This window comes from Pteropus vampyrus, unplaced genomic scaffold (genome assembly GCF_000151845.1).
Source record: "Pteropus vampyrus isolate Shadow unplaced genomic scaffold, Pvam_2.0 Scaffold432, whole genome shotgun sequence".
In the NCBI taxonomy this organism is placed as follows: domain Eukaryota; kingdom Metazoa; phylum Chordata; class Mammalia; order Chiroptera; family Pteropodidae; genus Pteropus; species Pteropus vampyrus.
The window spans coordinates 1-139,092 of record NW_011889213.1 but is presented as its reverse complement, the minus strand read 5'-3'; the positions used below and the strand labels follow the sequence as shown (position 1 = coordinate 139,092).

The window sequence follows — 139,092 nt, the reverse complement described above, 5'->3', positions numbered from 1 at the left end:
TAATTTACCCGCTACCTAGGAGAACATCCCATCACTCTCTTTCCCTCAAGTATTAATTTTACAGAACTTATCATGCAGGGCATAATATTTAATTACAGTTTTGTCCGTATTCTCCGATGAATATTCTATGTATGTAGCGGAACTGTCATGTTCACCCCTATCCTCAGAGCCTGGAATTTCTACTCAGCATATGTTATGGCTAGATAAGTATTTGTTGATAAACATTTGTAGAAGTCTACTGCCATGCTACCCTGAACACGCCCAATCCCGTCTGATCTCAGAAGCTAAGCAGGGTCAGGCCTCATCAGTAGTTGGATGGGAGACAATTTAGAAACACCGGGTGCTGTAGGCGTTAAAAAGAATTTAAAAAATAAAAAATAAAAACATTTGTTGAATGAACAAATAAACTAAATTGAATTAACTCTTATCTGTTTTCATTATGGCTGGCACAGAGGGGCAGGAGGGCATTTTCCACCTGGGCAGAAAGGAATTAGAAGCTTCCGGGAAGAGAGGAGGAGGGACGGGTCTGGTACCTGTCCCCCGCCCTCAGGGAAAAGCAGCGTGTCTTCCAGCACCACATGGAAACCGCTCAGCACTTCCTTCTTGCCATTGCTTCCTTCGGTCTGCAGCTCCGCGGGACAGCAGGAGACCACCGTGGTGGTGAACTGGACAGAAAGAGATGAGAAAATAAGCCCCGACTCCAGCCCTCCGTATACCCGGCTGAATCCACCTCGGATCTCCCTCCACGCTGCGCCCTCTTCCCGCACCGCCCCATCTGCTCCGCAGCATGAGGTCCCCCGCCCAGCCGGCCGCACCTCCCGGGCGTAGCTGTCCCGCTGACACTGGAACGCCATTGCCGCACACGAAAAGAAAACCGCCCGGAGGCGGACGGGGACCGGCAAGGGACAATCGTAGTACGGGAGCTTCTCTGCGCGGAAGTAAGAGAACAAGGTATGGGGTGCGGTTAAGGCAAATTTATTGAAAATGCGATTTGCAGACGTTCTGGTTTAACAACTGTTTTAAGAGTTTGAAAAGGACCAAAAAAAAAAAAAGGGCCAGAATACAAAACAAAACAGCATCCTAACCTTGTCGAGGCACTTAGTTTAACCTGTTGGGTCCCAGGGACGTGTTTAACTCGGCCCCGCGCAATCCCTACTGGGTAGAGATTGGGATGAGATTGGATCCACTACACAGCAGCAGTGTCCAATAGAAATTTAATGCGAACCACGTATGTTAATATTTTATTTAAATCAACACATCCAGAATATTTTTTTTTATCATGTAATGGGTATTTAAAAATAAGTGAGTTTTTTACTATACAAAATTTTCAAAACCTGGTGTGTATTTTACACTTAACATCTCAGATCGGACTAACCACATGTCAAGTACCACCTGACTAGGGCTACTAAATTGAACAGTGTAGATACGAGGTTAACAGGAAATAAACTGCTTCAAATTTTTTGGTGCTTCAAATTTTTAACGGATTAAAAGTTAAAATTAACTTACTGCTCTTATAAATCAACTAATAAAAACTTGAAGATTCCAGATGTTTCAGAATTTAGGATTTTTCAGATTTTAGGCAGTAATGTAGAGCATACTCCATGTGTTATGTAACGCGCTCCATTTGGAACTCTGGAGCAACATCATGTAATCAAACCCATTAATATTTTCCTTTTTTTTTTCTTTAGAGAAGATTATGCCTTTATTGGCTACTTGAGGGAGGTGAAGCGGGAGGAGGAGGTGGCCCCAACACTAGACCAGAAATGCTTCAAATGCGTTAATATTTATGCTGAGATATAAATACACTAAGTAGAATAAACAAAGACTGTAAATAGCATCACATCATTTTAGGTCATGTTTTGCTGTCAAATGAGTTTGAGTGTCAAATTTTTTTTAAGAAAGTTTTCATAACTTTTTGTTTTTCAGAATTATGGATAAGGGAACATATGCTATACAAGTTCAAGTCCCAACTTTGCCACTTATTGTGACCTATTTGATCAAGTATCAAAAGAAAAGACTTAAATATTTTCTAGGGTGATCGAAGGTTCAAAAAATTTAATGAAATAATGTATAAATAATAAATCGTAAAGCATGATACAAATATAGCTTCATATTATGTTTTTTTTTAAAGTTAAAGGGCTAATGTCAACATCAAGATTGGTAAAAGACATAGACACAGCACATTAAAAGAAATGCAAATCACTCATAAAAATAAACAATGAGATAATTAAAAGCAAATTAAATCAGGTACAATTTTGTATCTTGGCAAATATCTAAAAGGTTCTAGAACTCTATGGCCATGCTCCCTGGAACAAGCCCAATCCTGTCTGATCTCAGAAGCTAAGTAGAGTCGGGCCTGGTTAGTAGTTGGATGGGAGACCACCTAGAAATAATAGGTGTTATAGGCGTTAAAAATTTAAAAATTAGGGACTGTAAGCTGACAAGGTCCTTGCAATCTGTGAGGTCAACCAAGAGTTGCCTCACCTAAAAATTTTTTAAAAAAATAAAAATAAATAAAAGTTTCTAGAAAACGAAGCAAAATCTGGGCATTGCATTTTAAGTCACAGTTAAAGTACAATTAGGCACTCGAAACATATGTGGATGAGTAGAGTAGCTGATGAATGGAGGACTAAACAGAAAAAGGTATGAACTAATATAACAATTAGCTTTAAAACTATAAAGGGATTTCTTGAGTGTACAGGAAGCTGACTTGAGTTTCTGGCTGGTTCTAGGGTTGGCAGTATTAGCCAAATAGTGAAAGGCTGGTTTCTACTCTGAGAAATCAGAGCATGATCTGTGCATGGGAAAGTCCCCCAGTTTGGTTACAAGCCAGCTCCCAACATCTTCCAATCCAAAACGAGGGCCAGGATCTCTGACACCCACCCCTCTCTTTGAGAGGAACTACAGAGGAAGAAGAGGTATACTTCCAGGAGGAAGAAGTATAAGAAGGAAAGAGACAGAGACCAGTTTCTAGGAATTTATTATAATCTATATGCTGCTTCTTTGATTTTTGCTCTACCGCATATGCACGCATGCTCAAATACTCAAGAGAGCCCTGATGAATGGCCCAAACACAGAGATTACAGCCAATTGGTAGGAAGTCAGAAGGCCCCCTGCCCAGTCTACTCCTCTTCTATCTTGCCATCTGATGCAGCAGCCATAGTCAAGGGCATTTAGTAGGTTCCTGGTAAATCTCTGTAGATAATGATGATGACATGGAAACTGGGGGTGGGGGTTTAGTCTAGAAAGAAGAAATAAAGCATAAAGAAGGACCCTTAATTAAAAGGAACTAGGAAAGTTCAGAGATCTCAAGAGACCCTGGTGCACAGCCAAAGAGCTAATGAAGGCCTAGGCCCTAGTTTGTCAAAGTGACTGGAAGATAGCCACAGCTTCCTCCCCAGCTCTGCTGTCACGTAAATTAATTACTTGTTGCATCTCCACTGTCAGAATCATCCTAGGGGGAAAAAAAAGAGAGAAAAGCACCTGTAAAGTCTGCACCAAGCAAACATTTGTGTTTACAAACACCGCTTACTTCCTCTTGCTCTCCAAGTTTTCCTTTATGATTATCTGAGTCACATAACTTTTGGGGAGGCCAATACAGAAGGATTTAAACTTTGTAAAATAAAATAAACCACTAGTACTCAATAAACAGCACTGTGTCATGCATCATTTAGTTTCAGAATTTCAAATGATGCTCCTGCTCCTTACAGCTGTAAAGATAGTTAACAGGGCCAGGTCTGCTCCAGGATGGAGAAGTAGAGGGGAAGATGGAAGTGAGGACGGTCTTGCTGGGGTTTTCCAAAGCCTGGAGAAGAACATTCGACCTCTTGTGTCAAATTCAGATTTGACTAACATGCACTGAGAACTACAGTGTGCTAGGGACTGAGACAGAAGCTTTCTAGTATCTTATTTTTAAGAACTAAAAGGAAACTGCAGAGCTGAGGGGCAGGCTTTACTTACATCCAGGTCATCCATGGCAGGGGGAGGTCTCTTGGTGCTGACCTTCTTCAAAAGCTAGTGGGAAGAGAAACGTAGTCACAAGAGAGGAAAAAGGGTGAGGGAAGAGCAACCTGCATACTGAGGGACCACAGGAGAATGGTCCCAGCCAGAAAATCACCCTATCTTCCAAGCCCCTAACACATCACTGGAATGAATTGGAGAAAAGTAAATTGATCCCCTTTTTAAAGTAAATTTAAACACACACAGAGCACCCCCTTACTAATCCAGGTTGGAGTCTGCTAGTGTTCTTGTAATTTGAACAAACATTAGCTGAAATTCTGAACCCAAATCACAATGGCAGGGTGCAATTTATTGGGAACTTTTAATGTGAATTTTTATGGTGCCTAGTTTAAGCTTCCCATGAAGTTGGTCTGGCTCAAGACAACACACCCACACAGAAAATAGAAGAGAAAACAAACATTACAGAAAAGTAGGAAAAGGTTTGTCAAACTTTTTCAGAACACAGGCTCTACTCTGTAAATAGTGAGTGAATCTATGTATACAATTCACTAATAGAATATTCATTTCTCCCATCCCTACTAAATATTGCATAAAATACATAAAGAATATCAGCACTGATGAGCAGCTGCATGGGGAGCTCATATATCTCTGCTTAGCCCTGATGACAATCCTCTAGAGAAATGTGTGCAGAGACACAGAGAATGATCAAGATGGACAGAAAATGGCATTACCTCTGCGTAATGTTCCACCTGAGCCAGCTCCACCTCTTCATCCCCTTCCCAGTCTCTCCAATTATCAAAGTCCACAGACAACCACACTGGCTGCAAGAGGAAGCTTGAGAGTCACAAGCCAGGAAGGCAGCAGCTGAAGTGCATAGAAGAGTGTGGGTACATTCACAGGAGCATGGTTGGGGGAAAGAAGGTCAATGGAAGTACAGTCTTCCCAAAAGCACCCCTTTGATTAACCGCCCCTCCGGGTTCCATGTCATTATCATTATCCACAGAGATTTGCCAGGAAACTACTAAATGCCAAGCACAATGCCAGGAATTATAGGGGATGGAAAAGCATAGAAATTCTGCTCTCTGGGAAAAGAATGAGTAGGGAGATACATCTGGAAATATAACTGTGTCTTAAAGCATCATAGGGTCAACCAAGCAAGACATGGAGTCAGAAACAACCCTTCGAGATCCATGTTCCAAGTTCCCACACTGAGACAGGGAAAGAAGTTATTCACTCATTCATTTAATAGATATTTATTGAACATATACTATGGGCCAGACTCTGAGCTTGGCACTGGGATTATAAAAATGCTCAATATGTAGTCCCAGCCATCAAAAAGCAATTGCAAGAGGGAAATGTATATAAATTGCTATAATACAGTGTGGAAAGTGTGGTGGTAGGTTATGTAGAGGATATTTTGGGAACCTAGCCTTCTTGAAGTAGTAGGGCCTTGAAGGATGAGTAGGAGTTAGGTGGGAGAAGGTAGTAGGGTAGAGACTCTTCAGGAAGAAGGTACAGCTTGAGCAAAGGTACAGAGATGAGAAATAGCCTGATATGTGCAAAAGAGCTGCAAGCAGTTTGCTGTGGCTGGAACATGAAATTTGAGGCAGAGAATAATGAGATATAATGCTGCAGAGAAAGGAATAGCCATGGCATGCACTGATATCTCATGCTATGGTGCTTGGACTTGAACCCAAAGGGTAGAAGTTACAAGCTCAAATGCCTGAAGGAGTCAGGGAAATAATGAAAAGGAGTAAAGTGAAGTGTACCACATGTCCCATTTAAAGCTCCAACTCTTAGCATTTGGAAATTTAGAGCAGTGTGGCCAGAGTCTTCATTTTCTGAGAAAAGCTGATAATCTGAATTTTTAGGTGAAATCTCCACATTTTACATTTCAGCAACTGATCAAAAATTCTAAATGTCACCAATCAAAATAATTTTTAACACTGTGAAGACTGCTGAAACAAATTTGAGAGCCAGATCCAATCAGCGAGCAGCTAATTTTCAACCTGTAGAAGAAAAGAAGCCATTGGAGGATATTAAGGGGGTGGGGGGGATGACAGGGTCAAAAGTGTGGTTTAGACAGACCATGCTGGGAGAAATGTATTAGATGGATGGGGGTGGCACGGAAAATACACAACAAACTCAACCAGTGATGGATGAGGCCTGAATTAGGAAGAGATAAAGTAGTGCATTCAATACTATTTAGAAGGTCAAATATTTAGGACCTGGTGAGAGATTAAATGCTGATTGGAAAGGAAGCAAAGTTGATTTCCAGACCTAACCTGGGTACTTGAGTACATGGATAGAGAGCACAAGAGAAAGAGCAGGCTAGTTCCTACCTTAATATCCTCCTTGGTAAGCCGGGGCCAAGCCACCTTTTCCTTCCATTTCCTCACAAAGCAAGTAATGGAGCGGCCAGAGCGCTTATCTTGGGAGTCCTGCCAGATAGAAAACCTCATTCTTAGGGTCCGAGGTTTAAAGTGAATCTCCCATTTCCCAGGCAGCCTTCCCATCCAAACCTTACGGTCCCACCCCACCCTTACCTTGGAGTTCACTTTGGCATAGAACTCAATCTCATTGTACAACTCCACTCCATCTGCATTCTTGCAGCTGAGGAAGAAATGCAGCTGAGATGCAGGAGGCTGAGTGTGGGGGCATTAGGAGAAGGGAAAGTTTTCCCGGAAACCAGGTCTTTCAGAGAGGGGTGCATTACCTAAACACAATGCGGTGGTCTTCTAGGAGCACATGGACGTCAGTGCTGTCCTCAACACAAAACTCCATGAACACATACTTGGGCCTGTCGTACCACAGGGTCCGGGCATGCTGCCTGAAGAGGAGTTGAGGCGGGGCTTCATAGGGGTGGGAGAGGGAAGACTGAGGGCATTTGAGAAAGATGGGAGGAGGGGAAAATGCAGCCCTGTCAAAGTGGAGCTAAATGAGACAGAAGCGGGTGGAAGGGGAGTGACTGGAGTGGGTGTGTGTGGTGAAGGTGAACCTGGGGACAACAAAAGTGTGAGAATAGAGAGGTAGGGAGTTATGGAGAACATCGAGGTCACATACTGCCCCTCGTCACCCCAAAGTTACAGATACCTGGGGCCTGTGGTTCCCATGGTACCTCGCAGAACTTGGAGCGCCCAGAAAATGTGGGACAAGAAATCTCCACAGCAAAGGGCGGCCGGAAACACTCACCGTGCCATGGCGGCTCCCGCTGCCCGGTGGCATTTGGAGTCTGAGGCAAGGACTATCTTTAGATCCTTGGGACGCCCCCAGCAGCTGCTTCTCCTTATACGGTCGGGGGAAGGGTTTAGAGGCAAGTGGGATACGGCTCTACCGTCAAGGGGGCCGCACTCGGGAGAGACTGTGGGAGAGCATAATCCTTGCAGCCCTTCAGATCTTGGAGTCTCCAGAAATGTACAGATTAGGAAGGGATGACACACCCACTGGGACCAGGGCCACGGCCACACTATACTTGATACACACGGAATGACTATTCCGGCTTCATTCACCTGTTTATCAATGCTTAGTAAACTCAGTGCCTGATTCACAATAAGGTGCTCCATAAAAAATTATTGGCCCGAATTAAATCCCATGGGAAGGCCCGCCCTCGGTGACGTCTGCAACTCGGTGACGTCTGAGTCCTGCCCACCGGCTCCTCCGGTTTCCAGGAAGCGCGCCGTTGCCATGGCAGCAAGGGGGCGCGGCTGACGTGCGGCATCGTTTCCGGGAAAATGGCGGCTGTCGAAGCAGCTGCGGAGCCGCTAACGGTGGTGGCGGCCGTTGGACTAAAGGCAAAGAACGAAGAGGAGGAAGAAGAGTCGCTGCCACCGTTCGAGGCGGTGCGCTGGGCCCCGGTGGGGGCAGTGGCGGAGGCCGGGCCTGGGGCGACTGCATTTTCAGAAGAGGCGGCGGCCGAGGAGCCCGGCCCGACCCCGGGCTCCCCGCCCGACTCGCCTGGCCGGACGCTGCGGCGGCTGCGGGCGGAGCGGCGGCGGCTGGACTCGGCGCTGCTTGCGCTGTCCTCTCACTTTGCTCAGGTGCAGTTCCGCTTGCGCCAAGTGGTGCGCGGAGCGCCGGCGGAGCAGCAGCGCCTCCTGCGCGAGCTCGAGGACTTCGCCTTCCGCGGCTGCCCTCACGTCCTGGGTTATGGGGAGCCCGAGGACACCGCCAGCGACGAGGCCGACGGGCTGCTGGAGATCCAGCCACGGTTGCGGGGCGAGGACCAGGTGAGCAGCTGGGGCTAGGCCCGGAGGGATATGGGAATGGGATAGGGTTGGGTGAGTGGCGATGCAGAGGTGAATGAAGGTAGCTGGAGTGAGAAGCCGACCGTTCGTGCGTCCGAGACAAAGACTGAGACAAGTGTGCGGGGCCCGCCAAAGGACAGGAACCTGATTGTGAGAGGTGTCCGGTGTGATGACATGAAGGGCAGAGGAGCAGTGAGCGAAGATAGTATTCAGAGGGCAACAGAGCGAGCAACCGAAGCAATGCTGCTCTCGCTCACTTTGCTGTCACCTCATAAAGTAAGTGCTGGTACCTTTGCTGATAGAGTGCCTCGACCCTGTGGATGGGGAAAATTGGCTAGTGAAGGGCAAGTGAATTGGAATCCATGAAAATTTAGATCTACTCTCTGCCCCTGCTTTCCTGGAATCTAGAGAATCTTTAATCTTTAGACTCGTCTGAGTGAGAGCTCTGGTGAACAACAAATTAAAAGAAACACAACTCCTGATTTTATGAATTTCCTAATTATGGTATTTTATAACTCCTTCCCCATCCTGCTTAATAAATAAGTATTCTAAATGAGGTCCCTTTGGTAACAGACATGATCTATTCACTTAGCCTACCCCAAGAAGTTCTGAGAATCTATATACCACACCCAGTGAATGTTTTCTTATAGTCTTTGAATGTTTTCATACACTCTCTGGAAGTGCACAGTTGTACATAGGTGTTGAAGAGACTCACCATCTTTTCTCCACCTTTTTATTTTTCAAGTTACAACCTAAATGTGGCTTTCTTCCCACTTAAGTTGGTTTAAACCAAGAAGACTTATCAGTAACAGATACTGAACTGTTTATTTTAATCTGAAATGTTCCAGCACAATCCTGTGTTTACTGTTCCACCCTTCTCTTCACATACCCACAGCTCCTCAAGGAGCAGGCATCTCAAATTGCCAGACATTTAAGGAATAGAAAGGATAGAAAGAATTATTGTGGCCAGGCCCTGTTCAGGGGTGAGGAGCACCAAAGGTTCCCTGTGGATGTGGTGCTCTTTTGGTTGTTCATTTCACTTTTAGAGACAGTACAGCAAAAAACGAAAAACAGTGCAGTGCTCAAAAACACCTAACAAGCAGCCATAATCTTGTGTGTATATATTGACACATGAACAGATTAGTGCCAAAGTGGAGGGTATGTGTGAACCAAATGATTTACTTATCAGTTCCAGATATTTTTAACCAGTATTTTATTCCATTTCATACTGGAAGTTATTTTTTACTTCCTGCCTTTCACCGGAACTCATCATTCTGACCTATTAAACTTGTTCACTCACACTCCAATAAACAGCATACTAGAACTACCATGGCAAGTGACAAGAGTTCAGCAGACATTCTCATGAAAACGGAATCAGGATTTATGACTGGTTTCTTTCTTCCTTGGCTTCATAAAGTTGGGATACAATGAAAACACAAAGTTTATCCAGTTCTTGCTCCTTGGGCTGATTAGACAACTTCCTCCATAGTTCATTATAGCATTCCCCCCTATCCAAGGGGAATATAATCCAAGGCCCCCAATGGATGCCCAATAATATTTGGATAATATCAAACTTATATACTACGTTTTTTCCTATACTTACATACCTATGTTAAAGTTTAATTTATAAATTAGAAACAATAAGAGATTAACAACAATACCTAATAATAAAATAGGACAACTATAACAATATACTACAATAAAAGTTATGTGAATGTCTTTGGACCATTAGGAAGTAAAATAAGGGTTACCTGAACACAAGCACTACAATACCGCAACAATCAATCTGATAACCAGAATGACTACTAAGTGACTAGTGGACAGGTGGTGCATACAGCGTGGATACCTTGGTACTCTAGACAAAGGAGTGATTCAGACCCACATTTCCTCACGCTGCTCAGAACGGTGCACAATTTAAAACGTATGAATTATTTCTGGAAATTTCTATTTAATATTTTTGGACCTCAGATGACCGCAGGCAACTGAAATCACAAAAAGCGAAACCATAGATAAGGGTGGACTATGAATTTGTAATGTTGTTTTCTACCAGATTCAGTTCAGTAACATACAACAAGTGTGTATTGAGAGCTAGGCACTGTGCGAGGCCTTTAGGGTACAAAGTCAAGGTGTTCATAGACTGGGGGAGATAGAATCCTAATCAAATTACTTGAGCTAAAGTAGAAGTGTGTACAAAACGCAGAGGGGTAAATGATGCCTGGGGAACTTGAGGAAACCTCTTAAAGGATAGCTAGGCCTCTTGGGGGAGAGGCACAGCGTTCTAAGGAAAACCAAAAGATTGAAGGGGGAATATCCTGAGAGAAGGCTTCTTTCATGTTGAATAAAGCTAAAGCAAGAGGATTGCTTTTTAAATAGCTCGAAAGAAACTTAATTTGTTTTTCATCTGTTCTCTTTCATACCTTACTTCTGGAGGGCTTGGTAAGTACCATTTTAAGGTTAAATTTAATATCCTATAGGCTTCTAGTTTAAAATGCAGCCTTACACATGCATGATTTGCTGGGTTTGCTTTGCTTTGTTTTTGATACTCAAGAAAGGCATAGAAGAACCAATGTTTGAGTATACATTAGCAAGACTTCGCCACTCTGAAGGGATCATTTAAATGCAGAAACTACCTGGTGGCCAACAGTGAGAAAAGTAGTCACTGCTCAGGGAAACTTAGCAGACATTTTTTTTTAAATATTCTTACCTTCTCACCCCCATTATTTGACTATGAAGTTTTTTTTACCGCCCCAGGCACCTGCATTTATTCTTTTGATTCTTTTGATTTTGTAATACATTGGAGGGGCTTTGAACCTTTAAAAAACTGGTTTTGTTATAAAGCCTTTATCTAAACCCTTTCCTCCAGATTCTCTTGCAAAATTTGGCTGCAGAAAATATTCAGTTGTTCTGTGGTAATTGGCTGTGGAGGACAGCATGTCTAATTGCTGAGAGGCTGTCTTGGCTAAGATAAATTGTCTCAATCCTAACCAGACCTTTGAAAAAAAAAAAAAAGCAGTCTTAACAAAAGGCCCCATTGTGTTCATATCCTATTTCCAATGAAGGATAAATACTTTCTTAAAGAAAACACAGATTTAATAAATTGCCCTGAAGAAATAATTACTCATTTTGAACCTATCTTATAAATTCCATATTTCATCTGGATTATTTGGAAACATTTTATATTTTACTAGTCATCGTTGGCTTTAGATGATTCTAAATGTTCTCTGAATTTTCCTTTTCCTATGAAATAAACCTAAGTATTTTTTCATCTTAGAGTGAGCAGGAGAAACGGGAACGTCTGGAAACCCAAAGGGAGAAGCAGAAGGAACTGATACTGCAGCTGAAAACCCAGCTAGATGACCTGGAAACCTTTGCCTATCAAGAAGGCAATTATGACTCCCTCCCACAGTCCATGGTCTTAGAAAGACAGCGGGTGAGTAGACAACAGGCATCTCCACCACTACCTAAGGTTATCTTGTTCTTTTCAGCGTTTACAGGACATTCTTTCCTAGCTTGTTTGCTCTTGGCCTTACTGAGAATTCCTTCGCTGGCCCAGATCGAGGGGAAATTTTACTATTACATGGGACCAGTCTTTATTCACACATGGAAACACAAGTTCCAAAGATTTATAATATGATGACTGAGCTCTTTCTTTTTGGTAGTTATTAATAATAGTAGTACTATATAATATTAACAATACAACTTTCTTTTATTTGATCATTAAAACAGTTCTACTTGGGCACATTATACAATTTAAACTAGCTTTTCTTCCTCACAACCAGTTGGTAACTATTCTAGGAATCCAGACTGACATTAATGCTGTATTTATTTAAGCAACACCTGGATAGATAGGTAAATTTGCTGGTAGAAATACAGCTACAGCCTCCCCTACATGTTTCTCCCTGAGATGTGGCTGTTTCTATAGCTGGACTGGAGTTAATTATCTAGATTTCCTCGTTCCTAATATTATCACGAGGATATTTTGGCTTTAATGTACCTTGATGTTTTATAAAGGTTTTTCATTGGAAGAAGGAATGAGAAGGACTAGAACTAAGAAAAATTAGGATTTATTCCTTTGAAGGCCTTGGGAGAAGCTAAGAATGAGGCTTTTTGGGTCATCAGCCACTTTAGATTATTCACACTGTTGTTCTCTTGTGTGAAACTTGCCTGGCTTGGTGGAACATTTGCAGGGAGAGGAGCCATTTCTGTCAGTGAGGAACCAAGGATTCTTGTTACTCTCAGAGAAGAGAAGGGTCTCTCCTCACCGTGATCAGCAATTGCTTCATTTTCTCTGATGAATTTGGAAGCTCTCTGTATCTTTGATTTCTGTTTAAGGGTAGGAGGTGTACTCATAAAGATTCCCCTTCCTAACTCTCTCCCTGAAACTTCCAAAGGGTGTGCTCATTGCTTGTGGTTTTTATAGGTGATCATAGATGAGTTAATAAAGAAACTGGACATGAATCTGAATGAGGACATCAGTTCACTGTCCACTGAAGAGCTTCGACAGCGTGTGGATGCAGCCGTGGCTCAGATTGTCAACCCAGCCCGAGTGAAAGAACAGTTAGTTGAGCAGCTGAAAACTCAGATCCGAGACCTTGAGATGTTCATCAACTTCATCCAAGGTCAGAGGAGCAGGTGGGAAGAGGAAGGTTGACAGACGTTATGATAATTCTATGTATTCTGAGTACTAATATTTGAAAGCGCCAATCTTCATGTACTGTTTATGAAGTTTGATCAGTTAATAAGGGAGTCAGCATGGTAGAGTAGAAAGAACATGGATTTTGGAACTGGGTAGTTAAAATCCCAGCTCTGCCACTTACTGGCTTCATGTCCTTGGGCTGGTTCCTAACCTATTTGGTCTTACTCTCCTCACCCATAAAATGATTCATGCTTCCTTCAGCAAATATTTATTGAGCCAGCAACTATATGCCAGTCGCTGTTCTACACACTTAAATAAGATATATTTGTGAAAGTTTTGTCATGTGGTAGGCACTAGTAAATATTTTTCCTTTAAAAATCTGCCATAAAGAGGCTAAATAAGTATCTCTTCTTTGTAACTTCTAATTACAGATGAAGTAGGGAGCCCGCTGCAGACAGACAGTGGACACTGTGATTGCAAAGCCAATGGGAAGATAGAAAATGGCTCCACCAGAACAGGCAGCAGTAGACTGCCTCCAGGAAACAGTAAACGTGAGTAAACAGATTAGGCAAGTCTATAGAGTCAGAAAGTAGATTAGTGGTTGCATAGGGCTTGGGTTGGGGAGAAATTGTGAATGGGAAATGCTAATGGTACATGGTGTTTAGGTGGGATGTTGGTTACACAATTCTGTGAGTATACTAAAAAACCACTGAACTATATACTTTAAGTGGGTGAATTCTATGGTATGTGAATGATATCTCAATATAGCTGTTAATTAACCAAAAAAGGGGAAGTCCAGCAGCATCCTTAACCAAAATAACTAAGTCCAGTGACATCCTGGGTGGCTCTGGGCTTCATGTGGAACCCATACATAACTCAGAAGCAAGACTTGATCTCAGCTTGTGGCTTGTTGAATGTACTTCTGTGTCATTGTGGCCCTAACTAATGAGCCATTATGTTTTCTAAACAGAAAAGGCAGAAGATGTGAAGAGAGTTCGAGAGACAGGGCTGCACCTGATGCGGCGAGCACTGGCAGTGCTCCAGATCTTTGCTGTTAGTCAGTTTGGTTGTGCCACGGGCCAGATCCCACAAACTCTGTGGCCAAGGGGCCAGGCTGACAGGGACTACTCTCCCTTACTGAAGAGGCTAGAGGTGTCAGTAGACAGAGTGAAGCAGCTAGCCTTAAGGCACCAGCCACATGACCACGTCATCACCTCTGCCAACCTCCAGGACCTCTCTCTGGGAGGCAAAGACGAGCTGACTACTGCTGTGCGGAAGGAGCTAACGGTGGCTGTGAGGGACCTTCTGGCCCATGGATTATATGCCACCTCACCAGGGATGAGCCTTGTGATGGCCCCAATTGCTTGTTTGCTGCCAGCCTTCTCCTCGGCCCCTGAAGCCATGCACCCCTGGGAGCTTTTTGTAAAGTACTACCATGCTAAGAACGGCCGTGCTTATGTGGAATCCCCAGCCCGGAAGCTCTCTCAGTCCTTCGCCCTGCCTGTTATGGGAGGCAGTGTCGTAACACCCAAGCAGAGCCTACTGACAGCCATCCACATGGTGCTGACAGAGCACGACCCTTTTAAGCGCAGTGCAGACTCAGAGTTGAAGGCCTTGGTGTGCATGGCATTGAATGAGCAGCGTCTCGTGTCCTGGGTGAACCTCATCTGCAAGTCAGGGTCGCTCATCGAGCCCCACTACCAGCCCTGGAGCTACATGGCACACACAGGCTTTGAGAGTGCCCTCAACCTGCTCAGTCGCCTCAGCAGCCTCAAGTTCAGCCTCCCTGTAGACCTTGCTGTGCGCCAGCTCAAGAACATCAAAGATGCCTTTTAATGGGAATGCCCTGGCCCTACCCCACCACCTTGCTCAGTGAGGAAAGATGGTTAGTCTTCAGAGTGTGGAGAAAGGAGTAGGAGGAAGGATTAAAGACGTTTTCCCCAACCAAATGATTGCAAAGTCTCATTTCCCCACCAGCGAGGCATCTCAGAAAGAAATTCTGAAGACTCTGTTTAAAGGTTCTTCCCTAGTGTATAACCACAGTGTACATGTGGCACATAAATCAGTCATGGCACACAATTAATGCACCAACTCCTCATGCCATGTCTGACTTTCAGAAAACCCAGATTGCACTAACCATTCTCTTTATGACTGTGAGTGACAATATGAATGAGTTGTTGGTCCTGGAAGACATTTGTCTTGAGGCTCCTGTTGGGAGCCAAGGTCAAGTGAGGCTATGTATATTCAGTAGCTGCCTCTAAAACTAGGAATGGGAATATTCTGAGGACACTGTTTCTAAGGGAATTAACCACAAGTTGATTTTAATATGAGCCCTTTTTCATGTAGAGGTAAGAACTGAAATCTGTTCTTGGCAAGGTGGTCCTCTTCTCACGGCACAGACGATGGTCTTTTGGTTTTAGAGCTGGTTGTTTATAAGGAATGACAACCATTGTCTGGTACCATGTCCTCTGGCAAGTAACCTTTCCTCTCTGCACCTCCCAACGAGACTCTGATAATCTCAGAAGTAGACATGTTAGAAGTATACTTCTTGAATCATTGTCACCCGAGGCAAGTGTGAATAGGAAAACCGATCAGTGACCAGCAGGCAACTCCTTCCAGGGCTGTGACTCCTCTTGTCCTGGAGGCTGGATGATGGAGGAGGTCTGATCATGAGATAAATACTACAGAGCTGGGGAAATAAGACAGGTCAGTGTTGACAGACAAGGGACTAAACACTTCATTGTAAAACTGACTCTAGAGTGGTCCTATTTGGTTTTCAGTATTTCAGCCTTTTTAGTTGATATTTGTCATTCAGCCTACATACGGCTCCAGGACTGACCAAAGATGGGCAAAGTGTATCACTTTCTGGAAAACCAAATGGGCTCCCAACACTACTGATTCAGCATTATGTCATATATTAAATTGCCAGCTGCACTTTGTGTCTGCACTATTGTGTAGTGCATTTTACCTTAAATTTTTTTAGCAACATGTTATTTAAGATGTATTATTGATAATTCATTAGAATTAGTTCTCCATCTGTGTGAAACAGAATAAATGTAAAATGTGAAAAAAGTGATACATGTGTGATTGCTAATAAAATCCTAGTAATTTGTATAGATGCCCTACAAATATTCAGAGACCCTTGGCTTTGGCTGTAAGTCTTGTCTGGGCATTATCAGGCCATTGGATCCAGATCATTTCTTTGAGCTATGTCTAGCTCCTGGCCTTTCTGCCTCTTCTCTGCCCTCTGCCCAAGATCAACTCAGCTTTGGTGGTGGTTTTTTGCCCCCTGAGTAAATTCACTAAAAAGTGCCCTGTCTCACCCAGGCCTCCAGTCCCATCCCCACAGCAGCCACCACACATGCCACTTTTGGAAATGGCACTTATAAATCTATTCGGATATCATTTAGGTTGGGTGACAACTGCTATAGCCATATGGCATAGTCCTGGGTCACCCCAGTATTATCTTTTTTAATCCTCAAAGACTAATTTGTATTAAGGTTTTGTGCTAGCATCATGGGAAGCATTTTTGTATGTGTCATCTTAATTTAATTTTCACTAGTAAGGCAGGACAATATTATCCCCATTTATAGTTGAGGAAACTAAACTGCAGAAAGCTGAATATTTTGTTTGGGTTTACATGATGAGAGAGCTGGGATTTGAATTCCAATTGCCTGAATCCATATTCTAGGTACATCAACAGCCTATTTAATGTTACTTGTCATGGTACCTCACTGTATCATGCTGCTGCTTGATCTTTTGTTCCTCTCCCTCCTTTCTCAAAAGTAAGATCTATCTATAGAACATATGGCTCCACTCCAGACCTGAATTGGAATCTGTTGGGTTAGAGATGCATCTTTAATAAGCAACCCAAGCAATTCTGATGCACACAAAAGTGTGAGGGGCAACTGAAGAACTGAGGCTGGTTCTGTTAGGGAGTAGATGGAAAGGGACAGAAAAGATTTTAAAGACAAGGCAAAATTCACAAGATTTAGTTACTAATTTTATTTAGAGAGAGTTTGTGAGAAGAGTCCAAGGCAATTATTAGATTTCAGGGTTTGGTTTCTGTCTTTTAAGGAAGCAACAGCAAAAGAGGCAGAAGCAGATATGGAGGCTGGGAGAAGACAGTGGAGGTGGAAATGGACAAGGTAGTATGGTATGGTGGAAAGAGCACTGGGTCTGGAATGGGGAGACCTTGCTCTGCATCACCAACTGTGACTTTGCTGCTCTAGAACTGTCCTCTCATCTTCGAGAGGCCAGAGTAGATGATTTCTGAGGCCCCTTTCAACTCTAAAATGTCATATTCCAAATTAAAGAAGAAAATGTTTTAATTGACCGTAGAAATATAAGTACGTAATTAAGGTGCTGAACTGTTGTAATGGGGTCCCGATGGCTGCAGGGGAAAGAAAATGGTCCCTGGAGAGCTTTGAGAAAATTGATGAAATCCCGACTGGTCCCACAACTTGCCCAAGATCAATCCTATAGATTTTTTGATGTTCAGATGAGCAAAAAAACAGTAAGATGGTTTCTCTCTCTTGAACTTGGAAGATAAAGAACCATCTAAAAACACTCCTGATGGGAGTGATGGGAAATAATTCTCGTTTGAAAGCCAACTAGACCTGAGTTCAAACCTAGATTTGAATCCCATCTATGCTACTGATCAGGCTCAACCTCAGACAGAATCTCAATTTCTTCATGTCTAAAAGGAAGAAAAATAGGCTGTTGACTTACCCAAAGTGCCTAGCACAAGAGTAAAATGCTCAAGTATGGTGACAGGATAAACAGCATGGGCTCAGAAGGCCTGCTTGAGTCTGTGTCCCTGCTTCACCACTTACTAGCTGTAGACTTTGGGCAACGTAATCTCTCTAAACCTCAGTTTCTTCAACTGTAGAAAGGAAATAATAGTATCTATCTCCTAGTGTTGTTATGAGGATCAAGTGAAATACGTAAATATAGTAACTAACTAGACTTAGCATAGGATAAGCAGCTACTATCACCATCATCATCTTTCACCACCAATACTGCTAGTCTGTAAGTCTGTAACTAGACTCTAAATGGCGGAGGCAAGTATCCTTGTTTGATTGATCTTCGTCCCTCCTTCCTTACACCTAACAGTTCACACAGTGGTCACTAAAAATTGTGCTATTTTTTAACTTCTTTCAAGGCCAGAAAAGTAAATTTCAAATTGTGTGACCCTCCCAGCGTCAGAGAAAGGAACTACAACCAAAGGGCAGCGAAGCAGCAGATTCAAAAGGCTGAGCGCTTTCAAGCCTTGAGCTTCCCACTGTACGCTAAAGACGACTCTTTGACCTTTGTCAATTGCTGGAGCTACCAATAAACTTTGATTTGAATAAATGAACAGCCAGGCCTTGCTTTCCCACAATAGCTTCTTCCGCCCCCAATCCAGAGTCTGAGCACCACGCAAGAGGCGGGGCGAGGCCTGAGGGGCGGGACCGGAACTGAGATCATCTTGCTCCGGGGTGAAAGGTTAGCGGAAGAGTGGTTCTTTCCTTTCTGCTGTAGGCCCGAGTGGCTGATGTCGGTAAGTGGAGGCTTGGGGAGGGTCTTAAAATCCGCCGCCATCTGCGGCCTGGGGGTCGAGTTGCGGGGCGGCGACGGGTACTTACGGTTCTTCGGTATGTAGCGGCTTCGTAGCGGATCATGTCCTGGGAGCAGGGCCCGCAGAACGGGGCCAAGACGACAGTGAGCGTAGCCTGAAGTTCCGGGCTGGCAGCCTGCGCTTGCGGATTTCTGAGCGACCTCTTTTTATCTGCAGAAATGGGCAAGTTTATGAAACCCGGGAAGGTAGTGTTAGTCCTGGCTGGACGCTACTCCGGACGCAAAGCGGTCATCGTGAAGGTATCAGTCTCGCGAGCTTTTATACGGCATTTCCCAAAAATCTGGCCGGTTTCGGAGGGCGGGCACTCTTGGAATTCAAGAACTAGTTTTGGGACATGAACTACTGAGCATTGCAGGTGGGGATAGGGGTGAGGGCGTAAGGGCTTTTGGAAGAGAAAGAAGAAAAACAAACGTGTTTTGAATTGGGCAGCTAATAGAACGCGTCCTCCACGAAAAAGGCTTTAAATAATTGGACTGTTTATTGAACGCTTGTTTGGTTCCTGGCCGATTGCCTTACAAGTATTTTCATGTCGAATCCATACTTTTCTGCTGCTAAGGTTTAGATTTGTTCAGTAATTCACCAGAGGTCAAACAGGTAATAAATGCTGCAGCGGGGATTCTGTAAAAAGAGGAGAAATGGTTTCTGTTCAAAATGGTCACTTAGCATATTTTAGCCCTTTCCTCTTTGTCTTCTGCCTACATCTTTCAGCTTCTTGAGATGTCCCTAAGCCCTGGCCCCAAACAGCAGTGCTTTTGGCTGTTTTAGGGACACCGATGTACCCCCGGTTCCCTTTCCCCCATCTACCTGAGACTGGTTTCCAGAGTTAGGCTGCCAGTTTTGGAATCCTGCCTCTACCCCTTACTAGCAGTGCAATCGTGGAGGAAGTTAAGAATTTGGCACACAGCAAGCACTTCATAAATGTTAACTTATTTTTAAATCTCTTACCCTCCCAGGAGCCTCTCCAGAATCTTCTGGTGGGAATGAACACTGCCCTTACCCCTACTATTTTTTGGGCACCTGGCATAGCACTTAGTGTCTGCTTTGTGGGTTTTTTTTCTGTACAATAGTGGGTTTCAGAGACCTGGGGGTGAGGTTATCCTTTTTAAACATAAACCCACCTACATCTAGCACAGGCCCTAATTGAGCCCTCAGTTGATAACAAATATAATTCTTGCTCATTCAGAACATTGACGATGGCACCTCAGACCGCCCCTACAGCCATGCTCTGGTGGCTGGAATTGACCGCTATCCCCGCAAAGTGACAGCTGCCATGGGCAAGAAGAAAATTGCCAAGAGGTCAAAGATCAAGTCTTTTGTGAAAGTTTATAACTACAATCACCTCATGCCCACAAGGTAAGCATTACAAGAATGGGAATAAAAGTCACTTTATTTCTTTAACCCCTCTCTGCACTGCTGAATAAGGAGACAACCGTGTTGCTATTCCAGTGTGGGGAAGAAACATCGTTTTCTTTTTGTCACTTATAAAGTGGTTGTGGTTTCTAGTCGTACCTCTTTCATCCATCTTGGAGCCATGTTCCTATCATTTTATGTGGTGATTGTGCTAACTTGTGGAGCAAGATTGAAAAATCTTTCCCAAACTTGCTCTTTAACTCTCTCTTTCACCTGAAAATTCTTTGTGCTGAATAAAGATTTGTTTCATTTGTTTGCATCTACAGTAAACACAGGCATAGGATCTGGCCTGCCCTCTTCCATCCTTTCACTCTCAAGGATAGTTATTACCGGCTTTCACAAATGGTGAACAAATGAAAGCAAGTCTCCCTCAGTTCCACTTGAATGCTGGGCCCTTTAGCTTCTGGCCTTTCAGAGTATTGCACAGCACATAAACTATCTCAGTAGGAGGGTCGAAAAGAAATACAAGATTTGAAAGAGTCCTGAACAATAATTAGCAAAACCCAGCAGCACGTGCCTTAAAGTTCTCTCTTGGGACTTCACATTTACACTTGGTTTGTTGACCTAAAATAGCAGAGCAGTTTCTCAGGTGTTGGAAAGTGATGAGATTGAGGCAACTAGCCACCCAGGTTTTGCAGTGTCATATAATGAGACTCTGAGCCTGTGTAGGCAGAATTTAACAGCACTAAATACAATGCCTCTGAATAGAAAGCTAGCCACCCACTGTGATCAAAGTAAAGAAAATGTAATAAAGTGATGGTTCTTAGCTAGAAAATGAGTAAATCTATGTCACTGAGTCTGTTAACATTGGGGATTTCCAAGGAATATCATCAGGACTTGGGGTAGCTTTCGATGGTTGATCCTGTGGAATCAGACCCTAACACCCCAGTGTCCCAGAAGGACTTAGGTGGCTGTGTGAAGGCCCTGGCAGCATACGGGCTGATGCTACCTCCCCACCATTGTCCCCAGGTACTCTGTGGATATCCCCTTGGACAAAACTGTCGTCAACAAGGATGTCTTCAGAGACCCTGCTCTGAAACGCAAGGCCCGACGGGAAGCCAAGGTCAAGTTTGAAGAGAGGTAAGTGGGCTTTGGTGGTGGGTGTTACAGTATGGTTTTACTAATTTCTCATGAAGGGAATTTTATCTCTTTGTTCCTTTTCTCAATGATGTCCTTTTTTTTCCCTTCAAGGTACAAGACCGGCAAGAACAAATGGTTCTTCCAGAAGCTGCGGTTTTAGATCTTTTTTGTTTCAGTCATTAAAAGTCCAAAAACTACCCCTTTGTCTGTTGTATGTATTATTAATCTGGGAAAGGAGAACGGTCATAAGAAGAGAGACAATGGTTGGGTGAGGGGCTGTGGGAAAATATAAAAGTTAATTTTGCCTTTGTGAGACTTCCAAGGACTATGGTCCTTGGCCTGGTAATCCTTTAATGATCTGGCTGCTCTCAATAGGTAAAGTGATCAGTACAACTATACTGCTTCCCAAAAAAGCTATTCCTGGCATTTTTAGGTGCAGAATTTTTTGGCATCCCTGGCTTTGGTTCTGCGTAGCTAGAGAACCTGAGCCACCCCTCCCACCCACCTCCTTGGACAACCAAAGGCCCCTTCAAGTGAGCACTGGCTACTTTGGATTGAGAACTACTAACCTGAAGTTCTCAAACCTTAGCACTGGTCGCTTGTCAAGCCTGAGTGCCAGAGTCCCACCCTTTGACTTAGATTTAGTTGGTAAGAATTGCCAACGAGTCTGGTGAAACTGGTCCTCCAATGAGGACCACACTAGATGATACTGATGCAGGCCCAGAGCAGCCATTCCTAGTGGGACCAGGGAGAGGTCCCAAACAGACTGGCAAGAAGGGGTGATTCTTGGAGCTTGGGATGCTTGTGACCCTGTTTTACTGATAAGACCAACTGAGCTGCTGCTAAGCTGCTAGGTGGAACTAGGATTCGGTCCTATATTTCCAAGCCTTGCACTTGGTACACTTCCACCCAGGATGGGGGGAGGGAGAGGGGAATAGAAAGGGGCTCAGTAAGTTATTGGTATAAAAACCTGTGTGCTTTCATTTGGCTCCTCACAAGTATGGAGGATCTCTTGAGAAACTTAAGTAGCTTGTCAAGTCACAAATGAAACCGAATTTAAACCCTTCTTTGACAAAAAATTCAAGTTCTTTCCACTCTGCCTCAAGCCCTAGTTCAAATAATGTCCAACTAGGTCTGTTTACACACTTATCTTCCTAGAAGTGTGACCTTAGGCAAGTTTATATATTTCTGTGTCAGAAATTTAGAATCTTATCTGTAAAATGGGAGAATAGAACCAAATTTACAGGGTTATTGTGAAGATTTGAGTTTAATTCATGCAAAGCAGAACTAGTTTTGGGCAAGACACCTTTCAATAGATGCTATTACAATTTTGTGAACTTGATGAAGGGGCTCTATCTTCCTGGTGCCATTTGTCATTCAATTGTTTTATCAATGTCTGCATGTGCCCGCCATCATTCTGGGCTCTAGGGAAATATCCATTAAGACAGCAGACAAAATTCTACCAATGGGGTTCTGCTGGGATTGATAGGCTGGGCATGAATGGTTGGGGCCAGAATTCAGTTTGCAGTTAATAGGGTAGCTTACCTTGAATCCTCTGCTAGATGAAGTCTGCCAGACCAGGAAGGCCCCTCCCAGGGGCGGGGAAACCAGTTGGGGGCGTGTGCATCGAAGGGCAGGGATTTCACTGAAATGAAAGCGGAAGCAAAGAGCCAGCACGCAGAACTGCCAGGATTACCTTTCAGGTTCTGGGAGAGATCAAAGCCGCTCGGGAGAAACAAGTTTAGGGTGGGCTCTGCCACTTTGTGTCCAGCTCTGAATCCTCGGCGCTTGCCAACCAGTTCCCAGGCCCATGTCAGTGACTCAGGATGCCGTAAGTGAGGAGGTGGGTGTTGGGGGTGGGAGAAGCTGAGGAGCACTCCTCTTGGGTGGGAAACTGCAGGGCTCAGCGGTTAAGCCTCTCCCTGCCCATCTCTTAGAGCTGATGAGGTCTAAGGAGAAACCTGCTAGGATTTCCTCTTCCCAATGGTGTTAGTCCCTAACCTGTTGCCTCAAAGGCAATTCTATAACCTGCACCTCAGGAGCACATGAATTCCTTATGTGAATGTGCATTTTTCTGGGAGGAGACTCCATAGTTCTCATCAGATACTCAGGGTACTGTGGCCTGAAATGTTTGAGAATTGCTCTAATGACAATTCTAAACATTTAAGAAGTGCTCACACTCATCTCCTGAGATCTCCCCCAACAAATTCTTTCCCTTCTGCTTCTAACTGAGCTTAACCATGGGCCTTCCTCTGGGTCAGAGGAAGAAGTGTACCGCCTCTGAGAACTGACCTGCCTGTCTGCTGTGGTCCACCATTTCCTGACCAGCGCATGCCCCTACTCATGCTGGACTAAGCTCTGTGAGGACTGGTTCCCAGTCTAGCCTGTTCATCATTATTCCCCAGTGCCTAGTACTATTCTTGGCATGCAGGAGACAATGAACAGCTGTTGAGTGAATGAATCTCACCCCTCTCCAGTTTTTTCAGTCTTTTCTCCCCTGCTACTACCCCATTTCAAATATACTGATTTATTTCTCACTTGAACGTTTTTCATTTGCCCATCAAATATAAGAAGGAAGACCATAGGCTCTAGAGCCAACCTGCCTGGTTCCAAATCCTGGTTCTAATTAAGTGGCCCTGGGCACATTATTAGTCTCTCTAAAGTTTACAATCTAAGCCCCATTTTCTTACCTAAAAGATGAGAATGAAAGTAGTGCCTCACAAGAATACTTACCTGCAAGAATTAAACTAGATAACCTGTAAATTAATATAGTAAAAACTTAGCACACTGCTTGACACATACTAAGCACTCAGTATATGTTCATTATTGTTAATATTATTGCTAACCTCTTCAGAACCCCAGGACCATCTTGATTTACCCCCACCTCATGCCTACCTCTCAGCTAAAACTGCTCTTAAAGGACCTTTACATTTTAAAATGGAAGGAAGGAAGGTGGGTTTAGGAAACTTTTTATTTTTCAATCACACTAAATTCATTATTAAGAGACAACATTTATTAATAACATTGTGGTGTCTACCCAAAGTTTTTAATGCATTAATAAGTATCCTTATTTATGGATATTTATTAATGAATTAAAACTTTTTAAATCAACAGAATAGAGATCTTAATATAGTTTTAAATTTTGCTTTTTTGTCTTATTGTGAGCATTTTTCCACATATGTTTTTCATTAATATGTCTTTTAATTTTTACATAATATTTTATATTTATTTAGCTATTCCTCTGTTGTTGGACATTTCCTTCTTTTTGTTGTAAACAAGACTACAATAATAATCTTTGTACATGAACTTCTGACCATTTCCTTATGATAAGCAGGACTGGCTTTTTGTTGCTCAGTCTCAGTGGTCATTCTCATTCCTCATCGAAGCTGGCCTGTTAGCAGCATTTGGCAGAGCTGCTGGCCCCTCCTCCTCCTCCTTGAAACTCCTTCGTTCTACACACCTCACCTCTCCCTCGGGTTTCACTAGCCACTCCTCTGTACCTCCTTGTTCCCCTAACCTTAGTGTTGGATGCCCCAGAAATCAGCCCTTGGACCTCTTTTCTATCTACATCCACCCCTTGTTGCTCTCATTAAATTTTGTGACTTTAAATCTCTCTGCATGGATAATTCCCAAATTTATACTGTTAGCCTAAATCTCTTCCCTGAATGCTAGATCAGATCGGTAGAGACAACTGACACTATACATCTCTGCTGGGATGTCAGATAGGCACTTCATACCTAACATGTTCAAAATAGCCCCCTAACTTTCTACCCCAAATCACTTCCAGCCACAGTATTCCCCATTTCAGCAAATGTCTCTCCTTCCCTCCAGTTTCTCAGACCAAAAAGCTTAGCATTATCCCAGACTCCCCTCTTTCCTCTACACCCTATTTCCAATCCATTAGCAACTTTAGTCAATCTAGACTGCTCCTCACATCTTCCAATGCTGCCACCTGGTGCAAGCCACCAGCATCGTTCACCTGGACACTGTAATGGCCTCTTAAGTGGTCTCCCTGCTTGTGCCAACTTCTCACATCTCTCTATTCACACAACAGCCAAGGAATCCTGTTAACATTTAAGGCTGCCTATGGCTTCCCCTCACATCAAGTAAAAGGCCCTGAATGCTCCAACCCCGTTTCCTCTGTGACTTCATTTCCAACCAATTTCCCCTTGCTTCCTCTGTCCCAGCCACATTGGCCTCCCTGCTATTCTACAAATATACCTGACAAACTCCTACCTCAGGGCCTTTGCACTCGCTGTTCTCTCCGCATAGAACTGTCCTCAACATGTATACATGGCTCGCTCCTTCATCTTCAACTATATGATCAGATATCTCAGCGAGACCTATTCCGATCACCCTATTTAAAACTGTCCTCCAGCATTCTCTGTGCTCCTTTCCTTGCTTTGTGTTTGTAACACTTATCACTAACATAAGGTATATTTTGCTTATTTATTCTGCTTATTGTCTGGCTTATCCTCTAGAATGTGAACTTCATAAAGAAGTTTTGTCTGTTTTGTTTACTTCTTTGTCCCCAGAACCTAGAACAGGGCCTGGCAGATGGTAGATGCTCAGTAGCTAATTGTCGAATGAGTGAATGAGTAGGCAAGTGAACAGTGAGTAAATGCCTTTCTTGCAGCCCTATTTTGGCAGCTCCATTTCATCTCTCTTCCTGTTTGTCTGACACTGCCCAATCCTGGCCTGGCCCTGCTTATCTCTGACCTGCTTATCTTCTCTATTTCTTCTCTGCATTCCTCTGTCTCTCCTGACCTCTGACCACTTATCCTCAAAGATTACATTTTTAAAGCTGTGTCCTTCAGAGAGCTTTTCCATCCTCTTGGCTTTGACCATCACCAAATGCTGTTCTATCCCAGAGCCTTATCCGTCAAGTCCTCTTCCTGACCCTATGTGTCTTCAGTGGCCTTGGGTTTGATTTACTTTGACCCATTAGTTAAACTTGATGAATCTCTGGTTCCTCATCTATAAAAATGGGTCTTATTAAAATAGAAAACATGTAAGATAGCATTTATTATGTGCCAAGCACCACTGTTCCAAGCAAAATTATACACAGGTGGAAACTGCTATTATGCACATTTTACATGTGAGGAAAGAAAGGCACTGACTGGAGTTAAATAACTTGAAGTAGTAAGAGGAGCTGATGTAAGCCCCAGAGGTTTGGCCCCAGAATTTGTGGTCTTAACCGTTATGCTAAACCGCCTCCCAGTACTCCCGTGGTGAACATAGATAGCATGAGATTTTATCTTATGGGGTAGTGAGGTTCTAAACTCAGCGAGTAGGGCAGAAGAATGTATATAGTCAAAATTAACTTTAAATCATGAACTCGCTCCTTAAGTATCCAGAGTTTAAAATCTCTCAATGAGCTCAATGTAGAATAGATTGCAGATTTTTTTCCAAATGGACATTGGCTTGCATTTAGAAACCATGTTATCATGTTATGTAAATAAAGAGTCTGTACAGTGGAATTCAACTAAGTGACTACAGCCAGCCTGTGTTGTCCTTAAGAGGGTCCTGTAAAAGAGAAGTTTCAGTTGGGAGTTAGAGAAAGGATGGTCGTTTTGTGATACTTAAATGAGATGGAGTGCAACTGTGCCTGGCACTTTACAGGCCATCAATAACCACTGGCTCTCTTTCCTTGCTTGCTGGGTCAGTGGCATTATACCAAATTCTCAGACATCCAGGTCTGCAACCTGGCATCATCTCACCAGTTCGGTCCTCTCTGCCTCTTTGATACAAACATCCACAGAATCTGGGGGCTTTTCCTCATGAAATGTACTTCTCCACATGTGCTTCTTTGAAGCCACTGCTGGAGGCCCAAGTCAGCTCCTGTCAAATTAGTGGGAACTAGAACCACAGAGTCTGGGTTTGTTTTCCTCGCTCCACAATTCCTGCCCCAGTTCATCCTGTCATCACTGCTAAGATCTCTTTTAAACACCGTGTCTATCACTTCACTCCTTCTTTCAGAAATCTTCACTTAGTTCTCCATTTCCTACTGATATCATATCTAAACTCTCCTGCTTGAGTTATTCTTTAAATACTCTACGACATAAACGATTATTTATTTTTATTAAGCTGTTTATTAACTAGCATTGCCAATTACTAGATTTTCTTTCTTTTTTTTTCATTTTTTTGGTCCTTTTTAGATTTTCAATTATGTATAATTAGATCGAGATTTAAGGCAGAAGTTAAAAGCAGATGGACTGAGGACTGAATCCAGCCTAGTAATGTATTTCATTTTTCATATATTTTTTAAATTGAGCCATCTTTTTCAAATAAAAATCCAGATTTCTTATTTCCCTTAAAAATGGGAAGATATGGGATACTGGGATGACACTTCCATGTCAAAAAACCTGGTTAGAGCTGAGAAGAGGTAGCCACTTTAGTGGGGACATGCTCTCTCCAGTATGTCAGAGTCCCCACCACTCTATTATACTATACTGGCTCCCTTGACTCACTGATGTCACCTGTCTGACCCTCATAGGCACTGCATCTGCAACCCCTTGTTTGCAGAAATTTTAAGAATGAGATAACTTCCTCACTACTCATAAAGCAGCATTATTTAAGTCCTAGTTTTCTTCTGCTTAAAAGAGTAAACTCACTAAATTTCTTCAATGCCCTCTGTAATATGCTCCCGTCCTGTCATTCATTCAACAAACATTTGCTGAATGCCAGGGACTCTGCTGAACTGGTGATACAGATGACCAGGACAGAGTCCCATCTTCACTTAGACTCCGGGCTGACCTTTTTTATCAGGCTTCCGAACCGCAGGGTGAACTCTGCCAGCTAACGTCTGCTCCAACTAACAAAGGTGCATTTATTCATATCCCTGGTATCATTCCCCCACCCATGTTGTCAGCTTTTTCTCTGGACCTGTTGCAAATCACACCCAGCCTGAAAGGCTGCTTGAAACAGTAGGAGGGGTGGCAGTCAAGGGACAAGCTGAGAGATGTGGGGTAAATTATTCCCCAATTTGGCTTGATTTCTTTACTGTAAAGCACAGATTAGCAGTTCAGAGTCAGACTGCCTAGGACCAAATGACTTTGGCTAAGTCACTTAACATCTCTGAGCTTCAGTTTCCTCATCTGTGAAAAAGGATAAAAGGGTATATTTATCTCATAGGGTTGTTGGGAAAACTGAGTGATACAATCCATACAAAGGGCTTAGCACAGTGCCTGATGTTTAATTAGTGCTTAATACATGTCAGCTGATAGTATTATGACATTTTTGCAACTCTAATCCCCCATTCCTCCAGGAGGCCTCCCTGTGTTAACTCCTTTGGGACTGCCCCTCCTTCAAACTCCTGCTGTCCCCTGCAATCAATTCTGTGATCGTGCAGTCTTGGGTACTGTTTTGTACAGGCCTGAGGGCTAGACCCTTGTCTTCTATTGCCTTGTTTCAGTCTCCAGCACCTCATAGCAGGGGTTCGATCAGTGTTTGTTAAACTCTAGGTATCAGTAAGGAACCAGTCATGCCTGCTGCAAAGGCTCCTGCCCTTCAGAGAGTGGCTGAGGCTACCAAGTCCTCAGCAGAGGGGGCCAGGACCAGCCCAAGGCCGGGTAAAGGGGTTGGGTTATTCTTGGGCTGAGCATCAACTCTGCTCCTGGGGAGTCCAGAATAGGGTCTCCCTTCCCCTGGGCTTACTCATTTTCTAGAAAGGCAGGTGGAGATCTGGTTGTTCCCCTCTGTCCTAACAGGCACTCTTCATGGAGAGACACTTCCACATCCTTCAGGAGGAGCAGGCCAGACTAAAGATGAGGTTGCAGGAGCTGCAGCAGCTGAAAAGGGAGTTCGGGAACTACTCCCAGGTAAGCTGGGAGAAGCAGTGTGGCTTGATAGAAAGCCGGGTGACTTCTTAGTTTCACTCTTAGCTCTGCCACTTCCTCACTGTGTGACCTTAAGTACGTTACTTAAACACAATACTCTGAACCTATTTTCTTATCTGTAAAGTGGAACTACCTACCTCGCAAGCTTGTGTGAGGACAAACTAAGATCTTGTACGTAAAGTGCCAGTACAGGTTTAACCTGCATGCGTCCACTCAATTATCCAGCTCTACTTGCAATAAATGTATTTGTCCCTGGCACTCAGTATCAATCACATGGAACTGGGGACACTTTCTTCCTGGGAGGGAGTGGAGAACTCTCCCACCCTTGAAGGCTGCATCAGCTTCCCCTCCCCCATCTCCAGGTCCCATTCCCAGTGCCTGAAGTCCCCCTCGTGTTCCAAGGACACATTCAGCAGGGCAAGGAAGTGCCCAGGTCTTTGGTTTCCAACTTACAGATCTGCTACCCTCTGCGTGGGGGCTCCGCTCTGGTCACCTTCGATGACCCCAAGGGTGAGCTCTCTGGGAAAGCCTTGGGAGGGAGGCTGGGAGGCTTCCTAGAAGTGACCCTGCTCCCCCCACCCAGTGGCCAAGCAGGTGCTACAACAAAAGGAACATAAGATCGACCTGGAGGAGTGCCATCTGCGGGTGCAGGTCCAGCCCTTGGAGCTGCCTGTGGTGACCACCATCCAGGTATAGAATGGCAGGGTCCTGGGACATGCAGGGGATGCTGTGCACCTGGGCATGGGGGAGTGTGAGAATGCCTGGGACCACTCCTTCTTATCTCCCCCTAGGTGTCCAGCCAGATAAGTAGGCAGAGAGTGCTGGTCAGTGGGTTTCCTGCCAAGCTCAGGCTGAGTGAGGAGGAGCTGCTGGATAAGCTGGAGATCTTCTTTGGGAAGACGAAGAATGGGGGTGGTGATGTGGAAATCCGGGAAATGCTGCACGGGGCTGTCATGCTGGGCTTTGCTAAGGATGAAGGTAAGGACCCCACTGGGGAGATTAAGGCAGATGCATCAGGCCCCAGAGAAGGAAAGCCCATGATGCTAAAGGTCCACTCCACCCTGTCCTCACAGTGGCCCAGCACCTATGCCAGATTGGTGAGTTCACAGTGCCACTGGGCGGACAGCAGGTCCCTCTGAAAGTCTCTCCGTATATGAGTGCGGAGATTCAGAAGGCTGAGGTAAGTAGGAAGGTGCAGAATGGGGACTCGGCCAGGTCACCTGTCTTCTCTGCCAGAAACTTGCCCAAGGAAGGATCCAAGCCCCCAAACCCCACTGACCTACCCACTGCCAGCCTCTCCAGGCCTCCTGCCCCTCCCATGCTCCCATGGGCACTGCCTGCCCCAACCTCTGCCCTCAACTCCAGACTGTCGTGAGCCGTTGCTCATCTCCCGGCTCTTTTTCCAGATCGGATCCCAGCCAATGTCCCAGTCGGTGCTGGTGCTCAACATTCCCGATGTCCTGGATGGCCCGGAGATGCATGACATCTTGGAGATCCACTTCCAGAAGCCCACCCGTGGGGGAGGGGAGGTAGAGAGCCTGACATTCGTGCCCAAGGGACAGCGAGGCCTAGCGGTCTTCACCTCCGAGTCTGGCTAGATAGAAGCTTGCCCTTCTCATCACTCACCACTCCTCTGCCTAGGTTCTAAAACCAGGCTGGGGTCAGGTGCACGCAGATGAAAGAAGTCATGCTGGTCAATAGCAAGCAGGGACTCCTTGTTGTAAAACGCTGCCCTGGAACAGTAAAGGTGCCTGCACGGCGTGCTCTTTCTCATTTCACTTTTTGAAAGGAAACTTGGATTTGGGCATGGAAGAGGCTTGGGGGGAAGGTGGAAACCCTAATCCTCCACTATCAGCACTGGTCTTCCACCAGCTCACCTGCCCCACCACTCTCAGAAGCAACATCCAGGACCCAGGGTTTGGATTTTTATTGACACAAACACAAAGGCAGCTTCGGTAATGGGGTGGGGTACACAAAAGCAGAAGTCGCACTTCATACCATTTAGGCCTCATTTAGACAAAGAGGCCGAGCCCCTCCCACCCGCCTCCCGTTGGCATTGGTCTGGGCAGTAACCTCCCTAATTCCAGCTCAGAGAAAAGAGGGAGATACACCCCTACTCCAGAAAGTCCCCCCTTTGGTTCTAGTAGCCCAAGTTCTACACCCCCCCTTACTCCCCTGCTCCATCTCCCCACCCATGTAAACGAAGTTTGGGGCTGAGTCTGAAAAGCTGCCTCCCTGCTCTGAGAAGGCAGGGGGCCTTCCATGACTGTGTGGGGATGTGCTTTAATTTTTAATTTGGTCCCAAGATAAGAAATAGATAGCATTGCCTCCCAGAGCTCTGGCTGGTAAATATCACACTTATCTGCAAGGCTGAGAAAGCTTCCCCACCTTTCTCCTCAACCACCCATAGAGAACTGACAGCCCCAGAGACAGGACATGGCACAGACCCCAGGTGGTTACGGGCTGGCCTCCCATCCATTGGCACACACAGATTTTTGGTAGTGTTGTGGGACTGGGGAGCAGCAAAACCCCAGCTCCACCAGAACAAGGAAGGCACTGGGGAGTACAGGAGTAGAGAAGGTGTGAGACAGGGACCCCCCCACACACACACATACACAAGCACAAGTTTTCCATTGCTAAGGCACTGAGAACAAATCCAGAGAACTCAGTGAAGGAAGGGGGGCTCCGTGTCCCTCCCACAGAGTCATGACCTAGGGGAGCAGGTTCCTGCCCTTGTTGTAAGAGACAACCTTGGTTAAGAGTAGCAGTAAACCTGGAGGTGGAAGAAGCCCAATTGTGCTTAAGAACTTGGGGACAAGAGGATGAGGCCATGCAGTGAGGCAAGGGAGTTCAGAGGTGGGCACTGGCTGGCTCGGGTTGAAGGGACATGCTGGACTCACACAGATTGGCCCCATATCCTGAGCTGACATTTCACTTCTTTGGGGAGGTGGTGGGGCAGAAGCAGGAGGGGAGATGAGGCAGAGGCGGAAGCACGCAGAACAAGATGGGAAGGGACTGGCTAGCCTTGGCACAAAAGCAGCACAGCAGGCCCGGGGGGAAAGGGTGGGGTCAGGAAGCAGCCGGCCTCCCTCTAACCCTCCCTGTCCCCTTGGCAGGGCCTAGACATCCAAGTGGTCACTTCCCAACCTCTTCATAGGGAAGGAAGGAGGGAGGGGGCAGCCCTGACTAAAGAGAAAGAACAGGATGGGGGAAGAGGTCATCACCACGGAGACAGTTGGGGGAGAGAGGGCAGAGCATTATGGTAGAGGATAAATTCAAGGGTCTGCTGGCCAGCAGAATGCGGCTTCCCAGCTTCTCTCTTCCCGGGTCCCGAGGGTCTCCCAGCCCCCGCCCTAGTTCTCCTTCTCTGGCCCAGGCACCAGGATGACTTTGCCCACATTCTTCTTCTCTTGCAACTGCCTCATGGCATCCGCCACCTGGAGAGGAAGACAAGACTCCTCCCAGTGCCATCCAGCCCCTCTAGAGAGCCAGCCTAAAGGAGGAATTCTACCCCTGGGACCCCAGCCTTCGCAGGTTCAGGTCCTACCCAGGCCATCCCTGCAGAGCCATCACACACTCACCTTCTCGAAGGGCCACACGGAGTCAATGTGGGGTTTGATGTGGCCCTGGTTGTAAAGAGCCAGGAGGCGGGCCACCACACCACTGACCAACTCCCCCTCATCATTCAGGGAGGCCAGGTAGAAGCCACACACAGCCCGGTTGGCTGGTAGCAGCTGCAGAGCTGTCACACTGAACTGATTCCACCATGTGCGTGCCAAGGCCATCAGGTTCCGCTTGGGGCCTGTCAGCATGTTGGCCATTCCTGAGAGACAAGGAGACAGTCTGTGAATCCAGGTGCCAGACGCATCCCTGTGTGTCCAGATCCATGCTCATTTGCCCACTGTGGGCCCCTTATAATTATCCACACCAGTGCCAGGGAGTGACAAGATAATCCCCCACATTCAGGCTACCAGGCCCAAAAAGACTCCAGGTGACTTGAAAATGCTTCTAATCTTTGTTTATTTTTGTGTGATATATATTTTTAAATGGAAATGAAGTTTGCCCAAGAATCTCAGGAGGGTAAAACAGAAGGCAGACTGGTTGATTTTGCATCAGGAATAATTCCCAAACAGGAACACAGAAAGAACACAGAATTTATTATGACTTGCATGCAAGGCTGTAAAAACAGAATGAATTATGACTTGCATGCAAGGCTGTAAAAACAGTAGCTGTGCCCAGGCAGCAGCAATCTGAGTGCAACACCCAGGCCCTGACACTAGAGCACCTGAGTCCCTGCCCCTTCTTCACTCAAAAGCCCTAGGCCCCTATATCCCACCCTGCTTCTCCTAAGTCCTCTCCATTCTGGCCCCCTGACTTACCATAGATGACCACTTTGCCCATTGGTTTGAGGAGGTTATAGCCCTTGGCAGTATCTGACCCACCTAAAGGGTCCATGACAATGTCCACTCCTGTCATAGAGTAAGGGGGCCCAGAAACAACATTAGAAGCCACTAATCTGGAGACCCTCTCCCTACCTCATGCCACCCTACCCCTTCCCATACCCTGACCCCACCTTTGGGGGAGATCTTCTTGATCTCATCTGCATAGTCAGTCGTATGGTAGTCAATGGGGTATGTGACCCCATTCTCCCTCAGCACCTCGTGTTTGCTGGCCGAGGCCGTTCCAAACACTGTCACATTCTCCACTGTACGGCACAGCTGCAAGGCAGCCATACCCACACCCCCTGCAACAAGACACTTTCATAAGGAGAGGACAGGATATAGAGTCACCCAGCCACCACTCTCCATTTTTGCCTCTCAAGGACCCAGACCATCACCTTCAGTTTGCCTGGGCTCCTTTGGAGGCTTTCTCCCCTAATCCCATGTCCAATTTCTATGACTGAGGATTGGGGGGAGGGTGGCTGGCAAGAAAGGGATGCTGGGTGAGGGTATGTTGCTATGGATAAGCACATCAGGCTGGACCTGATGCCTGAAAGTTGCCACGGCAACAATATTGCAGAGGCCTCTGGGCGCCATAGGCCAAGGCAGCCTGTTGTTGCCATGACAGCAGTCGAGATCTGCTGCAGGGAAGGGGCCTAGAAGGAAATCTAGGTGGGGTAAGGAGTGGGGATGAAGGGAAGGAGCCTGTCACCTGCAGCCATGTGTACCAAGACACTGTGGCCAGGCTGTAGGTTGCCGAAGTCAAAGAGGACCATGTAGGCTGTGATGTAATTGACCAGCAAAGCAGCAGCTTCCTCAAAGGTCATGGCCTCAGGCATCAGGTAGGTGTTGGTTGAGGGCACAGTCACCTCCTCCTGCCACATGCCTGACCGGATAAACACCATCACCCGGTCCCCTACCTTGAAGAATGGAAGAAGAGCATGATTTAGTCACTCATTCACTCACCCATTAGCAATGTGGGACCTTCCGTTATGTACAAGGCCCTCTTTCTGGTAATGCAGTAACACCAGAAGCAGCAGTAGTAGTCATAGTAATAATAATAATGTCATCAAAAACAATAACTTACCTTTATTGAGTGCTTACCAAGGTACAGGCCCTATTATAAGTGATTTATATATGAAGGCTCAACTAATCCTTATGCCTGCTCTTTGAGGTAGATCCTATCTTTATCTCCATTTTACAGATGTTAGACTTTACAATTGTGTAAGGTCCCTGATGCAAGAAGCTTACATTTAAGGTGGTATGAAGTATTGTTGAAGAGATCAAACTGCTTCTGTTTAAAAAAAATGGGTTCTACTGTATACTGACAGTATGACCTTGGGCCAATAAAAAATTACTTAACTTTTTGAGCCCCAGTTTTCCTATCTATAAAATAGGGCAGTTATGAAGATTAAGTGGCAAAAAAATCATTCAGTGATTTTTTTTTTTAGCCCAATGTTAGCCACATAGTAGGCACTTAGTAGGTTTAGCTAATAATAATGATAACAAATAATGACAGTAACAGTAGCAAGGAGGGGAGATCACTAATCCAGTAACTGAAGTAAGAGGGAGTATGTGGTACGTGCCATATCACCGCACAGGTAAAGGTCTCTGAGCAGTTAGAGCTGGGTGTGGTCACCTCAGAAGTATCTGAGCCAGCATTGGGGACCAAGAAGACACCTTCACCCAGAGATGGGGGAAGGGTGGTGGACAAGGAGAGCCACACAATCCCACCCACCAGGAAAAGATATTTTCCTCACTCTCAGCAACCTGCAGGTGAGCCTCCTTATAGGAGAGAAAGGAAGAAAACAGAACCCTTCCTCGCAGCTTAGCAACTGGAGTCAAGGGGAGGACGGGGAAAGGGGGCCTTCTCAGGAGAAAGGCAGGCCTGTCCTCCCTCTCTGAAGAGCACAGAGAGGGAGGTTTGAGTGCTGTTCTGGGACAATCCGAGTCTGTCTTGGTTCCTGCCAGGAATGATGGGAATTCTGTATACTAACCAGACTTGGGATCCATGAAGAAGGAGGATGGGACTCCCCTACACACCCTTTTTCATGTCCTCAAGGCCCCACACTCCACTGAGGAAGACTTCTCAGGGTAGGCTGGGATCTTTCCCTGTAAGCACTGGTCTGAGATGAGGTCTAGGGAATGGAAGCATTCCACCCCAGGACTCAGGACTAGCAGGCTCGGCAATCACCCTGGAAGCCTGGGAAAAATGCAGTGGTCAGTCTGGGTGGTGGCCAGGCCCAGATCTGGCCCAGAACAAGGCTCACCACTTACCCAGGTTAATGCCCACCCCTCAGCCCATCGCAGAGCAGGGTCAGCCCTGGAATACTGGGAGGCAGAGAGGGCTCTCCCCAGAAAATCCAGCCTCTTACAATCAGATTCTTGCCCTGGACAGGATATCCTGTATTTACCAAGCGGAAAGTGTGGGGAGGAGAGGTTAGGTGGGTGGCCTTGAGCAGTAACTCCCCCCACCAAAAAGAAAAAAATAAAGAATTCCTCGTAGCACCTTCTCAAGAGTAGGATTATTTAGAAGTCAGTGGAAAGGGTGAGGCCAGAGCTGAATTCAGAAAAAAAGCCCTTTAAAGAGATGTTCGCATGTACAAAAAAAATCCAAGAATTCCAGCTCTGAGATCTGGAACAGGCAGGTCAAGTAAGAAGAAGGCTGCATCTTAAGAGCCTCTCTTGCAGGGACCTGATTTGAAAGGAAACCCCTCAACAAATGACGTGCAAAGGCTCACCCAAAGTTTCTCAAAAAGTTGGTCATTTGGAACTCTCTGGTGTCCAGGGTTGTGGCCAAGATTACTGATAAACGAAAAAGAGAAACAGCCTGGCAGAGCTGGGCCAACCTGCTCCCAGTGCCACATCCCCAATCCCAGACCAAATGGGCAATGCCGGGGTTTCTGAGGGTCCTCCACAAGGAAGGCAGAAGCGGGTTCTGACCGCCGGAACGTTCCCAAGGGCACACCCGGGGTCGTGGCCCCACAGCAGAGTCACCGGAGGAGGAGATATTGCAGTCACGGGAGGCAGAGTCCAAGACAAAGATTCAGAGACCCAATCTTTCCCTCTCCTCGTGCCTCCCTCCCGCCATCCCCCAAATCAGACTGGCAGTGTAGAGCGGGTGGAGGGGTGGCGGCAGTCTCCCTTTCCTTCAAGATGGGCGTGTCTCGTCTCTTGGCCCTGCTCTGGGAGGGGCCGCCTCACACCCCAACAGACCACGGGGCTGCATGTGACTAGGGCTCTGGCACCGCCATACGCCCCCGCCAAACCCCGAATACATAGCTCCTCAAGCTCCCTCGGGGAAAGAGGCACAACCGTCATTCAGGTTCAGAGACCACAATTACCTGGGGAGTATTTGGCGGGTAGGGGTACAGGTGTGGTTTTCCTGGGGATTGGGGTGGGGTGTAGGCCATTGTACGCATGCGCGTGGGAAGCCTTATTGTTTTCCCCCACACACCCACCATCGCAGCTTCTGGGCGGCGGCCACAGTTAAAAATGGTTGAGGAAGGGGCGATAACTCTGTCTCTACCCCCACCCTCAAATATAAATCCAGTTCTCCATGAGCCTCAGAACCAGGCTGCTTTTCAACGCTTTCTATACCCGTCAACCTCAGACCGTGCCACATTCCTCAGCCCTGCCACACCCCTGGCACCCTCTCACTCCTGCCCCAATGCCGCTTGGCCTGCGCAGCCTCTCCCTGCCCTGCCCTGGCCCGCTCACCATACGGTCATTGACGCCCTCGCCCACCGCGATCACGACTCCCGCGCCTTCTATGCCGGGAGTGAGGGGCGGCGGCGGCAGCCGGTCATGCAGCCCCTGCCGAGCCAGAAGGTCAGAGAAGTTGAGCCCGCAGGCTCGAACGCGCAACGTCAGATGGCCGGGCCCAGGGGCCGGGGGCGCGGCCGGCCGGGTCTGCAGCTTCAGCTTGTCGTAGCCTCCGAATCCTGTGAGCACCAGGCAACGCAACTGCGGAGGCGACGCGGCGGCGGCCTCCTCGGAGGCCTTGGGTGGCTGGGCATCGCTGGCTGCTTTGCCATCCGGGGGCTGCGAAGAGGCGTCTTCTCCGGCCCCAGCCTCGGCCGCCGCCACCACGACGGCTGCCTCTGCTACTTCTCTCTCGGCTGACATGGCTGGGAATCCTGACGTGCGCACACAGGAGGATCGAGTATGCACAGCTGGGGAGGGCGGGGCACACGTCAGGAAGAGCTGCGGCTTCAGTCTTGGAACCGGCGGGGCGTGGCGCCGGGCCGGGGGCGGGGCCTGGCTCGCTCACTTAAAGGGCCAGAGCCACAGCGCGGTAGCTGCAGTCGCGCGAAAAGCGGTCACAGGGAACATCTGGGGACAGACACGCGCAAGGGCCTTCTTGGAGTCTTGCAGATCGCGATTTAATTAATTAATTTATTTGTTCATAATAAACCTTATGCAAGTTAAAAAAAATATGTCGAAGGGCAGTCTGAAGGACGATCCCAAAACTTGAGCTGACATCAGATTTGGGGAGCCAGCCACCTGTGGACCGGAACCCAACCAAGTTGTTCTTCAGGCTCTGGCTCTACCCATGTGTGACTCATTTCATGTAGTCTAGCACTGGCAAACTTGAAGAAGAGAGATCGAGTCTTTAAAGTTTTCCATCTGATTTTGTTCGTTAAAGTTCTGTGCCTCGGTTTTCCTTTCTGTAAAATGGAAAATAATGATGTCGCTTGGCGAAGTGTAAAGAAAATTAAATCACGTATCCTCGATTTAAAGAAGAGCTTTTAAAAGATACCATTCCAATGCAAATCACTGATTCTGAATCAAGCCTGAAATGACTTTGGAGCTTGTCTCTGGCTCCAGCTGTCACTCTGGGCAGTTCTACCTGCCTCTTTTTCCTCCCCATCTCTGTCTCTCCGAAGTATCCACCAGAAGACGCAGCTCCCCAAAAACTTTTCACCTTGCTTTTGGCTGGAGAAACTCATTTCTGCTTCCCTGCTAATCCAAGCCCGTCGTTAAATCATCAAGCCCCAGACTAGGCCTTCCGTTGCCATGGGGACAGAAAGCCTTGACGTAACCATTGTCCTGGTGGGTGTGTTGGAGTCCATACTCTTTGCCCAAGACTCCCTGCCGGGACAGGAGAGTGGAGGAGGGAGACCGAACCCAAAAGACTCTCTCCTTCATCTAACATCTTGCAGCCCCTCCTGTTCAAGAAGTGGATGATTGCTCCCGCGCGTGTCCGCACTAGCACACTGGCGTGCACGCGCGAGCACGCAGAAGGCCCGAGCCTCGTGCGTGTGCTGATCCTACCCTACCCCTCAAAACTTCGCCCGAGCTCTTCCCCGTTCCCAAGGAAGTCAAATCAGTCAAATAGCCCGACTCGGCCCGCCCCAAAACTCCAGGGGCCCCTTAGATCACACCGGGCGAGCTAGATCCCTGATCCCGGGACTAGGTTTCCCCGAGCCCCGCCCAGCTCCTCTGGGCCCCGCCCCCCGAGTGAGCGGGCGGGAGGCGGGGTCGGGGGCGCGGCCGCCGGGTTGGGGGCGGGGCGGAGGGGGGGGCCGCGGCCCCGGGCGGGGGCTCGGCGCGGGCCCGCGAGATGCCGGTGTCCGCGGCCCGAGCGGCTGCAGCTGCAGCGGCTGGGGAGGCTGCAGCGGGGCCCGGGAGGGGGACTGCGCGGGGGGCCGGCGCATAGCCGGGACCATGGAGGGTCAGAGCGGCCGTTGCAAGATCGTAGTGGTGGGGGACGCGGAGTGCGGCAAGACGGCGCTGCTGCAGGTGTTCGCCAAGGACGCCTATCCCGGGGTGAGGGACTGGCGTCTTGGGAGAGGGTAACTGAGGCCGCGGGGGCGGATGACTGGGGCCCCAGGAACGGATGGAAATGGGTGCTGGGGTAATCAGGGGAAAGAGGGGCTCAGAGGAGCGGGGGTGGTGTTAGGGGCTCTGGAAAGACTGCAGAGGATTGGGGTGGGAGGAATTGGGGATCAGGGTGGGATGAATGGGGTTTGAGAGAAGCAGAGGATCCCGGGGGGCGCTAAGGGAATGTCGGGGGTCCTGGGCATCGTAGAGGAGAAGGACTAGGGGCTGAAAAAACTGGGAGGGGGTCTGGGAACCTAGCAGAGATTCCCTGAGGCAGCCACTCCTGGGATCTCCCCTTTGCCCAACACCAAATCAACTTGTGTACAGGGGCTGGGCTGGACAGAGTGTGGGAGTGAGGAGAGCATTTGGGGTGAGGATTGGAGGATCTCATCTTGACCCATCCCTCTTTGCAGAGTTATGTCCCCACCGTGTTTGAGAACTACACCGCGAGCTTTGAGATCGACAAGCGCCGCATTGAGCTCAACATGTGGGACACTTCAGGTAGCCAAGTCCCTGGGGTCACCCTAACTATGAAGACCCCTACTTTGGTTGGTATTGCCCTTGGCTAGACCCTTAGGCTCCAGGTCAGCTCAGCCCATCCATTCAATTCTAGGAGGGAGGGAAATCAATTTTCTGCCTAAAGTCAGGGAAACTGAGGCAGAGCTTGCTGACAAACATAGAAACTATGTCCAGTATCCAATCCCCTCTGGACTCGGCTTACCTGGGAAAGTTGGGAAGGAATGTTTTTTTCATTTGGGAACATGTTTTTTAGGAGATAGGACTGGGTTTAGAAAAGCCATTTAGAATTTCTTTGGGAACTGCTTTGGGTTTAGGAACTGCTTTTCTAAACTGAACTGTAGAAATCTGAGATCAAGTCTCAAGAGGATAGGAGAACTCTCCCTTCTCCCAAAAGGAGAAGTGTTTTTATTTTTATCCTGGTCCTCTGGAGGGCTTTAGAAGATGTCTGTCAAAGCCCAGAAAGCACATGCAAAATTTTGTGAGAATGTCGACAAATTTCATGAGCTTCTCAGACTCAGAAAAGATTAAGAATGATTACTTTTAGAGAAACCCCTAGGGAAGTAGAGAGCTGTTTTCTCACATCTAACCTACCCTCTGCCTCCCTCCACCTTAGAGAAACACAGACTCCTTGATGAGTATTAATAATTGCTCTTTTCCATTCTCTGCTCCTAACTTCCCTTAACCAGTATTGCTAAGGTCTCCCATTCCGTTCCAGGCGTTGCATCCACTCAGGACCCTCATCTGTCCCCTCTCTCCCTGTCTTTTCTCAGGTTCCTCTTACTATGATAACGTACGGCCCCTGGCCTATCCTGATTCAGATGCTGTACTCATCTGCTTTGACATTAGCCGACCAGAAACACTGGACAGTGTCCTCAAGAAGGTGGGAGCCTGAGGAAACAGGAAGCTAGACTCAGAAGGACCAGAAACTGTGGTCCTGACACAATATAAGCCATCAGCTGGGAGTGTATGAAGTTCTCATCCTCCTCCACCCCCCTTTCCTGGAAATTAGTCCTCAGAGCTAGATAGGGCATCTGGAGGTGATGAGGCAGAGCAGGGAGAGGTACTCAAGGGATTCCTTAGCCACTCATCTCCTTGGGCATGGGAGCCCCATATGGACAGGATGGGAATGCTGCTCTTGGAATTCAGGAAAGCCCTCTCCAGGCCCCTATTTCCATGAGAAAAGCCCGTGGTGAAAGGATAGAAGTCAGCTAAGGCAGCCCCAGTTCCCAGATGGGGGAGGGTAGGGCAGGATTGGTCTGTTCCCAGGAACAAATTTGGGACAGGGAAGGTTCTAGGCTGGCACATGCTTCATGGCCCCTGAGGTAGAAGAAAGGCCCCCAACCCTACAGCCCGACTGCAGTCCTCAGCTCCCTCCCGTTCCATACCCCATCCTGCTTTCAGCCCAAGCCCACCAGTCTCACATCCTTGCTTACATGGGAGAATCCAGAGGGGTGCATGGTTTTCACATGCCGTGAGGAAGAATGTCCTCCTGACATGGAGGATGATTCACCCTGTACCTTCTTCGTTCCCTCTATAACTCTATTTTCTTTTCTGTTTTCTTCCCTCAAATAGTGGCAAGGGGAGACTCAGGAGTTTTGCCCCAATGCCAAGGTTGTGCTGGTTGGCTGTAAATTGGACATGCGGACTGACCTGGCCACACTGAGGGAGCTGTCCAAGCAGAGACTTATCCCTGTTACACATGAGCAGGTAGGACCCTTGACCTCTGACCTAGTCCTGGCCTGGACCTCCCATCTCTGACCTTCTCAATCTCTTATTTTAAAACACCCTACTTTGCTCATCCCTTGCCCTGGCCTCTGACCTCTGACCTGATCCCTTGACCCTCTCCTCCAGCCTCTATGCTCCTTGCCAGGGCTGTAGGCCAGGTCCCATAACTTCCTCCATGCACTCCATCCTTCCAGGGTACTGTGCTGGCCAAGCAGGTGGGGGCCGTGTCCTACGTGGAGTGCTCCTCCAGGTCCTCTGAGCGCAGCGTCAGGGATGTTTTCCACGTGGCCACAGTGGCCTCCCTTGGCCGTGGCACTAGGCAGCTTCGCCGTACTGATTCACGCCGGGGACTGCAGCGATCTTCTCAGCTGGCAGGACGGCCAGACCGGGGCAACGGGAATGAAGGCGAGATACACAAGGATCGAGCCAAGAGCTGCAATCTCATGTGAGGGGCCGGGGTGGGGCAGTGTCAAGAGAGGTGGCAAAGGGTACAGTTGTTCCCCAGCCTGCACCCAGGCTTCCTGACTTTGGCTAGGGCTTCAGGGCAGGCTAAGTGAGCAATTCTCCTGAGCAAGGGAGCCACAGGCAAAGGGTGCCACCATTCCCCACATTCTCATCCCCCTCTTCTCGACAGGAAGTTGAGGGAGCTAGCAGGACAGGCATCTAGGCCTGGAGCTGGGATGGGGCACGGGGGTTGGGGAAGCTGGCATCAAGCAGTGACCTTGGTTGAGTCTCAGTATGTGAATGATGCCTTCTTTCCCCACCTCCAGTTCCATATCCTGGCCCTGGCTTCTTTCCCTAAGGAAAATATCCATTTCATGCCCTTCCCTCTACTTTCACTTCTACAGCTGTTCTCACTCCTTCTAACCTCTAGGCAACATGCACTAAATTAAAAAGCAAGTTGATAAGCCCCTCCCCCACTTGCCCACTGGTCCTAGCTCCCCCCTCTCCCCCCCATTCCTCCAACAGTCCCCGAATAAAGCCCATGTCCATGGAAAACGGCTGTGGCTTTAGTTTTGTTGCTTTCTTAAAAAAAAAAAAAAAAAAAGTCTACCAATTTCTAGGAGCAGGAGGGAAAGTTAGACTTCTAGAAGAACTTTCCTGTCTATGCTCACAGAAGTAGCAGAGGCGAAAGTCGCAGGTTGGGTCAGCAGTGTCCTTTTAAGAGCTAAAGGAGGGGGAGTAGGTATCTTGGGAATTTTCATCTCAGTTAATGAGCCAGACAATCCTAAGGCCATTAGGGGGGTTTTACGTGGACTGATGTGCTATTCATTAGTCTAATTGGGGTCCCCTGCTAGTGTGGAAGGGGTCTGCTGAAGTGGTCCAGGCACCTTGTTCACTGTCCTGGCAGTTGTAGGGGTAGGGAGGGCATCAAAAGCTTCCACGTTCAGAAGCTGACCCTGGGCAGAGTAAAATTTCCCAGGGGGACAGAGGTTTGATTCTGGGGCCCTACCCAAGGGCGGGCAAGGGTTCTCACCATCTTTCCATCTTGAGCTCCTTGAAATTTGAGGGGAGCATCAGCTGAGTTTAGGGTCACACCACCACCCCACCTCTTAAAGAAGGAAAGCTGGCGGAGGGGCCGGCTGGAGCACTTGTTGTCAGGAAAGACAGTGCTGGTCTGTTTTCTCTGGAGTCTGGTTTCACATTGTCCTGTATTCCCTCCCTGGCTCTGGTCCCACTGGCCTCTTTTCGGTGACATTCTCCCCCAGGAACCATCCGTGGCTCTCCCCTCCCCCAGCCCCAGCCAGTTCTTCCAGAAACACTCTGGGAGAGAACACAGACCTTACCCTCCCATCTGCTGGGATCCCCCCTAATTCACAGCCTATCCCTCCCCCATTCATTCAGTAAATATGTACTGAGCACCAACTGTGTGCCAGACACTGGCTTAGGAGACTGAAAGAACCAGTATCTCTGCTCTGGAGGCCAGCCCAGCAGGGAACAGAAGTACTGCAGGTGTGACTGTTTTGGCTGTGGGAGTTTCTTACAGTCTCCAGAGCCAGTCCTCTGAGCTAGGTCCCAAGGGTTGAGGGTTCAAGAGGAGTTTACCAGGCAGGGAAAGGGTAAGAAAGGCACTCTGAACAAGAGGGTACAGCATGTGCAGACACATGGAGATGAGAAAGAACATGGCACGGTTGGGGCTGCCATGGCTAGAAGGGCAGAAGACAAAGCTGAGAAGGTCTATCGGGGCTGCTGCAGGGTCCACAAAGGACCCAGGACCTCATTCTGAGGATGTGAGGAGGCATTAGGGATTGCAAGCGGAGAATGAAGTGACCAGATTTGGTTTTTGGATAGAAGGTTATCTGGATGAGGTGATGGGGGCCTGGGGATTTGGCTCTGAGATGCGTTATCTAAAATAGCTTCTCCTTTCCCTATGCAAGGGCCCAGCCTTGAAATGAAAGGAAACCCCCACCCTCTCCTGGCTCGTCACCCTCTCCCTACCTCTCTCTACCTCTCCTCCAGGACCCTGTTCTGGTCCATCTCAGCCAATCTTCTCAAGAATTCTGGGACAGCTTCAGGGGCACAGGGTACCCCACGCTCTCAAACTAAGACCTGTTTAGAGGCTGACTTTGAGATCCTCCTCAAGGACCCTAAGTCCTGGATTGGGGGTGCTGGAAAAGGATGGGGCTTCCAGACCCATCTCTCAGTCTGGTCCCAAAGGACTGACCCTCCCCACACTGGGACCTGCTGTACCATTGACTTGGGATATGGGGCCTTGTGGCTTCTCTTTTCCACTTCGAACTTTAGTACAAAGCAGGCTCAAGCCGGTGGCCGCCAAAGTGCAGTCTGTGCCCCTCTCCTCTCCCAACCTCCCTCTCCTGCTGTGCTCAGGGAATGCAAACACATTTCAATATCCGCCTAAAGCAAATATAATTAGGAAGATAAATCAGCTGGAGGAGCCCCCAAAGTTTAATACATTTCCAATACCACTGGCAACAGATTTTGATCCCTTCTGCAGGTCTGGGTTGCCAGACGTTTTATTTCTGGGTAGGGGGCCATGCCTCTGGGCTCAGGAGCCCACTAGGTGGGAGGAGGAAATGGAGCTGTTGTCCCTTGATCTTCAAAGGCCTCTGCAGGCTGGGGAGAGGGGACCTAACCCCCACTCTCACCCCAGATGGGGAGTCAGACTGGGTTTCCTCCCCTGCAGCTGTTTCCCCCACAAATTAGACTCTGGTTTGGGAAACAATGTAGCCTCGTTAATCATTTAATGAAATAAACAACTAATCATGCTGTGATGCTTACAGTGTTTCTTAACCTCAGCAATCAGTCTGCCCAGGAGGAGGAGGAGGAAGGTTGGGATGGGGCCAGGGCAGGGGCAGGGACTTGGTCTAACCTCCAAAATGCTTCAGCTGACAGAGGGTCATCTTCTTTGTGACTCCGGCCTTCCCAGGAGGGAGAGTCTTGAAAAGAGCTTGAGATTTGGAGGCAGAAGTTTGAGTGCCTGGGTTCCAGCTCTGCCCCTTCCTCCCTGGGGAGCCTTTGGTGAGATCCTGCACCTGTATGAATTTCAGTTTTCACACCTGGAAAAGGGAGCTGATCACATCTACTTCACTGTGTTGTTGAGGAAGATTCAGAGAGGAGAAAGGACGTAGAAGAGCTCTTTGACCCCTTAAAGGAGGCTGAACTGATGTCAACCTTTTTTCTTTACAACTTAGACATCTAGTTCTTCTGAGCTGGGCCTGAGGGAATCAGGATCTTGGAGGGGGCTTCTTGTGCTGGGGATATAAAGGCTGGAGGAAGGCCAACACACAGAAAGGGGCGATTGCTATGTCCTGTTCCCACACCTATCCCCAGGGCCAGATAGCTTTAGTGACTCCTCTTAAGTCTCAGTGCCTTTGGTCCCCATTCTTCTGAACTCTCCTATTACCTTTTCTGAAGTCTCTGGGTGAAGACCCCATGTTGCCATAGTGACCCCACCGCAGATACACTCAGACTGGTCCCGAAGGCTGAAGGAGGTGGGTCATGTCCCCGAGGTTGCCAGTGGACACCAGCAATCCTGGCATAGCTCTCTCCACCAACCCCACACTCTCTTCCCCAGGAAAGGGGTTCAGCTCTTATGCAGTATCCCCCCTTCCCTCTCTAACAACAAAGGAGTTTTTTCTACACACTGCAGCCCCTCTCCTGCCTTCCCCCTACCAGCTGGGTTCCCAGGTCTCTCTCCATCTCTAGTCAATCTACTCCCTCTTGTCAAGGTTGGGGATGAGAGTCAGAGAGAGGGAGGCTCTAGGTCCAGGCGGGTGGGGTGAGTCCCAAGCAGCTACCTCCCAGCAGCCAGAGAGACAAGAGGGACACATACATAAGTGCTCCTCCCTCCCAGGAAAATGCCTCCTCTGCTGTTGACTCCTAAATAACAGATGTCTGTCTGCATATTAATGAGATTGGACGAATAATTGGTGAGTTTTTCATTCAGTGTCAGAATGAACCCGGAGGCCTTATGTTCATGAACACAGACACCCACTCACACACACACCCCCACCCCACTCTCTTTCCCCAGAGCACAATAAGACAGACGCAGATGCTGGCAAGCTTGACCCACAGAGTGGAGGGGCAGACGGAGCTGGGAGGGGGTGTCAGCAGGAGGGACAACTCCAAGGGCTGGGGCTGGGTTTGTTAGGTTTCTCCCTCTTGATTGCCATCTCCCCAGCCCCCCAGGGACAAAGCTTGCATTTGTGAGATTTTACCACATGCAGAAGGGGCCCGAAGGAAGGTGGGAACCAGATAGAGAGGATTGTGGGGAAAGGCAAGCGCTGCCTGGGGGGTTAGGGAGCAGGCAACAAAACCAGTCTTTCAGAGAGGTTATGCCTCGTGGGCTTCTTACCTTGCTTTAGCCCCTCCTCCAGGCTGTGAGGTGGAAGAACTGAGGTTTTAGGGTCAGCTGGGTATTCTTGTGCAAGTTACCCAACCTCTCTGAGCCTCTCACTCTTCCTGTCTCTGAGAACATCTACTTTGCAAGATTGAAAAGATGAAACGAGATAGTGTCATGTGTCTGTTAGTGCTTGTTTTCTAATAGGCCCCAACACATATTTGTTCTGTCCCCACTTATCCCCAAAACATACCAAGACAGTTTCAAAGTCTGCCTTTCCTGCCAGACCCATCTTTGTTAGGGCAGGGATTAATTAGAAGTTTAGTAATTATCCTGGCTCCCAGGAAACTGAGAAGAAAAGATAGAGGGGCAAGAACAGAGAAAGAGGAGATTAGATAGACACAGGAGAGAAAACAGGGAAACCAAAGCCTGGAATAGCAGGAAAAGAGACCGCAGAGATAAAGAACCCTGAGCCAGCAGAGAACGGAGAAGAAATTGCAGGCAAGTAGATCAAGCCCTGGAATGAGAGTGTAGAATCTAGACTGTAGATCCTAGAAGCCCCAGTTCTGCCATGAACTCGCTGGACCTTAGCAAGTCTCATCTCCGCTTAAGCATCTCGAGTCTCCTCATCTGTAAATGGAGTTGGTTTATTCTCTAAGGTCCCTTCTCATTGTATGAGAACAAGAGTTCTAGTGGCCTGGGGGAGGGCAGGGGAAGGGAGGTGGGCTGGTGGCCCCCACCAACACACACACCCTATGGCTCATCAGTCACTCTTGCTCTGTCTCCTCTTCCCCTTGGTAAATGGATCTGCTGCACCAGCAAACAACTGTCCATTGTGTCCTAATAAGGGACGAGCAGGGAAAACCAATCACTTATAATGCAAATGAGCGGCGGCTGCAGCCTCCTCCTTTCACTGAGTGCCTCTCTTCTGCCCAGACCCCAGCGCTGCCCCAGTTGGGCCTTTCTCCCTAGCCCCAGTTCCCATCTGGTCCTGGAGGTGGGGAGAGGAGGGAGGGAGGCCCAGATTGGCCTTCCTATTGTCACTCATGGCCACTCCCTGCAAGGAGCCTCAACTCTCACAGCCTTGAGAGACCCAGCTTCTCTCCTCATTCCCAGGGCAGCTCAGATTTTGTTTTTAATAGAGGTGAAATTCACATAACAGAAAATTAGCCACTTTAAGGACAATTCTGTGACATTTCATGCATTCACAATGTGATGCAACCACCACCTCTCTCTGCTCATATCTTTCCCCCACAGCCTCCAGGGAAGCCAAAGGGTCAAGACATAAGGGAGGCTGGTGTTGGGCTAATGGCTGAGAAAAATCCAGAGCTGGGGTGAAGGGGACAAGCTCTGCAATTCAGGATGGAGACAGAAGAGAGACATCATCACTGCCTCCCCCAGCACAGCCCTGGGCCGTATTTTTAGGGAATGGCCTCTCAAATTCCTATGGAGGTTTTTTTTTTCTTTTCTTAATTTCTCTGGTTAGAAAGTGGATCTTGGTTTCCATGGCTTTCAGAACCTTGAGGGCTTGGGGATGATCCCACCAGCAGGCTTTCCTTGGCAGCTGCAAAGGGCCCTGAGACAGCCCTCCCAAGCCCTATGCTGACAGGAGAGACCACCCCTCACCAGGCCTCAGGGGCAGGCTTCACCAAGGGAACATTTTCTACCCACTTGGCACTAGTTTATTCCAGAGTCCTTCTGTTTAACAGCTGGAAGGACCCACATAAATTGTAATCTCAGCTTCTCTTGCTAATATAAACTGCCATTTGGTTTTATGTCATTTTCAAAAGAAGATGGCAAACATCTGCTTACCTGTGTGTCTGTGTTACCTTTGGATTCACTTTTTTTTCCTTTCCCTAATCTAGGACATGTGGTAATGCTTTAAAATAAACCTCTTCTGGAACTAACCAGTGCAAACTGCATCAGTATTATAGAAAAAAATAATCTTTTACAGAATACAAACTTTCTTTTTTCTTTTTCTTTTTTATTAAGCAAGCAAAGTACACTTGGAATTAAGTCTAAGTGTTACGGTTAGAGCGATCCATCATTGGGCCATGATGGGTGGTTCCAAAGGCATCCCTAGGTGATTAGCAAGTGAGGTCATTTTGATTGACACCTGGTTGCTATATAATTTTGCCTAGTGCACATATGCTTACCCAGAATTCAGTCTGTTATAATTTGGTTCATGAACTTCAGACATAAATGTAGTATTATAATGACCTTCTGCACAGGCATCTGTGGCCAGATCACGCTAGCTAAGACTATGACCCTCCTGTCCTTTGTCTCTGGGGATACAAAAGGGATTCTCTAACTACCAATAGGGTGTTCTTTGGGTAGTCTCTGGGCTGGGCCCCTATTCCTTTGTTCCCCTGTCCCTCATGTCTAACTAGCTACCTAACGCAAGTGGGCAGCTCGATAGAGAATCAAGTGCCACAAACTTTATCTTTCCCAGTCCCTACCCAGCTCAACTGGAGTCCATACTCCCTCTCCCCCAGACAAAACACAGACCAGACAATATAATGAGGGTATTTCCATCTGTGGCCTAATGAATAGGGACTCCTGGGCTAATTAGTTCCAGGTCTGCCACCAGTTCACTGGGTGACCTTTGACAAGGCCCTGGCCCTTAGTTTTATCACCTAGGAAGTAGAGATAACAATTTTACCCTAGTCATCTCCCAGGGAGAAAGAAATAATGGTTGTGTCAGTGCTTTGAACTTGCAGAGATTATCCTGAACATCATAATTATTTCTCCAGTGGTGTCAGCAGCAGTTTATCTGTCTTGAGTAAGCAGCCTGGAGGCCTTGCTGGAGGGGCACATAGATAGGAGAAACTGGCATTCTGGCTTGGGCTGGTGTTGTTCTGATTAGTCACAAAGACATAGGCTTCATGATAGGCAAAAGAGAATCAAGGAGGAAATCTGTATGTGTGGGCTTGGAAGAGGACGAGTGGTTCTTGGACATTTAGATCTCATATTGTTTGTGGAGTAAATTGGGGTTCTGGAAAAATAAATGGGAGGAACTGCAGGGAATTAGTACTCCCAGTGACAGAATGTGTGTAGTTTTCCAGGGACCAAAATTTTTGAGGGTAGGGCCAGCCCTTGGACAAACACTTCACTCAGTGAGATCATTCATCCTTTCACTTATTAATTCAGCAAATACTCATTGGGTATATGTCAGGCACACAGCTAGGTTACAACAAAGATAAAATGATACTAATCCTGCCCATAAGTATCTTCTAGTCAAATAGAGAAATAACTTATTGAAGGAAAAGTTGTCATAAATAAAGCAAAAATTCTGAGGTGTTCTGAGTGGGGAGAGAATCTGGCCTGAAGACCTGAGGTAGGCTTGGTGGAGGAGGTGGGGTGGACAGGATTCGGGACTGAGACAGTGTTGCAGGATACTCAGCAGAGAGACAGGACACCGAGGCAATAAGCAGGAAGTAGCGTTTATTGGTGCCGGCACGGGGCTCAGTGGATTCGCGTCCAAAGGCTGAGCCCAGATCACAGCAGGGCTTTTCCTTTTATACACGTCTCTTATTTCCCCATATTTACAGACTTGCATGTTCTTCCTATATAAGGAAAGTGTATTTTGATTGGTAGGGAAAGTGAATAACTTTTAACTGTCCCAGGAAGCGGTTAGCTCAGCCTCCGCTACCACAATCCCAGAGCAGAACTGGCTCAATACAAGATGCAGTTTGAGCAAAACCTGTGGGCCCTCGTATTTATTGGTCAGGATGCCTGAAAGGGAGCAGCAGGCAAAGCATGGACAGATTGAGTTTGGGCTTGGGATGGAAGATCTGGAGAGACTGGGTGGGTGGGTCAGAGAAAGGTATCCTTAGAAGACTGTCCCATCTCTTCTCTTTCTGGATCAGGTGCTCTTTCCCCCGATTCTGGCAGCTGGGACTCTAAAATCTCCTGGCTTCTTTTTTCACCTGGCCAAATCCTACCCAAGCTCCAAGGGCCAGCTTTCCCAGAGGCCTCCCCATAACAGGCAGACCATTATGTAAACCTTTACTTAGATTCTCCTCATCATTCAGACTCATTTCAGGATCAGCTCCCTCGCATCTCCCATAGCAAGCAGAACCTAACCCCACCACACAGCCTCCCAGAGGGCTTCTGAACCAAAGGCGCAATTCTGCAAGTTTTCTGTTGCTTTCTTGCCTCATCCATTGAATAGTAAGCAATTGGAAGGCTAGAAATGGATCTTTTCTCCCTCCCTTCCACAACCCTAGTGCGTGCGTGTGCGCGCACGCGCGTGCGCACACACACACACACACACACTGAGGCTACCACAGAAGTGGGCACATAGTCTTTCCTCAATCCTTACCCACATCCTAGGACACAACTTAGCTTCACACAGATCTTTGTTTGAATCAAGGCTTTGCCACCTTTTATTGTGTGACCTTGGGCAAGTTGCTTGACCTCTCAAGGCATCACTTTCCTCCTTTGTATGTTGGGAATAGTACATGGCACTTGAGTGCGGCAAATGACAGTCTTTAATGATTATTATTGTTGTTGCTCCTGAGAGCCAGCAAGATGAGATAGTCCTGAGAACCCAGGCCTGGGTTTCCATTTTCCTTCCTTTCTAATTTAGTCATCTTCTCCCACCTGCCTCCTGTTTTGCTCTCTTTGGGTATTTCCTGTCACCGGTCTGTGGGTCTGCCTGCCTTTCTCCCTCTAGGCCACCTTTCTCTTCTCCCCTCAGAGAGCCCGTTGGTAGCTGTCGATGGGCAGGTTGTCTGTGCCTTGCTTTCCATCAGTCAATAAAAATAAATTACAAAATAATTTGTTTTATTTGTTCTTGTTACCTTGAGGGCTGTCTGTAATTGCCTTTCTTTAGAAAGCTGAATTTGCATATCTCTATGCTGGAGTCAAAGGCTGCAGCTGTGGTTTCACTGCAATTTAAATATTAATAAAACCTCCTAAACCTCTAGCTGTTTTTTAAAGCAGTCTGGCCCTTCCTCTCCTAGGTTGCTAGTAGTCTTTGTCCTTTGTTTCGTGTTTGTTTAAAGGGCCATTCTGGAGTCAACTGAAGCCAGCTGCTGCAACCTTGTAGATAAGAAACACTAACCAGCCGTAAACCTATTTTTTTCTTAACAGCCCCAAGATTCTCCTCTCCTGGAGACAAATAGACCACAGGTAACACTTTATACTCCTCACTAAGCCAGTGGTTCTCAAACTTGAGCCTGCTTCAGAATCAGACTGCTGGGACCTACTCAGTTTCTGATTCTGTAAACTGCGGCCACAGGATATACATATCTAACAAGTTCCTAGATGATGTTACTGCTCCCCTTCCCCATAAGGAGACCATGGTTTGAGAATCACTGCACTATGTTGCATACTAAGCTGCTTTTTATTATTCCAGGTCCCTGAAACTAGGACCCCAAAGTTCTTGTTCTCTGGCCCCCATAATGAGGGGAGTCTGTCCAGTTCTCTAGCCCCTCAAACCATTACTTAGATTTTCTTGATCATTCAGACTCATTTCAGGATCAGCTATCTCTACACCTCCCCAATCCCTGCTCTCCACAGGACCTGGCTATCTCTAGTTCTCTTTTTCTATTTGCCCAGATTCATTTCTTTGATTTTCTCCTTGTTATGGGCAGATTTACAGGCTGCTTGGGGGAGCTAAACATCAGGTAACGGGGCCTCTGGCTCAGCCGTTTTACAGGCTTTGATAAGCAAGCTCTCATGGTGTCTGGCTAGCAAGCCTCATTCTCTCTGGAGCCTCTGTGGGGAGATCTGCAGCTCCCCCTCACCCTGCCTTATCTGCTCCTCACAGGATACACTCTGGGCAGCTTGGCTCCTTCCACTCTAACCACCCCAACATTCTTTTCTTTTTCTCCTGCATGTATTTGAGCCGATACTTTGTTGGTGATTCTGGTTGCATTTTTCAGGAGGCAGATAATCTATCTACCAAGCTCTTTTCTAGGCCCCTCCCTGCGCCTGCATGATAATCCCTCCTCTTCCTTTCCAGCTCCTTTGCAGAAGTTCATTTCCTGAAATAAGATAAAGGCAGTACAGAAACTAGTTCCCTAAATGCTGCTGTGCCCAGAGAGGACTGAAGACTATGAGATGGAAAATGTGAGAAGACATCTTAAAGCCAGAGGTAAAAGGAACAAGTAGATCTACTCCATCATTAGTTAAGACTCTTAAACCCAGCCAAGCATCATGAGGCCAAGGCTAGAAGTTGACTTTCAGGAAAGGTTACAAAGAGCTCAAAAAACAGATGGGGTGGACTACTGTTGGGGGACTTTGAGTGACAATCACAGAAAATGTTTTAATGTGTCTTAGTCATCTTTACTTTCACCCAGGATTCCTAGGAAGGCAGGCTGTGCTAGATAGATGTTGCTTTTTCTATTAACTCATCAGTGATGAGGGCAGCAGGCTGAGGCCTGGCTCACCCCCAGGGTCCGGTAAGCCATGGCTTATAACTGGAAATGAAACACTTTTGACTAAGGACTGGGTGTGAGGCACTTGCTTCTGGCCTGCCTTTACTGCTAACACTGAGACCCATGACTCCCTGGCTGTAGGCCAGGCTGAACTGGAAAGCTTTGACAACTGAAAGATAAGCAATCATGAGCTGGGAGGCTGGATGTGAGCGGAAATAGGAATAGCCATGATCCTTTGCCTAGGGCTGTTTCCCAGGCAGCGCTGCCACTTGGAGGCAGGCAGCTTCTATTGGCCCACGAAAGCAGCACCATGGCCCATGAAAGCAGCAAGAGTGCTAGTTCCCTTTACAACCCACTCCTCTCCCCAAATTCCCTTGAGGCTTGAAGCAGTGTGTCTTCTGACCTGGGGTCAGTGACTAATGCAGGTAGAAAGCTGAATGATGGGATGGAAAGGGCATAGGTTCAGATCTCTGGGTCATCATTTACTAGCTGTGCCAACTGAGCAAAAACATTCTTTTCAGTTCTCATTCTTCAAATGAGTTGTCAAATACCCACTTCATAGAGCTGTAATGAAGACTAAATGAGATAGAAATGTAATAATGGCAGTTAGTTCCATTTTCTCTACTCTTCCCTCACCCACCCACCCCTCTTACAAGTATGGTAGCACCGAATCATGATTTCATTCTCTCTGCCTCAAAGAGAATTCCAATCTCTGAACAGTGTAAAGACCAAAAAGTGATGACACGAACTTTTATCTGTGGATTAAGCATATTAAATAGGAGTAGTTGTCAGAATTCTAAAGCTGTCTTCCCTGGACTTCTGTCCCTTGATTATTAAATCAAACAGGAATGTAGGTACTGCTGTGAAGGGGCTTTGCAGCTTCAATTAAGGTTAAGGACCGTAAGATAGGGAGGTCACCCTGGATTACCTGGCAGGCACAATCTAATCACTTGAGCCCTTAAAAACAGAAATTTCTCTGGCAGGAGTTAAGAGAGATGAGGCAGAGGGGGAAATGAGAGTCTAAATGTGAGAAAGATTCGAACAGCCCTTGCCAGCTTTGAAGATGGTGGTAGAGAATCATGAGCCTAGGAATGTGGGTGGCCTCTAGAAGCTATGGATGACCTCTGGCCAAGAGAGGTCACAGAGATCTTAGTCCTACAACTTTGAGGAACAATTTGGCCAACAACAGGAAATGAGCTTGGAAGTGGCTTCATTCCTCTAAAAAGGAACACAGCCTTGCGGACACCTTAGTTTTGGCCTTGTGAAACCCAAAACAAGGAAACCAGTTGAGCCGACTTAGACTTCTGACCTACAGAACTGTGACATAATAAATGGGCACTGTTTTAAGCCCTCAGATTTGTGACAATTTGTTTGGCAGCAATAGAAACTAATACAGTAGGTTGTGAAGTCTCCTTAATACCCTAGGAGGTAGGTACTGTTACTACCCCCATTTTATAGACAAGGAGACTAAAGCAGAGTGAAAAGGCTCTGAGAGCTCTGCAGGTATGAGACTCAAGAACAGTCGTGTGCACGAGGACATGAAGTACCACAGAGGGGATACAGTCAATAATACTGTAAGAACTATGCACGGTGAGTACTAATCGGGGGGATCACTTCATAAATTACATCAATGTCTAACCACTAGGTTGTACACCTGGAACTCACATAAAATAATACTGAATGTCAACTCTAACTGAAAATTTTTTTTTAAAAAGGAAAAACAATCACGTGATAGAAGTGTTTGCTACCAAGTTTATTTGCAGGTGAAAAGCCAACATTTACAAACATATTTTGTACAATCCAGTGTGCACTGCCCTCATATACTGGGGGCTAAGGAAGACCTAATCCTTCCAACAGCTATAAGCAGTCCTGGATAATGAGTTTATGAAAAACATTTTCTCTTCCTTCAGCAAACAAAATTATTTATGAAACTGTACAGTTCAGCAACAGGGAGCGAAGAAAAAATTACCTCAAGGAAAGCAACAGCTCCTTTCCTGGTGGAATCTGTCATTTTACAGACAGGAAATATTCATATCAGAGATCTTACATTTCAAGAGGAATGGGTTACATAACAGAGCTACAACAATAAACATCTTATTACTAATAAGAAATTAGAAGACTCTCTTTGGACTCCAGTTCTTGACCAGACTTTCAGAGATTGGGGCCAGCATGGCTCCCCTCTCCTCTAATTACTCTCATGTTTCATATTTATATCTACTGCCTGCTTCTGAATTCCTTTCCCGGTGCTCCATTCCAACATTCGAGAGCTGCCCAAGGACTGTTCTGCTTTTAAGTCACATCACATACCCTCCTAAGTACTCACCTTCCGTTGAAGGGTCTGACTCTTGGCCTTTATGAATGCGAGGCTTTAGAGAAACAAACTCAGGGAGACCATCTATTCTCCTGAGGCCAGCCACTCTGTGCTTCCAGCTTTAAGCCGACAGCCCCAGTACAAGGGATAGGGCTGATAAATAATGAATCAGCATCTTGCTCAATTGGTGGTGTTTAAAATGGTTTTAAATTCTTTTCAGGTGAAAAATTACCACAATTTTGTGCTCATGGCAGATTTCAAAGGGAGACTTGAAACAGAAAATCTTTAAGGGACCCTTGCATAGCCTGAAGTTCTTTCTAGGCTGACATACATAAAATATTTAGTAACCAGAACTGTGGAAGGACTGAAGAACTCCCAGGGCCTGGCAAAAGGCCATTCCTGAAGCTCGTTCTTGGGGTCCTGTAGAGACAGGCCCTATACACTAGACACATGGCTGGCTGGACTCAGCAGCAGCTCTAGGAGATCTGGGGTATCAGGTAGGTGTTCAGCTCCTGGCACTGGTAGAGGGCTACGCTGTCCAACACCCATTCTCGGGTCACCACAGGTGCCTCACACATCTGCCCAATCGCTGAGGACAGAGAATGCAAGCAGAGATTAGTGTCAAATCACGTTTTCCCTGACCAGACTCTAGTCAATGTACTCTGGGGACCTGGCTATATGAGTTCTTAGGGTTACTCAGGTGGGAGCAAATTTTTGCTCTTAAGTGATACTTTAAGACATAAGACTTTATTCATAAGCCTGAGAAGTGACTGCTGGTGGAAGCCTACAGCTTCTGATAACTGTTAAAGGAAAAGTCACCAGAGACAGCAAAACAGCATTGCAATTTAACGATGTGAAAACATATTTGTAATATCATGAGTGAAAAAGCAAAACAGTATGATGAGCATGACGACATCTGTATAAAATCTATGAGTGTACATATACATACACACGTGCTTGGAAAAATTTTATGGTGATCATCTCCAAGTGGTGGGATTACTGAAATTCTTTTATTGTGTTTGTACTCATTTCTATTTTCTGTGATGAACATTCATATTTAATACCCTCCCTCCATGGAAATAGTTCATGCATTACTTTTACAATGCAAAATAAACAAAAAGTTTTAAAAGGACATTTTAGCTAGCTAGCTAGCTAGCCAGCCAGCCAGCCAGCCAGCCACCCGTCCACCATCCATCTATCCAGTATTTATTGAGCACCCAGAATGTGCTGAGAACCACGTTAATTAAGCACTGGGTAAACTGGTGAACCAAACTCATCCTGCAGGACCCCATTTGACACAAGTACATGCTTGTGGCCTTCTGAAGGCCCAAACAGCTGTACCATACACTCTAGTTGATCTAACAGGACCTTTACACCTAAAATCACCACAGTAATCTACACACTTAACCTGGGCCCTCTATCCCATACTCCTCTGGATAAAGGCTTACAGCAAGACTTACCATGGAAGCCACCGTCCTCTGTCCAGGCATCTGGCTGCACAACCACAACTGGGTGAGTATCCTGCATTCCCGGGAAAGAAATATTACGAGTATCAGAACAGGACTTTTAGAATAGTCACTTCATCACCTCTTGATGGTTTGCTGAAGTAGACTACTCTGGGGCGAGCACAGAAAGGAAGGAGAAGGGCACAGAGCAAAAAGGAAGGGATAGAGGGAAAGAGCCTTCCCTCAGAACATTACATACTTAGATCCTTTACAGAGAGAGTCTTCTGAGGCTACACTGGGGAGGTGGTGGCTCATAAGGACTGATAGGTGACGCCTTGCTCAATCACCGGAAAGAGTATTAACACTGTGTCCTCCCTCTCTGACAGGAGGACCAAATGCTTACCTCGCCAAGGGTGAATGATGAAGGCTCCTTCACCACAGAAGCCCCACAGAGCTGCACTATCCATTCTAGTTGATCTAAATAGGATATTTAAACCAAAATCACCACAGTAATCTGCACATTTAACCTGGGCCCTCTGTCCCATATTCCTCTCAACGAAGGTTTACAGCAAGATGTCTCAGTGGGAGTTCCTGTCTCTCTGCCCCAAAAGGACAGAAAGGCCTTAAACTACAATCTACAGTAGGGGTACGAATTTTAAGTCAATTTGCCACTGATATGCTACTTACTTTGGTTATCAGTCCCCATAAGGCTGCTTGGTAGATAAGGTTTAATAGTCTCTCAAAATATTTTGAAAGGAAAAAAAAAAAATACAAGATCTAATTTCTATTAATTTGCTAAACTGCTGGCAAGATACTGCGAAAAAAACTCACACCTGCCTTCCATCCCTCCTTGCCTAATTCTGTGTTGGTAATTGATAATCATAGCCACTGAGAGCACCATGCTCGGTGATAATTACTATAAATGTCAAGAGACGGGAAGATCATTTATTCAGCCAAAAAAAATACTTTTCCTCCGGGACAGAGACTCGACATATCAGCTGAGAAAGGCTACATGCTGAGCTGGATTCGATGTACTCGGGGGCCTAGAAACCAGGAGAGATTGTAGAAATGTTCCACTTGCACCTGGAAAATCAGAACTGACCGATGAGTGGTTTCTGGGCCCTTTTGGGTACTCTATTCTATCAACCGATTCCTGGAAATTGCTGAGGTGCTCCTGTTTGTCTGAGTGCAGTGAGGTCAACTGACTCACCTCCAAAATGATACCTGCTAGAGACTCTGGTTTTCATTACACCGAAGTACAAAAACATTGAGAAATCCTTGAGTGGTATGTGAAAGTTTCATAAAAATTCAATCCATAACCAATAAAGAAGACATAAGCAAAATTACTTTGTCAGGCTCTCTTGCTGCCACTCATATGTCCCTGACCAGATGCCAAGGCTGTCTTCTGAGGAGTAAGAGGACCTGATCCCTGGGGCAGAAGTGTGGGCAAAGAGGCAAAGGTAGGGAGCCTTTGTCTTAAAAAGAAAGAACCAAATCTACATATATACCAGAGCCTGAGTTGAGGCCTACAGCACTCCTAATCACATTCAGTGTCAAATTTAATTAGAAAATGTTCATCAAGAGTCTTCCCCTGCTCTGAGGCCCCAGGCTCACAGGGCTTATGCAGCTGCTGAGCTTTCTTCTCTGTATCAAATAAAGAGGGTTTAGGAAGAGCAGAACTCTCTCCCTTCTTATTTTCCCCTTTTCTTAGACCAAAGGGCAGTAAGAGCAGTTCTATCCCATCTGATCACATAACATACTGTGTCCTGGATGTTAATTCTTCACTGCCTTCCAGCTCTTGAGAAGGAGCACAGGGCTGTTTTTTTTTTCTGACAGGGTAACATTTAGGTGTGGTTTTGCCTGACAGGTGGCAGAGAATATAATCTCTCACCAATCTGAAGAACCCCGATAAGATGACCCCTCCTATGTAAAACTCCACTATGTAAGGGAAAGGCTGGTACTGGACTCTGCAGTTCTCCCAGTCTCTTACCTGTGGGCATGTTGGTAAAAGGTCCGTAGCAACAGATTTCTAGGCCTCTGAAGATCTGGGAGAAGAGAGGGACAGAGGGACGGAGAGAAAGAAACACTAGTTGTAAGAGTGTGGTTTTTATAAAAAACAATATAAAGAGACTCTCAGTCCCATGTCCAGAACACTGGTGGATTTTAGAAGATGTTTCTGAAGTGTGTGTAGTTTATCTATAGTCGTACTTTGTCATTCAAGGGCTGAGCATACCCCCTTGCCACCAGTCAGGCCCAGGCTCCATCCTGATAACCTTTTCCAGGTGATTTAACTTCTTGTTAGAGATGAGAAGATAAAAAAAGGTCCTTTTTTTTAATAGCAAGAAATTCAGCTATTAGCTAGCATTTCATGTTTATCTAGACGTGGTACATTAGTACTTGCCATGACCCTGACTGGCAGAGAGGTCTACATTTGTATGTACACGCTCCTTTTCTCTTCTTTCTGGTCCCAAGCATCTGTTCCTGCATTCATACTGCTCTGAGAATGCCCACTGTTTCCTCAGGAACAATGTAGTGACGCCTGGTTCTGCCTCTCCTTACAGAGCTGACCTTAATGCCTGGTTTCCAGGAGACACAGATCACACTGGACCCCCTAGAGGGCCTCTTCCACCTACAGGGCTCAATAGCACTATCCAGAAGATCTTTCTGCGATGATGGAAATGTTCTATATTTGTATTAATAAGGTAGCCACGAGTCACATGCAGCTACTGAAATGTGGTTAGGATGAATGAGAAACTAAACTTCATATTTTATTTAATTTTAGTTATTTAAAATTTAAACAGCCCTATGTGGTTGGCTGGTGACTGCTGTGTTCGATAGGCAAATTCTTACAAATGCATTGGTTTTGGTTTTTAGGAAATGACTTGGGTATCATTTAAAAGAAATCTAAATTTGTGCCAGTTGGCTGGATATATATCATTAGAGTAACCCTCCTTCTCTTGACCCTCTTTCTTTCTTCCCATTTCCACTGGAAAGAAAATTGCCTCGGCCTAGAACTCACCTTGCTTCAAATCAGAGAGACTGGGGAAGAGAAAAATTGTGAAGCTAAAAGCACATGACTACCTTTTAGGAAGTGCCCCCCAACACTCCCCTACCCCAAACTACAGTCAGAGGAATGAGAAAGGACAGCAAGAGAAATCTATTTTTGTTTTAAGTGCCATTCTCACTGTGTGAATAAACTGCATCATTAACCTGTTGACAGGACTTAGATGCCCATAATGCTAAAAGTTCTCCCCAAGCAGTCAGCTGGAGCCAAATGTTGCTGTAAAAAGTGCAAAAGATTAGAAATTTTTATATTTGGGCTGGCGCTCATTGAGGAGAATCGCTAGTTATGACATAAGAAATCTGAAGTTTCACCTCTACAAATATATTTCTCTTCCACAGGAAAATACTATGGTGAGATTTTGTATCTTTAGAATGTCATTACTCTGACCAGGTACTTTCCATCACTGCCACCCCAAATGCAGGAAAAAACCCCAAACACTGGATTTCCTTTGAAGGAGGGAAGAATCTGGTGCTAATTCTGCCTTGCATATACAAATGGCTGGATCACACAAGCTCCCCTGGGGTGAAGACAGAAGCAGAAATAGGGCCAGCAGTTTTTCTTGGCATCTCAAAGTTACTTGTCAGGTTCAGAGGGGTGTGGCTGGGGTGACCCCAAGGGTTCAGAGCTCCAGGACTTGATTTGTGATCATATTCCACAGCAGTTTTCCTTGGACAATCATCTCTATGTGTTTTCTCTCAAGTTCCATACAGGGACAGAAGGTGCCCCATATGGGGTTGTCCTGAAATGTGGTGCACACTTAGAAAGAAATGCAGACCAGGAGCAGAAGCACTCAGTCAGGGACCTGAGAAAGCAGCTGGCTCAGGCCTGACACACACATGTGAAATCTTGCCTGGACTTCTCCCTGACAGCAGAGCACAATTTTGGTTATCTCTTAGTTTTTGCTACAGGATGATCTGGGGAAAGTCACTGAGTCTTCCTGGGCCTCTAGTCCTTCATTTTCAAAAATGTCAGAATAATCTTTTTCTCCTCAGCGAAACCTCCTCTAACTTTCCAAGAAACTACGGTATTGTAATTAAGAGTTCAGATTCTAGAGCTAGACTGGCTGGGTTCAACTTCTAGTTGTGAGTTCACAACTAGCTGTGTAAGCTTGGGCAATTACTCAACCTCTCTCAACCTCAATTTTCTCATGTATAAAATAGACATAATTATAGTACATGTCTCATAAAGTTGCTGTAAAATTATTAATCAGTTAAAATATGGTTGAGTGTTTAAAGCTGGCTATAGTGAACATAATGCAGATGTTAGCTATTGAGTATCAATCACTTTCACTTCTATACACCCACAGACAATACTGTGTACATCCCCTTCACAGCACTTATCACACTGCTTTCAAGAAAGACATCATGGTGAAGTGGAAAGAATAAGGCTTAGATTCACATATGTTTCAAATCCCAGCTCTGCCACTTATCAGCTGAGATTTGAACTCTAGACTGGGCCAAATTAGCTTCCTCCTCTAAGCTTCTAAGTTCTCTCAGTCATAAAAGGTACTTATTTACCTTGTTGGCCTAGGAGAACTAAAAAGGAACACACATGGAAGCACCTAGCTACTGCTCTAGCAGTGAGTCTGTAATGCCCCTTACAAGATGAGTGAGACCATCTCTGAGAAGGGGGCTGGAACACAGAGGGGTTTTTTGTCAATGTTGGGGAGGAGGGCCTTACCTTTCTGTCCTGGGATTCTCTTGCTCGCTTTGGACCTTGGTGGTTCCTTCCATTGACAACATCACCTCTGACTTCAAAATCGTGCTAAAAGAAACCAAACCCAAACCACAGGGATCAGAGGAAGAGAGGCCTCTTTCAATGGAAGCAATACTGTACATGTGTTTTGTTTAAGGAATTCAGTACTGCCAGGCAAGGTTTTGACCCTGCTCTCCCCCTACCCCATAAATAATTCTTTTTGGTGGACTGGATGAAATGACCAGTATCTCAGCTGCTGAAATCAATTCCCTGAAGCAAATCTTTGTGGGCAGAAATTAACAATTGGCTTTTCACCTCACTGGGACTTAATGCATTTTAATTTTCAACATTTATCTCCTCTCAAAACATTCACTTAGCATTTAGATTAAATTGCTAATGCTGTGCTGTTATAAAGATAACTGGAGAATTTCTGATCTCTTAAATCAATTGTGGATTACCATCTAAAGGCTTCTCAGATTTTCATTGAGAGATTTAGTTAATGAAATCAAAATGATAAAATATACATTTAATACACTGAAGAAAGAGGTTTTTCATAATTACTATTTTGACTGGTCAAGGACAAGAAAATGAAGAACAATGGGATTGGGGAGGTTACATCTTTTGGGAGAAACCTGGGGAAGAATGCTTAGAAACCATTCTGACTGAAACTCAGATTGTAGGAAGACCACATCTGTTGCCAAGAGTATTAAGAAGGAAAAATAGTCATGATAGTATAACCACAGGCTGCTGTTAGGGGAAAGACCACTTAATATTTCCCAGTCGCCTGAGAGGAATCCAGTGATAAATATGTAATCTATTTAAAGATAATCCTCAAATTTATAGTCCTGATTATACCCCTGTGCCTCCTTAACCTCTCTACCCAGATTCTTAGTATTAAATCCCAAAATTCACCCATCTAAAACAAAGCTTTTGATTCTACTCCTGCCCTTCCCTTCTCCCACTATCTTCCTTATCTAATATTACTAATATCCACTCTATTGTTCAGGCCAAAATCCCAAGCATCACCTTTTCAATTATTCTCTTTACCTCGTCCTCCAAATTTAACCCATTAGTAAGTCCTAGCTCCAAATATATCTTAAACCAACCTCTTCTTATCATTGCTATGTTTTCAATTACCTTATGTAGATAATTCAAACTCCTTACAGTGACTTACACCAAATCCTACCGGCTTTGGCACTTGTCTCTGACCTTCTCCAACCCCTTGTCTAATCTCTGCTCCCTACATATTACTCACTGATTATTACTCTCCATCTACACTAGTCTATTTTTCTTTAACAAGCTCATTTCTACCTCAAGACTTTTATACTTGCTATTCCTCTGCCTAAAACATTTGTTACGTACATTTTTCAATGCCAATTCTTTCTTATGTTTTAATCTCATCTTAAGCATTTTGGAAGCCATCCCTGGTCTCCTTAACGTAGTCAACCTCTGTCCTCAATTACTCTCTGCTATTCTGTATATTTCTTCATAGTATTTATTGTTATTTTAAGTGATCTTTATTCTTGTGTATTTTCCCTGAATAGGACAAGAATCCCACTAGAGTAGGGACCTGTCAGTCTTGTTTACTGCTGCATTCCTGGTACCTAGCATATAGTAGGCTCCAAAAAATATAGGTCACTGAATGAAAGTTAAAATCAACAAAAATGTCACTTAATTATGAATGTTAAAAAGTACAAAATAGTTTAAAACCACTTTTGCTAATTTTATATTGCCTGATCTGTTGTCACCAGCAGCTCTTAGATAGTTCTGTTCTAAAATTATTCCTCCTCCTACACTCAATTACCTCTCACTGTTCTCAGTATCATAAAGAGTAATATCTCTCTGAAGGAATCTGATTTCTAAACAGATACATTTGCATATTAACAGGAAGAATTTTTCTTTAACAGTGAACAATCAGTTCTCTATAAAGGTGTATTTGTATGCATGTAAGATTTAGGTGGGCTTACTTCTTTTGCTTATCAATCTTTTTTTTTTTCCCTTTATAAACTCCTTTTCCTTCTTCCTAAGAAAGGCTTGTTTCTATTGAAACTTAGAACAAATAAGTGAGAAACACAATTTCTGGGTTTGTTCTGCTTAACTCTTGATAAACTCCATCATCAAAGAAAATCTGGGGTAAGTAGTGTGAGGAAGGAAGCAGCTAAATTTCCAATGATTATGTGACTCATCTGCACCAAGGCTTTTTGATTGGTTTGTAACATCAAATACCTACCTCATCTAGAATCGTTCTTTCTTTAATAGACTGGGTCACCCCTAAAGAGATCACAGAAAAGACAGGTCACAATGCAGAAGAACATGTTCTTTTCGTGTAGGTGGACGGTGAAGTAATTCGCATAAGCATACAGGAGGAATAACATTGAGTAGAGGTCCCACCTATAAAGCCAGTCCTTAATAAGGCTTGTAGCAGAGATTTTCTTCTGGAGACACAGTTGATGCTTAATCTAAATATTATAAAAGTGCCTGCTGCACATAGATTTCTGCACTACTATTAAATAAATGCCTAGTTCCTATGCTAACATTGCTAGGAGCAGACTAGGTTCCCTTAGTTATAAAAAGAAATCCATTTCCCCAGCATGACCAGCTAGTTTAGTGTTATCATTAAAGACCTTTGGTAATTCAGATTCCACATCAGCAAAAACCTTCGGTGTTAAATGTTAGGTGTAAAATTGCAATTCTGAGGTGTTAAAGGAAAGGAGAAATACATTGTACTTACAGAAATAGCTAACTACCCACTTTCCTCCTGCAATTCCCAGAAAATATTTCAGTGTCCGTTCACATACAAACTCGGTGTCTGCAGAATGAAAAACATCCAAAGAATTAGCACAAGTTGAAAACAAGGTCAGGAAGTGCTGCCATAGAAGCTAAAGAACTCCAGATCCATGTTACTTGAAGTCAACCTGGATGGATGACTCCAACATCCCTGGTGATAGAATCAGAAGCTGGAAGCACCCCTAATTACAACCAGCAGGTGTGGATCTTTGGAGGCCTGGAAAAGGCTGATATAAAGTTAAAACCAGAGGAAATGTATGCCCTATCATCTAGATGCCAAAACTACCTACAGATGTTCATCATTGTGTTCAAGAAATTATCCACATCAGTAATGTCAATATAAGTGTGTGGGGAAGATTTTACTGGATGGCAATATGTGGAAGGAGAAAACAGTATTGTTGAAATGCTATATCTGAAAAGTCAATGTAAGTGACAAATTTTCACCCTCAGAACTTCTACCTGTGGAATTCTAACCCCTTTAATTCCTAATTCCCTTGAGCGTGACAGAAAAATACTGAGTATTTTCATAGCTTTTCTCCTTTCTATATACTACTTCAGAAAGCAGTAGTTGAAGAATCACTTATTTCCTAGTGTTTTAAAGGTCTCATTGAAGAACTAAGCAAACTGAGGAAAGAACACTTAATTGTAAACAGGAGAAATGTATTTAACTAAATCCTGAACACAGTAGGCCATCTGCCAGTAATAGCAACAGCCATTCCCCCTCACAGAATTCTTCACGAATTATTAAAATCTTTTTTCTTTCATCACAATTTTATAGCTTATGTTAACTTCTGTGAAAGCTGATTCAATATATTTTAAACTCATAAATTTTAGCTCAAAAGTGTTGTATTGCCTTTGAGTTTAAAGGTTGAATTACTTCAGATTTAATTTACATTTTACTTTCCTTTTCGCCTTCCAGCAGTTTTGTTCCAAATCTATAGCTTAAGATATATTAAACTTTAATGAAATTTATTTCTAAAATAGTACTTTGTTCATGCTACCTTGTTCTGGCACCAAGTTCCTGTATTATTCTGACTCTGTGTTATGACCTGTATGAAGTAGAAACCTAACATCTTAGAGGTTCTAAGGCAATGTGCCCCTGTCAAGGAGTCTGGACCCTCTGCTCAAAGACCTGTGGCAATGTGAACAGAAACATCCTGGAGTGGATCATCATATTCCCAGAGAGTTAATAATCGACTATTGGAAGACTTACATCCATGCTATGCTTAACAAATACTCCCATTTCTTCATGTAATGTTATACCACAGATGCAATATATTCTATAAAGGTTCTTGGCATACCTGTTTTCATAATGACATGAGTAGTCTCTTCGGTAACTAGATTAGTTAAAGTAATGTGGTGTTTTCTGGCAAACTTGTGTACAAGCATCTGAAATCAAATCAAATATTACATTATAATATATTACCTCTAGTGCACAGCTAAGAGTATGTTATCCTAGCTCTTAGTTTCCATTTTTTCCCTCAGAAAAGATACATTCTTTTTATTCTAAGATGCCTGAAGTCTCAAGATAAATAGCAATTTGATACAAATTATATACAAATCAGATGAAGAAATTCTAAAGTAGTCCATGTTAGCAGACGTGAACTATAACCACAGATTCAAAATAATAATTTTCCCTTTAATAGCAGATATCGTTTGGTTCCCTAAGACAACTAGTTTCTTTGTAGTGATACTCTACTATACCATAATTTAGATTTATCAGCCTACACTATATAAACTAAGAGGTAACTAGCCTATACAGAAAATTATGCTACATATATGTGGCTTAAAAATAAGATTCAACCCTCTGATAGTTACAAAACATTCAAGTCAAGAGTGCAGAAACTATCCATTTCTCTTCAGAAGGACTGGAAGAGACTCATATTACTCCCAAAAGAAATCTAGAGCCTTCTAGCTATTATCTATCAATCAAATAAAAATCAATAGGCAGTAAAGGAAATTAACAAGATCCATTATGGACACAGTTGACATAATTAGTAGCTACTGTTTGGTAAATAACTCTGTTTACCAAGGGCCATCATTTATTAGCCATTGCCACCCAAGCCAATATTTATGTGCTGTACAATACTGCAGTGGAGATCAGGTTATCTTTCTCTCATGCTACCTTATTCCATAGTGCCACAGGGCACTGAATAAAGCAGGCTAGTGAAGCTAATGACATCCTTCCCCTTTTGCCACTGCCCTCTGCCAGGATCATTAGCAATTCTGAACTGATTAATTGCTGAAATCCCAGCCTTGAAACAGTGTTCAGTTAGAAAAACAGCTGATGAAAAGATCATCTTAATATGGGCTTCCGAATTAATCATGTATAATACAGTCAGCAGCTTTCATAATAAATTTATCACACTCCAGCAATTCTGAATAGAGCTGAAAAGTTTTCCTCTTTGCTTGTTTAAAGACAATATGTACCCAAGCCACTTATAGTCTAATCTGCAGCTCAGAATTACCCATGGCAAAAATGATTAGATCATTTTAGCCACCTCTGAAAAGCTGAACTCACAAAACAAAGAAGAAATGCTATTTTTCAGTGAATAAATGGGAATTCTAGATATGCAGGCAAATGATTGAGGGCAACATAAACAGATACAGGTATGAATTTTCAGAGCAAACAGCTGGTCTGGGTACCAGGTTGTGAAATGAGAATTCTAGCATTATTGATGAGAACTTATATTCATTATATCTACTAGGGCAGACATAGCTTACTTTGTCTTTTTAGTAGTGGGACACATCTGGCCACAGGGAATGTTATGCTGAGTTGCTACCCATGGAGAAGTTAAGATGAGAAATGGTTCTTATCCTAGGAATGATATATCAACAGATACTCAAGAATGACTGGGTCATCTCTCAGTGTGTAATAAATGACACCCACTATTCATTTGATACTCTGGGTGTGTTATCTTACCATGATTCTTTAAGGAATATTCACTCGATTATTTTATTATGAAGTAATACCAATGGTGATTGATTACAAGGAAGGAAAATTTTCTAAGATGTCTGAAATCTACACTAAACAAGGTTTCAGCAGTCTTAATATTTTAATGGGTATTTTTCCACAGTGTGAAACAATTCCTGTTTCTGGCATGAGGGGCCAGGAGATGTCAAAATCCTAATAGGGAGGGGGTCCTGCAGAGCAGAAATTATGGGGCAGAATGCTGAATAACTGTGTCACAAGCCAGGATAAAGCAAACATACACTGGAGAAATGTCATTATCTGGCAGTATGCTTGGAACCAGTTTAAATTTCGTTAATCATGCTAGTATGTTCTCTCAGATATGAACCAAGGGGAAAAGAGGCCTCCTGGGGAGTAGAGTTATACTTATTTGTTTTAGATAAGAAAATTTTAAATAAAAAGCTCTATATCATACCTAAAACTATAACCAATATTAATATTTAATAATTGTTTTCTTAAGTGAATGTACACAAAATAAACCATGCTTTAGCTTTATCTAGGTCCAAATTTTTCAGAAATCAGTAATGGAAATTAAATTACATAGAATTGTGTCTGTTTCCTAGATTTCTTCCTGTAGGTTATTCATTGCTAGTATCTATTTAAAACTATCTGCAGTATGTTAATGAAGTCTTAGCCATTAAGGAGACACATACGAACACACTCACAAATTCTTTGTGGGTCAAGCCTGATGCCACCATAGATATTCTTTTGTTTACTCTTTTTGTTGAAGATATCACTTCTGGTTTCTTGCTCACACTTTCTTCTCTCACATTATACCCAACAGTATTAGTATGAGCAGCAGCTGGACTCTTGGCAGATTCTTGAACTTGAAATTGGGGTAACTTCAATGCAGAGGTTGAAGCTGGCATGCTGCAAACGTAAGCCGGCTCTGGGGCTCTGTCTTCAGAGGGATCAGACTGAGGGTCATCAGAGAAGAGGCTGACTCCAGATTCTAGGTAAGGGGTTCCCTCTGAAAGGAATGGGGAAGAAGTTTAATCTACATGACAATGAATCTTGAATTACAATATCTAGTCTGCTAAGAATCAAAAGATAGATTAAGTTAGGTTAAGAGAAAAATGGGTCCACTAATACACTGTTAGTGGAAGTACAAAGTGGCATAACTTTTCTAAAGGACAACTGGCATTATATTCCAAAAGCCTTGCATGTTTTTACATTTCTAGTCAAAAAGTCAAGTTTTAGAAATGTATCCTAAGGAGATCAAAGATGTGTGCAAAAGTTTAGTCATAGGAATGTTCAGTGCTACACTGTTTATAACAGTAAAGTATTAGGAACAACCTAAATGTCCAATAATAGATTAAATAAATTACAGCACATCCATTCCAATGGAGTACTCTTCACCCATTACATTTAATTACAATAAAATGGAGAAATGCACACATCCATGTTCACTGCAACATTATTCACAAGAGCCAAGAACGGACAACTCAAATGTCTATCAATAGATGAATGGATAAAGAAAATGTGGTAAATACATACAATGGTTTGAAAATGCTGAATGGATAGCTTAGAAAAAGAAAATCTTGTCTCATGCTACAAGCATGGATGAACCTTAAGGACATTATAAGCAAAAGAAGTCAGTCACTAAAAAAAACAAATACTGTATGATTCCATTTACATGGTGTCAAAAGAAGTCAAACTCTTAGAAAGTAGAATGGTGGTTGCCAGGGGGTAGGGGAGGGGAATAGGGAGTTGCTGTTTAAAGGGTATAGTTTCAGTTTTGCAAGATGAACGAGCTCTAGAGATCTGTTGCACAATGGAAATACTAATACTAGTGAACACTTAAACACGTAAGACGGTAAATTTTATGTTATGGTTTTTATCACAATTAAAAATAAAAGCAAAATTTAAATGCCATTGATTTTAAGATGCTATTCTATTTCAGAATCTTAAAAACAAAATTGTATCTTAGAATCCACTAAATCCAATATTACAAGGCCTGCTTTCTATAATTTTGGTCATTTATTTCATCTAGTTTAAATATCTCTTTTTTATTTCCTACATTCTCCAACTGTTTGGCAATGAACATAGATAGAGCACTTCAGTAAAGGAAAGAAAAAAAGGTTGAAAAATGAGAAATACTCAATTTGTATTTCTTCATTCATGATATCATTTCCTTTTTCATCTAATAAGTCATCTGATATCATTACCAAATTAAAAATAGGAGACCATCTCTGAAACATTTCAGAAAATGTCACTCCATCAAGAAGTAAGCACAGCTTAGTAGAATGAGATTCCTAAAATGACCCTAATTAAAATGGCCAAATACCACATTTAGATGCCAAAGAGCACCTTTTATGATAATGAGTTTTTGAGGATTAATTCAAAACTTTCCTTATTAATTAAAACTTTGATTTACAAGCCATAATACATACCATTCATTTAAAATGATTTATAAGACATAAAATGTATAGTCATTTATATTCATTAATTCATAAAATAAGAGCTTACTTTGGAGATTTGACTCATTTTTCAGTAAAGAACAGGCCTAAAACTTTATCCTAGAACTCTTATCTAACCGTTAAAGTATCTAGAGCACACCAAGATACTCTCATCTTCAAAACTGTTAGAGTTAAACCAGTATAGACAGATAAACAACTGCAATAATTTTCAAGTAAATTTGGATTAACATTCAAACTATTTTTTAAAAAATGGGTTTAAATATAACAGATGCATCTGTTTAAATATAACATGATATATTAGTATGTCTGAAAGTTAATTAACTAGAGTATCTTTAGATAAGATTCAGAGTAAAATAACGTATTTTCTTCATCAGAAAAGATGAAATATTATCCAGATCAAGTTGTGGCAAATAAGATTGCTCATTATACCTTGGGCTTCAGGCTTTATCAGTTGTTGCTCCAACACTTTAGCAACTTTATCGAGCTCCTTTTGAGACGGGCAGTTTCTGTTCTGAAGACTCTGTGAGTGGCTGTGCACATACCACCTATCATCTAACAACTGGGATTTAGAAGGGGAAGACCTAGAAAGAAGGATAACAGGAGAAAACCATCACCACAGCTCCTGAAAGGAGGAATCGTACTTCTCTAGCAGCCAAAGCATAAGTGAAACAGTTCATTGTTAAGAGAGATCGGGAATGACTAGCAAAAAAGAACCCAAGTGAAGGTCTAGAAGCCTGGATTCATGATGTTGGCCAACATGTCAGGGTTGACACAGAACATCTCTTAGGGTCTGATCTTAGGCACTATATCTCTTAGTCGTTTAAAAGCATGTCAGCAAATTTCGGCAAATTATTCACTGCCACTCAGTCAAATTCTGTGGCACTATTCCACTTGAGTCCCAAGGGTGTGTCAGAAGCAGATTTCTCATGAAAATAGAAAGTCGATTAATTCTGACATTGGTATACTCATTCTTTCCACCCGTTTTCAGCAAAATTCATAGAATCATCCCTATCTCTTGCCTTTTCAATGTCCAAAATAAAATCATTCTAAAAACAAAAGCTAGCTATAAAGTACTGTTAGAAGAGTATATACACTCAGTAATTCCTCTACTCTTTCAGGTGTTCAGGACTTTGCTGAATAAGTTACTTAAAAAGTTTAAAGGACCACCAAGATAAGCTAATTAATTCAAATAGTTATTGGGTATTTATTATGAGTTAGGCACTAACACTTGATCCTATGGATTGCAAATGAGCAAGACCTAAATTGCTGCTCTCAAGTAGTCTAGTAGAGGGAAGAAACTCAATCAATGTGTAGGTTCTTTAAATCAATGTGTAGGTTCTTTAATAGAAGTTTCTTAGGGTGCACTGGGGTGGGGGAAGAAGAGCAGGAGTATTTGGTCTGAATATTAAATGGGTGCTTAGCTCAATTAGTTAAAGCATGGCAACGAAGTCATTACTTCTAAACATGGGTTTAGTACCTATGGAAGCTGGATCTTTTACTTCTCTGTCATAGCCACAGTGCTAGTACCCTAGCCTCAAAAATACATCCTCAGTGACATCCCAGAAGCTTGGAAAAGATGGTATGATTAGATTATTGACAACTTACCATTATTCCCAGAAAGATAAGTAAATGTATAAAATATACATAAATTCGGTAGGAGCTCAATAAATGATTTCCTCTTCCTTCCTAGAGTGGTAAGATGTGTGACTCTAATGGCTCTGAGACATTTTCCTTAACAATCAAATAGGAATAGTCCAGAACTTGTTCTTTTACCTTCAGTGTTGTTGCGAACATCAAATGAGAAAGTAGGTGAAGTATTTTTGAAAATAAAAAGTACTATATAGTCTTGTCTCACAGCAATTTGCAAAAACACTCTAAAGATATTGTGACTATTTCTTGGGGTAAATCAATAGCTCAATTTTTTCTACAAAGGCAAAAACTTCAATTAGGGCAAGGACTGCCTTGGAGAAGTCTACCATCAGCCTCTAGGCTTGTTTAGGTTTTAGTTCTATGCTTTATTCTGACTTTCAGAAGGGACAGATGTACTGTGCATCTCCCATATTGTCGCCCATGCCTTGTACAGTCCAAAAAGCCTATAAAAATTAAGCAAAAGAAGTGTCCTAAGGCAAGGAGGGGTTAGAAATGTCTGTGCACAAAAACCCAGAGAAAGTATGGTAAAAAACATTTAATAATAAGAGTTCAATATAAGCAAAGGTGTTACTTAGATACCACAATTTGACATTTACTACTTCTTACCTTTCCACTCCTGGTTCTCTATTTTTATTGGTGGATCTACCCAGAGATTCTTGAAACTTGTTTGCAGAAAGGCTTTCTGGATTCTGCCTTATAGGATATGCACTACTTTTCTCTGAAGTTAATACTGCTTTAAATGGAATGAGAAAACAAAGAAATCATCTGTTTTGTCCTGATGGTGATATTTCGGGTGAGTATATCAATTTTTTTCAAAAGCAGTAATCTGTGACAATCAATTGGTTTTTAACCAAGTATATCAGACAGAATTTTATAAACACAAGTGATCCAGCAGCAAATGGAACTAAAAAATATATAATAGGATCACTTTAAAACTGCATAAATAATGATACCTGAGACAAGGCTGAAAAAAACCATGTATTTACATTTTTTGGTCTTAAATGATAAGAAAATAAGAATGGGAAATGATTTTTTTAATCTCTAGAGCAAACTAAATTACACTCAAATCCCCTTAAGTACTGGAAAGCACAAAGCACGTTCCCTTTTCCATTTCTACTGTCTCCACATCAAAGGCTGTATAGGATGGGAGTTCGAGCTTTTTCATGTGTGGAGAAACAGAGGGGAGGGGTCAGATGAGAATGGAAAAACAGGTGACATTTTGCTTCACATTTTCAATTACTGAAGAAAAAAACAAACCAAAAAACCAACACACACGAAAAAACAAAGTGCTGACTGATAAGGAACCCCAAAGTAATAAATGGAATTAATGATGAAATGGCACAAGAAAGAAAAACACAAAACAGACCAAAGGCAAAGCTCTGGCATATTAGTACATCTTTTTTATTTATTAATTCCTCCAAATGTATTACTGTCCTCTGCTTTCTAGGAAGTAGCTTAAAGGCAAAAAGTTTTAAAAAGCAAAAACAAATACTTAAAAATTACAAATCTCTTCTATTCATGAAAAAGTCACTGACAATTGTAACTTATTTTGAGCTTCTATCAGAAAAGCTAAAATCCATAAACTAAGGCAGAAAAATTTAAATGAAGGGCTGTATTAATTAAACTGGTTTTTGTTTGTTTGTTTGTTTGTTTTAAGACACAGGGGGCCTGAGGGGAATAATCATTGATTTCTTGAGTTAATCCTCAAATGCATTATTTATAGTTTCCTTTGTGCTCATCTTTTCTGGACCTGTGGGTGTCTAGGAACATAAGAACTCTCTGTCTAAAGCTAGAGCTGCTTAAAGCAAGCAGAATCTCAGTTTAACCATGTAGGTTTTTCTTTCAACTCAGTGTGTAAAGCTTTTTAATAAATTTAATATCCTTTCCCCCCAAATACAGGGTAATAAGGTAAATGATAATGTGCAGTCTCTAAGAGATCACACCAAATGGGATTAACCATTTGGAAGGGTTATAAAAAAGAAGTGAAAGGGTAGGGGGGAAGCCTCGGACACAAACACAGATATTAGTCATTCCATCACCTGAACATTTAGTGTATGAGTCCGTCTTTTCACTACAATGGGGTCAAGCTAAGAAGAAAATAAGCTATCCTGAATTGTTATTCAATAACTCAATGGTACCTAAAAAATACAGGGCGAAACTTTTCTGTTCTTTTTTCTTAATTCTTATTTCAAAAATGCAGGTATCCACAGCCCAAGTACTGAGACAGTACTGTATTCTCCTTTAAATCGTTCCCTTATCTGAGGGTCTTAATATGTTATATGTTATATTCTTCATGAGTAGGCAATATGGGCCAGATCAAACATTCAGTAAATTTATTGACTGCTTATTATGTGCTACGTACTGTGCGAAGTGTTGGGAGAATCAAAGGAAAAGACACTGGGGAAGAAGAGAGACCTTAAGAAATGCTAAACTATAAAATACAGAACCCACAATAAAATGCAGCTTTAAAAAAGCACATAACTCATCCACCCAGGTGGTTCAGAATTTCCAGGGGAGGAGCCTAGGAATTTTTAATATGTGCTTCCAGGAATGAAATTACTATGGGACAAAAAAGCTCAGATGTGTCTGAAAACCACTTCTGCTATAATGGGCTATGACATTATAAATGCTAATGTTTGCTTTATGAATGACAGGTAATCCAGGAGAAAAAAACAGTCGAGTGCCTGATATGAAATAGCTTTACCTGTAGAGGGAGGTACACATAATTTATAATAGATCAGTATACACATTTGCACAAAAATATTATACACATTTGGGAATGACCCTTAGATATACAGTAGGGCAGATCTATGCTGAGAGCAAGACATTTCATGTAAAAACCCTAGAATAGTAAATAAGTGTATTACCAAGGATAAAGTAAAACTTTCTAACAAAAATGTTTTGTATAGAGAGTTAGGAGAAATTTTCAAAAAGGTTCTCATATCCATGATAAAAGTGTATAAAAATATAGCATTTATGAAATTAAAAACAAGCCACACAGAAACATTTGTCTACAGATCTTCAGAAAAAAATAAACACCCACCCCCAAAGATGAGATAGATTTACACACATATTCAAAACTAGACATTTATAAGTTGTACATTAAAATTGAAAGTTTAGTCTGTTTTTAGACTGAAGATGGTGAAAATACCTCAAAGAAGAGAATTATGCTAGGGACTAGACTTTGGGCTTCATTATCTGGGAGATGAACTAAATGAAGATACAGTTATAAAGAAAGCATTTAAGGAAATACATTTGAACCACTGCCATAGCAACAGAGTTCCTAGTTTCTCATGCATGAACTACTGTTTCTCCTTGAACATAAAAATACTGCAAGGCACACTCCTGGCAAGGCCACCGTTCTGAATAATTAAGGCTTGAGTTCCTAGAAAGATTCAAAGGAAGGTCCTAGGGCCTCCATTAGGACTAGGGAAGAAAGTGATGAAGAAGGAACTGTAACGCTAAGTTAGCTAGGTAGGTATCACTGAGATAGTAGTGAAGAACCCTTGGGAGGGCTCACCACACCTACCTACTCCTAAGCACCAGCTCCTCCCCGGAACCCATGCCTGTGCCTAGCCTCTCATTTATCTAAGTATCTACCCTATTTAAAAATCTACCTAATGTGCTGTCCTTCATAATTCTCTTTCCAATTAAATATTCAAAATTTCATCTTACTTTCCTTCACTTATGCCACGTTATTTATTCCTCATCTCAGTGCTCACTTCTTACAGGAAGTCAGCTCTGATAACTCCACCTGCCTGGGTAATCCAAATGCCTCCTCTCAGAGGTCCATCTGGCCTTGTTAATAATTACAACGTTGTGATAAAGCATCTGACTCTGACGCATAATTGGGCTCTCTGTGATTGTTTCTGAAGCAGAGTATCTCTTCCTATAAACCAGAAAGCACATGAAATAGGGCTTTGTGATCTGACACCTGTATTACAAGGAATATGTCTGAGTGGTTTTTTTTTTAAGCTATCTAAAATAATGAGGGTTACCTATTTCCAATCTCCCTCATTACACTCAGCTTCCTATGGGTTCCCCATAGCAGCTACTCATTGTGGGTACTCAGTCAGACAATGACACTTAATGACTGTCTTGGTCTCTCTGAATGGTAAATTAGTTGCTGGCAGGGACTAGAACAAAAGCTCTAAAATTCTCCTGGAGTGACTCAGCAAATATATACTGAGCAAAGATTATAAAATGTTGAAACTATGCCTATCCTTCTCAGGAGATAAAGGCTTAGGGAGGAGAAGAATTTTGCTTAAGAAGAATTTGGTCAATATAACATACCTTTTTCTGATGTGTTTTGTTCCGGATTTAGCAGCTCTTCAGGGGCACAAGAATCAGCTATGAGGGGAGGGGACATGTTAGGCTGGCTCCCGTGCTGCTCTAACACCGCTTCCAGTTCGGCCATTTCCTGCTGGAGCTTTATCAGATTATCTTGCATGGTATCCCTCTGCTGCAAACACAATAAATGACACCAAGAAAGTTACATTCTTTTAGAAACTTGCCAGAACATAAGAATATGTCACACCAATTAATTTTAGCACAGGAATTAAAAATCATCTAGTATGGAATTATGAGTTCTGGATGAATACCTTTTAATCCAACCATATTCATGCAATTAAAGCCCATGAAATTACAGAATGACGTTTGAGGAAAAAAAATTTCCTCAAACTCTCCCAAATAGACTGCTTTATTGTGATGTCCTTTTGAAGTTGGTTTCTTTAAAGCTTGGAAGCAAAAACAAATTAAGGTGCTTAAACACTTCTGATATTTAAAATTAGCATGACTCTGTTCATGTTTTACATTGGCTGTGTTACAAAGATTTGATATTGTGAGACTTATAAGAGATTTGAGTTAGTCCATATAAAAATGTCTGATTTCTGGCTTGTGAGGACTTAGTTTTCTGGGATTCTTTGAACGTTTAGTTTCTAACAGAAACAGCAAAAAGCTAATTCATTAATTTATCTATTTGTTCATTCAACAACTATTTGTTGACCATCTATTTTATGTCAGACACTGTGCTAGTGCTGCAAATATAGCCCTCATGGTGCTGCCATTCTAGATGGGGACAGGGCACCTAGAGAAAGTCACAGAAGGACCTGTTAGAGGGCACGATCCAACAGAAAGAGCCTGAGGAAAGCCTGTAAAGACAGTTATTGTTTTCAACTCAGAAAAGCTTTCCTGCTTATAGGGCTCTTAATGTTTATTTTTCCATTTCAAAAAGAAATCTGCTAAGTCTAAGGTTTTTGATAAGCAAAGTATCTGGTAAGATTACCAGAATATTCATTTCTTCATTACTTTTTAGCAGGAACATCAATGGTTGCCAGCAACCCCTGGGGAAACAAATTGTTTCACACTCCATTTCTTCTTCTCATCCTTGAAAATGACTTTGTGACTTTGCCCTCTACTAAAAACTAGCCATCTACTCTCTCTTGCTACACTGAGCTCATAGTTTTCAGGAGCTTTTTATGACCAGAAAATGTATTCGCAATGAATGGCTTCCAGTGTGGCCCTGAGACTGTCTGGCTGCCCACGTCCGCGGCAGCGCCATTGCCACCACGTGGTGCTCTTGAGTAGTTCCATCACTGATCAAAAAGGGATGGCCTCAGTCAGTTTGGAAGGAAACCATACAGACATCCATAAGCTGCAGAAGCTGTACTAGTCACTGCTGCCACGACCATCACAACTAACCTTTATGTGGCCATTAAACAGGTTAGAGAAATCAGAAAAAATAGTAAATGGGAGAATTATAGTTATATAAGTTTCCTTTGGGTTTTCTCAAAGGAATTACTTTATAACTTAAATGATTCCCTGTAAGCAATTGGCCAGATACATTTGGGAGACCAAAACCAAATTGCTTACCAAGTTTTCTTGATTCCAATTCTTAAGTGTTTCTAAAATTAGTCCTACTCTTCTATTTCCCAATATGCTACTCAGAATTCTACTTTTCATACAGCTACCTTACTGTGGAAGTTCCTTAAAAGCCACATTTATCATGCCTCTTTCTTTCATAAGGACCTCAGTGGTATACCACTGCTCAGATAAATTACTTTCTGAAAATTATATAATTATTACTCATTATCGCCTTCAGGACAAAGTTCAAATTCCTAAGCATAATATTCAAAAAGCCCTTCATACCCTGATCTTATTATCTCTTATTTTCCTCCCAAACCACCCACGTGCCATTTTCCAGTCACACAGTACAACTCTGTCTTTCCTGAGCATTCCATGCCTCTGTTCCTTTGCCTCTATTGCTGCCTCCCTTCTCTTTCCTCTTAGAAAATTTCTCATCTTTCAAGGCCCAGCTTGAATGTCTCCTTCGGAATCCCCACCCATAACACATCTCCTGTCAGGAACAGGTGATTCCTCACTATCTCACTCGCACTGCTAATGCATTAGTATACCAAAGTGGAATACGTGACCCTCCTTTGATACAGCAGTGCTTTCATATGTCCTTGCTACAGGACAAATAAGTTTTGAAAGTTTAGCTTATTCACTAAATCCAGTGTTCAGTGGTCTGCAGTGAGCTAAGTGGTATGCATGTATGTGCGTATGTGAAATAAAAAGTAGCATGAGTTCATGCATGAGTTCTATCCAGTTGATCACAATCTAATTTGAGGAGACAAGGTACCGAACACACAACTGTTATACTATTGATTCTAAGGAATGATATAACCAAATGTAAGAATGTGGGATGAATTCTACTGACTGCAGAGGACACTAGACACAGCCACACATGCTCTTTACCTGAGTGGTTAAAATATCGCTCTGAGAAGACAGCCTTGAACATTCTCCAGAGAGGCTAGTTTCATTCTCATACTCAGATGCTGCTTCATCTTTAATAATAAAAATAGAGATACAGATGTAAATAGACAGCAAATACTGCAACTTGTGGTATCTGCCTATTCCCATTGGCAGGACAAATATCACTTTCATGTCATGCAAAATGATTACATTCCTTGTTTTGGGACACCCAGATGTCCTCTATATATCAAAACAATGAAAACTAGAAGCAAGTCCACCAACCATTAGGGCATTAAATCGTGTTCAAATAGAGATGTTCTGGCTAGGTGAAAAACTTTTAAGAAAAAGCACCTTAGGAGGAACATGTATAAAAGTTTAAGAAGCAGTTACTTTAACTGTACTTGGAAACTCATAAAATGTACTCCCCCAAAGACACAAATATTTAGTGCATTTCTATAAAACAGATGGTTCTAATACCTAAGTTTGAATCCACACTCTGCTCTTCTTGATTATATTCTTCTGGGCCAGTTTCCCTTTCATCATCATCTGAAACCAATTCCTTGTCACTGAGAACTTCCTGGTTTTCAGACTGATGTCTCACTTGTTTGGAAGGAGGATCAAACATCAAGAAAGGATCCTGGGTGTTCGGATTAGCAATCAAGTCTTCCGATGCACTGTGTTGTGAGGAAAATAAGCTACTAGAACATCTCGCTTCCTCACTAAGGTGATGTTCCTGGGATGCCTTTGCTGATGCTATCCGGTTACTGCTGTCATTTAAACTATTCTTCAGTGATACCAGGTTCTCCTCTGTTTTCTTAGATAGACCCTCTGTGGCAACAGCATTATGTCTGGTAGATGAAGATGGTACTTTGGTGACTTTACCAAACAATAAGTGTTGAAAGCAGGGAAGCTCTTCATCCTCACTAGACACATCCTCTTCTGAGGACTCTAATTTCCTAGCCCCTCTTCGGCGACCTTGAGACAAACTTGTATGGGCTAAGGGACTAGGGCTCCTTTTGAATTCTCCTTTCTGGACACTTTTGCTAAAAACAGCAGATCTTTCCTTAATGCCACTTTCATCAAAGCCGATATTCTCTTTTATTTTGTCATCATTTAACAGGTCATCCGGTGTCTCAGAACAAACCTGAGAAGCATTACTGTTTCCCATAGGTTGCTCTAAGTTATCTGAAATCTGACGTAGAGAGACATCTGCATTAACAGCCTGAACTACTCCTTCATTTTCTCCTTGCCTTTTTATTTCAGGATGTTTACAATTACTTAGAGGAAGGCTTTGCTTATAGACTTCAGGCTGCATGAGACCCAATTGAAGCACAGCATTTAATTTTGGTCCTCTGTTTCTACTTAGTTCTGCTTGAATGTTTTCACCACTGGAACCTACTTCATTGACACTAGAGCCTAGTTCGTTAGTACTGGAACCTGCTTCATAAATACTGCTCGAGCTGCCTTCTTTAAAAGTGCTTTCTCTAATGTTATTTTGGCTAATTGCGCCCACTGTACTTTGAATGATGGTCTCATTTCCTATTGTTCTTTCAGGGGATACTGAATGTTCTTCAAACTTTTCCTCTGACAGATTTTTCTTACATGTAGTTTTAACAGATGACTTGATGGGAGAAATGGATGGCATATGATATGGGTTTTGTGAAATTCCAAGTTTATTTGCAATAGTGAGTTCAGTTTCATTTTCTCTGAACTGAAATGACTGACAAAGCCTAGAGACTTCTTTTATGCCATATTTAGCATAATCTCCTGGCTTTTTTTCTTTCTCACAAACCACAGGAAAGCCTACAGTTGTATAAACTGCCTGCACATGCTTGACGTTAGACTCTTTCTTTCCCTGATTTTCTTTTCGGTCACATTCAAGAGTGACTTTTGGACTTTGTTTCCTCAAGGACTTGGAGTGGGCATAGCCTGTTGCACATTCCTTTTCTAGATTTCCTGGGTTTGAAAACAAAGCAAATGACTGACGCTTTGAAACCTTGAATGTATTCTGTAAATACTGCGTATCAAGTTCATTCTCTTCTATGTCAATGTTTGTCTTCTGAGTGTAGTTAACTTCACGTCTCAATGGATCTTTAAAGCCCTCTGCATCATTTCTAGTATCTTCAGAACAACCATGAATAAGTTCTCTGGGGTTTTTAATTGCTGCATGATGGTTTGGTGCTGTCTTTACCCTCTCTGGGATGTCAGGTTCCAGTAATGAGATACTATCTTGAGTGCCATAATCCGTTTCAGGCACCAATAAAATACTGGTACTCTCTGTAGATCGATCAGTTTGAGAACCTCTTCCTTCACCGAAGATCAAAATTTTGGGGTCCTTGGTACTATTAGACACTTGAATTGTTCCTAGGTTCTCTTTTATTTCTTCTCTTTGAAGGCTAGGATTGACAAACTCTTGAAGTTTATTAGAACTTGAACCATTAGTAAAAAAACCAGGTATGTTTGTTATATTTAATTCTGGAAAAGCATCACTGGCAAGTCTTTTATTGATTGTCTCATTTGGCTTGTTATTCTTCTTGGCTCCAGTTGAAGATTCTTTATCTTCTATGAACTGAAGTTTTTTGCTATGTCTGACTGGCATTTGGTCAGAATTTTTTTCCTTCAGCTCTTCACTGCTAGAACAACTATCAATTTGTAGTTCAGTATGATTAGGTGGGCTTGGATTTCTATTGACTACTAGTTCAAGTGCATGAATATGCCTGGTAGAGGACTTCCTCCTCAGCCTATTCTTCTTAACTGCTTTTGAACTGTGGATATTTAATTCTAGTTCCATATTGCTTATGCTGCTGCATATAGGTTCAGCTTTAGTTTTGAAAGTAGATTCTTTTTCCAATGATTCTGTTGGGTTTGTATTTTTCTTCTTCTGAACATAATCACCTTTTGTTTCATTCTCATGACCATTATTAGTACTATTCATCACATGACCATTCTGCTCTATTTGGTCAGTTTCCTCAATTACGTTTTCCGGAGTTTTCTGAACAACTGCCAAATCTATTTTCTTGATAAAATCCTCAGGATGAAGGCCTGATGTAGTTCTCCTTTTACGCTTTAGTTTATTTGTGAGGGGATACTCTTGTGTTATCATCTGAGGTTCTATAGCAGATGCTCCTGTAATTAGATTTTCAGTTATGTGGCTCAAGTTAGGGAGGCTTGCTTTCCTCCGATATGTTTTCCCAAATATTTTATCTTCAATATTACTTTCTACCAGTTTGGAGTGAACTCTTTCGCACATTAAAGCACCACGAGGATCATTGGCCTTTAAAGCTATTTTCTCTGAAGCACCAGAGTATCCATCTACTTCATTTGGAACTTCTACCACATTTGATTCAGACCTCCCATCAGGTGAGACATCAGAAGTTAATATTTCATCACGTCTGGAAAACCACTCATTAACTTTCTGTATGCTACTATTCCGTGTTATCCAAGAAATATCTTGAGAATCTCTAGGACTGTCAGAGCATGGAGGTTTCTGCTTATTCAGTTCTATTCTCCCATTCAGGGGATCAGCATTCAGAACTACCTTTTTCTCTGTGCTGGAAGTCTGCATATCGTTACATGTTTCCTTAGTTTCAACCCATCTGTTCTGTTGGCTCCTTGCTAAGCCAGGCTGTTTGCTTTTATTACAGAAGTCAGTCTTTTCTACATTCATTCTGTCTTTAGTGTATAATAAACTGTTCTCATGCTGTAAAGAGCTGGCATGAGCATTTGTGCCACATGGCTCCACATGCAAGTTTGAAACAGAACTACCCTGATATTTTTCTGGATGCTTCTCAGCTGCATGCTTCTCAGTGGTAGTCAAATCGTTATTACTGGATTTACGATGTTCAATATTCGTTATATCCTCAGAAAACTCACAAGCATCTGAAGATATACAAAAACAACAGGTGATTAACAACTGAATTATCATGAAAAAGTGCACTTAATACAACTGAGGAGTGGAAATGAAACTAGCTAATTTTAGAGAAACTAACCTCTTAAACAACCAAGTATACAAAAGATGTAACTTATACTCTTTTACTTAATTCCTATTTATCTAGATTCTCATTAGTTCCACCTGAGACAATTAAAATTTTAATTTCAGAATTTCCCCTACTCATAAACCACACCTCCTAGTTCCCTAACCTCTAACAGTGAATTAAAAGCAGACTGTTTGGACATCATACAGTGCTCTGTTTTATCTTCGGACTCATATTCCCTTTATTTAAATACCAGTACGCAAAAGAAGAAATATAAACACACCAATTAAAAGTCAACGACCAGTTACATAGGTTACTATTATAATCATATCAGTCGAATACAACTGAAATAGATCAGACTGTACCATAACATCTGAGAAAGAACGGTATTCTAACTCTGCCAAGAGATGTTGTAAATTATAAATGTCCCAAATGGCCTTCAGAATAATCTAATTACAGTTCTGTATCTACTCATTCTCTCTTCAGTGCCTGTTATGTTGAGAAGACTTGCCATTATCCTTTTTTGCAGGATTCAAACTGGCTTCAGCCCTGGCTCCTTGAGGGATGATCTGTAACAATTCGTGATCTCCCACACTACAGAGAAAAGACAGAAGCCTTAATGAGAAACACTAATTATATACTCAAAGAGCTGTCAAATGAGCAAGATCAAGTATTTTAGCTCCTCTGGGTAGGGTTGCGGTAAGTTGATCAATTTGATTCACTTAGACTGAGAATACATAGTCACAAAAATCAGAGCAGGAGTATAGAGCATTGTTTTATGGACATGCCAAAGAAAGCCAAAACTTAAAAGATAGCCCATTTAAACAACAAACAGCAGCCAAAAATACAGCAAAGCAAAAATACACAAAACTTAAAAGTATATCTTAATGAGCAAGAACAAAGATCTAAACAAAGGGAGCACTAGGGTGGAGCAGACATCCCAACAGAACGCAAAGAATGTGCCATTCTGTAACTCTGCCTTCTGTGCTTCTTTACAGGCTAAAAACCATTTCCTCCCAATTGAGAGATTAAGAAAAAGTCATTTGCAAACAAAATCTGATTGGCAAGGACACCATCATAATTTAGACAAGCCATCACAGATACTAAGGTCAAGCAATAATTCCTAAGGAAAGCAATTTGACAGGTAACACAGTTAAGGGCTGCTTGTAGGTTATTGTATAATTTATGTAGACAAAGTTTGAGGAATAGATGGAATTAAGGAACAGAGGAAGGAAAGAACTGAAAATGGAGTCCTTGAATATTTTCATCAGCCACAATTACCACTGTGTTGATACTACTGTACATGAGGAACTAAGCTAGAACACAGCAGAACCCTCTGGTGGAGGCGAGTCTCTGCAGATTTTTGTTATTTTACACTTTTGGACTCTTTACTAGGAAATCAAGCAAAAAAGGTATTTTCTCAGCTATAAAATGAGGAGATTTAATACACAATAGAATATACAGATGTCAAATTATGATGTACACCTGAAAATTATATAATTGTATTAACCAATGTTACCCCAATAAACAATTTTAAAAAATGAGGAGATTTAAGTAAATGGTCTATTTCAGTGCCATAATTCTAAAGAAATACCAATCGTTAATATTAACTAAATACAAAAATGCTAGCTTCATAGACAAAGGTTCTCTGACTCACCTGCAAGAACTTGCTTTATTAACTGTATCTTCAGAAGAATCGGATCCTAAAAAATTTCCCCAGATACCCCCAAATAACAAGTCAATAAAAGGACTTTTATTGAAAGAGTTAAACTCAAAAAACATACTTTTTACAAGACAGATATTCATTCAAGAAATATTTACCCAGCTCTCACTATATGGCAGGCACAATGATACATAAGTCAGGCAATACAGAGAAGTGATTATAAGCATTGGCTCTGAAGCCTGAATTCCTAGGTTTGAATCATGGCTCTGCCACTTACTAGTTTTACAACCTTGGCAAAATTTCTTAACCTCTCTGTGCCTTAATTTCTTCAGCTGGAAAATAAGTATAACAATAGTAACAACCTCTGAGGTTTGTCACGCATTTCAATCAGTTATACAAGTAAAATACAACAGTGTCTAGACTGCATTAAGTACTCATAAATATTTGCTATTATAGTCATTTTGACTGTTTTTATGATACGGTCTAGGAACTTTAGGAAGGGAAAAGACATACAAATAATTTCAAGAAAATCTGGTAAGTGCTATGGTAAACATATGGTGGCGCTTGTGAGGCCAAAGAAGGGCCCCTCTCTCCACTTGTTAATATGTTCTATAAGATAAAATGATTAGAGAAAACTGTCTAAACTAAGCTCAGCTTTTCTTAAAAGTCTTCTAGTCTAATATAATTTATATTGGATCCTTTCAAATGCTGTAGCCAACCCATCATGTTCTTTCTTATCCCAAATCTCCATCTTTCCAATGTGGAGTGAGTCCTCACTTAATGTCGTCAACAGGTTCTGCAACTTTAAGCAGAACAAAACATATCCGAAACCAATTTTACTATAGACTAACTGATACAAAAGAGAGTTAAGTTCCAATAGCATCTCAACGTCATAATAAAAACAGAAGAATTATTTGAGGAACTGCTATATATTTATTTACACATACTTGTAACTGGACATCTTTCTTTTGCTCTCTTTATAAAGAAAGGTTCTTTAAGATGAGAGCTGCATCTTTTACATTATTTATAAACATACCATAAAGCTAGTAAAATTATTTTTTTCCACTTCCCAAAGCTCTCTGCCACTGTGTAAATTATGACCAAGGTTTTTGGTAAAGCTGTAAGACAAAGAATCCAACAACTATTGCTCTAAACTTACTAAATCTGAGACTCTTACCCAATTCAATGTAGACAAACTTATTCTGAGGTTGTATCTGTTGCTTTGTCCTCAGAGATCTCACAATTCCAAGGTTAGAGAGTTGGACGCTAAGACGGGTTTCCTGCTAAGCAATGAAGAATGATTGACTAATTATTGGCTAGTTCTTTGATTTTCTTTTTTTTTAACCTGGAGAGAAACTCAAGGTCATGGACAAAACAAATAGACTGTAATTAATTAGCTGAAATTTATGATACCTGGAAAACACACTTGGCAAACTACACGCCAACATGTGTTAAGTTCTGTGTGGTTTGAATATTTTTTCTTCTCTCTGTTGTTTTAAATTTTTCTAAGAAATGCATATTTTGAAGCTAATACTTTATATTATAGAAAAAGAATAAGATTCATTTAGTACACATTTCTAATCATATCTAATAACAGGGTTGGCAACTAAAATAAAATAAATTTTTAAAAAAGAATAAAAATACTAAAAATCCAGAAGTCTTAAGAACATTCGGTACAAGAAAGAATATTTAAAAACATAACATTACTCTAATAAAGCTTTCCTTCTTCTTTTAGAGCCCTTCAGCATCTACTGAAAAATGAATGCTGGTACTATAAGAATTATTATCTTTGAGATCTCTATTGTCCATTCGCATATGAGTAACAACAGTACAAATCACTGCCTTTTTGTGTGTGACAATTACACGTTTTAAATTGAAGCAATTTTCAAATGTTAAAACTGATTTTCTTTTCAGGCAACTTTCAAAAGAAATAAAATAGAAGATACTTCCCTCATGCCTGGAGAATTGCCATAAGATGATTATTTTAAAAACTAGCAAGCTTAAAACCATCAGTGACCTTGTGGCTATTTTAGACAAGCACGAGAATGGATAAAGCACTAAAGTAGAGGAAAGGCCTGGCCTGTAAGGTCTTTTGCCCATACTGGGCACATAGACCTTCTCTCAATTCCTCTAATCCTTCTTCATTAGAACATTTGCCCAACCACTTAATTTACCATCTTACCTTGTTTACTGACTTTTTATATAAATCACTAACTCACTAATTCACAATGCTCAATAAAGAGATGTTACCAGAATAAATGAAAATGGCTTTACCAAGGTAGAATTTTCAAGTTCACTCTGTCGAAGTCTTTTGGCACGGTTTCGGTAGCCCAAACTTTGGATGATAGAAACTTCTTCATTTAGATGTTCAGGAGAGTTATTTTCCTTTTTTGAAAAGTTGTAACTGTTTGCAACTGTGAATTACAAGGAAAAACATTATTTTCAGAGTTAAAAAATGTATGCACGGTAATCAAAACACCAAGAGAAATCCTGTGTATGCTCTTAGTTATATTAAAAAAATGCATTAAAGTTTAGCTAAAAAAAATTTTTTTGAAGTTTGACTTATGACAGAAATGGTATATTGGTAGAGAAAAGACACTGTTCTATGTTGCATAAATAAATATTTTATTAATCTTTATGCCCAGTTCTGTCACCTGCCCCAGGTGAGGAGTACAGAAAACAAATGCTATCATTTTGTCCTGGATAGAGCGAGGAATGCCAGTTCTATAGGAAACTGTTAAGAAATCAGTGGGTCTAACTTGATCAAACATTCATCGTCTCCCTGATCAGCTGCAGGGCCTGGATCCATTTAGAGACTCCTGGCTACACCAGGCTTCAGCCAGGAAAGTCTCCATAATAACCAGAAACATGACAGCCAGACCCAGTCAGATGAGGTTAACCTTGGTATAATCGCTCGATGTAGAACCTGGGGAAACCACAATTACTGGGGTGCAAGGCCAAGAAAGGAGCCTTTGTCTGATAGCAGACACAGCTGTGGCTCCCAGTGTTACTGATAGTCATTTTCCAAAGGGAGACATCCACCCACTTTCTTTCTAGTTTCCGGTGCTGCATGGGTCTTCTAGTACTTATTTTCTGTGGAATAAACATCACATCCTCAAGTATATTGTCTGGCCTACGGCACTGCAGGGTCACATTTCTTCCTGGGGTCATGTTATACCTTGTGAGAGTCTGAAGGAAAAGTTTGGGTAAACTTCCTGTAAGAGGTCACTTCCTATAAGAGAAGGGCCAACCTATAATATTTTCTAAATCAACTTTGGAAATTCTGCTCCCAGGAAACAAATACATAGACCATCAAAGTTATTTCTACTCCTTTTTCCTCACCTCAATACTAAAAAGTTTGCCTATTAAATCGCATTTCACTGACTCTAAGATACCAACCATGTAAGAAGTACCATTATTTTCTATACTACCAATAAAAAACACTAAATTAAACAATGACACACCATTGATGGTAAGTTGCCCCCAATGTGAAAAATGTGAATCTTATGATCAATAAAGTGTGAGACCAGTGGGAATGATTTAAAAGATAGATTACAGATAAAGAGCTAAAATTAAACTAGATCAAAAGGTCTTATCACCCATTCAGAGAAAATAATTGTGTAAACTTCCTCCTGAGTTTTAATGGACAGCCACTTGAGCACTGGCCCCTGGAGCTAAACAACACTTACACTGCAATCCCGTGTCAAGCTCAAAAGCATGAATGATTTTCAATAGCTCTTCAACAAGTTGACTAAATCTTGTACTTTCTTGTAGGCTTCTGAAATTAAATTGTTTGAGAGATAGACTTAGCAAGTTTTTAAGGACAAAATAAGGAAAGACATGTAAACAATTAAAAAAGATGCAGCAACAGGAGAAAAACTATATTCAAAGAACAGAGCTTTCAGTGACATTACACTATAATCAAAACATTATTGATATTAAATAGATTTTTATAATTTTTTTTTGTCATTCAAGTCTACCGAAAGCCTACAGCTATCTAAAATAATGGCACTCTAAATCCATAGTAGGTATAAATCCAGTGCACAGAGAACTTATTATTCTTAACATATGAACCCTATCTACCCAACTTCCCACTAGCTCTCAAGGATTTCTGTCAAATGATGACAGACAATGCCCAAAGATTTTCATTTAGTAAAGCTGTAGGACAATATTATTCATTTATTCCTTTAAACATGTGAGCAACTAATATGTGCCAAATACTGGAAAAAGTGTTGATTGAAACAGACCAAAGCCAATGCCCTAAGAGAACTTAGGTCCTGTCCGGAGGGATGCACGGTATGTAAATACATTGTGTGTATGTAAATAATTAAGTAGAAATAAATTCAAGGAAAAAAATTAAAAGCAGGATCAGAAGACGATGGGGGCAGGGTGGTACAGTCCTACTTTAGATAAGACTGCAAGTTCTAGCATTGACCAGAAGCATTAGAAAAAGGCAGTGAATTGCTAATACCTGTCTAAGGCAGAGGTACCATAAAACTTTCAAGAAAATGCCTTAAGAAATAATTTACTCTATCAGCTAAACACTTTTTAAAACATTTTCTACTGAGGAATGGTTTGATAGGAACACAGCTACATTATTCAGGAATTTCTACTTTTTTACTGCTGTTGTTGCTTCCATCCTCCCATCACTACCCAAATTGTATACCTTTTGGTTATATCATTCTTACACAAAGGACACTGTGATGGCCCTTTCTTCTGGTTGAGAAGTTTCAGCATACAAAATCTATAAATTATAAAGAATGAGAAGAACAATTCGAGTTACCCTTTTTTTTTTGTAGAGAGAATATTCAAAGGCAAATAGCCATGAAAAGATAATCTCACGACTGCCCTTAAAAGCCATTTTAAAGGTAATGGCAGGTGAATTACAATCAATGGCTTTAATTATTTTTGGATGCTGCATTAGCAAAAAACCAAAGTACATAAGCAATGATCTATGAAAACTGAACTTAAATGCATATGGCTTACTGTTACGATCAAATAAAACTTATTAAAGAGTTAATATGGCATATTTAATGATAATTATGCTGCATCATCAGACATAAATGGCAAATAGTTCAAGTAAAATGACTATAATTAGTTTAAATACTCAGCACCTCACTACAAAGCTACAGTAACCAAGACAGTATGGTACTGGCATAAAGATAGACATACACATCAATGGAATAGAATTGAGAGTACAAAAAGAAACCCACACATCTATAATCAATTGACTTTAAACATCCAGATAATTAAATGGAAAAAGAATAATCTTATCAACAAATAGTGCTGGGACAAACTAGATACCTACTTGTAAAAAATGAAGCTAGACTCCTACCTCACGCAACACAAAAAAATTAACTCAAAATGGATCACAGAAATAAATGTAAGAACTAAAACCAAATCTCTGTAACCTTGGGTTAAGCAGTGATTTCTTAAATAAATACCAAAAACACAAGCAACCAAAGGAAAAAACAGAAGCACTGGACTACATCAAACTTAAAAACTTTTATGCTACAATACCATGAAGAAAGTGAAAGGACAATCCATAGAATGAGAAAAATATGTACAAATCATATATCTGATGGGGGATTTGCATTCAGAATATATAAAGAATGCTTATAACTCAATAATAAACAAAGAAATAACCCAATTAAAAAAGAGTGAAGGTTTTGAATAGACATTTTCTCCAAAGGAGATATATAAATGTTCAACAAGCCCATAAAAGATGTTCAATATAATTAGTCATTAGGAAAATGCGAATCAAAGCCACAATGAGATGCCACCTTACATCCACTGGGATGACTATAATAAAAAAAAACTGGTATTAGGGAAGATGCAGAGAAATTGAAATCCTTAATCATTGTTGGTAGAAATATAAAACAATGCAGCCACTTTGGACAACAGCTATTTTGGAAAACAATTTGGTAGTTCCTCAAAATATTAAACAGAAAGTTATCATTTGACTCTGTAATTCTTCTTCTAGATTTCTTCCCAGGAGAAACGAAAATATAAGTACATGCAAAACTTGTACACAAATATTCATAGCATTATTCATAATAGCCAAAAAGCAGAAACAATCCAAATGTCCACCAATCATGACTAGAAAGACAAAATGTGGTATATGCACAACAGAATATTATTCAGCCATAAAAAAGAATGAAGTACTGACAGAAGCTGCAATATTGGATGAACTCTGAAAACATTACGCTAAATGAAAGAAGCCAGACAAAAGGCCATGTATTGCATGATTCCATTTATCTGAAATGACCAGAACAGGCAAATCTGGAGACAGAAAGATTTGTGCTTGTCGAAGGAGGTGGGAATGGGGAGTAGCTGCTAATGGGTAAGGGTTTCTTTTGAGGTGACGAAATGTTCAAACTTAGATTGTGGTGATGGATGTAAAATTCTGAATATATTTTAAAAAACTGAAATGTACACTTTAAACCGGTGAATTTCATAGCATGTAAATTATGTCACAATAAAAATGTTAAATAAAAACCTCAAGGCAGGGAGAAAATGATCTCATTTTAACATTAACAATGCCTGACATAGTGTCTAGCAAAACTAAGCTGCTCACTAGAAGTCTAAGGAAGTCTTCTGGGACACTTAGGCTTTAGAATGGCTCTGGATATCGAACAATTTTGTTGGTAGTCTCAGACAATGAATATGGCTAAGAAGACTTGAAGAACACATACAATATACTCTAATGAGTCAGCTTCCTTAACAAAGGAAATAACTGCTTCTATTGGCTGGAAATGTTTATAAAGATCAATGTTCTCTTAGGAAGAAGACAAAAGAAGATTCAAGAAAAAAGAAAAGTAGAAAGGTAAAAAGAGAAGAGAACAGAAGAGATAGCCATGGTGATCATTAAAAGCAGCGATTCACTCATATAACCAAAATTTACTACATGTCTGGCACTGTTCCAGATGTAAGGGATTCAGTGGAAAAGCAGAATAAAATCCCTGCCATTATAAAGGACATATTATTCTGGCTAGGGAGGTGACTAGGGAAGGAAGCAGAGAACAGATATGGACATTGAAGAGAGCCAAGAAAGGAAAAAGGGTGCTGAAAAAGCAGTGGGACTGGTGAACCAGACACTTAGGGAACACTTTCTACTGACCAGGTCCTTTAACATGCACTGCCCTCTCTTAATTCACACAAAGACCCTTAAGTATTATCTTCATTTTATAGGAGAGACTTGTCCCAGATTCACAGTAATCAAGTGGTAAAGGTGATATTGGATCTGAAATTGAACTGCAGCAAAGTTCATGGTTATTCTACTGGAGCAAGTGAATATAGGTAGGTATAGTCAAGGAGGCTCAGGGGATCTTCTTTACCTATACAGATGCTTTAACTACCAGCAACAACTCCTTAGTTTATGGAAAAAGGGTATCAAAAAACTACCTGTATTATATGTAAATTCTCTTTAAAGAGCCACAGAATACAGGATATCACTCCTTGAGAAGAAACAAATACTACCCGTACTCTCTACCATAAAGGCTCTAGGAGGCTTCAATGCATTACACTGACAAATGGTACAATTCAACAATTCAGAGTGGGGATAGGGAGAAAATTCCATGAGCATAGTACTGTAGAACACAGTAGCTAAACTATAGTGTTGTAGCCTGTACAATAATTACATAAATAACACAAGAGAACTAGGTATGTAGAAATCAACCAAGATATGGGTTCCAATCTCTCTTTCTGCTAGAAAAAGAACAGATGCATAAAGGTTATTAACTAAACTCAAGAGAAAATGTACTTGTACATGACTTGAAAAGACTGAACTAAGGAAAATATTGACAGATCAAAAGAATATTGGCATCTCCTTTGGGGCTCGGAAGAAAAAATTTTTAAATTGTTTTAGAGCTTTGGAAAATTATATAATATACCAATTAAATAAGAACACATGTATAATTTCTACACAAGGTTCTCAGTGAAAAGATCTAAGACAAGTTTTGGGCTTGGATTTCTAATGCTTAAGGAGAGGCAACACATTTTTAAGCAAATGCAGTATGTTTTCTGAAGGGTGTCTTCAACTTTTTAAGAAAAAGCTGATAGAAAATAGTAAAATCACAGTGCTTCAAACTAATTTGAGGGATTTTTCAGAGAGTACTCATTTTTAAGCACATCTATTATACCCGGAGCAGTTTAACAATGTCATGGAAACTCATCTAATTTTGAGCTGTTTGTTCAAGTCTATCCTGGCAGGAAGCAATAAATTAATAGTTCTAAGTCTAGGCAAAAATAAAGGCAGGCTGGCTTTTGGTTACCTTTGATTATTTTGGGTGGCCTGGATTCCTGTCAACAGAACTAAGATTATGGACCAATATGATCCCTAGTTAAAGGAAATAAATACCCAGAGTCCCACAGCTTAGCATCTCAGCATCCTTATGTTGCTGGTCTCACCGAACCCTGTCAGTTTCTATAAGGCTCTATTTTCTTAATCAAATCTCGTTTGCACTTTAGTTTCGACTATTAAGAATCTATCCTGAACCTGTTATCTGGGAGAGTGTGTCTAGGCGCCATGCCTGGTATCCCAGTCTCATGGGTCAAGGCCCATCTCCTAGGGACAAGTCTTAACCCCTAACCCTTAGCCTCCTATGGCTGAATCCCTGCTCCATTTTGTCCCTTATAACCACCACCCTGAACTTCTGCTCATTTCTGCTGCTACACTCCTGAGAGACTATGTATGTTCAATCTACTTGCTAGACTATCCATTTCTTGCCTATTTCTGGACTACTGACATATCAACTCATTGCTAGACTCCAAAATCCCCTGATATTATGATCTAATGTATCTAGCTATCAAACATCCCTGACAGACTCACCACTTACCTGGATCTCCTCAGTCAGCTGACTCCAAGACTTGCCTTACTTGGTCTATCTGCTCCTCACACCTCAGCCATCCCTGGTCTGGTCCCTCTTATTATCTCAGTATCCTCCAAATAAGTGTATGGGGAGGTCATCATTCCAGAATACTGCTTACCAAACTTTCGTGTGTACAAGAATCTTCTGGAAAATCTTGTTAAAATGCAGATTCTGATTCAGAAAGTTTGGAGTAGAGCTGAGATTCTAGAAAGTGCCCATGTAACATGATTGCTGCAGGTCCACGAGTCCCACTCTGAGTAGTAAGTTCCTAGAGCTGCACCATATAATACAGCACCTACTTGGCTAGTGAGCACTGAAATATGGCTAGTCTGAATTGAGATGTACTATAAGTATGGAAAAACACAGGCTTTTAGAAACTTACTACAAAAAAAAGAATGTCAAAAAAAAATCTCATTAATATTTTCATATTGTGGGAGGAGGAAAATATTTTCATATTGATTATATTTTGAAATGGCAAAATTCTAGTCATAGTTAGGTTTAAAAATATAAATATATAACTGTAATTTAAAATTTTTTTTATTTTACTTTTTAGTAATATGGCTACCAGGAAATTTAAGTTATACCTACGACTCATATCTCTTTGGATAATATGGTTCTAGATCTTCCAAGAAGTAGTATACATTTCATTTGTTATTTAGAAACTGTAAGCTAATGTATGAATGGCCTAATTATTTTTTTCTAGACTGGTATTATCTTTTTTGTATATCTCATAAAAGATTTTACAACTACAGGCTTACCCCAGTCTATAAAGCTACTTTATCATTAGCAATTAGAATTCAGCCTGAGAAAATACAATTAATGCTTGGGGTATTTTCTCCAGCTTTTTCACCATACAGATCCAAGAGGTATTCAGATTATAAAAATATTACAACAAAAGAGATGTCATGAAAAAGTTGATCTATTACTTGGGTATTATACTCTACTTATAATTCTAATATATTATTTGAAATACGGCTGGTTCTTCTGCTTATCATATTCTCTGTATTAGGAGTTGCGAGCCTTTCTCATTCTCCCCCAGTTGCTAACTTTAACCCTTTCAATCTCAACAGATGTCTGTACCTCCAACTTCACTGAGCTCAAACTACAACTCCCCCAACTCTCCATCAGAAATTTTCTGTGGACTTATTCTTCTTTTCTTTCATTACTGCTTATGAATAACAACTATTTCTCTCTCTTATATTCATTTTCTATTTCCGATCCCTTCTACTTCCTCCTGGACTTTCTCTGTCTTGCAAATGTCATCACTCCTCTGAGGGCTCCCTCCTCTTCTAACGCAACTTCTTAACACATAGGCAAAGTTAGTGTCTTCTTCTTAGGACATATTCTACTTTCTTCTCTTACCCTTGATCATATTATTTTCTCTGCCTGTAATTTCCTTCTTCCACAAGCTCTGAAAGTAATGAATGTTGATAATTTAATCTCTTCTTTACTCACTGTAATACTATGTATTCATTATTCAAGGTGACAGAAAAGCGTACATTTCAGGAAGATTCTCATCAAGAAACAGTGTAAGTCTCACGTATAAAAAATCAATCTGTAGCTCTCTGTAACCTTTTAAATATTGGTACTTTTAAATTTTATGTTACAAAAGTATTGATCTACAAAGAAACTGGTCCTACATTGAACCTTACAAGGAAGAGAAAGCAGGACATGTGAAATGAACAGAGAAACTGGCAAGGTTAAAACAATTTACTTATTTCACAATTGCTTGCAATCTGCTTCCACCTATGAATACAAAAAAAACCCAAATAACTATTCAAAGTCATTTCATATCCCACTAGATAAATATGCCAATATTTTATCAGGAACTACGGCTACAACCAACATATGATGACAAAGTACTCAATGAGGCAGAATGAAACAGACTTAGAATTTTCTTTCACTTAATTGAAGAAGCTAAAGCTTCTATAAAGTTAGGTGTTTTCTGTGTTATGAAGGATAAGCACAAAAGTTAATAATGGAGCCATATAAAACATTCAAACTTACTTGCAAAATATGTGGTCACATTTTGTGGAAACAGGCTCTTTGATCAGCTCCAGACTAGAAGGGTAGGAAAAAAAACGTGGCTCAATAATTCATTTAAAAATAAATATATTCTTAGTACAGAAGTTCAACTTTAAGTGGATATAACTGAGTCAAAGTAGGGTTTTAAGAGCATTCAATAACTATTTATTAAATGTCTGCTGTGCTAGAAGCCAAAAATACAGCAGAGAATACGATCCTTATCTTCAATGAGCTTTCAGACACCAAAACATAATATTATTCTTTTCAATACTCTATACTATCTATAGCATTTAAAAGATTAGCTGATATTACTTCACATTAGTTTTCGCCGATCTATTTTTTTGAGCTATCATAGGACATCATAAGACATCTTGCATCTTAACTAAACTTTAAGCTCCACAAAGACAAAAATATCTTGTATTTCTTTTGGATTCCGTCACAAAACTTTTGTGTATGTGTGATTACTTAATTTCTTAATATGGAAAATTTGAAGCATTTACACAAATAAAATAGTAAAATGAACTCCCAGTTTAAACAATTACCAACTCATAGCCAATCTTATTTCATTCATGGCCAACATCCACTCAAAGCTCAGATTATTTTAAAATGAATCCCAGCCATCATATCATTTCATCTATAAATATTTCAGGACATATCTTTAAAAGAGACTTTTTTAGCATAATCATGAGAACATTACTCCTAGAAAATAATTTTGCTAATATCATCTAATATACAATAAATGTTCTAATATTTCTGTCTCATAAAAATTTAATGATAAAATCTAGGTAAATCGGGATCCAAACAAGATCTACAAATTGCGTTTGGTTGATATGTCTTAAGCCTCGTTTAATCTATAGCTTTTCTCTGCCTTTGTCATTTACTTAAATACTAGGTCATTTGACCTGCAGAATTTCCCACATTCTGGACTTTGCTGGTTGTAATCCTATTGTGTAGTTTAACATGTTCCTCTAACCTCTATTTCCTGTAAACTGGACCTACAGGCTTGATTAAGGTTTGATTCTTTTTGGCAAGAACAATTTTTGGTACTGTGTACTTTTATTACTTCACTTCAGGAGGTACATGATGTTTGCTTTGTGATTACTTTGTAAAAACAATGTAATAAATACTAACTTAAGAAAATAATAAAATAAATTCAAAAAAATTAAAGTTTCAAGAAAATACCTCACCCAAATTCCTATCTCTACCCACCTGTCCACAAAATCTTAAGGCCTACCTGAGATGAATTCATTTACTAATACAAAGAGTATTTACTGAGCATCTACTATATGCATGCACTGTTCTTGGGGACAGAAATACAGTAGTGAACAACATAAAGCCTGCCCTTACAGAATTTACTTTTTAGTTGCAGTAGACAGTTGATTGAGAAATGAGCAAGAACATATGGGAATAGTGCTAAAAAGAAAAATAAATAAGGGCAAGGGGTATAGGGAGTACAGCGTGTGCGGGGGAGTGTATACAGGTCAGGAAAGGCCTCACAGACAGCTGAATAATGTGAAGAAACAAGCTGTGCAACAACTGAGGGAAGAACATTCCATCAGAGGAGGCAGATAACACAGACTCTGACCAGGACCATGCCTGGTGTTTTGAAGGACAGAGAGTAGGTAGGGTGCTAGGATGGAATGATCGAGGGGGTAACTACCAGCAGAAGAGGTCAGAGAGGTAGCCGGGAACCTGAGCCGGTAGGAACTTACAGGCTATTTTAAGTCTTTAGCTTTTATTCTGAATGAGAGCTTTAGAAACTGATTTTTGGTAAAGTTCAGGCAGGACATCAAACAATAGGTAACTTGTGTGTGACAGGAATGTGGTCCTTTTCATTACATGTTAAACTTTTTAGAAAAGGATCACAAGAAAAACTGGGGGACAACAGCTTCATTGTGAAGGATTTGGTAACACAACTCTTGTAATCATGGGGTTTCTGACGCAGCACAGGAGAAGAAAAAGAAAAATACTGGAGTAAGGTTAGAAAGCAGGGTATCTACTACCAGTTCTTTTTATTAGCAGAGTGACCTCAGGTCAAGCATTCTACCTGACAAAACCTCAGTTTCCTGTAAAGAAACTGTCACCCATTCTACCAGTCTCTTCAGGCTACTGTGAGAATAAAATTAAGTGCTACTTGGGAAAATGTTCACAACCTGAGATAACTTGTACCAACGTTTGTGATTAAAAAAACAAACAACCCAACAACGAGAACTCTGATTTGTTACAAAATCACTATTCCTCAGATAAGCTAGATATCAAAGACATTCTCAGTAAAAGAGAAATTGGATTCAGCTATGATACCAGATGGCTTTCATTCTCACCACTGACTCAGTTCCGAAATGATTATATTTCAGTATGGTAATTATAAGCCAAACTATACAAACATACTGTAAACAAACTTCAAACAGATGAAAACTCCAATATGTAAAAAGATAATGACTGTTGAAGAAAAAACTTGAAGAGGGAATGGGAATGAAAAGAAAAAAATTAAAATGTTCCTCTTCTAGGTCCTGATGAGAGTGCTTACTATAAAAGTGACTCAAATATTTTTAAACACTTTTCAAATCAGGCCTTTCAAATCTGCATTTTGAGCTTTCAAAATAGGTAAGTATTGGAAAATGAAGCTAGGTTAGGTTCTAAAAACAACCACCACTCAACTCACCAGGACACTATTTTCAAAAACTCTTCTGAAAGTTAAAATTTTTATATAGTCAGGCGTAAAAAGTTAAAAAGAATGATCAATTATCAGAAATTGTGACTGAGGCCAACAGAAGGAATTTCAGCTCTAGAGACTTCAAAGAAACTGGAAACCTACCCTATAACTACCATAAGCAACACTGTTTTCAGTCACAATCAGGAATCATTTAAGATATAACAGCAAATTGCACTGTTTTAGGCACTGATAAAAAAAAAAAAGTAGATATGATTTCCATCCTAAAACTTTCCATTAAATGAGTTTAAGGTTTAGCAATGACTGGGATGCAGTTTTAGTTTAAAATTCTGTCTATTTCTAATAAAAACCAGATTTAAAAAAACAAGCTATAAAATATAAAATACTTGACTGAAATAAAAATTTAACATTAACATTCATCTTGCATTTTTAACTTTTATGTATCCGAGTTTTTTAATTGATGGTTTAATTTGCCAGAATGAGAAAAAAAAATTTTTATGACTGAGTTCCATGGAAATGTAAAATAAATGGACCCAAATGCCACATTATTGAGGACTTTTTGATCACTCTTTGTAATTATCATAAGTAAGTTTTATGCTTTTTCTAAAGCAATTTTTTTCCCCAATTGCCATTTCCTGCTTTTCTAGCTCTGATGTTTCACGAATTAGGCTGTAAATCTCATTTAGCTCTTGTTTTTGTTTGGCTGAAATGTTGAGAAGGGAGAAGGTTACTTATAAATCTTCTATCTCTCTGAAAATACAACTTCCATTTTCTTTAATCTTATTTACTTGACTCCAAATATGAAAAACGACTTTCATGAAGCACAAAGAAAATTTTAAATTTATTCTCCTTTATAGAAAGAAGCAAAAGGTGCAGCTTTCCAATTTATTTTTTGAATGAAACCCACCATTAGCCATCGCCATATTAAAAACAACTAAACTATCAAAGAACCAATATAGTTTATTATTTAATACCTTTGACAAATATTTACCAAGTGGCTACTATGCCTCTGAGGACACAGAAGTAAGCAATACAAACAAAAACCTCTGCCCTCATGGGGTTTATATTCTGTAGGAGTAGAGAAAAAGGATAAATTACATATACAGAATGTCAGTAATGAGAGTTACAGAGAAAAATAAAACAGGAAAAGGGGATAAGGAGTATGTTCAGGTGAAGTTGTTAAAATTTTAAATAACATTGTCTGAAAATGACAATTTTCTTTGAGAAGGTGGTATTTCAATCAAGACTTACGAGCCATGCAATTATCGAGGGAAGAAGATTCCAGGCAGAGAAAACAGCAAGCATGAAAGCTCAGAGGCAGAAGAATGTTACAAGTCTGAAGAACAGTTAAGAGGTCAAAATTACCAGAGTAAAGAGAATAAGGAGGGAGAGTGTAGGTAACAGTTGTTCTAAATTTTTTTTCTGGCTTTTCATGGAAGAGACTGAAATATGGCTAATTTATTTTGTAGATTTAAGAGACACCATAGAAATCATCTAGTGACTGCTTGATGAGGTTCATAACCTTTGTTGTGCCCTTTGGCAGCTGGTGAAGCTCATGACTCCCTTTCTCAAAGTAATGCTTTTAAATGCATAAAATAAAAATATGTAAAATTATATAAGAAACTAATTATATTGAAATTCAGGTCTATTCAGAGGCCTCCAGGGTCGTAGAGGGCCGAAAAGAGGTCCTGAATACACACAAGAGAACTTGCCGGGGTGATGGAAATGTTCTATATCTTGACTGGGTTTCACAGATATATATATACACTTGTCAAAACTCACAGACTTGTACACTTAAGATCTTTGCATTTCACTATATGTAAATTACACCTCAATTAAAAAAAAAAAACTTGAATATTTTAGTCCCCTCTCTAAGATGAACACAAAGGCTCACACAAAAAGTCAGACTTGCTAAAGGCTTTGAGGACTTGTAGTATTATTTAAATATACAGGGCTAGTTTCAGTCAAAGGTTCTCCCAAAGACCTACCCACTTACAGACACCAATCATTCCTAATTTTATTTTGCCATTATTAAGTATTTCCATTCCAAGTGATCAAGCTGGTTTTAGAGCCGAATGAAAAGTTCAAGTGCCACTAATCCGAACCAGATCCATGCCCCAGTGTAGAACCAATCGAGGCAGTTGGTGGACTGGGAAAGATAGGGAGCTATGTGTGTTGAGATGGTAGAGAGAGAAAAGGAGAGACAGAGGGGAGAAAAAGGAGTAATTTTCTATATTCTTAAAGCCCTTCAGTTAAGAAAAGCAGCAACTTTAATAGCTTAATCTTAACAAACATAATTTTTTTCTTGTTACTATGTAAGGTTAATTCTATTGATTTGCATAGGACATAATCTAAGAGGAAGAATCTCAAATTAATAAATTCTTCTTTTGACTTACCAGATTGGACACTCTAAGATTTTCTGCATAGCATTAAGGACATTTTGTACTTCTTCAACACGATCCGCACATAAATCCATTTCTTCCTGTTACAATGAACTTGAACACATAGGCTTAAATGTATGCTTTAAAATGTTTATAAAAAACAACTTAATTTCATTGTCATTTTAAATAAGAGAAATTTAAAATTGGAGTGCTTTAGAATTATAGCGACCATAGAACTAATCACAAAAGCCTTTCTTAAAACTCTAAACTTTTTATTTTTGTAATTAAGACCTTTTAAATTCTCTGTTTTCACATATAGCCTCCAACCACCTCCTTTTGGTCTTTCCCTTTCTCCAAGCAAGGGTGACTGATTGGGTGAGTGGTGGTTGCCTCGGATTTCTCCAAATGTCCTGGCTGTTTTCTCTCGCTTAAAACAAAAATCAACAAAAACAAAACCAACACCAACCAAGGCTCTCCACCCTTGGTCTTTCCCAGTGTTTCCCAATTGCCTGCACTCATCTCAGGATCCTCAGGCACATCCATGCCAGCGGCATCTGTGACTGACGCCCCTCTACTTTCCTCTTGTCCCTTCTCAGAAACGCGTGTGAATACAGTTCTTAAAGGCTCTCCCTTCCCACAAAAATCCTGTCTCCTCCTCTTCCCAGACACGTTCCTGCCTCCAGTTCTTCCTCAGAGTCCAATTTTCACATAAACCAGCCTATTATGTCGTTCTCTTCAAGACACATTCCAGTTCCTATCATCGGTTTTCCTCTTTGGCCACACCCAGTCCCCTCCCGCACCCTTGGCTTCTCCCCTCACCCCGCGACCCACAAAGTGCACCCCTCCCCCACAATTTCCCAACTCAACGTCTTAGGCTTCTCAGGTTCCACTCTCAGCCCGCCCCTGCCAGACACCATCCATCTTGCTCTCCTTCAAAAGTCCCTCTCCCCATTCTCACCACACCTGTTCTCACCTGTCTCCCGAAGTACCCTTGAGGCCCCTCTCCCTTCTCCAGGGCTCTCTCACCGTTACACAAAACAGAGCGTCTGGGCTTCCCGGGTTAGGGGGTCCAACTTATCCAAAAAGCCCCGCGAACCGTCCTCGGTCCAGAAGCTTCAACGAACTTACGCCGCGCAGTCGCAGTTTAAATTTATCTGTAATTCCCGCACTTTTCCGTTGCCACGGAAACTGGCCTCAGCGGCTGAGCAAGAGCCTCTCAGAATACGATACTGAAACACGTTACGGAAGGGCGGAGCAGAAAGAGCCGAGAGGCTCTCTGGGCTCCGGATTGGTCATCCATTCTTTCCCTGCGGTACGTAATTAGAAAGAGACGGAAGAGACAGAATTCTGAGTTTTCTATTAGGCGCCCGCCTCTTCACCTCCACGCTTCCAAGGGCGTCTTATTACGTCACAGTGGTTCCTGTACCCAAGTCGGAATACTTGAGGCCCGAATATGAGCGAAAGATAGTGTCTACAACACTCGCCAGAAGAGGCCCCGTTCCCTCATACTTTCCGCCGCAATGGAAGTCTCCAGTTTGGGTAAATAAAAGGATTGTGGGCAAAAAAAACTACGATTTCCAGCATGCATTGCGGATCAAAAGGCCTTCGTCACTGTGTTCCTTGGAAACTGTAGTCTTATGGAGAGGAACTTCCGACACTGGAAGTGGGCACGATTCTCACGGCCACCTAGTTGATAATCTAAAAAGCTCCGTACGCTTATGCACGTCAACAGACATGGATTGGAGTGTTATGTTTTCGTATCTTGAGAGCGGAGAATAAGCTAAAGAACCTACAAGTCCTAGGAAGACTCCAATTCCCAGCCAGCCCCGCGAGTCTCGGGTAAGTAGTCCTTTAAGGTCAGTGAACTAAGGGAACGCAGTGGGCGCCGAATTAACTGGGAAGGGGAAATGGGCCCCGACCCACGGCTGCGCACTCGTAGTTCCGCCCCTCGGCCCCAATGTTTGTTATTGTTGTGAGGTTCAGGCTGCTCTTGTCCCGCCTCCGCTAGCGCATCTTCGACCAATCAATAGGGTGGTAGTTATGAGGAACAACTGGTAAGAGCCAATCATCTTGTCGGAAACTCAGAGAAACAGGGGACTAGGCCCTGTCTCTATCCGCCATGTTAGATTCACCCTGCCGGGAAAGCAGATGATCTGGTAGCGACCGGTCTCCGCACTGGCCTCTGGCAGGCGCCCCCCGGGGGCGAGAAGCTGGTAAGGAAGCTGCTGCGGTTACCTAGGGGTGAGGTCATATCGCACAGAGAGGATTTGGGGAAGCTCAAGGGAGCAACCCTGTAAAGAGGGGCGACTTTTTCCATGTCTAGGGGCAGCCGATCTTTTCAGTGATCGGATGGGAGAGCCGTTCATGTTCTAGGGGCCGAGGGGGCAGATACTGCCGTAGGGATGGGGGATCGGTGGCTCGGAACGCCCGCTTCTCCAGATGGAAGGCCGAGACTCCCTGGCACAAAAAGGGCCTAGGCAAAGAAAACAAAGTCCTTAAGGAACGGTGACAGTGTTTGAGGGACATAAGATTGCTAGGAAACGATAACTGGATGACTAGTATGAAGTCCGCAAGGGGAAAAAAAAATGACACTACCCGCTCAGTCTCCTCACGCCATCCCCCTCCGTTTTTTGAGAACCTCATCAAAGTCTCCTTGGTCAGGGACCTCTGGTATTACAAAGGCATCGTTTTGACTTTTAGTCAAGCACTTAGTTTTCTAGTCACACATTTTAACGCCCAGAACATCTTACACAGGCCTCTGGCGGACTCAGTAGTCTAAAGCTCAGATTCTCGGGTCAGCGTCATTAAAGGAATTTTTGATATCCTTAACCGAATAGAGGAAAAGCTGACTAGTGCCAAGCAAAAGTGAGTCAGTGGCATGAACTTAAAATAATGCCAGTTTTGAAAGCTGAAGGCCTAGGCCCCAGCTTCCTGACTTTACTGGATTCAAACTTACAGGGACAGATGGGCCTAACCATAGCTTTGGTGTTTCCACAAGTTCAAGATTAATGCTCTTGCTAAAAGAATTTTCATATATAAGCCAAACGGAGCAGCCGTTCTTTATGAAGATCTGGCTATTATTTAGCTAAGTTAGCCTCTCCCACTTCCTGTTTTCTCCTCATCAGCCTACCAGCTGGATGAGCTCCAAAGTATCTAAATTTCCAATTGTGTAATTTGAGAAAAAGGGAGAAAGATTAGTTTCCTCTGGACTCTCAAAAGTGTGGAAGTGTTTCCGAAGTTGAAAAGTGAGACTGTTTCAGACCCACTTTGGGCAGACAAATAGTCATTTAATTTCTTGGATTTTTTTTGTCTAAGATTCTAGGGAGTTGACAGGAATTCTGTCCAAGTTTTAAGGACCCCCAAAATTGCATTCCATATGAATGAATACTAGATGTCAGGATTGGTGCTAGAAACCAGTATCATTTGGCGATGAACTTGGCTTTAGATGCAGATAAAGAATGGGAAAATTTGGGGGATAATTGTTTTTTGAATTTTAAAAAAGATAGTTAATCCTCAGATTTTCAAGTTCTTTTTTAATGACAGTATCTGTTGTGTTGTTTCACAGGGTAGCGCATTATACTGTGGAAAACCACTACTTTAGGTCCCAAAGACTGATTTATTATAATTTTATATTTAAGTAACATTTTTGAAGAACTTGCACACATTTTTATTTGTTCCTTATGATAACATTGTTAGGTAGTGAAAGCAGAGATATTAGACCTATTTTACAGATTAAGAAACTAAAGCTCAGGGGTTAAATGTCTTGCTCAGTTATATGGCTAGTAATGTGGCAGGGATGTGTTGTACTCAGCTCTTTCAACCCAGTGCTTTCTTCCCCATTACACTATAAACCCCTGGGACTTAATCTTGTTCATCTACTCCTGTGCTTAGATCAGAATCTGATCTTTATAGATGCTTATTAAAAATTTGTCAATATGTTTAAAAGCTGACATTTTTCATTACAACTTATATTTAGATTTAAACTATTTTTTCATAGTCATAAAACCAAACCAACCTCTAACAACTCATCAGTAAACAAAACCCTTAGTTAAAAATAGACGTTCAGTTAAAGAGTTGTTAACTTCTTAGGCATCATAGTAGTATCGTGATTGTTTTTTTAAATTCTTATCTTTTAAGGTACATACTCAATTGTCTTATGGATGAAATGATGGCTGTCTGTCAAAATAATCCAGTAGGAAAGGATATTGCTGTTAACAAGATTAGTTCTGAGTTGATGCTAATTATGGAAGATAGCTGATGGATCCAGTGAGATTTAATAAATAATAGTCTCTTTTGTATAGGTTTAAATTTTCCCATAATCATCTTTTTTAAAATTAGATTGCTATAGTTTGTTTACAACAGTTGACTACAGTCTCTCCACATGGGGGAGTTGGGAGGTATGTAGGGGTATAGATGAAGTGAGAGTAATGTGTTCATTACTCTCCACTTTTATACATGTTTAAAATTCTCCATACAAGAAAAAAAGTAGACTACAAAACAGATGAACTTGAATGAAGGATGTTGAATGCTACCTCTGTAGTTTCTTGGCTAGTGTTTTGGCCTCTAAATTGTTAAAATTGATCTTATAGAAAACCTGAGTTGCTCAATTTGGAAAAAGGTTGCTTTTCTCAGAAAATGTAGAATGTTGCTTTGAAGTTATAAGAATGTAAATTCCCCGAGGGTAGAGACCTAATCTGATTTATCTGGTATCCTGCTACTAGCAGATAGTAGGTATCTGTTTAGGTAACCAATCATTATAAAGTTCTAGAAAATCCTAAAGGATTTAAGGAATGTTAGATGGTTTCTGTGGGCTTGACCAAAATTTACATTTTCTTAACAAACATTTAACTGTGAGATTTGTTTTAAACCACCCACTAGATTGAGAAGAGCAGAGATGTTGCCTTATTCACTGCTGTGTCCTCCTAGCCTAGTCCAAACCCTTTCTAATGTGTTTTCTCTCTCTCTCATCCTCTGGGCTCTAGCCTCACAGTATGGAACCACAGGTTACTCTAAATGTGACTTTTAAAAATGAAACTCAAAGCTTTCTGGTTTCCGACCCAGAAAACACAACATGGGCTGATGTCGAAGCTATGGTGAGTGTTAATTTTGTTTTGTTTCTCCATCTTTTAAACATAGATCTTTTTCCCTAAAGGTAGCTATTTTTAGCAGTGTTGTTTCATAGCTGCAAAGCCTGTCATATTAACCTTTTGGAAAATTATTTTTGACAAGGGTTCAGTATTCATATAGGAGATGTGCCTCAATAAAGGGAACAAATAAATTCCTTTTGAAGAGTTTAGAAAGGAAAGTAAGGGTTTTTGTTTTGTTTTGTTTTGTTTTTAAGTGAAATAGGACTTAGAAAACATTAATTTTAGAAATAGTCTGAGGAATGAATTAGTATATGGGCCCCACCCTAACGAGGCCCCAGAAGAATGTCCTCTTGCCTGAGAGCTAATATGTGACTGTGGTTTGTGACTCATCAAGGATATAACTTGTGTTTTGCAAGAACTGATTGATTGTTTTTATTGCTAAGTCAGAGGTTGAATAAGTTGAGCGCAACCCCCCCCCCCCAAAAAAAGTTTTACAGGAACATTGCATTAAGTACAGTGGGATGTTTTCACTCAATCTTGAGCTGCATAAAAATTAGTTGCAACCCCCCCCCCCCCAAAAAAACAACCCTACAGGTGTTTAGACAGAAATTCATCTTTATTTTTCTTCTTGGTTTGCCCTTTGTACTCTTGTTCGATCTGTAGTCATAAATGTTTTACTTCATGTATCACTCTTTGTCTAACAAAACCCTTTGGTAAAAACTTATTTATACCTGGTTAGTAAAAACCTTTTATCTGGTTATGTGTTTTGGTAACTAAAAAGGAAAAGAAATGGTAGAGAGACTACAAAAGATGGTTTGATCTGGTCTTCTGTCTTCCAGCAAATACTACTTTATACCATCCTAGACTGACGGTTATCTAGAAAGTTAGATCTTGTTTGTCAAATGATCTGAAAATCAAACAGTTACCTTTTTTCCTAGTAGTTAAATGAGCTGAAAGCTTACCTGTTTTCTTTTTTGTAGATTTTAAATTATAAAAGTGTCATACATGCCCATTATAAGTGAAACAAATCCAAACACCTATAAAGAAAAAGTTAATATCCCTCCACTCCCCGCTGCCTCCCATCCACTATTTCCACCTCTCTGGGGTAATCGGTGTTAACAGTCTTGTATGTACTTAGATACATTTCCCATGTTCATATAGATATTGTATTAGGATTATGCTATAAACATTCTGCAGCTTGCTTTTCTTACCCAACAGTATATTATATACATAGTTCTGAATGAATAGGTAAGGATCCAAGCTCATTATTTTTAAAGTTATAGATTGTCCACAGTATTATTGGTATTGTACCAAAGTGGTTATTTCTTATTGCAAGATTGTTTCCAGTTTTTTTAATTGAGGTATAATTGACATATTAGTTTCAGGTACACGACATAATGTTTCTATATTTATATATTGTGAAATGATTACCGCAATAAGTCTAGTTAACTTTCATCACTATACAGTTTTTCTATTGAGAACTTATGAGATCTACTCTCTTACCAACTTTCGCATATATGATACAGTATTATTAACCATAGTCACCATGCTGTTTATTACATCCCCAGGACTTATATATTTTATAACCAGAAATTTGTACCTTTTAACCACCTTCACCTATTTCACCTACCTCCCACCTCTTCTGGTAACCACCAGTGTATTCACTGTATCTCTGAGTTTGTTGTTTGGGTTTTTTTTTTTGAGTCCACATATAATAAAGTGAAATCATATAATATTTGTGTTTCTCTGTCTGACTTCACTTCGCATAATGCCCTCAAGGTCAAAAGGTTTTTTTTTCCTAATTGTACTTTTTAAATTAATTTTTTAAATTTATTTTGCCTGGTAGATAATTCAAAAGTTACAATTACGACAAATTTGAATTTCATTTATGTATAGAAGTATAATCATTGTTATGAAATATTATAGGAAAGAACATTTCAGTTTTCCTGAAAAGTGTCTGAGCATTGAAGTGTCTGGAGTAGCTCATATAAGTTAAGTTACATTCTTTTAGATCAAGGAGTTCTAGTTGGGAGGGACCTTTGACTCTGTCACTGATTTAACTAAGACTATTAAAGTCTGGCGAATGCTTTGAACTTTGGGTTTCATAATTTACATAATGGGAAGAGTGATAGTGACTCAAGGTCAAAAGGTTTTTGGGTTTTTTTTAACCACTATAAAATGAACTGCAGGGGATAGCTGTTTGTATATATAACTTATGTGCTCTTCTATAGGATAAAGTTTTCCAAAGTGAGATTAATGGGTCACAAGACGTGATTTTAAATTTTAGTGAATACTACCAGGCGCTTTGCAGAAGAATTATAGCACCTTAAAGAAATACATGACAGCGCCCTAAAGTTTTGACAGCATTGGATGTTAATGGCTTTCTTTTTTTTTTTTTTTTGCCATTCTGTCGAGATGACATATCATTGTTTTAACTTGCATTTTTCTGACTACCATTGGGTTGAACATCTTTTCATATATTTGTTAGGCATAATCTTATGATTAACAGTTTTGTAGATGCTCTTTTTGTATTGTAGATATTAACCCTTTGTCTGTTATGAGTTGCACATATTTTCCCCAGTCTATTGTTTGTCTTTTGCCTTTATGTGTGGTTTTTTTGTTTTGTTTTTTTTTATCACATAGAATGTTTAATTTTTATATAATGAAATATGCCTGTTCTTTATAACTTCTAGATTTATGTCACAAACTACCCTTTTGATATCTTGATCATATAGTGTATACATTTCATTTGCAGGTAAAAGTTTCATTTGACCTGTACACTATTCAAATAAAATATCTGGATGAGGAAAATGAAGAGGTAAAGTATATGATGGTACCCTTGGCCAGGTATATGGAATAGGGATCTTATTTCTCAAGACTGGTGTAGGGCTTTAAAAGTTCAGAATAGTGTTTATCTCATTTGTGTAGTGGTTTAAATATGTTTGATTGCATGTTCTAAGCTGACTTGGGACATCTGAGATGGAGTTGGGAAATAGGGAAGCAACATTGAAGAAGAAAATGTGGGAGAGAACTTTTAAAACTATATAGTGACCTTAAGTTCAAATATATCACAAGGTACCATTTAGTTTATAATAAAATAATAATAACAAACCTTTATCAAGTGGTTACAGTGTGTCAGTCTAACAACAATACTATGTATTTGGTACATTGTTCTCATTTATTTACCCATCAGGAAACTAAGGCACAGAGAGGTTAAATAACTTGCCAAAAGGCACAAAAGTTTGCTCCGGAGCCCAGGCTCCTAACCACTATGTTATGTTGCTGCATAATGTACATGAAATAAAGGAGGATACAGTAGTTAAGCAATAAAATTATGTTATCATTAGTCAGTTAGTTCATAATATTGGAAAAGCTGAACACTTACCTGAGATTTTATATCTGTCCTGTGAGGCTTGTCCTAGTGACAGAAATGTTCGTTTGATGATAGATTTATAATTCACTATTGCTTTTTTCTTTTTACAGGTATCCATCAACAGTCAAGGTGCGTTAAAAGCCTTAATCTAATCCTGAACGTATGCTTTTCCATTTACACAATCTTGTTGCAATATTCATTTTAGAGTGGGATTTTGTGTATAGTAAATTGATATTGCATTTACTCATCCATCAGCGTTATAAAATAAAAGTAGCAGATTTTTATAGCAGTTTTTTGTACGTAGGTCAGTGCCTTGGAGTGAAGTCTAAGGACAGCTCTGGTGGGAGGTTCTCTTATATTTAACATGGTAATCTGAAAACATGCCTCCCAGTTCAACACACATAACTTGTTCTCCTGGTATGTTGCATTTGTTTCTGATCTGGTATATATGTTAGTGCTAATTTATAAACAAGTGGTATTCCAGGAGCTTATTTATAAGATAGTTGGTTGTTAGAGGTTGGAGTACATTTTCCCACAGGAACACTGTTAAATTTGAAGTTTAGGTTCCTAGGATGGCTCCCAAAAGCTTTTTTAAACCAGCTGAAATGATAGTATTAACTCCCTTGAGTCCTGAGCTTCTCTAAGCCTAGTGTGAGTGAGCTGGGTGGAAGTTTTATAACTGGAAGGCTCCAGTGGCACAGAGAGAGAGATTTAAGGGGAGAACAAACCTGCAAGTATCTTCTGTTTGCAGTGGGATGAGAAAGGAGTTTGTCAGCAAAAAGTTAGTAGCTGTACATGTATAAGGATTGTGAACGGATGTGGTTCCATAGTGTAGCGGTTAGCTCATCTGCTTTACATGCATAAAGGTCCTGGGTTCGTGCCCCAGTGGAGCCACGGTTCATGGTAATAAAATAAAAAATAAAAAAATAAAGGATTGTAAACTAAGAATTCTTAAAAGTAAGGATTGGTTTTACTTAACAGAATCTTTGGGCTGGCGAAGAAATATCACAGTATGTATTTTTTGTCCTTTTAGGAGAGTATGAAGAAGCACTTAAGGTAATGGTTATTGCTTCTTTTTTTTTTTTCCCAAATAATTTTTAAATTATTTATTGACTGAAACTTGAACCTGAATTCCATTACATGAGAGAGAAACTAACGAATATAAACACAGAAAAACCTATTTTTAGAGAAACTGATGAATAGGGCATACCACTCAGCAAAAGGCAACTCCTTACATAAAGGTTCTTTTTATTTACTGTTCTCTCTCATTGCTGGTCTTGGTGCCACTGCCCTAGCATTTAAAAATACAAAGAACTCTGGAACAATGCTTTGTGGTTGACATTTTTCATCTCCTTCCTTCACCTTGTTCTTTATAGAATGTTTCAGTATAATGTGGGAGAATTTAAGGTATAAAGCATCCAGTTACAATCTCTTGTTTGTTAGTGATGAATTGAGCATTCCTTGAAGTCACTTCTTTAAGGTGTGTAAGCTGTCCATTCATTACCACTTTTGTAATTAAAGATATTCTTTATTCTTTAAAGTTTGACTATCCTTTATAAACTTCTAGTCCAAGACTAAGCTATTTTCCATAATCATTTTTGGTTTAGAGAGGGAGAGGCAAGAATTTTTAGTCGGGAGCTAGATTTACCCTTTTTGGTTTCTGATCAGAATGCTATTTTTGGTGCCAGTTGTTTCAGTAATTTGGCCAATGTCTTCTTGGTTTTTACTCAGAAATCCTTAATTACCAGCTAGTCTCTTGGTTTTGGATATTCAGGCCCTTCCCTGGATTCTCTTAGTTGAGATACCCGTATCTGTTAATTTCGCATGCTTCATAATTTCCCTCTGCCCCAATTTCATGTGGTCTTCCATTTTCCTCTTTGCTTATGCTATTCCCCCATACCCCTTCACTCTTGTCCAACTCTTCCTGGCTTTTTTCTTTCCTTACTCTCAGAAGCTATAATAGTTTGAAAAAGTCTTCTAAGATCTTCAAAACTCTTTCACCTTTTCCACAGTCACTATTTTATCTATTCAGTCAGAAATCTTGGACCTCAGGAGTCCAGAGTTTATATAAGCCTGTGTTACCCCAGGAAGCAAGACACACACACACACAATTTACTACTTAAGATCCCATGTTTGTTTATATTTTGAAACATTTCATTATAGTCATTTCTTGAGCAATTTTTTCCACAGACTCTACCACACATTTTACTAAAAGCTTCTTGATTTATGGTCTAGAATAGGGATTGGCAAACTATAGCCAGTGGCTGGCCATATATTTTTATAAATAAAATTTTATTGGAACACAGCCATGCCTGTTGTATTGTCTGTGGCTACCTTTGTGCTGCATTAGCAGAGTTGAGTAGTTATGACGGAAACTGTATGGCCTGCAAGCCTAAAATTTATGTGGCCCTTTAAAAAGTTTGCTGATCTCTGATTACGTAGTATCTTTCAAACGTATTGGCCATGGAATGCTATTTTAAAGTGGAATGTTAAGAAATGTAAAGTAGATAAAAGAATAGTTCTTGTCACTGGATGACAAGTGGGGAGAGCTAGAACTTTGTGGACTTGACTCCTAATCTCTTGGACACTGGAATACCTTCATGAAATCTCAAAGGCTCCTTGAAGTAAAGGTTTTAAAATAGAATGAAGAAGATGCTCTTCAAAATAAGTGACCAAATACTTTCCAAAATACTATTTTGGAAATGCTTTCCAAAATACTATGGTTAAACATGCTTTCCTAAAGACTTTCACGGGAAAATAATTATATGATATAGCTTTCTTTCTTGGGTTATGGTAGTCTGAGATTGACTTTTCGAAAAGTTGAGATTAGATCCATAAATGGAGTCCTACGTAAAAACAAACAGAAAAGTAGTAATCCAGTTAATGAAAACATCTCACCTGGTAAAGTACTGCACTAAAAACCTACTTTCGTGTAACAGCAAAACCATTCCTAGTTAACATTCTTGGCAAAGAAACAGGATGCTGAGTGTTAACATGGTATATGTTATTTGATTTAATAAAACAAACATTTTCCAGCATAATTCATCACACCTCTTTGAATTTTCATTTGGGAAATGAGACTCACATGATACGTTTTTATTTCATAACATATGCTCTCAGATGGCAGTTAAGCAGGGAAACCAACTGCAAATGCAAGTCCATGAAGGCTATTGTGTAGTTGATGAAGCTGCACCCCCAGTTGTAGCAGAAAAACAACCAGTCACGAGGGCAGGGAAGAAGCCACTTGCACATTATTCTTCACTGGTGAGAGTCTTGGGATCAGACATGAAGACCCCTGAGGAGCCTGCAGCAGAGGTACGAAGGGACCATTCCTGTCTCTACAATTTTTCTAACCTTATGTCTCATTGTTTCTGGTGTAAGATTCGAGCCCTTCATCAAAACTTAAGAGTTTGTAATGACCATCTCTGTCTGACTTTTTGAAATGGGTAACAGTAGCACTCCTGGAGAGGAGCAAATAGGATGACACACAGATTTTATTTTCCTTTTGTACTCCTTTATATTATTGTTATTTTTTTTGGACCACATATTTATGTTTGACAAAAGAAACCTCAAAATAATATATTTCAGGAAAATTATTTTAAGTAGAAATAAAGGTAACTTCCAAGATCTTAGATTGTGTTTTCTTTGCAGCAGTTTCCACTTGCTCCATGTGACTTAGATCAGCCTCAAGACAAGCCCCCAGACTGGTTCACAAGCTACCTGGAGACAGTGAGTGTTTTCTCTGGCTTGGATTTTAGCAGCAGTGTGTGGAATGTGGAAGAAATAGCCCAGATGGCTTCTTCCTCTAGTAGCTAATAATCTCCAAACTACAGCAGTTCCAGTCAAGAAAGCTCCTAACTTTTTAAATGATGTACCAGAAAAAGTTTAATTCTAAGGATGTAAGGGAAAGGGACAAATCTCTATGCTTGAGAAAGAGGAAGGTGGAAATTAACTCATCAAAAGGATTTCTTGTTGTTTTTTTTGAACTAGTTTAGCTGTGGAAGGAAGACCTTCTTTTGCTATGTTTCTGTTACTTCGTGCAGTAGTTATTAGCTATTTTATTATGTTCTTATATCAGAGATATCAACGTTTCAGGTCTATTTGATATCTTCATGCCTTTTCCAATATTGGAACTGAAGGATTTTTCCCCCATCTTCTGCTCTACATTTTAGTTTAGAGAGCAAGTGGTTAAAGAAACAGTCGAGAAGCTTGAACAGAAATTACATGAGAAGCTTGTCCTCCAGAACCCATCCCTGGGTTCCTGTCCCTCAGAAGTCTCAATGCCAGTTTCAGAGGAAACACTGTTTTTGCCAGAAAACCAGTTCAACTGGCATATTGCTTGCAGCAGCTGCCAAAGGAGGATCTTTGGTGTACGCTACCAGTGCAGGTAAGCAGTAACTTGGGAATGAACAGCTATTAGTAGACCTTAGAGCAAGCCTTCCTGGCGTTTGGGGTAGGTAAAGGGAAATTGGGTTTACTCTACCTCTGAGCATCAGATATAATAGCTCTGCTTTGGGAACAAACTATTCTTCACCCTCAACAAAATAACTGTTTGAAAGGTAACTGTTCAGATTGTTGTGTTCAGGCGTACTTTTGAATTAACAGAGCCAGACAAAATTATATTCCCCAAAGCAAAACTAGATCACCAAAAATTATCTCCCTGTTGTTCCAAATGCTTTGATATCTCGCCTTCTCTCATATTGTCCTTTGAAATAGATACAGGTTAAGTGTTATTGTCCTCATTTTATTAATGAGGAAAATTGAGACATGATATGGTCGGGTGGTGTGCTCAGATTACCACCTAGCTGTTAGTAGAGCAGATATGCAGGTCTGGTCTCATATCTCCCTACCTCAGGTACTTCCTACTGTACCATTCTTTTCCCCATAGCCAGTGTCCATCCTACAATATCTGTGAAGATTGTGAATCAAGGCCATATGCCCACGACTCCAACCACGTCCTGCTGAAATTGCGGAGACCTGTTGTGGGTTCCTCTGAACCATTCTCTCACTCAAGGCTTTCTGCTCCTCGTCTTCCTGCTGCTCTGGAACAAGCCAGGTAAACCATGTGTACATGGGATGCTTGTTCTCTGATCCGCTTCTTGGTTCTGGTGGCACGCAGTGAATTACAGAACTACAAATAGTCTTCTTAGTTCCTGCTCATTTCTAGTTGATGTGCCATGATGAGGACAGTTATTCAAAGCTAATGAAATGGAAATGAGAACTATAGAAGGAGGTTAAGAAACTAAACTAGAAGCTGACACTGGAGAGTACAAGTGGCTCAAAATAGTTTCAAAATTAATTTGTGAACTTTGTTTTTAAGACTCATTTGTTATCTCACAGGCTCCAGAAACAGGTTGACAAGAACTTTCTTAAAGCAGAAAAGCAAAGGTTGCGAGCTGAAAAGAAACAACGTAAAGCAGAGGTCAAGGAACTTAAAAAGCAGCTTAAACTCCACAGGAAGATTCATCTGTGGAATTCGATCCATGGACTTCAGAGCCCCAAGTCTCCTTTGGGCCGACCCGAGAGCTTGCTGCATTCTAATACCCTGATGTAAGCCCAGGGCCATGGTGGGAGCCAAGACTTAAGGTCCAGCCCTCTAAGACAGGACCTTCAGCCAGCACCTCTCTTAGATATTGGCAGCCCCCAACACCCAAATGCTTAAAATTTCTCATTTTCTTCTCCTAGCATTCTTAAGGGTGGTTTGGTAGGGGTTTTTTTTTGACACTTGCTTTGTCTTCTTCAGAAAGGTAGAAACCAGTAAGGTTCAGAACTGACTGGTATGACCTCTCTTTACTGGAGGCAGTCCGGATTTGATAGAAAAGGAACAAATATTTTAAGAGCCTGATTCTACTTGTTTTATTTATAGACCGTTTTAGTTATCCTCACCATAGCTTTTTAGGTCAGAAGTCAGCTCTGTTCTCTGTTTTTTAAAAAAAGTTTTATTAGTAGTACATCTTCAAGAGTCTTAACCTCTTGAACCACAGTCAGTGTTGGATATTCAAAAGCCATCACACCCAACAGCAAGTGACTATCTGAATTTCTGTTCAGGCTCCCTTTGCAACCCTGTGCCCCAGTTATGCCAACCCTCAGTGCAGCATTTGTGGATGAGAATTTGCCTGATGGGACTCACCTTCAGCCAGGAACCAAGTTTATCAAACACTGGAGGATGAAAAATACAGGAAATGTAAAGTGGAGTACAGACACAAAGGTATTTTTCCCACAAAAGTGTGAAGATGAAGTGATTCAAAGTGACTGCGTTCAGCTGACAAGCTTTTTTTCTCTTGTCACTTTTCAGCTCAAGTTCATGTGGGGAAACCTGACTTTGGCTTCTACAGAAAAGAAGGATGTTTTGGTTCCCTGCCTGAAGGCTGGCCATGTGGGAACTGTGTCTGTGGAGTTCATCGCCCCAGCCTTGGAGGGAACATACACGTCCCATTGGCGTCTTTCTCACAAAGGCCAGCAGTTTGGGCCTCGGGTCTGGTGCAGTATCATAGTGGACCCTTTCCCCTCCACAGACAGCTCTGATAACATCAAAAAGGGCATGATCAGCTTAAGCAAAACTGGTGATCTCACCTGCCAGCAAGAGGTGAGCATTGGAAGGGTGACCAGAACTAAAAGAGCCCACTCACAGCTGGTTGATCTTTCAGAAATTGGAAAGGCTAGCTTCTTTCCCTCCCCCTAAAACACACATATGCTTATATTGGACTTGTCCTCAGGGGCTTTGTTTTCATGTCCTTAGGATCTGGTGCAGGCATCCCTCAGTGCTTTTGTATCTCTTTGTCATGATGCGTGGCCAGTCTCTGCTTCTCTGGGGAAAGCAGGGTCACCTGGCTGGCCTGTGGAACTACTGGACCTAATGGCTTTGCTCCATAACATTCATCCCTCCTGAGTACCCCTCGTGTGTGTGCCTTAAGTACTAGTGAAGTCTTGCCCTGGTTGTTACTTGGTGTGCTGTTTTTCAGGCACCTTCCTATAGTCAGGTACTTTTTTTTTAGAGTGTTTACTATTTAAATTTACTTACCCAATGTTACAGTCCTGGTTTTGACTATTAATGGTTAATCTAAGTTGTCATTATGAAAAGTTAGGTGAAGGGGATAATAACAACTCTACTATTTTTGCAACTTTTCTATAAGTCTAAAATTATATCAAAACAAAAAGTTTTAAAACACATAGAGGTGCAATGTTTTGTTTTTAGGGAAGCAACCATCTGCTTGCCTTTTTGATTTCTGTTAAGGGCCTAAAATTTGTCCCAATCATTTGTCTCTATAGGAAGCTTTTCTTCTGGCCAAAGAAGAAATTCAGCTTGGTGCAGTGACTGAGCAGACAGAAGAGACGGAAACCTGCATCCCACAGAAGACCAAAAATATTGCCAGCGAGAGGGAGCTCTACATCCCATCTGTAGACCTTTTGACTGCCCAGGTGGAGGATTGAGCACTTTGAGGGACAATGGACAGAAAGCATTGGGGAAAGAGTCCTTTATCTTGTTGAAAAGAAAGTGGTATAGTTATAGATGATGCCCAGAAGCTTGGAGATAAGCCCACTTTGATTCATTCAGATGCATTGAATAGCAAGGAGATCTGTGGAAACAAGTTTCTAAACTAAATGATTCCTCTTTGAATTGAAAACTCATTCATATGCTTTGCCACATTTTCCCTTTAGTTGTCTCTTCATTTCTGCCAACTGGTTCACCTTCACCCCCACTGCATTTTCTTTTTCCTGCCATTTGGTTATTTGAATGGCTAGTTCACATTTAACTCTTCCTGTTCTCACTTGACTGAGGTGAAGCATGTATTTGAACAGAGTTGAATCTAGGCTGGTGTGGAGCTCAAAGACCTGCAAGTCCCACCAAGACAAAACATGGCTCCAGTGTGTACCGCAGGTAGACTAACATTGCCCTCTTTTTTCCCCAGGATCTGCTGTCCTTTGAACTGTTGGATATAAACATTGTTCAAGAGTTGGAAAGAGTGCCCCACAACACCCCCGTAGGTAAGAATGTCGCTCAGTCCACCTTGTGTATTTTATTTATAAGCACAAAAGTACTGCAGCCTAGAGTGTTAGTATTTTCTTCTGAGGAAATAGATGGCAAGGATTTCTCCCACAATTTCTCTCAAAACAACACCCATGGGTCCATTTTCCTTCTTTTCTCTGTTGTCTGTCAGGCAACAATATAAGTTTGTATAAGACCTCCCCACTGTAAAGGAACCCCCTTCTCCATTTTTCTCTAGATGTTTATGTCCCTTTGTTCCTTCACATTCATGGTTCTGTGTCTTAGCCATGACCTTCCAGGCTAAACACTGTTTATGATCTTTGTTACACTGATTGATCTGAGATACTTGCACACCTAGTAGTCTGGAGAAATTGTTTATAACAGATCTTGAAGCATACCTAGCTTTATTTTAGCCCTGTAGGAGGCAAGAAGCCTGGGAGCTGCTGTTTCTGGACCCTGCCTGTTGATGATGTGATGTTTTTTCTTGGTTGATGGTTTTTCTGTCTTCATTCTCCAGATATGACTCCCTGCATGTCTCCTCTGCCACATGACAGTCCCTTAATAGAGAAACCAGGCTTGGGGCAGATACAGGAAGAGAGCGAAGGGGCGGGATTTAAAACACTTCCTGGTAAGGGGTTAAATATTTATAAAGTATTTGCATCCTCTCCTTCCATACCACACCCCGTTTTTACACATACCCCCCTACTAACCTTACCTTGTTATGTGAAATGGGTTTTCTGTAACACATTTTTTTGAAGTCTCATAACACAGATAGCAGCTACTCCATGGCATAGTGTGAGAACGGGTATGTGACTAGAGAAAGCTCCTCAACACTTTAAACACCAAGTATAGATAAGGTTCGTGTCTTTCAGATTCCACAGTGTCAGTAAAGAGGAAAATTGAGAATGTTGCTTCAGTGGAGGAGGTAGAAGATGACCTGAGTGGGACCCAGTTCGTGTGTGAGACTGTAATCCGATCCCTTACCTTGGATGCTGCCCCTGACCACAACCCACCCTGCAGACAGAATTCCCTGCACAGTGAGTGTCCCTGAAATCCCCTGCCCAACAGCACAGTGCCTGAGTTGTGATTCTCAGACCTGAGTAGGTAGAAGTGCTATTCTTCACTGAGAATGGAGGTCGGTGGTCTTTTTTAGAATTTGGATCATAGTTATTTCTTTAGACTACATACTATACCTGGCTATTTTAATTATAACATGAAGAGCAAAACAGCCATCATTACTCATTTCTGCACTTTGTCAGGGGTAGAATTACAGCTGCAAGCCACAGAGGAACAGCAACCAGTTGTGCTGCCTAGATTCTGCAGTAAGGATTCTTCCTGTAAGATGACAGAGCTCCTTAGCAGAGACCCCCATTGACAGCCGAATTGTCTCCTTTATCCAAAGGCAACAATCAACAATAGTGCGCAGAAGCAGGAGTACCAAACTGAGTTTCTCAAGGTTAAATTCTGCTGTAACAAATTCTTTTGTAACAGAAATTTCAGATTCTACCTTGGATATCGTTCTACCTAGGTACCAGATAGGTAGAACCAATACTGTGTATTTCAAGAACTATCCAAAAATTCAAATTCTAGTGCATCGAAATAATGTTGGAGATCTCTTGTGCTGTTATGAAGTTTTACCTATACCTTTAAATATGATTTTAAACATGATCTCTCTTATTTGAAATACACACATATATATTTTCCCCATATACACTTGTGTACAAATGTACAACAAAAAAGGACTTAACACCAAAATGTTCACAGTAGTTATCTTAGGATTATAGATACTTTTTTCCTCCTCATCTATGTTTTGCCAATTTCCTAGAATGTCTACTCAATTTGCAAAAAAGAAGAAAGTAGGCATACAGTCCTACAAAACTTGCCATGTAACATTTTCTTTTTCATAGTACTGTAAGCTCCCATGGTATATCAGTTTTGCTTTGACCACTGTCTCAGTTTATTAACTGTCACATGAAGAGAAAAAGGGATGGGGCCTCCTCATTTTAAGATTCATCGTGCTTCTCAGGAGCCAGGATGTTTCTGCCTACCTTGTTTTTGTGAGTTTCAGTTCTATCCAGCGTCGCACAGGCTTCAGAATTAGAATATGGCCATAACTGTGGTTCTAGTAGCAGCCCTTGCCTCTTGTTCATTCTTCTCCTCTGGCTTTCATAATTGTAGCTCACAGTGTTGGGCCTGGTTAGTACGTGGATGGGAGACCACCTAGGAAGACCAGGTGCTTTAGGTGTAAAAAATAAATAAATGAATAAATAATAGGGGATTGTAAGCTGACAAGGTCCTTGCAGTCTGTGAGGTCAACCAAGGGTTGCCTCACCTAAAAAATGAATAAATAAACAAATAATAATAATAATTGTAGCTTACAACCCACAGTTTTACCAGATAAGGGACTGTTTTCTGCTGATACATTAAAATTGGTTGCTTTCATCCTTTAGTGAAATGTGCCTTGCCTGAAGAGGGACCACTTGGAGATGAGAGGGCAGAGATTGTCCATATCGCTGAAGAAGAAGCTGTTGAGGAGGAGGATGAGGAGGATGAACTCAAAGATGAAGTTCAGAGTCAGTCCTCTGCTTCCTCAGAGGATTACATCATCATCCTGCCTGAGTGCTTTGACACCAGCCGCCCCCTGGGGGACTCCATGTACAGCTCCGCACTTTCGCAGCAAGGCCTGGAGCGAGGGGCTGAAGGCGAGCCTGGGGTTGAGGCTGGGCAGGAACCAGTCGAGGCTGGGGAGAGACCCCCTGGAGGGGAGAACCAGCCTCAGGGGCACAGCATCAACGATATCCTCATGACTTCACAGACTCTGGACACAGTGCCCCTAACCCCAGAAGTGGTGGGGCCTCCACCACAGCTGCCCAGGTACCATCCACATCCCCCTTGGCTGGGCTGTTCTTCAGAGGTGGAATAAAGAGGAGTCACCTTGATCTCAAAACCTGTTTTTTGTCAGCATGGAAAGACTATTTCCCATAGTAAAGTCTGAATTTAGATGAATAAAAGTTGTACTTCCCAGTATTTGTGGATTCTGGATTCAAAAGAAATGCTTGTTTTAGTTAACTCTGATTATCTAAATATCATCTATCTACTTATGGTTTGATTGTTGAGAGCCAGTTTTTAAACACAAACGTCCCTGGACCTTCCCTGGACTCATGGGCAAAGGCAGCAGAAACTCATTCTCATATAATTCAAACAAAGTATAATTAGGAAGTTTAATCTGATATGGAAAAAGCATGCTATAAAACCAGATAGAAGTTATTTTTAATTCTCTACTGGCTATGTGTCACTGCTCTCAGTATGGAAAATGGTTGAACCTTGACTATAAACCATTCTCCTAGGGAACTAGACATTTCCCTTTATCAGCACCACTTGATATGGGGGAGAAGTGACTAGACTGAAGCCAGTTTTTCTAGCTTAACTGGCTGAAGAGGGAAACCAAAAGGAAAAAGAGCCCTTCTCACCTGATCCCTAATTTCAGACGTGATCTGGATCAGAAGTGTGAAGCCTCTGTAAAGAATTTGGCACTGCCGTGCTGTTTACTGTCTCCTCACTGTTATCAGAGGTGCCTTTTCAACTTACTTTGAATATTGTGTCTTTCTGAAGGAGCCCTCCTTGTGCACAGCGTCATGGCTCCCCAGGAATGGATTTACCAGTTACCATACGAGAAGTTTCTTCAATCCCTGATCAGATCAGAGGAGGTAATGACCAGCCTGAGCTTTCTCTCTTTTCCTATGCTCCTTTCTAATGGAAACCCAGGCATTCTTTGTGATCCTTGGACATTTTTAGGAACTTGCCCTTTCACCTTTTCTGTACTTCTCTCTCATACTTTTTTTTCCTATTCTCTGGCTTCATATTTATTAAATGAGACCTCATGGAGGTTGGCATTATGTTGTAGTGGAAAGAACACAGGCTTTGGAGGCAGATCAGTCTAGGTTCCAGCCACGTTTCCTCACTATGTGAGGTTTATAATACGTGCAGGTCTATTTTCATATCTACAAAATAAGGAGACGAGCACCTTGAAGTTGTGAGTAGACCCTCAAAGTAACTTTCCACTCTTCCTTAAAACCTAAAAGTACTAAAAAAGTAATAAATCCGTATGATAGGATTATAGAATTAACTTTTCAGATTCAGTAAGCCGCCTTGCATTGCCTTCTGAACAGTTTTATTTAACCTACCTAAATTTTTTTTCAAGTATTTAATAAAAAAGACTGTATAAAACACTGATTAGATTGCCACCTGCCTCAATAGTAGCCTTGCCATGAGGTAGGAAACACTAGAGACTTGTGGATGCTGTATCTAACCAACAGCTCTTTTGCTTTTAGAGCCCAGAGGCTCATCAGGACTTGTAAACAGCAGACAGAAGAGCTATGACCACTCAAGGTAATTGGACCTTGTGTAGCCTCTTCCTCAGAAGCAGGTGGATATCCTAGTGTTGCTTCTGCTTAAAGAAGCCTCTCAGAGCATGTGCCATTCCAGAGAGCAGAGGAGAGCCGTCATTCCTTCTTGTTCTTATTTCTCCTAGAACTTGTGAGCGACACTGAACACGGGGCTAAAGTTGATGTTTAAGAGTGTTCACATTCCAGATCAGAAAGGAGTGCTCTCAAATTCAGCTCACCCTTAGTACCAGAGGAGAAGGCAGGAAGGTCAAGCCCGCTGTGCATCTTAGTTACTTAGACACACGTGCCTCTCTGTTCCCAGTCATCTCATGAGCATTGTCAAGGTGGGCTCCTCCCTACAGTGTCCAGTAAATCATATTTCCTTTGGGAGGTATTTCCTCTGAGATGATAATTGAGCAGAGAGACTACCAGCACCCCACTGTGCCCTTGACCACATTAATTTTCAGCTGGGACTGAAATTTGGCATGGGAACCAGAGTGGTGTGTTTTTTGCAGTGCCCATATCTTGCAGCAGTAAGCCAGGCCCTACATCAACCAAGATTTGTAGCTATAAAACTGATGAAAACAGTTACATTCTCTTTTTACATCTAGTTTTTTTCTCAAGGAAATCTCATTTTCTTTCAAGGATTAGAGCCTAGATTATCTTGTAGGAAGATAATGGTTTGTGTTTCTTTAGGGAGGTAATTTGGTTTTCCTCCACAGACACCACCACCATGGGAGCAGCATTGCTGGAGGACTGGTGAAGGGGGCTTTGTCTGTCGCTGCCTCTGCATACAAGGCCTTGTTTGCTGGGCCACCAGTCACTGCACAGGTCAGTGTATCGTTTTCCTGAACCAAATCCAAGTCATCAGTGAAAATGATGGCATCTCTCTGGCTTTGAAAGTAGCTTGGCATAATAGAAAGTATAAACTTTAGGTTTAGGTTTTCATTAACACATGACTGCACCACTTTCTAGCTGTATGACTTTGGCCAAGTTTCTTAAGGGAGGAAAGGAAAAAGACCTAATGTTTGTTGAGGACCTGCTATGTGTGGGGAGCTATCCAGGTGCCAGCACTGCCAGATGAGTAAGACACTAGTCCTTGCCTATAGACAAGTGTGAAACAAGCCCGGTAAACAGACATGTATAGTGTAGAGTGTAAGATCCCGTGCCCGTATTTTTGACAGATGAAACACCCTAGCCTGGTGTGGGCCCCTGGGTGGGGCCAGGAAAGACTTCCTGGTAGATGATACCTGAACTAAGTTCTTAAGGACAAAATAAGTGTTTGCCAGGAAAAAGGGATGGAAAGGGCATTGTAGACAGAGAGTAGCCAGTAAATAGACTTGGAAATGTGAGTCTGAAAGATGAATTTGGGCTGAGAAGAGCAAGGAAAGATCTGAACAGCAGAATGCTGTTAAGTGGTTTGGATTTTATTTTACAGCTAGTGGGAGGAGCCATTGAAGAGTTTTAGGGGAATAATTAACATCAGATTTGTTCGTAGAAGGCTGGTGGACCTGATAAAGAAATCCACTTGAGAATCCATGTGTAGGTGGAAAAAAAGGGTAGGAGAGAAAAATAAAGAGAGAGAAATGGCAGAACTTGGAAACCATAATTAAATGGCCAGAAGGAAGTCAAGGATAAATCCCAAGTTTCTGGCTTAGGCAAACAATAGTAGCATTCATTAAGATATTCAGGAAGAAGGATATGTTTGGGCAGGAGGAGAAGAAAATTAGATCAGTTTGGGATAGTGTTGAATTTGAGGCACATCTAGGTAAAGTTATCTAGAGTGCAGCTGGATATGTATTTCTGGATTATGCAAGAGATTTGGCATGGAGATAAAGTCACTTATGTACAGGCTATATCAGAAGCCATGTGACTGGATGGAATTTTCCAGGAAGAAGCAGCCTTTAAGGATCATGCATGGAAAGAAGCAAAGCCCTGCAAAGAAGACTGAGAACTTGGAGGCAAATGAGCTCTGTGCTGGAGCTTATTGAAGGGAATTTTAAATGAGGACATGGCCAACAACATCAGATGCTTCAGAGAAGTGCGAATGGGTGGAGAGGACTTTGAGGGTCCAAGTATGTCTCAGATTCAAATAGCTGGATACAAAGGGAAAAAAGAGTGAAAGCTAGGGATACATAAGGCAGAAAGAGACATTTAAAGATGGGTGAGCCAGTAGCAAAGGAGATTAACAATCACGGTGAGAGAGGATAATAGAAATATCTGAGGTGGCGAGAGGTAATGAGTTATAGAGCAAAGTGCATGGGGAAAGAAGGATGGATAATTTATTCTGAAATAAGAGAGAAGAAAGGAACAGTAGAATTGGGTGTAGAGGGAAATGCCAGACTGTGCTCAGAACATTACCTACATTCTCTCATCTTAATCCTCACAACAGTCCTGCAAAATAGGAGGTATTCTCTGTCTCCATTTTCATAAAAATGTTGATACTCGACACAGTAAGTAAATGGTAAGACTTAGGGTATTCCAGGTGTTAGGATTTAGGTAGGTTATGTGTCCGCCAAAAGGCTTGGCCCAAAGAGGAAGGTAAGAGAATGTCAGCTCCCTCTTCCCAGAATCACTTTTATTCTTTAAAAAAAAAAATTCTAAGAAGGTCTCCCAGGATATAATTTTCCAAGCAGTTTTTTTGTCCAGCTCCTTTGCATATCTGACTGAATATCCATTGCTAACTTTCAGTAACAGTCTCTTCTCTTGCTTATACTTGCTCCATCATCATGAGTGCTTTTATCTTCATAGGATTTGCAGAGCTTGTTTTCAGCTTTCTTCATCTGGCCAAAGAATGCTTCTGAAAGTCCCCTCTAAAGCATTCTTATAGTTCTAAGGACAATTCATCAGTTGCCAGGTTTTAGGTACAAACCATACTTAATCCAAAACAGCCTTCTTTGTCTTCCCCTCAGATGACCCGTTACTATCAGGTGGACAGGAGTGCTGTACCCTTACATCTAACTGCCTAATATTTTGAATAATTTACAAGATAAACATGTAAATTATATAGAGAATGTTTTGCTTTTCTTGACTCTACACAGCCAATAGTTTCTGAAGATCAGACAGCAGCCCTGATGGCCCATCTCTTTGAAATGGGATTCTGTGACAGGCAACTGAACCTGAGGCTGTTGAAGAAACACAATTACAACATCCTGCGGGTTGTGACAGAACTCCTTCACATCAACAACAACGACTGGTACAGCCACCGCTATTGAGGAGTGACCATGTGTATTAAATAACTTTGCTGCTCAGAGATGATCTTTATTCTGTCATTGGGGTGTGAGATAGATGCCCTTGCTTACCTTTTAATCTGATGAATCTGTATGGAGCTCATCACTGAATTGTCAAGACAATACCTGTATTACAGTATTTTTTGGAGCAAATCAAAGACCAGAACGTAAATTTTCACTTTAGACATTGGATGAGTAGTAGGAAGACAACTTTTCAGTTGATATGGATAAAATTCCTTTCTCCATTTTAGTGCATTGAAGAGTATAACTTGAACTTCCTATACAGCCTTTTTTCTTTCTGCTTGAATTGAAGTTGAGTATTTTTCTGGGTTAATGTGGATATTTTTATTGGGTTGTGTGTTGTCAGTTTTTAAAAGAAATTAACCCTGAAAGTTGTTTTCAAGAATTAACTCTCATATAATTTCTCTACCCTACCCCAAGCCTCGTAGCAAGGTGGTATTGAAATGGCACCCAGAGCATGATAGGAATGTTGTTGTTCTTCCTTTCTCAAGGAGAAAATCATTTCCCTGCAATACTTAGTAATTGGCACTGCTGTTTTCTGAGGAGCCCATTCATGCATTTAAGAATATCTAGCTTCTGGGTCTCTGCACTTAGGCGAAAGGAAGGGGGAGTGTGCTAATTAGACCACCAGCACCTATTTAGCAGTGTCTACTGTAATTTTGCATCCGTTTTTCTTCTATTTAAGGGAAAAATTTTAGGTAGTGAGATATTTTGCTAATCTTGTAGAGAAGGAAATAAAACTCTTAAAGGGAAAAGTAAATTTAACAGTTACCTTTTTTCTTATGTCGGGGCAGATCTTATTTACAGTAGGGTGGGGGGAAATAGAAACATGAGACAAGTGAAAGGCAGGCTCCTGTGTTAATCTCAGGAAAGTTCAGGGACGGGCAGTTGAGTGTAGTGAGGCACGGGAAAGCATGATGGCTTTCTACATGTCTGAAGTCTCTTCTGGGCTATCTAGCCCTAGAGTCTAGAACAGGAAGAAGAGGCTGGTGTTTTGCAAAACTTGGATGGGGGCAAACACTAAAAAAATATTGGTTTAACCCCAGAATGAGTTGGGGAGAGCTTGCTTCCAGGGGTGCATGTCCTCGCTTTGTTTACAGAAGGGAATTTGGGTACAATTGAAGAGGTTACAAAAAACACTAAAATATGTTCATGAAAATGACTTCCAGAAAAAGAATCTGACCCCCAGCTCGAAGGGGGAAGGATAGCAAAATAGTATTATTTAACCCAGTTGGTATTTATAATGAATGATTTTAACTACTCATTAGCCATAATGATGTTTATTTACAGTATAACTCTCAAATGCTATTAAGCCAGGAGTCACAGTACAAGACAACCAGGCTGTTCATTATTTAAAACGTTTTTATCTGGGCTTCTGGGTAGAGGCTGAGCGGCTGGATGTGTGTAATTAATTGGGTTGATGTCGGACGCGACCTGTCTTGACCATCTAAGTCATATTGTAGGGGTCCAGGAGGGCCCTGGGGTCCGGTCGTCCGTCCCGTTGTACTTGTACATAACCGCTGAAAGAATGGTAAAATAAAGGTTCTTTGAAACTCCTCCCTGGATTGGCTGGTCCTTGCTTAAGCCTCGTCGGGCGTCTGGGAGTCTTGAAGAACCGCGAACGTCTGGCCCCCGATGTCTAGAGGGGCGGGCCCTTGGGAGAGCGAGGGTGGGGCCGGAGAAGCTGGGGCGGAGCTTCCCGAGGCACCGAGTCAAAGTTCGGGGCCAATACCCTGGCTCCAGCACTTCCGATTACTCTTGCAGCCGTTTCTGTCGCCGTCACCTGGGGGTAAGGCTGTCCCGGAACCCTTCTTTCCCTTTGGGAGGCAAGGGCCAAGGCACCTTCAGTGTCTCCTAGCCCAACACACAAGCACACGCGGCTACCAAGCTCCACTAACTGCCTCTCGGGATGTTTGGTGGGTTGAATTTCCGACCTCTCCGTCTGCTCCCACCTCCCACCCCCCACCCCGGCCCATGGTCTTGACCCGGAGGAGGGCCGGAAGCAGCTTGGCCTTCCGTGGAAGCCAGGGTCGCCGCTCCCCCACTTCTTCCAACGCGACATATTTGCTCCCCCAGAACTCTGCTAAAGGGCCGGTTGCCCTGGCCGGCCCCAGCCCGCGGCCCTCCTCATAGATGCACTCCCAAATCTCTGCTCTCGCAGCTGAGAGGAGCCCCAGATCCCAGACCTGAACCAGGTGAGGCTCCCTTTATTTCAGCCCAGGAGGGTCTGACTGTGGCTCAACTTGCCCACTCATTCTGCCACCATTCGAGTTTAGGGGCAAGAAGCTGGAGTTCAGCCTTGGTCTTCCTAGTGAAGGACAGACCTTGACATTGCTACAACCATACCCCAGGCATTTTTTCCTAACCCACCTCAGAAAGCAGTAAGGAAGAGGTTTATGCTCCCAGGATTATTTTAAGGTTCTTGGCCTCACCTGTAATCAGCCTAGCCTCCTTTTTTCTTGTTTCAAAGAATCCCTGCCTTCCTATTAAAGCCTGCACCTGCCGGGGCTCAGGAATGGAAGCTTGCCTTCCACACCTGGGCTGGGAGACCTCAGGTATTTCTAAAGACCCCTGCAGAGTTGTTGCAGAGGAAGAAAGGGCTCTATTGGCTCCTGCCTTGCCCTACACAACTTCCTTGAGGTAAGTGACTGCTCAGCAACTTTTCCAGAAAAAAAACCTGCTCTGCCATTCACTCATGGAAGTCCCTCAAGTGAAGTGAAATAACTTCTGCTTTTCTCTTCTCTCTCGTAAGCAGATTGAGCTCTCCTACAATAATGAAAGGAGTTGAAATGCATCGCGATTTCTGACCCAAGAGTCCTGTGTAACTGCTCGATTTTCCATACCCTAGCTTCCTTAGGCTTGAACTTGCTGAAATTGTGGTGGGACTCCTTGCCAGTCTTGAAAATCTAAAATCAGAGTGCATTCAGCATCAGTGCTAACAAGCTTAGCACTGAACTTTGTTCTTTTGTCAGTGAAAAAGCCCCCTGAACGATGGGTGAGACATTCTCCCAGCTGGGCTCTCAGGAGGATGAAAACAAGTCAATCCTGCCCACCGACCCCGCCACTGGCAGCAAGGCTGCCAGCTATGCCAGCAACAGTAATAGCAAGTCTTTTTCTTCCTGTGCACCTTGTGAAAGGGCTGCTGGTGCCAGCTTTGTGACTTGTCTCACCTGCCAGGGCAGTGGGGAGATTCCTCAAGGTGAGTGGCCCAGGGCTCTGGAAATAGCCTGAATCCCGGAGAAACTCTTAGCAGCCAGCTGGCCCAGGGCCAGGCCCCTCTGAGTCTCTTTAAATGGGGTGGGTCTCCCAGCTCTTGGTCCCCCAGTTTCGGGCTGGCCAGGGAGATGCTAACCCCTCCTGCCCTGGTTGTACTCTCCAGCACCAGGGGATTTCCAGTCTCTCCGCTCCCTTAGCAACACTGTGCCTTAGGATTCAGGAAATTACAAATAACTTCTCCAAAGAAGTTAGGCTCTGATTTGCTGGGGATTTGTAGCATCACATCTGTTGATTCTTCACATTTGTTGATTCTTCACATCTGTTGATGAAAATCTCACTTCCATTCTAGAGATGTCAAAGCTGAGCTGCCAACTTCAATAGCATAGACCAGTGCTCCCAGACCTGCTCTGGGGCAAAGGCAGCATGCTTCCGACATAGCTCTGTGGGGTGGAGGGCTACTTCTGGCAGGCTGGCACAGGAAACATTTGTCATGGACACTTCTTGGCCCTTCCTCTCACTTCTTTCTCTTTACAGAGCTAGAGAAGCAGCTGGTGGCCCTCATTCCCTATGGGGACCAGAGGCTGAAGCCCAGACACACGTAAGCCCCTCTTCCTACCCCAGGTCCACAGGCCATCGCTCCTGGGGGCTGTTCCTCTTTGTCTCCCTTGTTTTGCCTCTCTCTGCCCCCACCAAGTTTTCTCCATTGGTTCTCCTCTAGAAAGCCTGAGCCTCACTGGGCTCAGATGTACGAGCCCAGTTTTCTGAGAATTTTCCTGGTTTAAGAAACCTGGGGCATAGCTACCTGAGGCCACATAGTGTGGCCTGAGCATCACTGCCTCCAATAAGCATGGTTCCCTTTTGAAGACAGAGAGGACCTCTTGACTCCGCAAGTCCTTTCAGGAGGGAGGGAGTAGCCCTGGCTGCAAGTTATTTTTCCTTCAAGCTTCCCTTGCTGTGGCAGTTCAGACCTGCTTGTTCTCGTCCCAGTAGAGATGGAAAACTATCTGCTCCCTGTACTGAGGCACTTCAGTACCTCAGAGGGAGCCCTGAGTTTCACTGGGGAGCCTCTGACCCTGTTTGTCATCTGGGTCCATTTCACATGGATCCTTACAACCTCCTCCCAAGGTCCTGAGCTTCAGCCTGGGAGCCACCACCCAGCCCTCCCCACCGCTACACCAGAATCCGAATCTGACAGTACCCCTCATCAGATCCACTTACAAGATGCTGTCTCTTTAATGCCCATCTCAATTTTCAATTAGGTGGACAGATGATGTCCTATTCTGAATATTAAAACTCAGAAGTCTCAAATTTCATATGGGCCGACTTTTTTCCAGTGGTAATAGCTAGCATTTATTAAGCTTTAGCTATGTGCCAGGACCTGGGATTAGTGCTTTTTCATGCATCAGCCCATAACAAATACTATGAGGTAGGTACAGTTATCTCCATTTTACAAGAAAACTGAGGCTTAGGGTTGCTCAGAGTTACTGGGCCAGTGGATATGGAGAACAGGGAATGAAAGCCAGGCTGCCTACCTCCCAGTCCTATGCTCCTACCTGCTCTGGGCCACATCTGAGTGTAGGCTGGTTCTCCACATCCAGGAGGCTAAATGTACAGTTGTGAGGTGGGGTGCAGAGGAGAAGAGTGTCTGAACACCCCCTGCCTGAGTGTGCTTGGTGTTCAGACTTCTCCCCTGCTTTGGGTCCTGCTTTCCCACAGGAAGCTCTCCGTGTTCCTGGCAGTGCTTGTCTGTCTGGTGATTTCCTCCCTCTCCGTCTTTTTCCTGTTTCCCCGGTCTATCACCGTGCAGCCTGCAGGCCTCAACTCCTCCAGCGTGGCCTTTGACAAGGCTGATATCCATCTCAACGTAACGGTAGGTGGGTGCCTGTACCCCTGTGCCCAGTAGTACTCCTCTATAGCCCTTATCGAGTGTTGTGACCCTGGGCGTTGATAGCCAGGGATCTTATGGTGCCCAGAGGATGTCAGAAACCTGGGGGGAAGCAGGAGCAGCCATGAGCCCCATAACCAATTGTGTAGCGTTAGGATTCTTCACAGTGAGGGGTCAAAGCCATGGCCCGAGAAGTAAATCACAGGGTGTAATAGGGGTGGCATGCTTGAGACTCCCTGGGTGGGCAGGGCAAGACTGGATCCTAAGCCAGCTTGGTGTTTTAGTTAAAGGTGAGCCCCTCACCATTAAGAGCCCCTGTGAGGGGCTCCTGGCACTAGTCCTCAGCAGCTGAGGCTGGGGGTTTTTGAAACTGTTTGATATTTCTTTTCCAAGGTGGCCACCCCTTCCCTTTCCTTGTCTTCATCCCTAGAATATCTTGAACATCTCCAATAGCAACTACTACCCCATCACTGTGACCCAGCTGACCATCGAGGTTCTGCACCTGTCCCTCGTGGTGGGGCAGGTCTCCAACAGCCTGCTCCTACACGTCGGCCCTTTGGCCAGCAAACAGGTGACTCCCTCTCCCTGGCCAGCCCTGCCCACAGGTGTGTGGATGTGTGTAGTGGTGGGAAGCGGGCAGCTGGAGTTGGGGCTAACCCTATACGCATTTGGTTGACAGATGGTTTATGCAGTAGCCAACGAGATCTGGGATGAAAACACATAGTGAGTATCCCTTGATCTCTTCTCCCTCAGCCTCTTTCCTGGTTAGAAACCCAGTTTTAATCCCCACCAGATTTCCTGATTGCTTAGCAAACCCTGCCACCAGCATCTGGCCTGCACTCATGGCTGAGACTGAAATGTGCAAAGGTTCAGGGTCCCAGCCTCTGCCTGTTTGGACATAGATTGGAGTGAAAAACAAGCTAGAATATGGTTAATCCTTACAATATGTGACCTTGGGCTCCTCAGCTTGGATTGCTGAGAAGAATAAATGTCTTGTTTTCTGCCGAGGGATGTGCCTGGGCCAAGCCAATAGGGATTGGAAGACTGATATTCCAGCAAGGGTGACATACCTTAGGGAGAGGAAGAGGGAGAGAGAAGGAGTGGAAGAGGGGCCCCTGATGGACAGGAGCCCATGGGGTGAGGATGCTGGGACCTATAGGTCTCTAAGCCTTCTGACAGGCTTCTCAGTGTGAAATGTGTTCCCATGTTTGTTCTCTCTCAGCAAAATCTGTACCTGGCTGAAAATCAAAGTTCACCATGTGCTTTTGCACATCCAGTAAGTACAGCTTGGAGCCCTGGTATCTCCTCTCCCGCTGACTCCAGTCTCTTCTCAGCTCCTCCTTGTGGGAGCACGGTCCCTCAAACTGACCCCATGAATCTGTTCTTGGGAGTAGCAGGTCCAGCTCCTTCTCTAGGTCCCGCCTTGCTTATAAGTGATTAGTGTGACAGCCACAGAGCTGTCTGGAGCACAGGTGAGGCAGCAGTCCCAGGTGCCTTAGCAGAGTGGGGAGCAAAAGGAGCGGGGATTCTGAGGGAGCCAACCCTCCCCAGAGAGCAGAACAGGGCCCGAGCTTCCCTCTTCCCCCTGGACCTAATAACAAAGCCTGCTTCCTTTCCAGGGGCACCCTGACCTATACTTACCTGAGCCATTCAGAGCAGGCTGTCTTCCAGAGCTACGAATACGTGGACTGCCGGGGAAACATGTCGGGGGCCCACTTGCTGGACTCTCACCCCCCGTGACCTCTCTGCTGTCTTCAAACTCCAGGCACCTGCCAGCCTGGTCTCTATCTCTCACAACTCCATGGTGATCAAGGAAGGACTATGGTGACTTCGCCAAAGGAAAATCACTGCTTTATCATACCCTCCACCCGTACCACACACGCACACGCACACACCGTTAGCACAGGAAGCTTTCTATGGAAGTTCACACACATTCACGCACACACACACACCCCTGATTTCCACAGGAATGGAAGGCTGGCTCTTCTAGTAGCAGGCTTTTCCCTTGGTCTGTCTTGAGGGAAGTCTGACTTGACATTTCTTCGGAGGTACTTGAGTCCCTGGAGTGGACCTTGCCCTGTCTGTTCTGAATGCTTTGGTTGCCCAGCTTCTCAGGGCTGCTTGAATGTGGAGAAAGCTTTAGTTTTATCTGGCTTTAAAAACATGAGTCCTTTTCAAGTTTTCCACCCAGTGATGGGAAAGTGACTTGGAAGACATCCAGTGCTGTCTCTGTGGCCTTTTTTGGGTACATAGATGCTTTCCTGTGCCTCCTTGCTTTGTTTGTGTGACAAAATGATGGTCTGCTTCTCTCCTGGTAACTCGCCCCTTGCCCATCTGCCAGCAGGATTGGCCAGGGCCCTTTGGCTCTCTATTCTTCCTAATTAAAGATTGTCCTGGTTCCTAGGAAGACCGAGTTGTGCTCCAGTTCAAGCTTCTGTCCATAGAAGTTTTATTATTCTCTTTACAGCTGAAGCTAAAGTAATAGAGGAGGGGAGGGAGGCACCAGGCACCCTTCGGGCCTCCACAGGAAAAACAGACTAAGCCAGAGTCATTTTAAAGGATGTTTATTGAAGGAGAGCTTCTGGCTGGTGGTGAGCCCACAACCCTGAGCTCATGCGATTGGACACAGGCAGGTCAAACAGTGGGCCCAGCTGCTCTCCCCATGAAAGCCTGCAGATGTGAAGCAGTCAGTACCCAGCCAAGCTGCTGGACTCTGCTGCACCAGGGCCCACCCTCTGCTCCCAGAGACCTCTGCTTTCCTTCAGGCATTGACAGCATGGAGCAGCACATCAAGTAAGGACTGATCTAGGCCCTCACCTCTTTGCTGTCACTCAGATGAAGCTAAGCCCCAGGTATTCCAGGTGCCACTGGGCTCCAGATAGAGGCGGTTTCTGTTCTTCAGCCAAATGGAAATGGTATTTGCTCACTAAAGGTGGCTAAGGTTTTTATCACTCCAACAAGCAGAGACATGAGCTTAGGTGGTGGGGAAAGCTGAATTTTGGAAGTAGGATGGATAGAGAGGGGAAAGTGATGACAGAACCTGGTGACTAGCTGGCTGGGGAACAAGAGGAAGGAAGATTATGCTGTCTCCACATTAATGTCTGGGTAATTGGGGTCAAGGTGGTGTTGGCAAGAGCTCAGAAGTTCAGGAAGCTCAGGCTAGAGCTTGTGTTGTGCACAGGTCACCAAATGTAAAGAATTTATATTGTATTCAATAAACTACAGTCAATAAAGTTTAAAAAAAGAAAAAGTCTCCTCGTGAGTGGAGAGGGAGCTGGTGGACATGTCCCGTCTCACAGCCTGTTTCTTAATGTCCGAGTGCATGCCAAATTCTCTTCCCCAGGCTGAGCCCCTGGATAACGTGTCTTGCCTTTCTGGATTCTGAGAGATGGCTCCCAAGGAGCTTGATCTCTCCCTTTCTCTCACTGTATATCTCTAAGGTCCCTTCCAATTTTAATATTCCTGTTCCGTGCCCTGGCCCCGATGCTTCCCTCAGGAATCACTGCACTAAGAGGTGCCTTCAGTCTGACCCAAAGCGATGTTGTGGGGACTACAATGACAGGACCCAGGTATCCTCACCAGTCCCAGGTGACAGAGGCAGCCGGGCTGGGGGACCCTGTTGTCAGCTTCAGGAAATGGTGAGGGGGATGCCCAGGCCTTTGGAGCCTCTTGGCTGTCTGCTCCATGGAATAGCTGAGACCCAGGAAGGAAGAGGCCTGTGGATTTTTGTGGGCCAGTCTCCCTCCTCTTCCCAGGGCCAGGTGTCCTGCGCCTGAGAGGTTGTATATGCCCTTTACTCCGAGCTTTCTCTCTCCATTCCTGCCTCCTATTATCCATTCAACAGTTGGGTGCCCACTGTGGGCCAGGCATTACACTGGACTTGGGAGGGGGGGTGTCCCTGCCTGCCACCTCTTCCTACTTCTGCCTCAGGCCTACTCTGGTGGGAGGCAACCCCTCTGTCCCCAGCTGAATCTCAGTAAGCATGGGCTAGGAGGAAGGGATGATGGCTCCTGTGAGTGCCATAAACCTGAAGCCCCCGACAGAACTATCATTGCTAAAACGGCAAGCAGTGAAGCTGTAGACTTGAGTGTCCAAGGCCAAGTCCTCCCATTGGCCTAGAGAGGCAGGGACCTTCACTTTCTTCTCCCACCCTCGCCAACGCCTTCATGGGTCTTCCGGCCTCCTTCCCCTCATTCCAGTCTCACAGAGCTGACCAGTCTCACTTCTTTCCAGGAAGAAATCACATTTTATTCCTGGCTAGCCTCTGCTTCTAGAGTGGATCAGGAGAGGGTGGTTTTTGGAGTGGAGATGTTGCTGGGTGGAGAGAAGGTGGGCTTGCTCATCTGTTTTTTACTGATGGCCTGTAGGGTCTTGGGGGTCTATCTCTGGATCACCACTGCTGTATGTAATTCTTTGACTGAGAAGAGGGAAAGACAGGAGGCAAAACAGGTTAGGTAGCGGTTTCTGGGCCTGCTGGTTTCAGAACATTTTATTAAGCCTTTTGAGGCCAGAGGAATCGAAGTGAAATGTCAGAGCCCAGTCCTCATCCTAATAGGGCTAGGAATGAGCCCAGCTCTAAGCTAAGTGTTTTTGATGCCTTCTCTTGTAATTGCCCTCATGATATCTCTATTAAGGAGGTGGCATTATTCTCATGTTATGGATGAGGCAGCTGAGGCTCAGGGATTAAATCACGCTGCCAGGGAGCGGTGATCCTGATTGAGACCAACGACCTCTGACTTCAGGTCTTGCCTTCCTTGTGCTCCAGCTCTACCCCAATCAGCACTTGAAACAACCCCTTTATTTTGCTTCTCTAGGCACCTGTCCTATCTTTCCAAAAAAAGATTGTTAACCTTTCTACTTATGCTTAGTGCTGAGCAACAGCACTAAGACATTTACGTAGACATTTTTAGGGGGCAAGGAATGGAGGAATGGGCCCCTTCCCCCACTCCTGCCAAGGAAGCCTCTCTAGACTCCACACGCACTCACACATAAGCACACACTCACAGACACGCAGCCAGAATCGGCCTTCACACTGTCTCACCGTGAATCGTTTGTACTTGGTGTATTTATCTGGGCTACCTTGGTCTGATTTCCTGAAACCTGGTGATGAAACAAAGCACATGTTACTCATTTTGCAGTTTCTGAGACTGGAACAGGTCAGAGCTGGACTGTTTACTATGTGACTGGGGAACAGGTGGAGGGCCCTACCTGGGCACTGCACAGACTGAGCCCACCTTGAAAACTCTCAACTAGGAAGCTGCATTGTGACTCCCTGTTCCAGGCTTCACAGGTCTCGGTATATCTGCTGTTAAGTTCATACCCAACCCTCTGACCACCCTCATCCCCTCTGTCACCCTTGCCCTAGAGCAGCGGTCTCCAACCTTTTTGGCGCCAGTGACCGGTGCTCCTATGAGAATCTAATGCCTGATGATCTGAAGTGGAGCTGAAGCGGTGATGCTAAATACAGAAGAAGCTTTGCTCGCTCACCCACCCACCGCTCATCTCCTGCTGTGTGGCCCGGTTCCTAACAGGCCACGGACCCGGTACTAGCCTGTGGCCCAGGGGTTTGGGGACCCCTTCCCTAGAGGAAGGGCTGACAACTTCTCAGCCATTCCCTGCAGAAGTGTGCAGCCTTCTTTGCAGCTCTAGGTTGCAAACAGGCTCAAAGAGAGTAGCCCCCAAGTAAAGGCCAAGGGTGCTAGGGAGAGGCAGAAAGCGGGTGGTGATATAGATTCTGGACTATAGGGCTGGGATGAAAGCACGGGGCTCTCTCCTTGAACACCTCCCCTTCCCAGGCCTCTCACTTACCAGTGTCTTGAGGGATTTTCGGCCCTCTTTGGAATTCGTCGTCAAAGTAATTACAGTGACTTTCATCTCGATGAGTCCCCACTGAGCCAAGCTGGGGACCAGGTTTCTGGGAATCCTGGAGATTGTGCTTGCAGGTGTATCGAGTAAGAGGGTCTTGGGCATTTTGTTGCCTTGGCTGAGGTGGCGGCTGTGGTGGCGGTGGTGGGGCTTGTGGCTGCAGTGGCTGCGCCTGCGCCTGCGCCTGCGCCTGTGGCAGCTCTGCTAGCTTCAACAGGGGTGGCTGTGGTTGTGCCGGGGGCGGCTCTTCTCGTGCTGGGGGCGGCAGTTCTCGTGCTGGGGGCAGCTGTGATTGCATCACTGATGACTGTGGCTCCTGCTGTGACCCCTGAGAAGACTGGGTTTTTTTCCCACTTTGGTATTCCTCCCTTTTGAGTTTCTTCAGTTCCTGGCAAGAGGCCCCGGGCAAGTGACATCCTCCTCCCTCCCACCCAGTTATTCATCTGCCAGATACCACAAATGAATCCATAGGTTGAAATGGCTAGAGGGTCTCTCTGTTCCCTGGAGTTGGAGGGGGAGGTTAGAGAGAGAGGACTATGTCCCTTCACACACCACAACATCCAAGGGCTGTTTCTCTGGTGACAGAGCCCTCTGGCTCAGCCCCTGCCCAGGAAACAGAAGTCTCTGAGCACCTACCTCCTAGCTTGGGAGTTTTGCACTGAAACAATTCGCAGTACAGAAAGATAAAGAATAGTTTCTCGCAAGTGCTTTGAAACAGCACTGTCCAATAGAAATAAAATGCATGTCACGTGTAATTTTAAATTTTCTAGTACCCACATAAAGAGTAAGAAGAATCAGGTGAAACTAATTTTAATAATACATTTTATTTAATCCAATATATCCAAAACATGTAATCAATATGAAAATCTTACATTATATTCTTTGTTTTTTACTAAGTTCTCAAAACCCAACATGCGTTTTACACTTAACAGCACATCTTATTCTGGACACTACATTTTCAGCAAAAATAATCAGATTCAGATTTATAAAATTACAATTGAAAAAGTAGATTCACATGTTTAAGTTGTTCCAAATATAGTTTTCCAATATATAAACAGTATTAGTTTTAAATTTTACATTTAAATGAATTAAGTGTATATAAAATCTTAAATTCAGTTCCTCAGTCTCACTGGCCACATTTCAAGGGCTTGATAGCGCATAGGCTGGTGGCCTCCCTATTGGACAGTGCAGCTTTAAAATCTCCCAGGACTGAGTCCCCTCAGTAAGTCTCAACCTAGCACAACAGCAAAGCTGAGTCACTCCAATACATGCACAGTCCATCCAAGAGAAGGTCAAAGGACATTGCTTTCCTCCTACCCCCAGCAAAACAACATTCACCAGATAATAGCTTCCTAGGGGTCTGTCTTCCCTCCCCATTCCCTTCCTGGCCCTGGAAGGATCCCAATGAACCTGGCCCCTCTCATGCACCTGCTCTTGCTGTTGCTGCTGCTCTTGCTGGGCCATCAGCCACCTCCTCCGATCCAAAGCCATCTGCCGGCGGCGGGCCTCCCAGTGGTAAGCACTTCCCATGATGGTGGGGGTGGCAGAAGGCCCCAGGCACAGCTCAGAACACTGCCACTGCCCCCACCACCTCTGTCTCCTCTCACCCCAACCCCACTGCCTATCACCAGAACCACCTCATAATGTGGCCACTGCCAAGGCAACTGGGTAGGACCCCCTGCCTTGGGGAGGAGGGAGGTGTTTCTCCCAAGCCTTCTAGGGAACATCTGTAATGTATCTTTCTCTCTAGGGCCCTGAACAGGTAGAAGACACTTCCCACCTAGTTCTGAGTCTCAGTGGGCCCCAGGAACAATTCTGAAGTCAACTGGCTTTTCTCTTTGGTTTCTTCCTCCCACCCATCCTCCTCTGGTCCTCTACTGATCTCCCTCCCCCAAAGGTTAGCTTTCCTACAATCCTCCATCTCCTCCCCTTGTGCTGAGTCAGGAGGAAAGGAAATACAAAATCCAGGTAACTCCAGAGGCCTGAGCCCTGTGAAGGCAAGGTGGCTAACTGTAAAGTGACCTAGTCTTGAGATTTATAATGCAGGCCACAAGCCGAGTGTCTACCTCTTCTTCTGACCCTGCAGACCCTACCTCACCTCTGGGGGCTTCAGTTTCCTTGCCTGTGGAACCAGAAGGGTATTACTTCTTCAGAGGACTCGTATCAGGACCAAACGGATCAATGGATGAGAAATGTACAAGATGAAAATTGTTGAGCTACGCAGTATTATTGTCCCACCTGACTTGTGCCCCAATTAGGTAGAGTGGCCGGTATGTGTGTGGGAGCAGCAAGGGGAGGAGGGGATCATTTCTTCTTTCCCAGGAAGCTTCTGGGGGCAGGATCTGGGTAGACTATTGACCTACCTCCTACATATACATGCCTTTAACCACAGATATAAATCTTTTTGGAAGGAGCAGAGCCTGAGTCCAGCTTCAGGGCTAAGGGCAGGGAAAAGGTATAGGTGAAAAAGGGGCTTTATACCCAGCCCCAGCCTGTATGGAGGGAGGGTGCAGGGAGCCCTTGAACTAGAGAACAGGTGCCTGGAGAGCCTGTCAATTCAGGCAGCTGGTATTGTGGATCAACTTGGGCTTTGAAGTTAAACAAAGACTCAGATTCAGGTTCAAAAGTGGTTGTGTCACCTATTAGCTGGGGGGACTTAGGCAGGTCACTCAGTGTCTCTGAACCTTTCCTCTGAAGCTTGTTAGAAGACCCCAGGGAATGCATGGAAAGTGCCTGCCCTCACAATGGGGACTTGGGGATGGCCAGCTGGTAGGGATGCCCCAGCTCTGCTGAGGGGCCAGTGGGGCACTGAGCCTTTCTGGATTTCTTTCCTCCTTTGCTAGTTCTTTCTCCTCCTCCTAGCACCCAGGAGCATCATCTGTAACAATAAATGACAGGAGTTTCCAGATGCAAAAGATGAAATTGAGGCTTGTCACTGGACATTTATCTTCATATGAACTAATTCTAAAAATATTTAGATGGAAATGATAATAAGAGGAAGAGAAAGGCATTTGACCTCCCAATCATTAAATGTGCAAAGGAGGAAATGGCTTCTTGTTTGCATCTCTTCCTCTCGCTTCCCTCTTACTCTTCTCCTACCCTAGAAAGAACAGGGATCAATCGGATGGGGAGATGCTCAGGGTGGAGGAGGTGGGCTGGGCTGAATTTAGGGAAGTGTTCCCAACTGTCTGAGCAAGTCCTCATGCCAGAGGAGGCGTTTTCAGGGTGAATCTGCCAAAATTGTGCCCTTTCTCTTCTTTTTGAGCCCCTCTCCTGCTGCCCCTGTGCACACTACCTCTCCCAACCCCACCTCTGACTTCAGACTTCCCTCCAGCTCCAGGATTCTACTCCATATCTCACTTGACCCCTTCCCATCTCGATTTTAACTGATATTGGCCCTCAGGGAACTTCCCATGTGGTCACCGGATTGTGGCCACTTGCATTTTTTTGAATGACTAGAAGTTAATTTTTATTTGGCCACTTGCATTTTTAAAGTAAGCTTGTTATTAGTCAAGATCCATAATCTTTTGTTATGGAAGGAATAAAGTATAGTTAGAAGCAATGGGCCAGGTAAGTCCTATGAAATACCAACTAGGTATTACTAGGTATGCAAATGTGGTCTAGTGCCTCTTTCTCTCTGATCAGTTTCCTCACTTGTTGTGATGATTAAAGGAAATAATCCATGTCACGCACTTGGTTCAATCATTGGTCAGAGTGCTGGCCAGCAGCAGACCTCTTAAGGGTCTCCTTTGTTCAAATAAATAAAGGCAGAACTCTTCATTCCACAGGGCAGACATTTACTGACTTCATGCACCCTGTGTGCTCTGCATGAGCCTGAGAGACTGTGGGGATACAGAGGATGTACAGGCTACAGGGCCTGGCCTCAGAGGGCTTACGCTCTAGTGAGAGAAACAAGACTGGCCACGAACAGGTATGGACAAAAGGGGTTCTTTTTGGAAAGTAACCTCGCAGGGTGATCTGGTTGTAAATTCCTAACTAGGCGGGTCGTGGTTAGCAGCAGTCAGACCTCTGGCATATGACTTTTTAGAAAAAGGTTTAACTTTGCCTTGAGCAAGCCCTGTCCAATGTTTTCGTGCATCTAAATGAACACGCCTTTGAAATAAGCTTAATCACCCTCAAGAAAACACAGGATCTTGTTAACTATCCCGTAACCCAATCCTCACCTTGCATCTCCCACCCTCATGTAATCTTCCTTACCTTCTGTTCCCTCCTGGGTCATTCTGCAGAGCATCTGAGATCTTGCTTCCCGGCAATTGTCATCAGTTTGGGCTCAAGTAAACTCGTAAAAATTGTCTACAGATCTGGATGTCTCGTCAACACAACGAAGGCAGTGATAGTGCAGAACAGCACATGTATCGGGCCTTTGTAAATCGTGAGGTAATCACTTGTAGGACTTCAGAGAAGGAAGAGAAAGTGTCAGAGACGAAAGCTTCCGGAAACATTTCTAGAAGTTAATTAGTCCTGTGTAGGATTGGTAAGGAAGGAGACAGGACTGAGTGGCATCCGCCCAGCCATTGCAACCTGATATAATCTAAGCACCCCTGAAGAGATGTCACAAAGAGACAGTGTGACAAAAAGGATAGGAAAATGAAATTGTAACTCTCATTCGTACATGGAGGCCGGGTTCTTGCATTTATTACATAATTCAATATTAACTCTTTAAAGGCTGTGTTTGAGGGGGGATTAGAAAAAGGGGAGGGGAAGTCATTGTCAGACAGGGGAGCCTACCCCTTCCTGCCCACTAGCTTCCCTGTTTACCACCAGCCTGCCTTGCCGCCTCCCTCTCTCCCTCCCTGCTACAAAACTAGCCACCTGGTTTCCTCCGAGATGCTGGAAGTCTCCTCGAATCCCCGGAGAT

General features: G+C 42.8%; 10 protein-coding genes across 32 annotated transcripts in view; 6 read left to right on the top strand and 4 right to left on the bottom strand.

Annotated features, from left to right (window-relative positions):
* The window catches only part of LOC105306264 (alanyl-tRNA editing protein Aarsd1), an 8,783-nt gene extending 7,861 nt beyond the window's left edge, over positions 1-922 (bottom strand). The window contains exons 1-2 of the mRNA XM_011381164.2: positions 816-922; positions 534-665 (exon numbers count right to left, since the gene is read on the bottom strand). Coding sequence (XP_011379466.1) covers positions 534-665; positions 816-854 — 171 coding nt within the window. The 5' untranslated portion in view covers positions 855-922. The remainder of the gene's footprint in view (positions 1-533; positions 666-815) is intronic.
* Positions 923-2,963: 2,041 nt separating this feature from the next.
* Positions 2,964-7,647, bottom strand: PTGES3L (prostaglandin E synthase 3 like). 4 transcript variants are annotated; one of them, XM_023523945.1, is made up of 8 exons: positions 7,153-7,647; positions 6,677-6,880; positions 6,507-6,573; positions 6,303-6,401; positions 4,692-4,781; positions 3,961-4,014; positions 3,427-3,454; positions 2,964-3,241 (listed from the first exon to the last, which is right to left on the bottom strand). In XM_023523945.1, the coding sequence occupies exons 1-8, from the start codon at positions 7,521-7,523 to the stop codon at positions 3,237-3,239; spliced, it is 918 nt and encodes a 305-aa protein (XP_023379713.1). In that variant the 5' UTR covers positions 7,524-7,647; the 3' UTR covers positions 2,964-3,236. The 4 variants fall into 4 exon arrangements, with proteins under 4 accessions (XP_023379713.1, XP_023379712.1, XP_011379464.1 ...); XM_023523944.1 differs by having other exon boundaries at positions 2,964-3,454; XM_011381162.2 differs by having other exon boundaries at positions 2,964-3,454; positions 6,677-6,790.
* Positions 7,648-7,663: 16 nt separating this feature from the next.
* Positions 7,664-15,979, top strand: RUNDC1 (RUN domain containing 1). 2 transcript variants are annotated; one of them, XM_023523943.1, is made up of 6 exons: positions 7,664-8,186; positions 8,340-8,480; positions 11,476-11,634; positions 12,625-12,823; positions 13,272-13,391; positions 13,811-15,979. In XM_023523943.1, exons 1-6 carry the CDS (start codon positions 7,692-7,694, stop codon positions 14,674-14,676), a joined length of 1,980 nt encoding a protein of 659 aa, XP_023379711.1. In that variant the 5' UTR covers positions 7,664-7,691; the 3' UTR covers positions 14,677-15,979. The 2 variants fall into 2 exon arrangements, with proteins under 2 accessions (XP_023379711.1, XP_011379463.1); XM_011381161.2 differs by lacking the exon at positions 8,340-8,480.
* A 2,260-nt stretch (positions 15,980-18,239) lies between these two features.
* RPL27 (ribosomal protein L27) lies at positions 18,240-21,147 on the top strand. The gene is made up of 5 exons (XM_011381160.2): positions 18,240-18,382; positions 18,617-18,699; positions 19,644-19,813; positions 20,840-20,950; positions 21,062-21,147. The coding sequence occupies exons 2-5, from the start codon at positions 18,619-18,621 to the stop codon at positions 21,108-21,110; spliced, it is 411 nt and encodes a 136-aa protein (XP_011379462.1). The 5' UTR covers positions 18,240-18,382; positions 18,617-18,618; the 3' UTR covers positions 21,111-21,147.
* Positions 21,148-22,576: 1,429 nt separating this feature from the next.
* IFI35 (interferon induced protein 35) lies at positions 22,577-30,557 on the top strand. Of its 2 annotated transcripts, none has more exons than XM_023523947.1 (7): positions 22,577-22,793; positions 28,660-28,770; positions 29,151-29,298; positions 29,372-29,478; positions 29,580-29,766; positions 29,862-29,968; positions 30,195-30,557. In XM_023523947.1, the coding sequence occupies exons 1-7, from the start codon at positions 22,761-22,763 to the stop codon at positions 30,384-30,386; spliced, it is 885 nt and encodes a 294-aa protein (XP_023379715.1). In that variant the 5' UTR covers positions 22,577-22,760; the 3' UTR covers positions 30,387-30,557. The 2 variants fall into 2 exon arrangements, with proteins under 2 accessions (XP_023379715.1, XP_011379461.1); XM_011381159.2 differs by having other exon boundaries at positions 22,578-22,781.
* A 143-nt stretch (positions 30,558-30,700) lies between these two features.
* Positions 30,701-37,429, bottom strand: VAT1 (vesicle amine transport 1). Its single transcript, XM_011381158.2, has 6 exons — positions 36,948-37,429; positions 33,940-34,147; positions 33,362-33,532; positions 33,168-33,257; positions 32,370-32,611; positions 30,701-32,225 (listed from the first exon to the last, which is right to left on the bottom strand). The coding sequence occupies exons 1-6, from the start codon at positions 37,353-37,355 to the stop codon at positions 32,142-32,144; spliced, it is 1,203 nt and encodes a 400-aa protein (XP_011379460.1). The 5' UTR covers positions 37,356-37,429; the 3' UTR covers positions 30,701-32,141.
* Positions 37,430-38,795: 1,366 nt separating this feature from the next.
* Positions 38,796-42,325, top strand: RND2 (Rho family GTPase 2). 2 transcript variants are annotated; one of them, XM_011381157.2, is made up of 5 exons: positions 38,796-38,999; positions 39,467-39,554; positions 40,343-40,452; positions 41,145-41,279; positions 41,492-42,325. In XM_011381157.2, exons 1-5 carry the CDS (start codon positions 38,898-38,900, stop codon positions 41,744-41,746), a joined length of 690 nt encoding a protein of 229 aa, XP_011379459.1. In that variant the 5' UTR covers positions 38,796-38,897; the 3' UTR covers positions 41,747-42,325. The 2 variants fall into 2 exon arrangements, with proteins under 2 accessions (XP_011379459.1, XP_023379710.1); XM_023523942.1 differs by lacking the exon at positions 38,796-38,999 and adding an exon at positions 39,025-39,087.
* An 11,891-nt stretch (positions 42,326-54,216) lies between these two features.
* Positions 54,217-100,402, bottom strand: BRCA1 (BRCA1, DNA repair associated). Of its 12 annotated transcripts, none has more exons than XM_023523920.1 (23): positions 100,138-100,402; positions 99,180-99,278; positions 94,095-94,148; positions 87,884-87,961; positions 86,907-86,995; positions 85,492-85,631; positions 84,395-84,500; positions 83,212-83,257; positions 82,066-82,148; positions 78,058-81,459; positions 77,584-77,672; positions 75,121-75,289; positions 71,434-71,557; positions 69,607-69,758; positions 67,423-67,727; positions 65,088-65,175; positions 63,731-63,808; positions 63,230-63,270; positions 60,985-61,068; positions 58,231-58,285; positions 56,644-56,717; positions 56,256-56,316; positions 54,217-55,384 (listed from the first exon to the last, which is right to left on the bottom strand). In XM_023523920.1, the coding sequence occupies exons 2-23, from the start codon at positions 99,257-99,259 to the stop codon at positions 55,272-55,274; spliced, it is 5,511 nt and encodes a 1,836-aa protein (XP_023379688.1). In that variant the 5' UTR covers positions 99,260-99,278; positions 100,138-100,402; the 3' UTR covers positions 54,217-55,271. The 12 variants fall into 12 exon arrangements, with proteins under 12 accessions (XP_023379688.1, XP_023379689.1, XP_023379682.1 ...); XM_023523921.1 differs by having other exon boundaries at positions 84,395-84,497; XM_023523914.1 differs by having other exon boundaries at positions 71,434-71,560; positions 99,180-99,304; positions 100,138-100,401.
* A 134-nt stretch (positions 100,403-100,536) lies between these two features.
* On the top strand, positions 100,537-124,804 carry NBR1 (NBR1, autophagy cargo receptor). Of its 6 annotated transcripts, none has more exons than XM_023523925.1 (21): positions 100,537-101,003; positions 104,147-104,257; positions 107,007-107,069; positions 107,735-107,753; positions 108,658-108,680; positions 110,745-110,939; positions 111,276-111,353; positions 111,797-112,011; positions 112,513-112,680; positions 112,965-113,174; positions 113,673-113,832; positions 113,920-114,210; positions 114,894-115,043; positions 115,535-115,610; positions 116,129-116,239; positions 116,484-116,648; positions 118,062-118,485; positions 119,224-119,318; positions 119,943-120,000; positions 120,719-120,827; positions 123,038-124,804. In XM_023523925.1, exons 2-21 carry the CDS (start codon positions 104,156-104,158, stop codon positions 123,209-123,211), a joined length of 2,886 nt encoding a protein of 961 aa, XP_023379693.1. In that variant the 5' UTR covers positions 100,537-101,003; positions 104,147-104,155; the 3' UTR covers positions 123,212-124,804. The 6 variants fall into 6 exon arrangements, with proteins under 6 accessions (XP_023379693.1, XP_011379455.1, XP_011379454.1 ...); XM_011381153.2 differs by lacking the exon at positions 100,537-101,003 and adding an exon at positions 101,231-101,377 and having other exon boundaries at positions 111,279-111,353; XM_011381152.2 differs by lacking the exon at positions 100,537-101,003 and adding an exon at positions 101,231-101,377.
* Positions 124,805-124,913: 109 nt separating this feature from the next.
* TMEM106A (transmembrane protein 106A) lies at positions 124,914-131,576 on the top strand. The gene is made up of 8 exons (XM_011381151.2): positions 124,914-125,036; positions 126,220-126,446; positions 126,998-127,061; positions 128,180-128,333; positions 128,779-128,919; positions 129,028-129,071; positions 129,571-129,624; positions 129,968-131,576. The coding sequence occupies exons 2-8, from the start codon at positions 126,239-126,241 to the stop codon at positions 130,086-130,088; spliced, it is 786 nt and encodes a 261-aa protein (XP_011379453.1). The 5' UTR covers positions 124,914-125,036; positions 126,220-126,238; the 3' UTR covers positions 130,089-131,576.
* Positions 131,577-139,092: the final 7,516 nt, after the last annotated feature.

Bases quoted from the DNA above. Each gene is read 5' to 3' on its own strand.
- RPL27 (XM_011381160.2), top strand. From the start codon at position 18,619: ATGGGCAAGTTTATGAAACCCGGGAAGGTAGTGTTAGTCCTGGCTGGA. The intron at 18,700-19,643 runs GTATCAGTCTCG...TTGCTCATTCAG, and splicing joins GCAAAGCGGTCATCGTGAAG to AACATTGACGATGGCACCTC. The intron at 19,814-20,839 runs GTAAGCATTACA...CATTGTCCCCAG, and splicing joins AATCACCTCATGCCCACAAG to GTACTCTGTGGATATCCCCT.
- NBR1 (XM_023523925.1), top strand. From the start codon at position 104,156: ATGGAACCACAGGTTACTCTAAATGTGACTTTTAAAAATGAAACTCAA. The intron at 112,012-112,512 runs GTAAGCAGTAAC...TTTTCCCCATAG, and splicing joins GGTGTACGCTACCAGTGCAG to CCAGTGTCCATCCTACAATA. The intron at 119,319-119,942 runs GTAATGACCAGC...TTTTGCTTTTAG, and splicing joins CCCTGATCAGATCAGAGGAG to AGCCCAGAGGCTCATCAGGA.
- PTGES3L (XM_023523944.1), bottom strand. From the start codon at position 7,523: ATGGAGCACCTTATTGTGAATCAGGCACTGAGTTTACTAAGCATTGAT. The intron at 6,881-7,152 runs GTGAGTGTTTCC...CCACTTTGACAG, and splicing joins GCGGGAGCCGCCATGGCACG to GGCTGCATTTTCCCCTCCTC. The intron at 6,402-6,506 runs GTAAGGGTGGGG...TCTATCTGGCAG, and splicing joins ATGCCAAAGTGAACTCCAAG to GACTCCCAAGATAAGCGCTC.
- BRCA1 (XM_023523914.1), bottom strand. From the start codon at position 99,259: ATGGATTTATGTGCGGATCGTGTTGAAGAAGTACAAAATGTCCTTAAT. The intron at 86,996-87,883 runs GTATACAATTTG...ATTTAATTTCAG, and splicing joins AAGAATGATATAACCAAAAG to AAGCCTACAAGAAAGTACAA. The intron at 81,460-82,065 runs GCAAGTCTTCTC...GTATATCTTCAG, and splicing joins TCCTGCAAAAAAGGATAATG to ATGCTTGTGAGTTTTCTGAG.
- VAT1 (XM_011381158.2), bottom strand. From the start codon at position 37,355: ATGTCAGCCGAGAGAGAAGTAGCAGAGGCAGCCGTCGTGGTGGCGGCG. The intron at 33,533-33,939 runs GTGACAGGCTCC...GTCTTGTTGCAG, and splicing joins CTTGGTACACATGGCTGCAG to GGGGTGTGGGTATGGCTGCC. The intron at 32,612-33,167 runs GTAAGTCAGGGG...CTTGTCTCTCAG, and splicing joins GGGCAAAGTGGTCATCTATG to GAATGGCCAACATGCTGACA.
- IFI35 (XM_023523947.1), top strand. From the start codon at position 22,761: ATGTCAGTGACTCAGGATGCCGTAAGTGAGGAG. The intron at 29,299-29,371 runs GTGAGCTCTCTG...CCCCCCACCCAG, and splicing joins CACCTTCGATGACCCCAAGG to TGGCCAAGCAGGTGCTACAA. The intron at 29,969-30,194 runs GTAAGTAGGAAG...CTCTTTTTCCAG, and splicing joins CGGAGATTCAGAAGGCTGAG to ATCGGATCCCAGCCAATGTC.
- RND2 (XM_011381157.2), top strand. From the start codon at position 38,898: ATGGAGGGTCAGAGCGGCCGTTGCAAGATCGTAGTGGTGGGGGACGCG. The intron at 39,000-39,466 runs GTGAGGGACTGG...CCCTCTTTGCAG, and splicing joins CCAAGGACGCCTATCCCGGG to AGTTATGTCCCCACCGTGTT. The intron at 40,453-41,144 runs GTGGGAGCCTGA...TCCCTCAAATAG, and splicing joins TGGACAGTGTCCTCAAGAAG to TGGCAAGGGGAGACTCAGGA.
- TMEM106A (XM_011381151.2), top strand. From the start codon at position 126,239: ATGGGTGAGACATTCTCCCAGCTGGGCTCTCAGGAGGATGAAAACAAG. The intron at 127,062-128,179 runs GTAAGCCCCTCT...GCTTTCCCACAG, and splicing joins AGGCTGAAGCCCAGACACAC to GAAGCTCTCCGTGTTCCTGG. The intron at 128,334-128,778 runs GTAGGTGGGTGC...CTTCATCCCTAG, and splicing joins ATATCCATCTCAACGTAACG to AATATCTTGAACATCTCCAA.
- RUNDC1 (XM_023523943.1), top strand. From the start codon at position 7,692: ATGGCGGCTGTCGAAGCAGCTGCGGAGCCGCTAACGGTGGTGGCGGCC. The intron at 8,187-8,339 runs GTGAGCAGCTGG...GGCCCGCCAAAG, and splicing joins GGTTGCGGGGCGAGGACCAG to GACAGGAACCTGATTGTGAG. The intron at 8,481-11,475 runs GTAAGTGCTGGT...TTTTCATCTTAG, and splicing joins CTTTGCTGTCACCTCATAAA to AGTGAGCAGGAGAAACGGGA.